The sequence below is a fragment of the Bidens hawaiensis genome, unplaced genomic scaffold, assembly GCF_021521415.1.
Source record: "Bidens hawaiensis isolate Kalapana, Puna unplaced genomic scaffold, B.hawaiensis_p1.1 tig00040676_1, whole genome shotgun sequence".
Classification (NCBI taxonomy): domain Eukaryota; kingdom Viridiplantae; phylum Streptophyta; class Magnoliopsida; order Asterales; family Asteraceae; genus Bidens; species Bidens hawaiensis.
In genome coordinates, this window is record NW_027497195.1 from 1 (window position 1) to 131,805 (window position 131,805).

The window sequence follows — 131,805 nt, forward strand, 5'->3', positions numbered from 1 at the left end:
TAAACATAAAGTCTATCATTTTAATAATATCGAAGGGTTCGGGATACGAATCGGGTTGGTTTACAATACGAAGACAAAAATGAATCAAATCGGAAAATAACGAATGTCACAGTTTAAGTCTGTTCGTTAAATCCCTCAGTGTGCTCTTCACGTGAGGGACAACTTTTTTCCTTCTTTTTTTCCGTTTTCCCCAAATACACCCTAGCCCCTCACGTGAGGGGGCTTACGAATTAGGACTAACGTTTATTTGGGGAGAAAAATGACAAAAAAACTGGTCGTCACGTGAGGGGCACGTAGATAGGTTAAACACCAAACTTAACGATATTAATAAATTCGGGTTTAATTGCAAGTGAAATGAAAGACGAAAATTACAAACTTGAAACTACAAGGAAGAAAATTACAAACTTGAAACTATTGGACTAAAAACGCAGCTTTGGACAAACCACAAGGACGAAAACCACAGTTCACTGAAATAAGTATTATAATAAAGAAATGGTGAAAAGAAGTGTCTACCCCTGACTTCACGATTAAATTTAACGGTGTTAGTGATTTGTATATAAATGGCAAGAATTGGAAAACGTGGAGGGTCCATATGAAAAAAAATAAACTTTTGGACTAAATTCGCATTATTTGCTAAACCACAAGTACAAAAATGACGCTTTACTCAAACTAAACTAACTCCTTTTCACACTACTTTTATTTACTTGTTACTTCCAACATTTTCATTTTATTAGTTCTAACTTCTATTCTCGGGTTATTTCATTCGTTTGTTCTTATGTTGAGCTAAGTATGTTAATTACGAATGATAGATAAATACACAAAAACAATTAGATTTATCACAAATTAGTAACAACTTTTATATGAATAGGAGTAATTAATTGTTTAATTTATTAATAAGTCAATGGGTATTACTCATATTCGTATATGAACGTAAAATGAGTTGATCCGAAACACAACCCGGAAACGACAAGAATTTAAACGGGCCGACACGACACAACACGAATAAAAATATGGGTTGGGTTAGGGTTGAAGAATCTCAACACGCCAGCCCGCCAACCCGAAACTCATCAACTCGTCAACCAGCCAACCCAACACGATTGGCACCCATAATCTAATCTTCAATATGGATAGTCTTATACACACTTCAAGCTTGTCACATCATCTAAAATACCTGCATGCATACTAAAAGTCAGCTACACGCTGAGTGGGTTCTAGTTTATATAATCATTGGTTATTCTTCAACATACAATATAAGTCATAACTCATTACAACTTATAAACATTCTTACATAACTTTAACATTACACATTCATTCTTTACTTGTTCTTATGTCATATATGCCTGCTCATAACCGAGTCATCAGGTGGTGATGGTGGTCGGGCGGTTAGGTGGTTGAGGTGGACAAGTGTTGGTGGCGAAAGCGGTGGCGATGGTGGTCGAGTGGTGGCAACGACGGTGGAGGCAGTGGTGGTGATGTCTTGTTAAGAATAAAGTGAGAGGATCAGAATGGGAAAAAAAGGTGATGAGAGGATTGATTTTAATGGAATGAGATTTCTTGGGTAATCATTGATTCCATTCCATTAACCAACCAAAATCACCTTTTCATTTCCTCACAGTGACTCATTTTATTCTCTATTATATTTGCATACCTAACACCACCTTAATCTGACTCTAATACTTGAACAATTGTGGCCAATGTTGTAAAAGTAGGTCTATAAGGCCGAGTACTCTCTGAGTACTCGCTACAAGGTATGGTGCCGAGGGGAGTTTCTTTAACTCCGCCTAGTTACTAAAAAATGGTCAAAGGCAGTCAACATTAGCCTGAATCACATCTAGTCGGTTAACTTGGGTCTATTTTGACTTAAAAAAATATAACATAATTTTTATTTTTATAATATTAAAGAACAAATATCATTAATTTTAATTAATGATTAACATTTTTTAGAATAATTTAGTGTTTAGAAATGTATTTCTCTTATTTATATTGATATTTATTTATTTTGTTATAAATATTATTAAACTTATCATATTTGAAATATATATATTACCCAAAATCTAATTTTCTTTATATTTATCATGTCCGAGTACTCTCCGACTACTCCCCGAGTACTCTGAGTACTCCCTCCAAGGGAATCGGCCGCCTAGAGACCGCCTAGCGACTTTTGCAACATTGATTGTGGCTATGCAAGTTGCATACACATTATTGCATTGGATACTTTAGATAATTACTTCACATATGTTTTTTTTTATTATTATGAAATAGTTATCTTTATATTTAACTAAAAAGACAAAAATCAAAGATTATGGTGATAATATGTGAAGAGAAGAACTAGGTAGAAGAAAAGTTTGTGGAAAAGTAGAGTAGTTAGAAGCCCGCCCAAAACAATTAATGAGAAAATGGCAACATTAACGCTTTAAGAATTTGTACCACATGCTTCAAAATTTGTCAGGTAGCATAATAACAAACTACGAGTGTCACCGACCATTACAATTAATATATAATTATAGTATCCAAAAAATACACGTTTTATTTTATATTCGATAACGATTCTGGATAATTTCACCGATGTTTAAGTAATTTTTTATGGGGCATTTACATATATCCCCTCCCTAACTTCTCTTATTACATACATCTCCAATCCTAAACATTTAATTACATATTTTCCCTCTCTAAGCCACATATATTACATACTCCCCATTTCAGTAAAATTAATTAACTAAATGACTATTTTACCCTTAGTAAACTAATTTACATAAATCTAATTCTTAATAGTGCAAGTTCACACATATTTACAAAACCTTTAAAATTATAAAGTTTTTCATTTAAACGGGTTTTCCCCTCATTTTTTATATTTATATACAATTATACTTACTCTTTATATTTTTCTTTTATACATCTTTTTTTAAGTTTTTTTTTCTCTTTTCTGTGTTAAGTTTTTACTTTTTTTTACTATCACCAAAATGCAAAAAACAAGTGTCAAAGTTTTAATCCATTACGATACCAAAATATCATTCGAAATACAACCGCTAGCAATCGATGTAAAATAAACAAATTCCAAAGTATTAACCAACAATCGATGTAACAATCTTTAACAACACTTTTATCGTTTGGCGTTGGTAGTTCCTCTTTGAAATCATTTATCTTCAAGAACGACCTGAAAACAATCAAACTAATACACATGTGAATATAGAAAATAAGCAAAGGAAATATTTCTAAAAAGAAATTTACCTTGAAAGAGCTTTCATATAAGCATTTGCAAGTAGAGATGTGCAAATGGTACTTGGTATCTCTACCCACCAAATTTTTGAGGTTTCGGGATAAATACGGTATTGAATATTTTTGGTAATGGTACTGGTTCGCGGTCTGTTATATTACGTTCAAACGGGTCATGGCTCAGTCAAAATAGCATAATCAAGTAACTAAAACATACATGTTTGGCTTTTATAATACAATCTACTTTTAACAGTAAGTTAAAGGCAGAATCTTTAATATTAGGACAGCAAACAATGATCTCTCTACCAAAATTTAATATGTGTGGTGAGGATGAAATCCAAAACCACATATATTACTAAGGAACTCCAAACAAATTGCCTCAAAATCTAACTGCCATCAACATAAAAAAAAAAAAACCACACGGATGCATATAGAATTTTTGTCACTGCAAAGTGCAGACTTAGGAATTGCATCGATGAACAATGGTGAACATTTAACCATAACTAAATCTTAGTAAAAAGATTGAGAATAGAACTAAAATAGTGAAAAAGCATTAAAAAAAATCAACTAATCAATCAAGATCTTTTAACAACTAAACTTTTTATACATAAAGTTTCTGATTGCCGGTTTCAAGCCCAAATTCGCAAACTAAATTGATTACTGGTTTGATAAGTCAACATACCAGAATGTGTATTAAACTAATAATGTGCAGCAACTATAAACACAACATACCTGATGGTTGTCATCGTTTGCATTTGCGCGAATGAAAGGATCAAAATCGGCTGTTCTCTTAACGTTGCTGCGACCGGAACAATCGAACAATGGAGGTCGTCTGGAATGGCGAGAAGAATCGAATGATGAAGGTCGTCTGGGACGGCAAAGGGCTGTGTTGCTGTGACCAGAAGAATCGAATTCTCTGGTGAATAGAGGGGCAGATGTTTAGTTTCTAATTAGGTCGAAGGGTAAATGGGTAATTGGATATGAGTTCGGGAAATATGTAATTTAGTTTTAAACATTGGTGATATATGAAATTTGATGGCTTAAGAAAAGGAAATATGTAAAAATCCCATTTTCTATTAACATCCCACGCACTTATATAAACTACTACTTATTTTACTCTAATACAGTCTAACAAACCTTGAACTTTGACATCTATGAATGAGGCATTTTTAACACACTAAGATAGTAAATGCCTTTTTTTTTCTTTTTCTCTCTTTAAATATCTAAGCAAATTACAAAATAAACTATAGCTAATTAAAGACGGTCCGAAATATGGTTGTTTTCTTTATCACGAAAGATATATATGAGTTTTGTGTACGCATGTTCAATTCGCCCACCTGTAAAAACAAAATTTTTTAACCTGTTATCCTTAGACGATTCACAGCCCTACCCCTATAAAAGGAGAATTATAAAAAAAATATCTGAAAAAAAATTAAATAAATAAAAGATGAACGTGTTTGTTGAAAGCAATTGCAATAAAAGTTCACCTACATAAATTGTAATAGTTATTGTATTTTGTTGGCCTTCATAACCACCATGAGTAAATGACCTAGACAATTCCGGACCTCATCAAGACTTGTGTCCCTTATTCTTCATCAATATTTTAATCAAATTATGGCCTGTGGTTGATGTATGTGGTTGCCAATTTTCCTAACTCAACATATGTACATGTATAATTATTTATATATAGGACAAACATAAGGGTAGGAACTTTTGTACGTCTTTTATAAGCCATTATGAGAGTCTTACCATAATTCCACGTGACTAAATCTGTATGTTGTATTTTACTTTTCATCCTTTTGACATACTCCAGATTAATGGCAACTTGTAATGTACTATTGATTTCTACAATTTGTACATTAGTCAAAACTGTCTGGTGTACAACGAAAACTCTTAAGTATTATACATTTATATGCTCCAATTAGTGAACTTATATCGAGTGGCTAATATGTGCTTAGCTCGTTGCACCTTAATTTACTTTACCCTCGTAGCCCACTTTTAAAGTTCATCCACCACAAGTTACATGAGCATGTATAATAAATATGGTAAAGAAATAATAATATATATACAGATTATATTAAGTTGGAAGAATTTCATATTAAAGAAATAGAGGAAAGGAATCCATTTCACATGGAAAGAATGAAAGAAATGTAACTCTTTCACATGGATATAAATAAGAAAGATAAAGTCCATCTCACATGGAAATTATGAAATATTGGAGGCTCTTTAAAAAGAGAAGGGTTTCCATAGTAATATTCTTTTATGTCATGCATGCACCAGTGGTCCTAGCGGAGGGTGCGAAGCACCCGACGCGCACAGGCTTGGGCGTAATGTGGCACTTTGATGGCGCACTTCGCATACTCGCATCGCCGAGAGCCGTCTTAATGTTTTTGGAAAGTGGAAACGAGACCAAGAAGTGACAAGATATCAAAGTTAAGGGACCAAAATTGAAAAATACGTTTTCTTGACCCGTCGCGATACGCTATGGATCAGAAAGACAACTTATCGCGTACCGTGATAGGTATGTCACAAGATCCCAGGTTGGGTTGTGTCGCGATACGCAATCACCCATAACCAATACGCCATTGTGTACCACGATGACATGGCCTGGCAAGTTGCAATGCGCGTCACGCCACGTGGCAAAGCAAGTAGGTGATGGGGCAGGGCTACTGGGCGGCATCGCGATACAAGGTAAGGAGGACGTAACATATCGAAAAATAGCATATTTATTTTGGGTTAAAAATGTCAACCTTGAAAATATAGGGACCCAAAAATATTATAATAATAATAATAATAAATATGGTAAAGAAATAATAAGATATATATATATATATATATATATATATATATATATATATATATATTATTTATATTAAGTTGGAATAATTTCATATTAAGGAAATGGGAGAAATGAATCCTTCCCACATGAAAAGAATGAAGGAAATGGAACTCCTTCACATGGGTATAAATAAGAAAGATAAAGTCCATCTCACATTGAAAATAGGAAATAGTTGGAAGCTCTTTATAAGGAGAAGAGTTTTCATAGTAATATTCTTTTATGCCATGCATTCACCAATGGTCCTAACGGATGGTACGAAGCACCCGAGGCGCACACGCACGGGCACGGACTCGGGCGATGCACGAAGGGCGGCACAATTTGGCACTTTGCACTTCGCATCGCCGCCTTAATGTTTTTGGAAAGTGGAAACAAGACCAAGAAATGACAGGATATCAAAGTTAAGGGACCAAAATTGGAACATCTGTTTTCTTGACCTATCGCGATACGTGATGGATCAGAAAGACAACTCATCGAGTACCGCGATGGGTATGTCACAAGATCCCAGGTTGGGCGATGTCGCGATCAGCCATAATAAATACGTCATTGCGTACCGCGATAACGTGGCCTGACAAGCTGCGACACGTGTCACGCCACGTGGCAAAGCTAGTAGGTGATGAGGTAGGGCTACTGAGCGCCATCGCGGTATGCGATGGACGTCCAAAAGCTACATCGCGTAACGCGATGGAGTAAAATAATAAAAAATATGTAACCGAACCAACGCGATACGCGATTGATCCATTGCACGGCCCATTGTGTACCGCGATGGGTCAATTGATCAACCCTATAAATAGGGTGAACAACCCTCACTTATCATCATCCCAACCATCACCTATCTCTAAAATACTCTCTCTTACTACCTCGTAAATCGTGCCCCGACCCGACGATCCTTACCTCGTAACCTGTGTCCCAATCGACGATATCTCGAAGTTCGTCCCACCCAAAAGTAAATAGATTCTCGAAGTGTGTGCACGACCAGGCGACCACCGAACGTCGCCTCGTTTTGTGTGCCACGAAGAATTGACCAAGAACACCTCGATAAGCGTGCATATGCAGAAGTGCTGCCGAAAGTCTAGGTGTATATTAAGCCAATCAAGGTAGGGGTTCTACTTGAATAAAATTTTATTAAAATGGGCTTAGACCTTAGTCGAGGGTATACTCGATACTTCGAAAATATAAACAAAGAAAAATATAAATATCTTGAGATAAAATAATTCCTTGTTATTAAATAAAAAAAATATTATTTAAGTTTCTTAAATAAATAAAGAAATAAAGTATAGAGAATAAGAAACGTAGTGTTTAGAAAAGTAAACAAGTCAAACTAAAGGTTCGAACATATTTAATAAAGAAAAATGATTTGAACTAAAGGTTCAAAAAGAAAATATAATTGAGGTAATTATTATGCAAAAAAGACTAAATGTCTTAAGCTAGATCGTTGATCTAGTAATAACAAATGGTTATACTCGTACTATAGGTCAGAGATAACAAGAAAGACGAACTCAATCAGTGAAGTGAAGTTGATTAAGCAAAAAGGTGAATACGCCCCAACTTTTTATAACTAATTTAATCGAGTCAATTAAATTGATTACATGAGATTAATTATCATAAAGCATTATGAACAAAACTAATCGCTGGCCCTCAGGCTGTCATGTACGTTTGTCTTCATCCTTTCATATGTGGTTAGGCGGTGGGCACACCTCGACACACTTGGTTATGCCTCCTTCATGACGGGCTAGGCCTAAGTAATGTCCGAGATAGGGTAATCACGGTGTTTGCTGAGCGATTTCTAGTTGAGCTTAAGTTTATAATTGTGATTCAGTTTTTAACTTATTATTCCTAAGCCACGATGGGCCGAGACCTAAGTTATGTCTCGAGGGGTAATTAAGTAAATAAAATACTCTTGCGTCAGCTTATTCACCAGCATGTGTTGCTAACGTATTTTTGAACTGTTTTACAGGTAATGAAGATTAAATGCTTGGGGACAAAGTAGCCATCAGGCGATCTGATGGCTCATATGAATTTTGTAAATGTTAAAAATAATTTGTGGTTTTAACAAACAATCTATTGTAAACATTAAACGAGTATTTTTATAATCCCGTGTTTTGAATATATGTAAATGTAAATATTTTATCCACGCTAAATTTCCGCTAATAAACTGTAACTCTTATTTATTTACAAAAAATGGTACCAACTGTGGGTCACACGCCTAGGCCTAAGACGAGGGTGTGACAATGATGACTCCTCATCAGGCAGCCATCATGATGAGAATCCAAAACCCAATTTTCATCGAGTTATAGTGTTACTAAAATCTGAGCCGTAGAAGACAAAAACCTAAACTATTTGTCATGGGTAAAACTCTTCAAGTTCTATCTCAAATCCTACAAAGTCTTTCAACACATCGATGGCACACTACCTCCACCAGAAACCGACCCAAGCTACGCCGAATGTTCGGAGGTAGACACACTCATACTGCAGTGGTATACAGTACTGTATTTGATGATATTCTTGATCGAATCTTCGAAAATGACATCTCGGCTTGTGACGCTGATGACCGTCGTTCAAGTCAATAAAAAACCTAATTAAACTACCTAGATAGGATAAGTAAGGTATCGTATCCACCAGGAGTATGTGGTCAATGTAATTCGTGTACAGACTTAATATTATGAAGTAACTGGTTTTTAGTGCTGATCACACAAGCAATTAAAGTGAATTTAGTGAATTAAGTAACAAACAAGTAAACGAGTTTCAAGCAATTAACAAAGCAAATCACACCCGGGAATTCAAGTAAGAAACATACAGTTATCTCATGCAACCTAACAGATTAATTATTGACGATTAACTACAGACTGTTCAATCAGACAAAACCTTAGACATCAACAATCACTTTACACACGGCACTGGTTATCAAACAGTCCTTTCCAGTGTGACTCAGTTAAGGGCAATAGTATATTTTATCGTATTCAATCTAATCAAACAATCATATGACCAATTGTCTAGCAACTGGTAAAAAATCGTTCAAACTAACGTAAACTTAAACCGATTGAACACGTAGAAATACCAAACATCAATAATCATATATCAATAATCAATAATCATACAAGAATGTTCTTCTTCACATGAGAAAAACTGTAAAGATTACAAACTATACATCCCGGGTGCAATTCTAGGAGATTAGCCGAGCCTTGACATCGTTAAATCTTCAATACGGATGATATAGATCATGTGTGAGGTCTTGGTACGAGCTAGGATGGTGAAAATCGCCTCTTGGGGCTGCTAGAATCGCCTCTTGTTCGTCAAAATGGAGTTAGGGTTCTTGAGAATGAAAAATAACATTTTAACCAAATTTTCCCGTCTGCACACCCCATCGCGATACGCGATGGGGGTCTTCATTGGTCCATTGCGTATCGCGATGGACCAAAAAGTCAATATTATTTTTAAATCCCATCGCGATACGCGATGGGTCTTGTCACTAGCAAACTTCATTAAACTTCCTCATTTTGCGTGCTCGACATTCCGGGTCTTCATACCATGTCACAACAGGTCCAAATTGTGTACTTTAACACCTTTGACCTGAAATCTAATAATACACGTATAAAGTATCAAAAGTTCTAGAATAAACTATTAAAACTAAATAATAAACGAACTAACACATACACAAATTAACCGACAATCACATCCCCACACTTATCTTTTGCTTGCCCTCAAGCAAACTCTAAAGCAAGCATCAACCTCCATCATAGGTATGTAAATTATCGCCATTAATACTAGTAAGATTTAAGGTCATACCCAGTTTCCCAGACTGACACTGTTTTTAGATTGACATCTCACAAATAAGGTTAAGTTCTATAATAAAATTAACAGAGCCACCCAGACAAGTGTACTTTGTTTCCGGTTAAGGCACACATGCTCATACCCCTCATAATATAATATCTCTCCTATCGGTTTAATATCTGGACTAGCAAAAGATGTACTAGCATCACTCTGCTCTCAGTATCACTCATAAGCAAATATTCATCCATAAAGCTGCTTTGACACAAATGCAAATCAAGAGGTCTTAAAAGGGTTGTAACGGGGCCAGGTGTAAGAGTATGAAAGGGAAATATCTAAGTAGCTCAAACGATCCGACCAAGCTTATTACAAAACATCTAAATAAACGAAACTACTATACAAACTGACTGACTTATTATAAAACCTCTAATTAAGAAAACTAACATACATAGTGATTTCATTTTTTTTACATAAACGAACTACTGAATACATAACTGAATATAAACAGACATATTTTTGGCTTTTTCCTCAATTTTTTTAAGCATAATAACGTGATGATTAATAAGGGAACAAATACAAATACAAAAACAAAAACAAAAACACTTACAAATAAACCTAGTAAGCCGGATCGTCTCGTAACATAATGTCAGGGTTAAACAAATGAAAAAATAAGTCCAAGAAAGGTTTTCTAAGGGATCCAACCCCCCGCCCCTCTCATTACCCACACTCATATGTATAATGTATGAGGCCCAACCCCCAGTTGCCACACTCTCGCTCATCCAGATGAGGCTTAACCTAATTGTCTCTATCACTTTTGCATTTTGCCAACTACGATCCCGTAATCCATGAACATCGATGAAAGCCATCAATTGAGATGTGTGTACTATATATTATATGTGTATTATATATATGTGGTAAACTCACACACGTACTGGAAGGATAAGGTTACCGATATAAACATGTGTACCTATCCCCATGACTCTTTATCCCCGCCTAAACGACCCATTTTCAACTTCTCTTTATAAAAACATTTGTGAGTAAGACTATTGAGAAGCTGAAAAACCAACCATAACCAGAAACCTATAACTTGGCATTAATGGCAATAATTAACAGTTAACAACTTTGGTTTCTGAACACTCTTCGAGGTACTATCGGGCTAAAATTTTCAAATTTCCCCCATCCCCACACTTGAGGTGTACATTGTCCTTAATGTTAGAATAATAAAACCATTAATGATCATTTGAGGGACGGGGTTGAAATTGACTTTTTGATTGTTAAGCAATTTTAAAACTCGGGGCTCAAAATGTGACGGTTCTACTAGCAATTATACAATTACACTTTTAACATTTAAACTAAGAAAACAAAATAAACTATGAAACTGAAATCACCTGATATCAACGAGACTGGAGAAGGGCCAGTCGGCTCACGAACTCTCATAAACACTCGTATACTCTCGTCTCAACCAATTACCAAACTGACAATTGAACCTGCAAAATCTCAAGACGTGTAGAAGCAAGCTTCTCACAAGTGTAAGACATAGGTCTTTTAAGAGTTATGAAAATGATCGTCTTTTAATTTTATTAAAACTATTACCGAGCCAAATTAAGTCGTTTCATAATAAATATAGTTAAACAATTAAAACGTTAAAAGACCTAACTCACTTTCGTAGGAATCACGATTGCATTTAGCATATGCAACAAGCCCTGTAAACCTCCCAGTAGCCCGGGAGGACGAGTGGGGTCTCGTGAGGGTTTATAGTGAACTACACCCACAAAGTTCGGTTACAACATAATATACAAATGATCAAACACAGCAGCAATCAAAGATATATAAACATAGAAACCCCACCGGCTACCCATACAATATTCCGAAAAATACAATATTAATATAATACAGACCATGAGAATAAAAACAAAATAAAATAAAAAGGTAACCAAAAGCTACTGTGCTGGTGGATCGTCAGTAGTATCCGTCGGGTCCACACGCTGGTCCTCTGTGATAATCAATGATGCTGGGAGCGGTACATGCGAACAACCAATAACAAACGAAAATAATCATCATAGCGGGCCAGGTGGGCCTGCGTCTCCTGCCTATGTGCTCGGGCCTCCTCCCTCTCGGCCTGAGCCTCCTCCAACATCTGCTGCTGCTGCTGATAGATCATCGCAAATGTGACTGGCTGCTGCGGTTGCTGATGCTGAGGAGGTGGTTGTCGAAGCTCGAACTGCGGTTGTGGCCGCGTCATGAGAGGGACTATGATATGCTGTCTGTGTGTCGGAATGCCCCTCTGCATGGCGACAGCTGCCGCTGAACCCTCCGGCGGTGGTACCTGTGGGCCCTCTCGGACCGGGATGAGCCTCGGTGGATCGTCATAGTCACAGACCCCGACCCTCCGAATATCCGCCAACCTAAACGGCTCTGTAGCCGGGCCCGGGGTGAAGTACCCGACTGGATATCTATCAAATACACCCAGGCTCTCTGCAATCCTGGTAATATGCGGCCCCAATGCTAACTGGGCCGTCTGACCCTGTAAACTCTGTCCTCTTGCGAAAGATGTAAGGAGCAGCATCGCAATGTTGGCCTCCCTGCTAGTGATGATAGACAGGAGGCACAACAAATCTAAGTTGCTACACTTATCGTGGCCCGAATGACGGCCAACGATAGTGTAAGCAACAATGCGGTGTAAGTAACGGTGGACGGGGTCCCTGATAGCGGATTCCACCACAGAACTCGAATGGCCCCGTCAGCGATCTGCACCCAAAACTGAGCCAGCTGAGGCTCAGTGAGCCAAAACGGTCGGTAATGCTGCTGATGCGTTGTATAACCGTAAAAGCTCTATAAGAATGCGAGAGTCTGAACAAACTCCCGCGTGTACAACTCGCCGCGACAACAAAATCAGGAACCGACATCTCATACACGTGTTGTCCAAGTGAGAACGACACGACATGCGGCTCATCGAAATCGGGGGCGGTGTATGAGAATGTCGAGTAAAACTCGCGTGTGAGCTCAACATATGATATCGAGTCACACTCGAGTACTGCCCTCCACTGATCTGACAACAATCCCTGGAGTCTAGTCTCCGCCTCCAAAGTACCCAATAAACCCCAATCAAACGTCTTCATACCCAATAGCTGCATACCTCTAATGCGCGTATACTTGGCGAACTCCTCGGACGTAATCGAAAATCGGAGAACCTGAGGTTGCGTGCGGTGTCCATCACCCATGATATCTGCTCACTCAACTCCATGAATAATTGGTACCTCCTCACCATCGTACCGTATGGTGCGGGCCCAGTCCCCTGTCTCTTGCGCCGTGAAGATGCTGGTGCATCAGACATATCTACAAAATCAAACATGCAAGTTAGATATGTCAACGGTTAATGTGACGACGACCGTATAGGATTTCGGTCATGGTCGTCCCACTTAATAAAATAATATTAAAATAACAAAATAAAATAAATAAAGACGAAAAAAATTCGGGGACACCCCGCACGTATTTTTAAAATCCAGATTATCCCACCTGAATGGAGATCGAGTACGGGCGAGTAATCAATTTGAAATTTAAAACTCCGAATTCAAACTAACAAGGTATTCCCGAGACTCGACTATAAACAAACAGACGCAAACAAACAAAACAAAACATACCTACTGTCTCGAAAAACGTGCAACCGACTAATGAACTGTTGGTTAAAACAAACGAACGTGACGGGTCAGGTTTTGTCTATAACATCTTCGTAAATCAAATCCAAAATATTTCTTTTAATCCCGAACCTTCACCGTTATTAAATTAATAATAAAAATAGTGATTTTACAAGTTTGAACTTACCCGACACGTCAACCACTAATCAATGACTCATTATTCATTCACCCAACAAACCCGGCAACCCAAACAATTAGATCAACCCGAAAAGCCACAAGTTTCAAACATCCTAAACTTAAATTAACTATTCGACAAACCCGATAACCCCGTAACAGAATTCTACGACCTGAACAATAACCACCCGCAAATCAATTCAAGCGTCGACATAAAAACTTAATAACAACGTACCTCAATGTCGTAAATACAAAACCATAACAAAAACAATGACGGTAGCGTATGGCGGTGGCTGTGGTGACTGTGATGTTCGCCGGAGAAAGGGGACGGTGGAGATGACGGTGGTTGTGAGTGACAGGGTGTGGTGGTGGGTGATAGGGTGGCCGGCGATGGATGTGAATGGTGGTAGAAGGGGGGCGGTGGAGGTGGTTATTGGTGATGGTGGCGGACGACGGTGGTAGAAGAGGTGACTGTGGTGGTGATGGGGTAGGTGAGGATGGTGATTGTGATTGTGTGGATGGTGGACGGGGTGGACGGTGAGGTCGCCGGAGAAAACAAGACGGGAAGAAGAGGGAGGAAAGAAGAAGAAAAGAAGAAGAAAAAAGAAGAAGAAGAGTTGGTTATATCAAAAGTTTTTCGGGTCAACCACGACCCATCGCGATACGCGATGGGTCAAATAGGTGGCGATCACGTATCACCACCCAATTGAATCACAATTAGGGTTTGACCACATCGCGATACGCGATGGGGTAGTTAGTGATGTCATCGCGTATCGCGATGACGTCACAGATGACGGATGCCTCTCCCCCATCGCGATACGCGATGGAGGTAATAACAAGCCCATCGCGTATCGCGATGGGCTCCGTTAGAGAATCAAAAAGTTTACCAAAACACAGCTTTCGGCATCCCGACATCACCCCTGAACACGTTCCAATATTCAAAACACCTTTACACACCTGGAAAGACGTGTACTCTAACCAATGCTTACCGAACTTCTCTAATTTCCCACTCTTCAACGAACTTCCCCGCACTTTGCGTTTACTACACAAAACTCGAGACGACAATTAGTACAAGACTCAATAAAATAAAAACAAACTAGACAGACACTTATAAACCCCGGGTTGCCTCCCGTAAGCGCTGAGTTTAAAGTCTACGGCTCGACAATGCCTCGAACTCAGTTATCTTCATAAACTGGTGAAGTCACAACGAAATTCACCGATTCCTTATCCAGCTCGTGTATGTCCTTCATCTCCAAATATGGCTTCAGTCTATAGCCATTTACCACTTGTCTCAAATGATCATCAAAGTCTTCAATCTCATACTAACCATGATTCCCGACTCTTACAATCGAATATAGCCCGTCCACTTACTTTTTAACTTACCCGGGAAGAGCTTCATCTTTGTGTTATACAACTACACTCGTTGACCAACTTCAAAATTCTTCAACCGGATGTTGGCATCGTGAACTTTCTTCATCTTTTCCTTGTAAGCGGACGCGCAATCGTATGCCTCGTCTCTCAACTCCTTGATCTCGCACAAAGCCAATTTTCTTGCCTTACCTGCATCATCATAATCGGTATTAACCTGTTTAGTAGCCCAAAACGCTCTTTGTGCAATTTCAACCGGTAAATGGCAATCCTTTCCATACACAAGTCTATAAGGAGTGGTTCCAATTGGTGTTTTATAAGCAGTTCAGTAGGCCCATAGAGCATCAGTGAACTTGGTTGACCAATCCTTTTGGTCTGCCCGAACGGTTTCCTGCAAAATATGTTTTTTTGCCTATTGGAAACCTCAACTTGTCCACTCGTTTGTGGATTATAAGGAGTTGCTATCCTATGATCAAAACCATATCGTTTAAGCAATTTCACGAACTTAAAATTCTTAAAATGTGATCCCCCATCACTTATGATGGTTCGGGGGATTCCAAATCTTGAAAAAATATATTACTTTGAACAAAACTGCAAACGACTATGTGATCATTTGTTCTAGTGGCTATCGCTTCAACCCATTTAGAAACGTAATCGATGACCACTAGGATATACAAATTACCGTGTGAATTCGGAAACGGACCCATGAAATCGATCCCCCAAACATCAAAAATGTCAACAACTAGGATCGGGTTCGAGGGCATCTCGTCCCTCTTAGAAATACTCCCGAGTTGTTGACACTTTAAACAGTGTGTCGCGAACTCGTGAGCATCCTTAAACAAAGATAGCCAAAAGAAACCACTCGTTAGAACTTTTCGAGAGGTTTTCTGGCCACTGAAGTTACCACCACACGCTGACGAATGTGCGTGTTCCAACACTTATCTGACATCCTCCTCGGGTATGCATCGTCTGATCATCTGATCTTCACCAATCTTGAACAAGTCTGGATCATCCCAAATGTATTGTTTAGCTTGGGAAATCAACGGTTTCTTCTTTCTCCTTGGCCAATGCGCCGGTAGGTCACCTGAAACTTTAAAATTAACAATATGAGCAAATCGTGGATTTTGTGACACTGCCAAGATGTGATCATCCGGAAAGGACTCGTTAATGGGCCCGTCTGTGTTCCCATCTTCCACCATAATCTAGGACAAGTGATCTGCAACAACGTTTTCACTTCCTTTCTTGTCCCGAATCTCTAGATCAAATTCATGCAGCAGCAAAAACCATTTGATAAGCCTTGGTTTTGCATCCTTCTTATCCATGAGGTACCTAACTGCAGAGTGGTTCGAATAAATTATTACTTTACTTTCCCAAATATATGACCTGAATTTATCTAGAGCATATACTACTGATAGTAACTCTTTCTCGGTTGTTTTGTAATTTAATTGAGCATCCGAGAGAGTTTTACTTGCATAGTATATGGCAACGGGTTTCTTGTCAACCCGTTGACCCAAAACAGGCCCGACCGCATAATCACTTGCATCACACATTATTTCAAAAGGTAAACTCCAATCGGGTGATTGCAAGATCGGGGCTTCAACTAACTTTGACTTCAAAATGTCAAAGGCTTTAGCACATTCATCATTAAAGTCAAATGGGTACATAAGGGTTTGGTAATATCACTAAAACCCTTAATAAACCGTCTATAAAACCCGGCATGTCCCAAAAATGATCTAATTCCTTTGACATTCATGGGATGAGGTAAGGTGGAAATAACTTGAACCTTAGCTCGGTCCACCTCAATCCCACGACTCTACACAACATGGCCCAATACAATCCCCTCTTGGACCATAAAATGGCTCTTTTCCCAACTAAGAACCAAGTTCGTTTCAACACATCTTTTCAAAACTCTTTCGAGTTGATTTAAACATGACTCAAAAGTCGTGCCGAATATCGAAAAATAATCCATGAAAATTTCTAAAGACTCCCCCACCATATCGGAAAAGATACTCATCATGCACCTTTGAAAGGAGGCGGGGGCGTTATATAGTCCGAATGGCATTCGCCTAAACGCGAATGTGCCATACGGGCATGTAAACGTAGTCTTCTCCTAATCCTCAAGATGAATAGCTATCTGGTTATACATGGAATACCCATCTAAAAAGCAATAAAATTTTTGACCAGATAGCTTTTCAACAATTTCATCAATAAACAGAAGCGGAAAGTGATCTTTCGATGTTGCCGCGTTCAGTTTTTGATAATCAATACAAATGCGCCACCCGGTTACTGGACGGGTGGCGACCTCGTTACCTGAGTCGTCCTTGACGACTTAGATGCCCGCCATTTTTGGTACTGTCTGCGTCGGGCTCACCCACGTGCTATTTGATATGGCAAAGATAATGCCAGCATCCAACCACTTCAGCACTTCTTTCTTCACCAATTCCCTCATGTTCGGATTCAGTCTCCGATGAGCATCATGTGCGGGTTTGACAGCCGGGTTAGTTAAAATCTTGTGCATCACGATCGAAGGACTGATTCCCTTCGAATCCGCTATCGTCCATCCGATTGCTTCCTTGTTTGCAACCAGCACCGCCATCAAAGCATTTTCTTGTTCAAAAGATAAGTTAGAAGCTATAATAACAGGCAAAGTATTATTCTTACCAAGAAAAGCATATTTTAAATGCTTTGGGAGCACTTTCAGCTCGACTTTCGGTGCTTCCAGCATTGACAGTTTCAACCCGGTATCAATCTTCTCAGGAAGTGGTTCCACCTGAACTGACCATGGAGGGAGATCTCCTCGCACAGCTGTGATCTCCATCCGTTTCTCCTCATCTTCCAGCAACTTGTCTGTTTCCACCTGTAACCTGTCAGACAAAAAACACGTCTCCGTTGTGCCATCCGTGCTGACGACAGAGACGTATAGCGGGATACACTCGTCAATGACATCGGCCATGAAGCACTCATCATCGACCGGAGAATTATCTCCACGTGTGAAAACATTAATCCTTAGCTTACGGTTACCGAATGCCATGTCAACAGTACCAACTCTGCAATTAATGTTTGCATTTGCGGTAGCCAAAAATGGTCTACCGAGGATAACCGTAGGCTATTTGGTTCTTTCACCCGAAACATAATCAAGAACCAAAAGTCAACTAGAAAATAAAAGTCCTCCACCTTAACGATAACGTCAGTCAATATTCCTCGGGGAAGATATGGTGTCAGCCAAGGCAACCGTGGTGGCAGCCGCTCGAAGCGGGCCAAAGTCATACTGATCGTATAGACTTCTTGGGAGAATACTGATGCTAGCTCCAAGATCTAGAATCGCCCGAGACATTTTAAAATCACCCACTTGAATGGGTATAATGGGCGTTCCCGGATCTTGTAGCTTCGGTGGAAGCGAACCCGAGAGAATTGCACTCACATTGTCGGTAAAGTCAATCTGTTTAGGATTCTTATGACTCATTTTTTGTGTGCACAATTCCTTCAAGTACTTAGCATAAGCAGGAATTTGTTTTATGGCATCTAAGAGGGGTATATTGATTTTAACCTATTTAAAAGTTTCCCACATTTCCTCTTGATGTGGGCCCCTTTTTGATGCCATCTTCGCCTTCGATGGCGCCAACAAGGCATCGAGATAGGGGATGGTTTTCACTTTCCGTTTGTCCTTAGAATTGTTGGTGTCATCCTACGGAACTGGTTTGTTAATTTTAGTTTCACTTTGATTAGGTTCATTTAATTTAACCAGTTCCGGCTCATCATCACTGACGAGATTTTCATCTATCTCTTTCACCACCCCTTAACCAATGGTGGTGGAACCCCAACTTTATTATCATACTTTTTACCACTACGTAGAATACTTACCTGATTAATGTGCTTTTTCGAACTAGAACTGTAGTGGTTCGGGTTTACTGTGGTGTCGCTCGGGAGCTAGCCTGTATTCTTATGTAACTTTGCCACGTCTGCAGCGAGCTGACCAATCTGCTTCAAAATCTTCTCTGAAGATTTATCTCGCAACTCGAACTGCTGTTTCGTTTCGGCCTTATGATCAGTCATGACTTTCAACAATGCATCCAACTTTGAATGAACCGACTAATCCGAATTTCCCAAGGACCTTTTCTGTTGGTCCTGATTACCCGAAGAGTTTCCACCCCGGTTACTGTCTCCGTTGTACCCCCTATTCTGACTGTACGAACCCTGCTGCTGATAACCGCCCTGGCGGTAATTACCCTGCGACCTGTTCTGGCTCGTTCCCTGAAAGTTTGGGTTCAACTGAGAAGATGCGTTCCCGTTGCGAAAGTTCGGGTGATTCCTCAGGCCCGGGTGATATGTGTTTGAATTGAAACCTTGGTCTTTGGAATCCCAGTAAGCACAGTTAACCTCTTCAGTATCATCCTCCTCGTCATCATAAAACTCGGGGAAATTTTCTGCCTTATGCCCGAGTTCACCACAATCATCACAAACTGGGAATTTAACTCCAACTTTACCGACTTCTTTCTACTTACCCTTTCCATACCCAGCCAGTTCACGTTCTAACTCAACAATTCTTTCAGAATCACTTGTGACTGACTTAACTGACCTGGAGGAATTACCAAATCTTCATCTCTCAGCTGATGCTTCTGATTTCGAGTCTTCACACATGAACTCCAAAAAATCCCAATCATTCTCCTTAGGCTGATTCAGCAATTGACCATTACATGAGGCCTTAAGATGCTTCCGGTCCTCGTATGTCAAACCATCAACAAAACACTTTACCAGTTCCCACGGTTCGATTTGGTGATGTGGGCATTTTCTGATCATATCTTTATACCTGGTAAAGGCTTCATGGAATAATTCGCCAGAAAACTGTGAAAAATTGCGAATTTCCGAACGGGCCTCGCTAGTCTTCGACTGTGAATAAAACTCGTTTAGAAACACCTGCTGCATCTCGGCCCAATTTCGGATACTGTGCATCGGCAGCGAATTAAACCAGAGTTTTGCTTTGTCTTTCAATGAAAACTGGAATAATCGCAGCCGGACCTCATCTTGATCAAACGTACCATCACCAATAGACCCGCAAATAGCCGAAAAGTCGGTCAAGTGCGAATACGTGTCCTTCGAAGCCATCCCGTGGAAATGAGGAACAATTTTATGTATGATGGCCGGGACTTAAAAGTTTGATGTCCCGACACTGGTTCTTGTGGGACAAACAGGGATGCTCCATCCTAAATAGCCGGTCTGAACCGACTGTTAACACCATGAATCGGGGCCAGATAATTCCTCCTTACCCCCTCGGGGGGTTCGCCAAACCACCCCGGTTGACGTGAATACCACGAACTCTTTCGGGCCGTTCCGCCCGATTCACCCTGTCTCGACCCCTTTCGTTTTTTTTAACTGCTTCAGCCCGTCTTCGATTAACTGGCTCTTCTACCTCTTCATCCCCATTATCATCACCCACTTCTTCCGGCTTCACAACCTCGTTATCGGGCTCAACCGCCCGATTTCTCCTAACCCACCGATCTACCTCGTTCTCAATCTCAAAACCCTCGTTCCTATCATTATTTCCCCCCCTCTTCTTCATATTCTGTCGAAATATTCGGTTGAACATCATCGATATTTATCCTAACACTGCGGTTGGGGTTGTTATTTGGAACTGATGGTCCGACTTGGTCAAAGTTGAAGTTTAGATTTCGGTTTAGGTTTCGGGTTCTGGAAGCACGAGCTGAGTGATTTTGGTCATTTTGGTTATTGAAGTTTGGTGGGTCAGGTATGTTATCCGGGTGAAATGCGTTTTTTTGTGGGAGTGGGTCGTGGTTTTGATTCTGGTTCTGGTTCTGGTTTTCGTTTTGATTCTGGTTATGATTCTGAGCTTCCATCTCTGAATTTCTATTCTGAACTCGGTTCTGCCTAGATAACCTCTCAATTTCGGGCTCCAAAACTAGCGGTGACTGTCGGCCCAAGTGGAGGGTGCGCACAAACCTATTATCTGCACAACTAACACAACCCGCGTAAAATAAAGAAGAATAAAATTTAAACTAAAAATTGAAAACAAAAATTAAGACTAAAATTAAAATTAAACACAAAAATCAAGTATCACGAAAAACACTAAGCGCACTAACTCCCCTGCAACGGCGCCATTTTGATGACCGTCGTTCAAGTCAATCAAATTCCTAACTAAACTACCTAGATAGGATAAGTAAGGTATCGTATCCACCAAGAGTATGTGGTCAATGTAATTCGTGTACAGACTTAATATTATGAAGTAACTGGTTTTTAGTGCTGATCACACAAGCAATTAAAGTGAATTTAGTGAACTAAGTAACAAACAAGTAAACGAGTTTCAAGCAACTAACAAAGCAAATCACACCCGGGAATTCAAGTAAGAAACATACAGTTATCTCATGCAACCTAACAGATTAATTATTGACGATTAACTACAGACTGTTCAATCAGACAAAACCTTAGACATCAACAATCACTTTACACACGACACTGGTTATCAAACAGTCCTTGCCAGTGTGACTCAGTTAAGGTCAATCGTATGTTTTGTCGTATTCAATCTAACCAAACAATCATATGATCAATTATCTAGCAACTGGTAACAAATCTTTCAGACTAACGTAAACCTAAACCGATTGAACACGCAGAAATACCAATCATCAATAATCATATATCAATAATCAATAATCATACAAGAATGTTCTTAGCCACATGAGAAAAACTATAATGATTACAAACTATACATCCCGGGTGCGATTCTAGGAGAGTAGCCATGCCTTGACATCGTTAAATCTTCAATACGGATGATATGGATCATGTGTGAGGTCTTGGCACGAGCTAGGATGGTGAAAATAGCCTCTTGGAGCTCTGGAATCGCTTCTTGTTCGTCAAAACAGAGTTTGGGTTCCTGAGAATAAAAAATAACATATTAACCTAATTTTCCCGTCTGCACATCCCATCGCGATACGCGATGGGGTCTTCACTAGTCCATTGCATATCGCGATGGACCAAAAAGTCAATATTAATTTTAAATCCCATCGCGATACGCGATGGGTCCTCAAGCAAGCCCATCGCGTATCGCGTGGGTCTTGTCACCAGCAAACTTCATTAAACTTCCTCGTTTTGCGTGCTGGACATCCCAGGTCTTCATACCATCTCACAACAGGTCCAGATTGTGTACTTTAACACCTGTGACCTGAAATCCAATAATACATGTATGAAGTATCGAAAGTTCTAGAATAAACTATTAAAACTAAATAATAAACGAACTAACACATACATAAATTAACCGACCATCAGACGCCTGATGTGTTCTTAAGCAACATGAAAGCTCGTGTGGAGGCCCAACTACCTAACTTCACAAATACCACTCTTAAAGATTGTGCATCCTTGGATGCATACTATCAAAAGCTTAAGGATATTGCCTAACAAATCGCTGATGTCGACATACTAGTTGACCAATCCACCCTTATTATAAAATGGGTTAATGACCTTCCCAAAGAGTTAGATATACTATCGACACGATAATCAATCAAGAAACTCAAACATGGAACGAAGCACACACCATGGTTGATTTGGAGATGTGTTATTTATCGGCTAGAACAGGTTCATCCATTGGTACCAATAGTTTCCTATACACGTCTCGCAACCAAAACACACCTGACTCTAATCCCACTAATTCGGGAACCGGTTAGAAGTACCTTAGGAGCAACTACCGGGGTACTAATTATGACCCTAATTTTAATTTTCGCATGGTTCGGGGTGGTCGCAACAACTAGGCAAGTAATTCCAGCAGCATTATTCTCGGTTTTTATTCTATTTAATTGTCTCAAAGTTTCAAGTCCATTCGTGTCGGCTCAGTCAGCACGTTAAAGTTTCAAGTTCCGGTTAAAACTCAACTAAATAATAAGGTGAGTAATTACTCCCTTTTTTTACTGTTTTAAAAACGTTTAGGGTCTTTATCCATACTTATTAATATTTTCATATAATATATTATCAATAACTAGTAAATCATGAGTATTGTGTTGTTGATCAATTACATGTTTACATGCTAATTTGCTACTTGTCTAGTTGATTCACTTTACCTCATTCAGATAGGTCCATCATAATCTCATTATAGCATGATACCATCATAGTAGCCAAAGCCTGATTCTCTAGGCAATGGTCAACTGACCCCCATTACTTGCTCATTGTTTAATTGTTGATACTCACAATATATGTTTGCAGTTTTTTTCTCATATATTATATTTAGTGTCAAAATCTGCGGATTACTTACTCAACATTGTGTTGATTAATATATTCTACTTTGTGTGCATATTGCAGGTTATCATGTGTTTTAAAATGAAGGTGAAGATCATTTAGCACGAACTATAGGATATCTAGATAAAAAGATAATTTGTTTGGATAATATGGTTATTTGTTTTTGGATTTATTTGTATTAGTTGAGACGATGTGTACTTGATTGAAATTAATAAGGTAATTTAGATATCGTCATTTAAATTGTATGATAGTGTTTTGTGAGCTATGAACCAACGATTCGCACCGCGACATTTCCGCAGTAGGTTGGGGTGTGACACGTGTCGAACCACGTGTCAACATGTGGCAAAACGTGACACGCCATGTTTCACCACATGGCAGCGCCCGAAATTTGCTGAGTCATCGCGCTACGTGATGACCATCGAAACAGGCATCGAGATACGTGATGGGTCCAAAGCTTTTCCTATAAAAGGGGAGACTGGGCTCAGCACTTTGCATTACAAGACACCCTCTAATACACACACAATACATCGGTGTGCGAGCCATGAACCAATTCCCAAAACCCCGAAGTTCTGATGGTGTAATACCTAGTACGCAAAGTAAAGTAGAAGTGTTGTCCGACCAACCTTAAGTTGTAAACTCCAAGTACCCATGTAAGGTAGGGGTTCTGCTTAAGTTATTTTATTAATATGGCTTAGACCCTAGTCAGTGGTATAACCTAAACCTTGATCAAATTAAGTATACACAACTTTACATATACAATGGGTATAATCGAAGTATTGTTTCTTCGTGATTAAAAAACATAAGATTATATATGTGACATTCGTTATAATTTGTATTTGTATTTGAATCTGTTTACCAGATTCGTTATATATTTCGGATCTCCATTCTTTAATAAAGTGGAGTATTTATTGAGTATTCATGCATATTATGTTGTTGGATTCTTATGTAATTGTTTACGAGTCAAATTTCATCTATTTTGAACCATGTTTTCATTTAAAAACAAAGTGCCATGACTAAATTTGGAAATTCGGATTTCCTAGCCGCGTCGCGTAGCGCGACAGACCAAGATGAAGCTTGTCGCGTAGCACGACAGAACCAGGAATCAACCAAGACACCTTTACGTCCCGTTATGCGACGGAGCCTCCTTGGAGCGTCACGATACACGACCATAGGTGCCGTTACGGGCTTTTGTTCAAAACTTTGTTTTAAAGCTTTTTAACACCAATTCACACGATTTTAAACAATCTTTGACTGATATTAGTGTTGATAAACATGTTACATCTCAAAAATCTCTGTTTTAACTCAACTGATAGAGTCAATTGGTCAATTCAAAGACATAATGAACTCCTTCAGCATTCAACTATAAATAGACCTTCATTCTTCAGCATTCAACTTTATCAAGCGTCAATCCACGAACATTATTGTATTCATCTTGCTAATTTTGCATTATTATCAAGTTTGAATTTCAAAAGTCAAACCGTGAAGTTCAAGACTTTTCTTATGTTCTTCTTGTTCTTCTTTCGGGGATGTTATATTTTGTTTTCCTACGTGTTCGGGTTGTTTAGAATAAAATGTTTATTTGAAAACAATTGGACATAAGTGTTTGTTCATCAAAAAAGAACTCTCAATTATGCACTTATCCAGTTCAGTTTAGTTATTTTTACTATTTAACATCTAAAAAAAATTCTTCACGTCTTCTAGAAAATAATACTTTTATCTAGCTAAAAATGAGCTACTCGCTTGAACTCATTTTGGTTCCGTTTAGGATTCCTCTCAAAACAAGCCTGACTTAATAACGTGACTAATAATTATTATAACCCAGTCTTTTATAGAAAACTTAAACGGACCTATTTACATATCCTACGGTGGAAAGTCTAAAATTGGCAATTATAGAGGAAATATATATTTTTCTTTCAAATGACATAAAACACTAAACCATGAACCGAATTCGTTTAAGTCTTATATTTTCATTTATTTCCTTGAATCCTATTTTGAACCTAAAAATAGTTTTTGGACCACTCATCGAACCGGGCCCATTTTTTTCAGATCGCTTAAATTCTTAGACGTCTTTTACTCGCTTAGATTTAAAAAGTGAGTTTTTATAACTCCTTTTTAGCGCTTTACAATATTTTGGGGTGTAGCATGTTACAATTTTTACCTCTGTAGTTATGCACTTGTTTACAAATCGATTCGCAATATGTCATTCGTGTTGAATATTATTTTTTCATATTTCTTATGATTCGAATGTGAAATATATGAAACGTGCTAATGTTTTTATGGTGGAAAATACACATGTGCATACGCATACACATACTCATGTGGGAGGGTCCGACGGGACGTACATGCACCTCTTATTACTTCAACCTTGGTTGTTATGCATTGTGGTTCTCATTTCCCCTATTACTTCAGCTAAGGCTTAAGGAACGTGAGGACTATTTATTAGATTTTATTTACTTTATGTCGGGGTATATTTTACATGATGATTAGTGAATCGCGCGACTTGCAATATACATATATACATCAAACTTATGAAATCTCACCAACATTATGTTGACAAATGTTATTATTTTAAAAGTGCTACAGGTTGAAACAATGGCGTGCAAGGATCAAGAAAATTAGATTGGCTTTAGGTTTTATTTAAATGAATAGTGATTGTCTTGATTCGATGTAATGTTATTTGTCTTATTGTGTGGGTGATTTTGTACGTAAAACGAATGATTGTATTTCACACAATATCGTGTTTTTATATTTTATAAAAATGACTTCTACTAAGACTAAACCACACGCAGATAGGAAAATGTACATATCGTATATGTAGAATAATATTAGTAAGAACCAAGTATCGATCCACGGACACTAAGTATTTATAATAATAAATCTTTGTTTTTATATTAACCCGTGGTAATAGTCAATTGAGGTTTGTTTTTAAACTAAAACTTTGTTATATTAATGTAAAGTAAAATAGGTGAACAAGTAGATGGGTTGTAGATGAGAAAATCAATATATGAAGGTTACCATTTAAATCAAGAATCCACTCAAATCTTCTTTGATTATTAGTATTATGAATATGTGATTAACTTGCTTTAAGAATATAAGATAGAATAACCCCTCATTCCACCCTATGACATAAAAGAAAGTAAAATGCATAACTAAACAATCGTACTAAACAATCATGTTTTAGAATTACCAAAACTAGAAAAAATTGATCATAGAAAGTATCTCAATTTTCAAAGTCCAACACAAGGAAATATGTTTTGGATAAAATATCAAGATTTTCTTTTTACCATTCCTAGTCTCCAATAACATGAGTGAATCATGAATGATTATAAAGATTTGATTTATAAATATTAATCATCAATCTTGAAATAGTGGTTTATGATGACAAAACATATTTTATCAAAGGAAAATTGTAAAATAATCATGTACTTCACAAAAACTAAATCACATATTCAATATAATCATCAAATAAAGTTAAGTTTCATCATAGATTTTAGATGGTAAATGGAAGTTTAGCTCATGATGAGCATGACAATGAACATCAAATAAGATGAAGATATCAAACACATGATTAAACATGAACAATCTAACCAAGTTTGAGATGAATTTTTCTTCAATGGTGATGGATGATGATGATGATGATGATTATGGATGCCTTCAAGCCTTCAAACTCTTCAATGGATCTTCAATTTGAGTGTAAAGTGAGTACTATTTTTAATTGATAAACTCGTCCAAATCTTCTTCAAGCATACCCTTGCACTAAGATATGCAATTCTATTTATAGGTTGTTAGGTCCGTTGGGCACGACCACGTGGTGATTGGGCACGCCCCGTGGTGAGCTATCCAGGTACATATGATAGTTTTCCATGGGGGGCGTGGTACTTGAGACACGGGGGGTATGTTTTGGATGCCAGATTCTTTGTATTGTTGGATTATTTGGTGAAGGTAACCACAGGCGTGTGGTAGTGAGACACGACCCCATGATTTTGGTCTCTGATTTTGTCTTTTCTTGGAAAGGTGACCATGGGGGCGTGGTTCTTGAAACACGAACCCGTATTAGATCCATCAGATTTTGTCTTATTTTGAGAAGGTGACCACAAAGGTGTGGTTAGGTGACCACAAGGGTGTGTTAAGTTGACTGATACACAACTTATTTAATTATTCTTTGTTTTTTTTTTTGTGTATCCACTCGTTTCTTTATTTGAGGCTGGAATAAACCTAAAAATATAAAAAAAAACATAATAAGTACCTATTGAACTAGATAATACAATAAAAGATATATTTTTAGAGATTATTTCATGGTTAAAATATGTATATATTTTTATACATCATCTTATTTTCAAACTATCTAGTGTACTTACGAATTTATGAAATGAAATAAATATATTGACACCATTAATAGTGTTACGAGTTTAAGAGTGATCTGAACATCGCACCCGGACGTTTTCCACTTAAAGCCGGGGTGTTACAATATATACAAGGGGTATAGTTAAATTGACGTGTCTTCTTGAAAAAGAAACCTAACATAGATGTTTCTTTGTGAAGAAGAAACGTAACACGTAATTTGTAACTAAACAAAGGGACTGAAGGTCTACATGATTTATACAAACAAATGATTTATCAATGTTATAGCTATACAAAACAAACTAAGGTCTGAAGCTAGATAGTTGTTCTAGTTATTTACAAAAAGTTATTCTCATATTATAGGTTCGAGGTAACTCACAAGCATAAATCAGTGGAAGTGTTGATTATAAAAAACGTGAATACGTATGATCCTTTTACAATCATAAAAATAACCAAGTCATTTATACAAAAGTTTGCATGGGATTACAGATCTCTAAAACTTTAGTATCTGTTACCATTCAGGCTAGTTATACGTATGTCTAGATCCTTTCATATGTGGGCAGAGGGTAGACATACCCCACCACACCTAGTACCATGCCCCCATCTCATTAAGTCAGTCTATAGGGTTGTGAGGGCTGACTATGTGATATAATTGGTACATCAGTCTTGAGAGCCGCTGATTGTTTCGAGTACGAACTGAAGGTTTATATAAAAATTATTTTAAGCGTCAGCGTGTTCACCGGCATGTGTTGCTGATGTATTTTATAAACTGATGTACCAATTATATCACATAGTCAGCTCTATAAAATGTTTTATAGGTAATGATGATAGATAATAGAAGATGGTGGTATTAGCCATTAGACTATATGATGGCTTAAATGTTTTAATAATGTAAAAGAAGTAAATTATTGTTTTTCAAGTTGAACACTTTTGTACTAATTATCAGGAATTTAATTCCTGACAGTTTGAATATAATATTATTTCAATTAAGACTTCCACTTTGCAACCAATACTCTGAAATATCTACAAAACAAGTACCAATGTTGGTCACATGCCTAGGCCCATGGAGCCGGGTGTGACATAATGGCATGGTATTGCCATGAGATTTCCTTTTAGAAGAGCTTAGAGCTAGAAGTAGTACTTGTATTTTATTTCTGGAGCATAGAGACAATCCTCGTTCACCTTTCTTCCTCCTCTATAGGTTTAGTGGTAGTGAGGTGATTTACATTTGGTTTTCAGTTTTAGGCGTTCCTCATCCTGTGTATATGTTACAATCAACACACTCATTTGTCCTTTGGAACATCTAATTCTCTTAGTTGATTTATGTACTTGTGGAAAAGTTATTATGTAACGCATAAAAAACCTTTTATTGATTTCCATAAGCCCTTAATTTACATGTTATATCAATGGATACTTGGATGTGTTCACGGATGCCACTTGAACTGTAATTGGAGTGTGTGCATACCTCTTAGGAATTCTTATGATTCTTCCATTTTCATAGATTATCGATTAGTCTTAGGAATTTCAGATTCAAGAATACCTCACCTAATAACAATCATTTAAGGAGTCATTGATATCATAAGAGACATTATGTTTGACTATCATGTCTTGAGGGGAAATCAAGAGTCAATGATAGCAAATTTTATAGAAACAATTTATGAAAGAAATCTCTTCATAAATTTTGAAAATAAGAGTGGATGATTTGAGATAAAAATAGATAATTTTAGAGTGATGTGTAATAAGGTTATCAGAGTAAGGCAGACATATTTAAGGACTGTTATTTTAATGAAGTAGTGATAAAAGTCTATTAAAATCACCAAATAATAGACTATGTAAGCGTCTGATTAAACAACTCCTTTTACTTTGGTTAATCACAATTATTTAAGTATTATGAATAATTTTAAGAAATTATGCAATATGAATAGCACACATCGATCAGCTCTGACCGAAAATGAGGCATTTATATGCACATGGTTAGGTTCACAAACACAAATGTAACACGCTAGCCTTGGCCATAGTGAAACATTTATATGGTTAAGGAGAACAAAATGCTTGAATTAAACTTAACTTTACTACTGTGACACATAGGGTGTTGTTTAAGTTAAGCAATGCTTATTTATACTTTAGGAACTTAACAAAGACCACATAACCTTATGAAGAAGTGAAGCTTTAGGGTGTAATGTAAGTTAAGTAACATTTTATAAACATTATGTATTGGGAACCCATTTGTAAACTATATTCCGTTTCAATTAACCCGACCCGTACTAACATTCGGGTCTTGGTTTATTATGAAAATTTCATTTTATTCATTTGTCTTGTGTTTATATCATTACAACTCTTTGCCTCATCTTAAATATCAAGTTTTAGCAATTAAAATCAACTTTTCAAAATAGAGTGGCCATTCTTGACAAAACTGGAAACTTAAAAGAATTAACTTTGCCACGCCACGGGACGAGGGACTCAGTTCTAGCCGCGTAGCGCGACCGGACCACTGCAGCAGACCGACATCGTTATTAGTTTGGTTCAGCTCTTTTAGATGCGTTTTGACTCGTTTAACCACTCAAACTCTATCCAAATCAAGTATTATTCAAATTAGAATGATTCTAGAACATTCCCCATCATATACTATCGAAAACCTACAAATTTTATCGATTATTATGAGATAATTATCATGTTCTAAGTGTTTATCTTATTTATTTTGAGTTTCAAACGAATTATCATCAAATTTGATAATAATCATGAAGTTAAAAACCCATTCCTATATAAAGAGGTTTAGTAGGTCGTTCATAACTTGCATATAAACTCACAAATCTCCTCCTCTTCATGAATTCAAGTCCTAGCTCAAGTATTCTTCGTTGGTTGACTTTCAAAAGTCAAAGTTCTTCATCTTCTCGATTTCTTCTAGTTCTAAACCGAATTCCAAGAAGTTTGTACATAAAATTTGTTATAATTCATCATAGGATCAAAAGAATTAGATGTTAAATATAGTAGTTATTAATGTAATTAATATAAATATATAGCTTTAACAAGAATATTAACATAATTAATGTTTCTTACATGCGCCCTTAGGACACATGTTAGAAAATCTCTTAATTTAAATAGAGCTTAGAGATAAAGATACACAATTTAAGAAAACAAAATAAAATATTAGTCAATCCAAACATTTAAGGAAACAAAGTTAAAACTTAACCAATCACCAAATTATGTGATTTTTTAATCAAAATTAGGATGAAAATTATTAATAGTTTTATGAGCATGAAGAATTATGTTCATGATTAATATCATATTTTAATTGGAATAGAAACTTAAAATTACTAATTTCAAAAATAATATCTAATTTAAATCGTTTTAACAAGTTTTTATTGATGAAAAAAGGATATTCATCAAAAACTAATGTTTGAGCATTTTTTAGTTTCACCAAAAGAAAAACAGCAAAACTATACAATTTCGTCGTGATGAAAAAATCCGAATTTCATAGACTTTTATCAAAATTTCTTTTCGATTTTAATTCCACTTTAGGGAAAACGAAAAGAACTGATTTATCAACATGGGCTATCATATCACATGTTGATTAGTTCTTTAAGTAACAATAAGTATATAAATCATGATGTACTTGTGATTCCGGTGAATTGACTTATATATGGAAGACATGATTCGGATTCTTGATCGGTTCCTGTTTAAGGTATACGTAAGCGAGGGAGGATTTGGGAGAGGGAGAGAGGGACGAAATTATGTTTTGGTGATTAACCCAACCTCTTTAAATAGGTTTTCTGTTTGTATACGTCCAAGAAGAAACCTAATTAGTATATGTAATGATGATTATGTCCATCAAATAATTACTATATCTATAGAATTTGAATCAATTGTCTATTCATTTAATTAGAAAAATATAAAGGCACTTTTAAAAGATTAATGTTTAATGAAAAGATATCTTGTTTATTCAAAAATAACTAATGTTAGATTAAGTAGTTACATCCATTTATTGATGAATTAGCTTCCTTATGGCTCGAGGACCCCCACCCCCACATTATGATGAATTAGCTTCCTTATTGATGAAACAAAGTTAAAACTTAACCAATCACCAAATTATGTGATTTTTTAATCAAAATTAGGATGAAAATTATTAATAGTTTTATGAGCATGAAGAATTATGTTCATGATTAATATCATATTTTAATTGGAATAGAAACTTAAAATTACTAATTTCAAAAATAATATCTAATTTAAATCGTTTTAACAAGTTTTTATTGATGAAAAAAGGATATTCATCAAAAACTAATGTTTGAGCATTTTTTAGTTTCACCAAAAGAAAAACAGCAAAACTATACAATTTCGTCGTGATGAAAAAATCCGAATTTCATAGACTTTTATCAAAATTTCTTTTCGATTTTAATTCCACTTTAGGGAAAACGAAAAGAACTGATTTATCAACATGGGCTATCATATCACATGTTGATTAGTTCTTTAAGTAACAATAAGTATATAAATCATGATGTACTTGTGATTCCGGTGAATTGACTTATATATGGAAGACATGATTCGGATTCTTGATCGGTTCCTGTTTAAGGTATACGTAAGCGAGGGAGGATTTGGGAGAGGGAGAGAGGGACGAAATTATGTTTTGGTGATTAACCCAACCTCTTTAAATAGGTTTTCTGTTTGTATACGTCCAAGAAGAAACCTAATTAGTATATGTAATGATGATTATGTCCATCAAATAATTACTATATCTATAGAATTTGAATCAATTGTCTATTCATTTAATTAGAAAAATATAAAGGCACTTTTAAAAGATTAATGTTTAATGAAAAGATATCTTGTTTATTCAAAAATAACTAATGTTAGATTAAGTAGTTACATCCATTTATTGATGAATTAGCTTCCTTATGGCTCGAGGACCCCCACCCCCACAGCTTCATTCTATCTTATATGCGAGACACAGGGTACTAATATAGATCAAGTGGTTGGGTCTAGAAATGGATTTCACTGATCCACTTTATGCACTATCAAATCTTTAAAATTGTAGGCCAACTTCTAATAAATGAACATGTTATTAAGAGCATGGCATAACAACCCATCCAAACTAAACTAAACATAGATCTAAAGCACATAATCAAACCCTACAAATAAATATACAAGCTCAAATCAAATAATTCATGCAGATCTAGAACATGTATATCAAACAAAATACAGAAACTAGAATATTAGTTAAAAAAAACTCAAAATGTGAATTCAAAACTGAAACTGATTCTAGATTAAGGGTGCAGAAATATAAAGACGGTCCACAATGCATGGAAGCGCACAGTGCCGGACGCATCAGAAAGAGGAGGGGAACCGGAGTTGGCTGGGGCTGTTTGTTCGTAGCGTAGAGGCGGACCGGACCTACTTTGTGGTACTGCAGTCGGTCGTCCCCTTTAATTTTTTTGTAAAATCTCGACTAATCTTTGTGAATATATACCGATGGTTAACTAATAAAATCTCCGACCCAAGTTAAAGAAAATTTTCTGGATCACCACTTGTTGATCCAGAAAATTTTTTGTGATGATGAAAGCGGGCAGCGGCTGTAGAAGTATACAGAGTGAAGTAAATTGACTTATGTTATTGTTTTGTTTATTAATTATTAGTTATTTTTTTCATCATTTTTATATTTCTAACAACGAAGCACAAAAATCGCGACGCTTCATGATTTATGTCCATGGAAAAATGATTATTTATGAATCAGTTCCTTACTGTACTATTAATTAGACCAACCACAGCCCTAAACAACATGAATACTCATAAAGATGTCACCTCAACTCCCATATCAAATTTCACTAATTCTTCAGAAAAAGAAATAAAAAAAACAATTGTTTCTCTAACGCTATCTATACAGATTATCATCTCACCAGACATTCTTACATTTTTACCCAATCATCACATTTTTATATTTATTTCTCTCACTAAGTTAAAGACTTGTTTATATAAAATTTATATATATATATATACACACAAACACAATAATCAATCATAATACATAAGGTCCGCCGAGCTTTTGAACGTCGATTTCAATTTTACGCGGTAACATAATCATTAATTGATTCATCGGCCGTCCATCCAGATCAATATAAATCAACCGTCGATCCATATCAACTAATCTGCAGATTTACATCAAATTAAATTGAGTTATCTAACCCTAAAATGTCTGTTACCTGCAAATAAACTTCGAATACAATTGATCAATTTTTTTACAATTAAACAAATGATTGCAATTTGTTCTTCAATATATCGCCTAATCATATAAATTTTAGCCTTTAATTTACAGTTACTTATTTTGGATGTTGAACTTGAACAACTTTCTAATGTGTTCGCTGTACTTGCTGCATCAATTAAACGTTCAAAACAAATCGGGGTGTTGAACTTGAACATTCAAATCAAAATCAATTAAACGTTCACAAATCAATTACGTTCAAAACAAATTTTGGGTGCTGAAGTTGAATGTTCAAAACAAAATCAATAAAAAATATTAAACGTTCAAACAAAATCAATAAAAATGTTAAACATTCAAAACAAAATCAATTATCTTCAAAAACAAAATGAGTTAAACGTTCAAACAAAATCAATTAAACGTTCAAACCAAAATAAATTAAACGCTCATAACACAATTATTGTTCTTCCTCGGCATCGTCGTCGTTTATTAGTCAGTCTCTAAATTGATTCACGATTTCACAAACCCCCACGCTCAACTTTTATTTTTGATTTGATTTTGTTTCTAGACTTGTTCAGCGGTTTAGACTCGATGTCTAATTTTGGTTAACGATTCTAAAAACGAATTAATTTATGATTTGCCACAAACATGAATGAAGCGGTTAATCAACTCGAAAACTGAATTGAAAAAAAAATCAATTTTGCCACCACGTGGTTTTTGAGATCAACGGTGTATTAACTCGTGTACCAATTGTACGATAACCAGCTATTGTATCAGATCCTTTATATCTACATCTACATATTCTAATAAAGTAAAATAATTGTGAACACGTGTCAGTTTGTGGTTAATTTTTACAATTTTTTTCCCTCCAAAACTAATATATGTCATAAATCAATAATTATTCACTTTACTTTTACTAAACTCCATTTATATTATATCTAATTAAATTATTTACTATTTTTTAAACTCTATTTATATTATATCTATACACGCTTATACTAATATACATTGTTATAATGTATTTCACAACATACTTGGTGAAATCCAAAAATCATCAACAAACGATGTTTATTAAATATTGAAAACAATATAATTTTAAATGTTATCATTAACATGTTATACTACGTATATTGTTGAAGATTGTAAATTAAAAAAAAACAAAAACACTAATATTCTTTCAATTTACAAAGTAATTTTTCTAATAATTAAATTATACATATATGCTTAAAAGTTGATCCATTTTTTAAAACTAACTCCATTTATTTATTGTTTTTTTGTACATTGTCATATAAATTTATAAATTATAAAGGATTTAAATCTATCTATTTATTTTTTTCGTTTAATTTAGTAAAGTAGACATATATGTGTTAAATTGTAAGAATAGTATATACAAATCACTTTCAAATATAATAAAGTTTATCATATTTAGTTTCTTGGACTTTTTTTTACCAAGTATTGCTTTAGGTATTTTGTGAAACTTAAATTTGATTGTTACGGGTTAAAAATTGCTGAATAGATCGTTTTGTACAAATTAACTACATTAGGCTCAAATTTGTTACGGGTAAAATAGGGGTAATCTGGATATTTTTAATTTTTTGAGGTGCAAATAGATTTATCGTCAAACTTGTTACGGGTTCAAAGTTTTGACTTGAAATGTAAACCAAATTAAAGTTAGAATTTTAAATGTGACTGAGTTTCAAATTTATTTTTAATGACATATTTGAAAATAGTCAAAAGATTTGGGATTTGCACATTGAGTATTTTTCAAACAACTATTAAAATTTAAGAAAAAAATGACAAACACTTCTGACATGTTATCTCAAGGCCTATCAATACTTTTAACTTTTATCAAATTAGAAACATTTGTGTCATAATTGACTTTTTCTTGAATAGTGATCAGAATGTTGTATGTGAAACATTTAGTATAAAATTATGCTCAAGTGAAACAAAACATTCATAAAATTGAACGAGTTGACCTGTTATTTTTTTTGTCAATTGGCAAAGTCGAGAAGCCTCTCAAATTTATCAAAAAAAATTTCATGGTGTAGCTTAAAACTATTATTATATGAGAAGTATTCTCCTAAATTGATTCATAACCAAATTTCATTCAGTTATACATACATGATACTGAGAATAAATTTTTAATAGACGGAGTATTCTTGGGTATGCTTTTGCACGTGTATTATTTCTTTTTTGGAAAAAAATATATTGTGATATAAATAAAATCAATTTATTTAAACATCTCGTGATATAAGGATAAAAACATAGATGTAATACATTTTTATATACATTATGTATTGCTTTATTTGTAACTTAATTATTTAGACATCCCATGTGTTACACGGGCTTTAAAACTAATGTATATATATATGTATATATATAGGGGAGGGTTATACTATAAAGAAGTAGTTTTCTAGGAATACTATGAATAAATCATAGCCATTGGATCATGTTAATCAATGGTTGAGATTTAAAATTACCAAAAACCGACATAGTTTCCTATAATTACTCTTTCACCACTATAACCGACATAGTTTCTTAGAATTGTTCTTTCATCATAGGTTGTAATGCCACTTGTCAAAAATCTATTGGTTCTTACCATTCTCAGGAAACCCTTTCTTTTTATTTGCAAAAAAAAAGGAAAAAATGAAATAAATAAAAAACCAAAATTCTTATTTATCCACCCGGTTTCACAAAAAAATGTCTCGGTTTTGCTAAACTATACACATATGTATAATATGTACAAACATGTTTTTTTATACACATATGTACAATTTAAGGTAAATGATAATATGTATATGTGTACATTACGTAACTAGAGTTTAAATGAAATAATACATGTGCATAATACAAAGTTTTTTTTTATGAAAACTGAATGAAACATAAGAATTTTGTTTTTTTTTACTTTTTAAAATTTTTTGGAGGTTTTTTTTGCTTAAAATGGTTCTCAAAGTTCTCAATTTTCAAAGAGTTCTCTTAGGATATATATATATATATATATATATATATATATATATATATATAAATGATAGAATACGAAAATCCTTTTTCGTACATTACGTACGCGAGGCTATGGAACGTTCGATCGATCTAGGGTTCTTCGATCAGAATAGCGAGTAACAGCAATGGCGAGCCAGTCTTCGTCCACCACTGCTTCGATCGATTCTGTCCACCTTCACCATGTCCGTTCAACAATCCGTCACTATCCAACGAGTCTGTTCATCGTCCACCATCCAACGATTCCGTCCACCGTACACCATCTTTCTCCTTCACGACTTGTTCACAGGTTAGTTGATCAAATTGATCAATTGAAATTGAAATTGCTGAACTAATTAATCAATTAAACTTTGAAATTGATCCAATTAATCATCAATTTGAAGTTTCAATTGATCAATTTTGAGTTTTGAGTGATGGGTTTTAACTGAACGTTTAAATTTTTAAGCCTGAACGTTTAAAGTTCTTGTTAGAACTTCTAAAGTTTTAAGCCTGAACGTATTAGAACGTTTAAAGTTTTTTGTTAGAACTTCTAAAGTTTTTGTATTGAACAAACTTGAACGTATTAGAACGTTTAAAGATCTGTTTTTTTGTTTGAAATATTATAATTTCGAACATGCTTTGAAGTATTTAACATTTTTTTGGTAGAGTTCATAATTTTATTTGAAATTTAACTTTCCGAGCAAGCTTGATATTTGTTTATGTTTGAATATGATGTTTCCTAGAAAGCTTTTATATAGTTAGGACTTTCGAGCATACTTTGATGATTTGTTTGAAAGTACATATGTTTCTTGCAAACTAGTTGATATGATTGATTACACTGTTCACTAGCAAGCTTTGTTAATTTCTAAACTTTCTAACAAACTTAACTATTTTATAGGTTGTTTAAGTCAGTCTAGCAAGCTTTGTGATTAGATGTGATCTTCTAGCAAGCTTTAGTGATTGTTTGTGTCTGTTACATTTAAGATCCATAAGCAACATTTCTGTTTGTATCTGATTCCGCTGTTTACAAACAGTTTTCTTTCCCAAAATACCAACTGTCATTAACCCTCTTGTCGGCACATTTATTGTGTGGGTTGTGACATTAATTTTGAGTGTGAGTGATTATTCGGGACCGACAAGTATACGTATAAATAAAAAAAATTAAACTGTAGAAATGTAGAACGTATAAGAACGCATACGTATAAAAAAGTACAAAGGAGCAGAACGCATAAAGAAGATGGTATTTTTTTACCTTGAATTACCCCTTGCCCCTTGGTTACTTCAATTTGATTCTCAACATCATTTAATGCCTCATCTTTGTCATTTAAAATACCTTATAAATAAAAAAATTAAACTGTAGAAATGTAGAACGTATAAGAACGTATAAAGCAGGTTTAAAACATATTAGAACGTTTAAAGGTCTTCATTTTTGTTTTAGAACGTTTAAACGTAATATTTTGAACCCTATTCAGAGCTCAATTGAGTGCATTATTTCTGCAATTCCATAATCGATTGATGAGTCTAAATGCTTCTACATATCAATTCGATTGATTAACTCATCATTTTTTGATCAATTTTGAAGATTTTTTGATGTTTAACGTCGTTCGATTTTGATTTGGTTTTTGACTTTAGGGATTTCATACTTTAAGCTGTGATTAGAGTTTATAAATTGGATTAGATTGAGTGACGAGTTACGAATTTGGATCAGACTCGATTTATAATCGACGAATTTTGATAGTGAACTAATGTTGGGTTATTTACGAAACTGCCACCGCGTGCTTTTTAATCTAACGCTCTGGAAAGTCGCGTACGTAATGTACGATAAGCCGTTATTGTACGTTAACCCACCCCTATATATATATATATATATATATATATAGAAAATGGTTAAAATAAAAATACATAGTTTTGTAGAAAGAGTAGGAATGACATAAAATTTATAGTTAGGAAACTATGTAGTCTAAATCCTATATCCTAGGAAACTATTTAGTATTTTGAAAAAACTACCAATCTCAACCACTAGATCCTAGATCCAATGACCTAGATTTATTCTTACTCTTCCTAGACGACTATTTATATTTATTATAACTCACCCCTATACATATACAAATACATACATATATATATATATATATATATATATATATATATAGAGAGAGAGAGAGAGAGAGAGAAAATGGTTTAAATAAAAATATATAGTTTTCTAAGAATAGTGAGAACTAATACATTTTTGACATGTGTCATGCCATATATTTAAATGAAAAGAGTATTATGGTCTTTTGATTTATATTTTATCTTTAAACAACTAAAATACAGTTAGGGCGTGCTCGTTTCACGGGATGGAGTGGAATTGGAATTTGAATTTGTATAGGATTTGGAATTTGAAGGAATTGGATTTGGAATCTAAACATTACAATAGGAATTGGAATTGAGGGGAACTGAAATCCAAATACATTAACAAATGAAAACAATCAAGAAGTTTTTTTTAAAATGATAACAGCGAAAACATTTTAGTTTTTTTTAAATTTTTTGTTTTTTATTTATATTTTGCGTTATGAGATTTTTTTTATTTTATTTTTTGAATTTTTTTTGGGTTTTCTATTAAGATCAAACACCCTTCAAAATAATATTAAAAATAATAATAATAAATTCATAACTCAAAATATAAATTAAAAACAAAAAAGTAAAAAACAAAAATGTTTTATTCGTTGTCCTCGTAAAAAAAAAAACTCGAGATAAGATTTCAATGAATAACCTTGAATTCCTCCATATTTTGGAAGGATTTGAAATCCTTCTATTTAAAGGAATTAAATTAAAATTTTCAATTTCAATTCTTTGAACCGAACACACCAAAATGGAATTAAGATTCTAATTCCAACGAAACGAACACGCCATGTAATGGGATTTTAATTCTAATTCCTTTGAATTCGAACGAATTCTGTGAAACAAACACGCCATTAATATTATTCCTAGATTCAAGAATCCAAAATTAACACCATCGATTTCCAGTATTATTAACTTCAAAATAACCCGTGATAATAATTTTGTGATTGTATGTGACTATGTGAGGACTTTCATTCACATATAGCCAATCACATAAAATTAATTCGACGTATCCCTGTGTACGTTTCATGAATTTACTATTAGTCTGGATTTTAAAATAATTTATATCACCCTTTTTGTTTCATCACGTGTTCTCATCATAAGCACATTAGTTTCGTACGAATCGATTATGGCGTAACTAGTTGTGGATGCAACGGAAGCAACACTTGGTATAACAAAGCAATCAACTATATCAATATTGTGTTTTAGTTTTAATGTTTTTCATTGTGTGTTTTAATTTTCTTTTTGTGTTTGATGTTTTATAAAAGACTCAAGAGTGAAGATAAACATATTGTGTTTTAGTTAATATCATAAGTTTAAGATTGTCATAGTGTGTTTATCATAGTTTCTTAGCTCATACTGTCACACCCCGATCAAAGGCGGCGGAACATGCCGGAGTGCAACATGATTGGAAAAATGCACAAAATACTATTTAAAGTGACAATATTTAATCAATTCATTTTATTTCAATAAATCAATAAACAACATATCTCGTCCACACAAACAAGTCGAATACAAGTAGCAATTATATTGTTCGTTTTACTAATATCCTAATGGTCTTGGTAACGTTTTCATCAAGTCCTCGAGTCAACAAAAGTCAAACCTGTAACATTTCATAAAATAAAGTTTGTCAACACAAAGGTTGGTGAGCAATTCATATGTTTGAGCATATAAATATGTAGTAATAAAAAGCCACAAAACTTGTATACAAAACAATAAATAAAAGCAACAACTTGGATAAATTGGCAGTCGCTAATAGAATTATGTTAGCGCCACCTAGCTATAAGGGGATGCCAAATAGTCTAGGATTTTATTGACAGCTGCTAAACACATTAGCACCACCTAGCTACAAGGGGTTGCCAAGTAGTCTAGGATTTTTATAGATTCAACCAACCGAAAGCGATAAACACATAGACATATAGCATAGAACACCAAATCAAGCAAATATTTAAGTAATGTATACAATCACGTTTGTGGGTTTATGATTCAAGTAAACAAAACATTTAGTTTAATAAATATGAAATGTCACCCCAAAACGAAATATGGAAAAAGGGGTATGAAAGTACTCACCTCGATTGATGAATTGAGAACTAATTTATGATGGACATATAGAAAGCTTGTGAACAAAACGAACGAATCCAACTTGAAACGATAAACACCTTAGCTAAAATAAATAATGTGATATATATTAATGAACTTGAAACCATGATGAAACTATATTGGAAACAGTGAACGATAAGGTTTGGTTGTAAATCGTATTACCGATTAATTTGTTAGCGATTAGGGACTCGTACTTAATTGATAATTAGAATAGAAGTAATATTATTTTATTGAGACTTTTAAATAACTAAACCAATATTAAAATAGAAACAAGACGGCTTTTAAATCAAGAGTTCGGTTTTCATAACAATGAATTGATAATAGAGTTTATAATAATATTATTAATAATAAGGATAGAAATGATAATAATGATTTTAGAATAAGTTATATATATATATATATATAAGATAATGATGATAATAATAATAAAATAATTATTATTAATAATACTAATGTAGTATAATACTAATAATAATAGTTAAAGAATAACGATCTTAATATTAATTAAAATGTTGTTGATAAAAAAATGATAATATTAGTAAATAATATTGATAGTAATAAAGACATCATACTCGATGTTAGTTCGATTTCTAAACGAATTCACAACTAAATATTAAATGATAGAAATATGATCTTTAATAATAATATTAACAACTTTAATATTTATAATAACAATAACATTAACAATAATACTAATACTAATAACAATAATAATAGTAATAATAATAATAATAAAATAGTATTATAACTTTAAAAATAAGTCTTTTACATTATATATATATATAATGATAATAATAATAATAGTAATATATAATGGTAATAATATGAGTTAAACCTAAAATAATTATATAGCATTTATATATATTTATTTTTATACATAAATTCAAGACCGATTTTAGATGGTTAGTAACCCGGGTGTATTCCGTCTTAACTTACCAAACCCGATTTGTTTAAGTTTTCCGACAAAATCATTTTTCCCAAATCAAAACAACACAAAATCCATCCAACCCGTTTCAAAGTATATAACCAACAATATAACTGATACAAAAACCGATTAACAATTAGATCCGAAAATTGATATAAGAAAAATTTATAACAAAAACCCAATTTAAATATACCTATTAGGTGATATAAGGTCATGTAGGTTCCCTGGATGGATCGCACGAGATATCTCGATCTACTCAGGTGCGGAATCCCTGCGTAGATCGTTACGAGTATAAAACACGAATCACACGAACACACGAAACGAACACACGTTATATAATAACTCAAACACGTGATACGATATCACTATTACAGACACACGTTACAGCTCTCGTAACAACTCGAACAAACTAACACGAACAACTGATCTATCCAAACAGCCGTAACCTAGGACTATTTATACACGACAACTTCGCCTGGCATTTTCAGGCGAAGTTGTCCATAACTTCGCTTGACTAACAAGTTCGCCTAAGCGAACTTGTTAACAACTTCGCTTAAGACATATATAAAACATAATTAACATTACAGACTCGATTACAGACACTAGACTATGAACTACTGACATTATGCACCAACAGACACCCCCTTGGCAGTAGCTTCATGTCTTGATCTTCAAGCACGTGTCTTGTAACCTTCAATCTCTTTGTCTTCATGCATGTACTCCTTCTCTCACACATACCGTGACTACTCGCTGATATTTCCTCGCTTCGTCTTTCCAAGCAGGAATATAAAATATATTCTTTTCATTTAACACCTGCAGATCAGCTTTCGATAAATTAACAAGATGCATCGGATCATACACTCTTAGCACTTCTTGTTCGTCTTCGTCTTCCATCACGGATTCAGCAGTCTGGCAATCAACATACCACCATTTAAGGTTCTTCAACACATCCTTGGGCATTGTCTTCATCGGCACATCTTTAAGACACCGAATCGGTTTGTACTTCATTACCATCCAAGGCTTGCCATCTGCTCTCATTCCCCTTTCTTTATCTTCCACTAGCTTTCCCTTCTGTGGCTTTAATAACTCAAACTTCTTTTCTTTAATACTTTCTTTCCACACGATCTTCCCAATAACTCTGGCCATGTTGTCGTCACTTCTATTAATCAACCCCAATCTAGCCAAATCCTTTACCTCACATTCAGGCAATGTATTGAGAGATCTCAACGTCCTCTTAAAGTATTGGATCCCATCATATCTTTTCACCACGAACACTTTTAACTGTTCATCATATAGCCAACAGATAATTCCTTTCTTTGATTCAGCATAGCCTTTGATATAATAACTTTTCTTGAACATGGTTGGAATAGCAGGCTTCTTAGTTTTGATAAACCAATGAGCATAGCCTTCCTTCCATCTAGGCTGCTCCTCCCATTCTGTATCATCACCTGCTGTGTCTTGACATACATCTGACTTTTCAACTTCAGGGATCTCGTGTTCAACATTCTCCTCAACTATTTCACCCTCTTCAACATCATCTTCAATCACTATTTCAGCACCAATCTTTTCAATCTCCTCAATTGGTAGAACATCATCTTCACACATAAACTCATCATCCAACATATCATCATCTAATTCCTTCAAGGCATCGATCACATCATCTCCCATCTCCTCGTCATCAACCATCACCACCTCATCACCACCAGAACCGCCAGCTGCGCTTGCAGACTCCCCCTGAGCTGTGGAAGTCCCAAGAGCTTGAGTAGTTCTTGGCAACTCACCACCTGCACCTTTCGATGCATTGGGATCATCGTCTCTGTCATTCCTCTTCTTTGTCCTGAGCTCGTCGCCTTTACAGCTCATCTCCCCCTGAGATGCCAAGAACTCCTTCATAGCATCTATAATTTTCCCATGTTCAACCAGGAGGGACGACTGTAGTTGATTTTCTGCTACTAGGCGCTGAATAGCCTGGGTCTGGATAAGATTCACCCTTGACTGCTCTGCCACGACCCGTTCCAGTGCGGCTATTCTTTCCGAGTCTGATAGGGTTGCATCGAAATCGAACCTCATATGCGATAAATCGTGAGTGTACTGAGGAGGGATTTCCGATGAAACCGGGACATCAGAAGCAGCTGTGGACGTAACCGCAGGTGGTATAATGACCGACAACCCTGCAGTTGCAACGACTGTCGACTCAACAAATTGTGCAACAACCTCCGACGGAGTAAGCGTTGGAGGCGGCAACGATACGATATCTGGAGTCGTCAACTGGAGTGTGATAGACGGGAGGCCAACAGATGATGTTGTAGCCACCACGGGTACATCGGTGGCGCTTAAACTTGTGACCTGTAGTGATGTAGGAACAATCGACATACCTGACAGTGCGGGCGGAGCGAAACGTACAACTCTTGAAGTCTCTCCAGCTCCCATACCTGCACCTGTCCTTTCCGGTCTTGAACGTCTAATCAACTTGTGAATATCCTCTTCTTCTTCTGACTCACTATCATCATCTGTCCTCTTTCTCTTCCCAAACGTCCTCTCTTGAGTCACCAACATCCTTCTCGCCTCATCCATAACATCATCAAGATCTGAGTCAGCCACCGTCGTAGCTGCTCTAGTAACACGCACAGTCGAGACACGGTCAACTGGGATCTGAACGTTCTCCTCTGGATCCACCCGATCCATATCGAAGAATCCTTGACCTCCGAATTCTGCATCAAGGTCCACTTCCTCCTCCGGTGACACAACAGGAGCAGCACGTATAGCTTGAGATGCTCCTGCCTGTTGTGGTGCCGGGTCTCTGAACTCATCCCCACGAGCTGGCACATACCCCGGGTTTATTAAGTACCCAAAGAGTGGAGTATGCCTTGGACGCAGTTCTGGCTTGCTCCTCGCGCTGGATGTTCGGCATTGAGCGAAGATACGTTTGCTCACACTCTCCACGTATCTTATTGGACATCGTTGAGGCAACGTGGGAGCAACATGATTCAAGATCATCTGAATGAATCTTGGATACATGATGAACCTTTCACGAGCCATCGCTCTCCTCTGTTTATCGATCTCATAAAAGACCATCTGACTAAAGCTATAACGTTTGTTATAAGTCAGAGCAGTCATTGCTGACTACATGGTCGCACCCATACCATCAGTGCCCGCCTTCCTCCCAGACATGCAGACAATCATTACGTGCATGAGGAAGCGCCACTGATCAAGTAGGAAACCCTTCCTCCGTTGTGTATCGCCCAATGGACCAGAATAGCCCATTCGTAGAAATGCTCCATCGCGGAACGGAGCAACAAACTCTGTAGGGTCATCCCTAGTCTCCTCTCCAAAACGTAAAGCCACCCGAATTTTTTCAGACGAGAACTGAACTTCTTGATTGTTGACGGTTGCTCGCATAACCGGGGGCTCAACACGGCAATCGTATTCCACCGTCTGCCAAAAATCCTCAATATTGGGTAAGGATATCGGCAGAGTAGTTGTGATCGCGTGGAATATCCGCGAGCGAAGGAGGAATGTAATAATCTCGCGGTAGTCCTCCACACCACTCGCATCTGGATCTAAGGTAATGTACATGTTGTGCCCAGGGAAGAATTGTCTCTGGTTATCTCCCCCTTCATCGCCACCAGCACCTCCAGCACCAGCAACAGCAGCCATATCTGCAACAAACGAACCAAGTTAGATAAACGTTAAGGCATAACACAAGTTCGCTTGTTACCATGAGCGAAGTTGTGATAAAATCTGTATAGGCGAAGTTAAAGGTGGGGCGAAGTTGGGAACAACTTCGCTTCATCTTTAAGTTCGTCTAATAACTAATAAGTAAAAAGGTCCAGGCGAAGTTAATGATAACTTCGCCTCACCACAACATCGCCTCAGGCGAAGTTAAGCCTCAGGCGAGGTTACGGATAACTTCGCCCAAACCCTAAGTTCGCCTGAATCTGAATCGGCGACAGTAAGGTCGTTTCAAACTTTCGAAAACTTGATGTTTCTGGTTAATATGAAGATTTAGGACTCTTAAATACAAGATTTTAAGGATAACTAGACGACCAGGTTGTACATGACCACGTGAAGACAAGTTTTGAAATCGGGTTTAAGGATCGATCGTCCGAGGTCATTAACCGGTTGTCGAAACAACCTAGGATTAACAACATGAACATCGATTATCAGATATAAGAACCCAAACACACCTTGAATACTGATTGAAATCGAAGAAAGATAACAAAGATGAATCGACAGGTAAGATCGCTAAGTTCGCTGGTAAATCGGAGAGTATAAGTTCTCTGATATGTGAGAATAATGAACGAACGACCTTTGAAAATCCTTATATAGGGGCGCTGTTATACAGGCGAAGTTACGGTTAACTTCGCCTCGGTTAACTTCGCCTAGGCGAAGTTATTCACAAGTTCGCCTGTTTAACAACTTCGCCTATATTGTTAAAACTTCCCTTTGAGAATTAAATGACACGATCAAGTCCAAGTAACCAGATATAAAAGCATACAACTACATAAAAAGAAAACTTTTAACAATTAAAGTATAAGGGATCAAATTTCAGTCTTTACAAGGGACTACTACGTTTTAGAAAAGATCCGAACAGGAATCATACTAATTACGTGACTGTCACATAGATCCGTGTTTAGCTGTATTATGACATAAAGAAATAGGTTGTAGGCAGGTAAATAACTTAAAATGGTTTTCATCATTTCTGTGATACGAGTTAGGTTCAATTATGCCTCAAAATTTAAGTGGGCAACAACTCAGAGATTATGATGCCTCCTATCTATTCTCAAAGTGTATTTGGCTTTTCCCAAGTCACCCCGAATTGACTTCGACCCATATTGTCTGATTAAGTTTGTAAGTAATCTTCATCTGCTTCCCGTTCTCTTTCTTACTCCATGATTGAGAAGTCTTGACATTGTCAGCTCTAGAATGTTTCAATAACTCATAAGTTTTTTTTTTTTTTTTTTTTTTTTACGATAAACATATACATAGACTTCAGAGTAGTAAACAACTGCAAGTCCCGAATCTGGATCACTGCAGTTTCTTCACACACTATCTTTACGGGAATCAGAACATTTATGGGCTCGTGTATGACTGGGTAATCGCTTTTCTGCCTATCATTCGGAAAGATATATATGAAGACATGCAAAACTCTTAAGGAGTTTCCACGTAAAATCGAGTAGATTAGTTTGTATCACATCTACTTTTACGCACCATAAAAAGCTACCATGACATACAATGACTGTTCTAAAGCCTTTTAAGCCTAATAACTTCACTAGTTAAGCACACAAAAGCAGTATATCTATCATTTTCCAAGGTTGGATCAATTTTCTGTTAAACATAGTAAAGTAACTTCTTACGAAGTAGCAGACTTGAAAAATAATTTCATTTCCCAAAAAGAAAAATTTTAACATCAATCGCCCCAACCAAAACAAAGTCTTCAGGTAAACGGCTATCCCGAAGATCCAATGGATCAGCTGGACCGACCACATACTAGTATGTGTCCTTCTAACTAAGTATGATCGACTAATTTTAAGCGAAAGAATGAAAACACATCATAAACCGCCCCGGTCACTTTCAGTCATCTGGTTAATGGCTATCCGCATATTCTACAAGTAGAAATGAGGACCAAACATATCCTAAGACATGTCCTTCAAACTGAGGCAACCGACATAATTCTAAGCGATAGTGACGTTTTTTTTTTTTTTTTTTTTTTTTAAACGAACATAAAAAGCATGGTTACTCGGGATTGATCATCCCATTCAGCTCAATAAGGTTTTGAAATCTTGTTTTGTCAAACGCTTTAGTATATAAATCAGTGAAATTATCAAGCGTATCCACCTTTTCAAGCACAATCAGTTTCTTCTCAGCACAATCCCGTATAAAATGATGACGTATGTCAATATGTTTAGTTTTACTGTGCTTCACGGGATTGTTAGTTACTGAGATAGCAGCTGTGTTATCAATGCAAATAGGAGTAAGTAAGAAATTCAGACCATAGTCGCGCAACTGTTGTTGAATCCAAAGAACCTGGGAGCAGCAGTTGGATGCTGCCATGTATTCTGCTTCACAGGTTGAAATTGCGACTGAAGTCTGCTTCTTGCATTGCCACGACACCAATCTGCCACCAAGAAACTGACATCCACCAGTTGTTGACTTCCGACTCTGATTGCACCCTCCATAATCAGAATCTGTGTAAGCGACCAACTCCAAGTCTCCTCCTTTTGCGTACCACAACCCCAGCTTCGGTTTGCCTTTGAGATACCGCAATATCCTCTTCACACCCTTCATGTGAGATTCCTTTGGGTTTGCCTGAAAACGAGCACAAAGACAAACTGCAAACATAATATCAGGCCTAGAAGCAGTTAAGTACATTAAAGAACCTATAATAGCCCGATACTGAGTTGGGTCCACATCTGCGTCATTGTCAGAATCAGCACCCAATTTATGGTTGACGCAGATTGGAGTATCGAATGGAGTGCTGTCCTCCATCTTGAAGCGTTTGAGCACATCATGGACATACTTGGTCTGATGAATGAACATCCCTTCCTTCTTCTGATCAACCTGCAATCCTAAAAAGAAAGTTAGTTCACCCATAGCACTCATTTCAAACCTTTTCTTCATGACGGCCTCAAAATCTTGACACATGGAGACTTTTGATGCAGCAAAAATAATGTCATCCACGTAGACTTGCACTAGCAGGAAGTCGCTTCCTTGTCTCTTCACAAACACTGTGCTATCAATCTGACCTCTTTCAAACCCATTTTCAAGCAAGTAATCTGATAAAGTTGAGTACCAGGCACGAGGTGCCTGATGTAGTCCATACAACGCCTTGCTTAATTTGTACACATGGTCTGGAAAGTCTGGGTCAGGAAAACCCGGAGGTTGCTCAACATACACAACCTCATCAACTTTCCCATTTAGGAATGCACTCTTTACGTCCAACTGAAAAACCTTCATCTTTTTATAAGCAGCAAATGCCAAAAACAATCTAATGGCTTCCAATCTTGCCACAGGAGCGAACACTTCATTATAATCAATCCCCTCTTGTTGATTAAAACCTTTAACGACTAGCCTCGCCTTGTTTCTTATAATAATCCCTTTCTCATCTCTCTTGCACTTAAACACCCATTTTGTGCCTATCGCATGCACATTCTTTGGTTTTTCAACCAAAGTCCAAACTTCCATTTTCTTGAACTGAGCCAACTCTTCTTGCATGGCTTCGACCCACGAGCTGTCCTTGAGAGCCATTTGATAATTCTTCGGTTCAATCTGGCTGATAAAGCAGGTGTACAAGCAATCGTTGATTATGCCTGTCTCCTTAATGCTTGTGTAAACACAGGTGTGCTCATTCAAGCTACGTCTTGTTTGTACACCGGAGGACACATCACCAATCACATTCTCCAAAGGGTGATCTTTATGAATTCTCGTGGTCGGAACAGAACCGACATGCATATTGTCTTCCAAGTTAGAAGAGAGCTCGTCAATGATTGTTTCTTGCTGAGAGTGAAACGGATTGAAATATTCTTCTTCAGTCGAGGCAGCAGGGGTATCGATAGCATTTGATGAGGAAGGTTGACATTTATCGATCAGCTGTCTTTGCAATAGATTTTCTTCCTCATCAAGGATCATCTTCGTAGCAACTCTCTCTTCTTCTTCAGCAATATCCAAATACGGTATGTTAAAAGACTTAAAAAGTTTAACATAGTCGAAAAACTCAGCAGGTCCGTTGCTTGGTTTTGGCGGTTGGTAACTTGTGATATCGGTGTTACACACCACCTCAACCTTGCTGGTCGATGTATTAAAGACACGTCTGTTGGGTGTCTCAACAACATAACCGACTAAGATTCCTTCATCGGCTACTTCACCAAATTTAGAATTTGTCTTTAAAATCGAACAAGGGGACCCGAATGGCTCAAGACCACTCAAGTTGGGCTTCCTCCCATGCATAAGCTCATAACACGTTTTATTAAGTCGTTTAACCGTCAAGACTCTATTGAGGATATAGCAGGCTGTAGCAACAGCTTCAGCCCAGAACACCACAGGAAGCTTTGAATCAGCCAGCATAGTTCTGGCTCCTTCAATTAATGTTCTATTCTTCCTTTCAGCCACTCCATTCTGTTGCGGTGTATACGGAGCGCTGTATTGGTGTTCGATCCCTTTCTGAAGGCAGAAGATCTCCATCTCAAAATTCTTGAACTCCGTTCCATTGTCACTCCTGATGAACTTAACCCTTTTATCCATAACGTTCTCAACTTTGGTAATCAAATTCTTCACCATCTGAGCCGTTTCATCTTTTGATTTCAGGAAATATACCCACGAATATCGTGAGTAATCATCAGTGATCACCAAGCAATAAGAAGTACCTCCCAGACTTTTTGCATTCACGGGACCGAAGAGATCCATGTGAAGCAATTCTAGGGTACTGACAATTGAATTGACTTTCTTGGTGAGATGGGATTTCTTGTGCTGCTTTCCCTTCTTGCACGGTAGACATTTGTCTTCAAAATTGAAACTTTTCAAGGGAACGCCCAGCACAACTCCATTCTTGACAATGTGGTTCATCTTCCGAAGATGAATGTGCCCCATTCTCCTATGCCATAATTCGGACTCCGATTCGCTCGCTTTTGTTATAAGGCATGATTCTTCCGTGGCCATTTTAGTCGATCTCGTATCCATAATGTACATATTCCTCTCACGTGGAGCCTTCATCACAATCCACTCCTATGGTATCTGAAAACCAGGATGTAACACAATTGCTTCATTCTTTGTGAAGTGTACGGTGTACTCCTTATCACAAATCTGCGACACACTCAGCAGATTGTGCTTCAATTCTTCGACAAAGTTTACTTTTTCTAATGTCATCTTCCCGTTAGACACCGTTCCCATTCCTGTAATCTTTCCTCCACTTTCACCTGCAAAGCTCACTCTCCCTCCTTGAACATGTTTCAAATCGTGTTACAAGTTTTTGTTACCTGTCATGTGCCGGGAACAGCCGCTATCCACAACCCAAAGATTATTGGCAGCCCTGTTCAACTGTTCCTGCACGATAAAGCAAAAGATTAGAATCTAGGGACCCAAGACCAATTGGTCTTGGATCTATACATCCCAAACTTTGGCTTTCCAAAGTTAGTATCTGGATAATTCCTGTAAGTCCTATTAGGATACCTCCTTGTAGATTGATTGTGAGGCATTCCAAACCTTTGTGAATTGAAAGAATTATAGCTTGTGGTTTGGTTATTAGCAGTGTTAAACTGAGATTTGTTTCTATGAAAACCTGAATTAGTCACATTTTTGAATTTTGAATGGTTTTCATTTTTAGCAGTATGATAATTACTATTAGGCTTATTCTCAGTTTTAGTAGGCCTCACACCTCTGAATCGCTGCTTCAGAGGGCAATCTGCAACAATATGTCCTAATTGATTACACCTAAAACAACACCTATGCTCAACTTTTTTATCAACCGATGTTTTATATGTCGAGGCTTTATTACCGCCCGTTCGTCTCACATATGGTGGGACGTACGGGTTTAGTAGGGTACTCTTTTTATTCGTCTTATTATTCTCTCCACCATTGGGTAATACCACCTCCTCTTTTGCCTTACCAAACTCGGATGACTAATCCGAATCCGATGAGACTGGACTTGGATCAGAAATTTGAACACTTGAAATAGGCGAACTTGTTTCGCCTCCACTAACATTTGGTTCTTTACAAGTTACTTTAACTGGTACTGTCTGAGCAACCTCAAAGTCAACAGATTTCTGAACACTAGGGTTAAAAGTGTAATTGTGATTATAAGGTGGTGGAACCTCATGATAACCGATTCCTCCTCTCTTAGCAGAGGAACCTTGATCACTAACAAGGTGATCAAGAATAGCAGAGGAATTTCTGAACTGCTCAAGTTTTCTATTCAATTCCACCACTTTCACCTGGTGATCAGCAATCTGTTTTTCTCTATCAGCGATTAGTTTGGTTTTTTCTTCCAAAACTTCATAACTTAGATCAATCGCTTCAATTTTTTCAGCAAGTTTTGCTTTTAGACTTTTAATATCTTTTTCACAAGCTTTTATCTTTACTTTATAACTATTTTCTCTTGTTTTAGTATAGTGATGATCTTCTTTTAAAGTTTTAAACTCAGCATCCAAACTAACATACTGATCAGTTATAGTAGCTAATTGCTCAGACAAGTTTTCGCATTTAGAACAAGTAGGTTTAGAACATACCTCGGAGAGCTGGTCTTTAACATCTGCCATAAAAGCTTTTTCTTCTCCGGTAACCTTCTCATTTCCTTCAGTTTCAACCTTCGCCAAATTGGCCTGTTCAAAAGTTTCTTCAGAATGCAAGTTCCAGTTGTATTCACCATCTCCTCTGGAAATCATTGCACTATAATCTTTAGAACCCCCACTTTGCTGTGTAGACCTGCCCTGACTTCGTTCCACACGCTCATTCCTGCATTCCTTTGCAAAGTGACCGTTTTGCTGACAATTGTAGCATCTTACCTTCGTCTTGTCAAACCCTGGCCTTCCACCGACAAACTTCCTTCCGGTCTTTCTCATAAACCGCTTCACTCTTCTCACGATCATGGCCATCTGCCATTGTAGTTCCATTTCTTCCAAATCATCAGCATCAATCTGGTCATAATCTTCATCCAACATAGCTGGATCAACAATCTTCCCCTGAATGTAGTTCTCATAGGAAGCAATAAAAGAAGCATAGAGACCAAACTGCTCTTCAGCAGACTTGACACTCATAGGCATCTTGGAGTAGTTGTTACTGGGAATACTTGGAGAGCAACTACTCTTGCTTACCTGGGGTTGAGAACCACTCGATCCACCTGCTACATAGCAAACATCACCATTTGTGTTGACTGACACATGCCCCTCATGTGATGAATTTGCGCCCGACTCTCCCTTCGAGTAGTAGGCAGCAGATTCAGTCTTCGATCCTGAGCTAGTGTTGACTTTAGCTCCATACATACCTGGATCTTGAACCTGATCCATAGGTGTCTCTTTTCTGACCATGTTAAGCTCAAAGGTTCTGAGCTTGTTGACTGCCGTTTCTAGATCATATGTGGAAAAGTCTTTGTCTTCCCTCATCAGCACAGTGTACATCTCCCATTTTGGTGGGAGAGCATCTAGAAGCTTCTCAACTATTTCTTCTTCTCGGTAGGAAATTGAATAGTTGCTCAATTCAGTCATCAGATGGTAATATCGAGTGATAATATCATCTAAAGATTCATTCTTCAAATACTTGAAGACTGAGAACTGGGTTTTGAGCAATTTTATCTTTGAAGCACGGATTCCTACATTCCCTTCAAATCTGTTCTCAAGAGCTTCCCAAAGCTCTCTTGCTGACGTATACTTTCTAAACGTATGAAGGATCTCTTGTGGAAGAGCCATAGTAATAGCAGCATGAGCCTTGCTCTCGGCCTCATACATCTTTTTCTCTTCTTCTTCCATTTTGCTATACTTTTTGATTTGATCACGACCTTCATACTCCATAACTGGTGGAATATAACCATCCTGGATGCATACCCACATCTTCGCATCCTGGTATTTGACTTATTGTATGAACCGATCCTTCCATGCAACGAAATCGGTTCCCTTCAGCAACCTTGGGGCCTTAGTAGCTGACCCTGCTTCTACTTCCATCTTTACTAACTCAGAGATGTTAATTGACGACATCTTTCTCGAAAACAAAGAAACCCGAAAAAAATCAAAAAATCAAAAAATTTTCTGAAAAGTACTGTAGGCGAAGTTACGGATAACTTCGCTTAAGCCTTAACTTCGCCGCAGATTAACTTCGCTGAAGAACTTCGCAGATGATTAACTTCGCTTAAGGTAAGCGAACTTAGGAGGTAGGCGGAGTTGTAGAGAACTTCGCTGAGTTAGGCGAACTTGAGAAGGTAGGCGAAGTTGTGGATAACTTCGCTTAACCTTATATCTTCGCCGAAACCCTACGTATCCTGACGTCAACTTCGCCTAATGAACACGGACGTTTTTGCAGATCTGAAATCTGGATTTTACGAGGTTTTTGACGGTGCAAAGGCTTGAATACGATGGTAGGAGGTAAGATTGACTCAAAAACACAGAAAACACGTCCCGAGAATAGTCGAAACGGGACGATTTCTACACCCGCGTGAATATCCCGAACCACACAATCGAGCAAAAGCTCTGATACCAATTGTAGGTTCCCTGGATGGATCGCACGAGATATCTCGATCTACTCAGGTGCGGAATCCCTGCGTAGATCGTTACGAGTATAGAACACGAATCACACGAACACACGAAACGAACAAACGTTATATAATAACTCAAACACGTGATACGATATCACTATTACAGACACACGTTACAGCTCTCGTAACAACTCGAACAAACTAACACGAACAACTGATCTATCCAAACAGCCGTAACCTAGGACTATTTATACACGACAACTTCGCCTGGCATGTTCAGGCGAAGTTGTCCATAACTTCGCTTGACTAACAAGTTCGCCTAAGCGAACTTGTTAACAACTTCGCTTAAGACATATATAAAACATAATTAACATTACAGACTCGATTACAGACACTATACTATGAACTACTGACATTATGCACCAACAGGTCATCGGAGAAAGTTTGTCGGAGAACAAAGGTCGTCGGAGTTGATTCCGGCTGCCGGAAAATGTAACATGGAGACGGGAAGAGAGAGAAAGACAGAGAGAGTGAAAGATACGAGAAAGAGAGAGAGAGATACGAGAAAGAGAGAGACGGTGAGATAGAGAGAGAGACAGACGACAAGAGATAAAAAGAGAGAGAGATGCGAGAAAGAGAGCCGAGAGGAGGGTGTAGTCACGGCGGCCAAATGTCACCGGAAAAACGGCGAAGAGAGGTGTGGTGGCTGAGTTGGTGGTGATGTAGTGGAAGGTGGTCCGCCAGAGGTGATGGGGTTGACGAAATCGCTCGAGCTCGCCGGAAAACTAGGGAGCTTAGAGGGTGGGGGTTCGGTGTGGTGTGGTATTGTTTGTCGGAGGTGGAGGTGGCGGTGGCGGCCGGCAGGGGGTGGCTACGGCGGCGGCGGCCAGAAAACAAGAGAGGAAGAAGATGATGGAGGCTTGATGTTTAATAAGTTAGGTTTAGGGTTTTTTTGTATAAATGGGTGTGTATAAATTTTACCCTTTTGGCCCCTCAAGTTCTAATAATGGTTTAAAACGAGTTTAAATGTTTCCAAGCTTCTAATAACTTTACAAAACTCAGTTTGAACCCCTAAGTTTTTCTTAACAACACTATATTATGACCAACATCGATTTATTTAAGGTCGAGGTCTAAAATAATATTATATAATAAATAAATAAGGTTTTTGGATGTTAAGTCGGGCTTACATAATAAAAGTTTACAAAACGAGTACCACTCAAGACTCAAATTTGACGAATGTCACAGTATCCCCAACTTTTTAGAAAATTCGTCCCGAAATAAAATAAACTTAAGGAAAAGTAATTATTAACGAATATTGTCTTTAGTAAAATAATTGCATGAACAAATTTTAAGCAAACGAATAACGTCAAATCCTTGCATGATTTGAAAAAAAAAACGTTACAAATGAGAAACATAATAAAGGCACTTATATATAGGATGTACCAGCGGCGTATCCACCATGCCCTTATCATGATTTCGCATTTTATCGTTTTTCTGCCATCATCCTCGGGTCTGAGTTATCGCATACAACCGTACTTACCATGGCTTCCATACGGGGATTTAGTTAATTAAGTGTGCACCCATAATTATTTCGATAGTCGTATGGTCCACATGGTTCGTTCCATTGCGTGGTTTAAGAGGCATATTTATTTTGAAATCTTTAACTATTAAATGTGTAAATAAATTTGTTGAATTTTACTAATATTGGGAAAACAATACTAGCGGTTGAAAAATCTTCGGGATTGACTTTTTAATAAGTAGGAAAATGGGATACATAAATGAAACAATTAAAATCTTAAAGTATAACCAAGGTGAAAATAACTATTTTGGTTTAAATAAGTAAAAACAATCAAATAAATAAATAAAATCCATGGTTGTACATAGGGTCACTAAAATTTAGTATAAAATTCGATGAGTGAAAATAAGAAAAATCCAATAAGTGAAACGAGGATCCAAAGAGTGAAAATGAGAAACCCAAAAGGTAAGTACATGAGGTAGGGGTAAACAACGTTACAATTAACAATAATGCCGTACAATGAGTTTCATACGTGTACGAACTTGGGGTTATAAGTAATTTAGAATACGATTGCGTGAAATCACGAGTATGAGGTGAGTTTCTTTGGGGTGACGCATACATGCATCAATATATATAAAATAGTATTTAGTTAACAACCAAAACAATCGATGAAATGTGATAAAACGTGAATACGGCCACTATTGTGAAACCATTTATATAATCGTCATTATAATAACGGTTTCTAATAGTGCCAAAACTTGTAGACAGCCACACATAGGCCGTTAATAGATTATATGAAATGATATAGAATAATGTATAGAATCGTGTTTACATAAATGCTCAAATATAAATAACATAGTCATAATAATATCGTTTAAAAGATAAACGAGATTTTTGGCGAAGTTAAGGTTTTGAAAGTATTACACAAATTGTCATTGAATAGTTTACATTCGGTCACGAAAATTCAAAACACAAAAATGAAATCTCATGTGCATAAAGTTACCATCGAAACATCTCATCAATGGAAAAGAAAATCGCAATAACAGTGAGACTCGAATAAATGACGAAATATATAAATCGCGTAGCGTATAATAGAATAAAATTGAAAATGAGGTCTTGAGTAAGGTCTTTTTATTGTTTCTAAGAAATGTACATAATAACAAGGCATCGCGGTAACGCATTACTAGCGAAAATATTTAAATCTATATTGAATGTAAATCTTGTAACCCAAATTGTTAAAGGAGTTTGTATACATAAAGTTATTGTGATGAAAATAAAGTATATAAAGTGATGATGCTTGCGATAATAAGAGGTAATTCAGTTTGCGTAAATTGTTACTGAGCAAAAATTTGTGTTACAATATAAAATATTTATAAGCGAGTCCCAAAAGATTTGCAAAGCCATGGTCATTGAGTTTATGCAATATGGTGAAAGTTGTAATTTATTACTGAATAAATCCCGCATTCATCATTCAAAAAGAGATCTCGAATTATAAAGTTATTAAGAGGTTTATCACCTTAGGTGACAATATTTAAAATCTTGAAATCATACATATAATTGTTTATTAACCTTTGAAAACAACTCCTCATAACAGAATTTTGTTGTCATGACAATACCATATATATATATATATATGTGTGTGTGTCTGTGTGTGTGTGTATATATGTATGTATCTAGGGTTTAAAATTTAAAATTGATTATTTGAACACCTGAGGTTGTTATAAATACACTAGTTGTATATATATATATATATAAATAAAACAAGATTTTAGGGAAAAACGAAGCTTGCATGCGTAGGGAGGGGTTTTAGGCTTCGAGTGGTAAATGGTTTGGAAATTTGGTGAAGAGTGAGTATGTTTCGGTTGGCTTGCGTAGTTGGGTTTTTTTTCTTGAGTTGGGTTTATGAGTTTTGTTGAGTTTAGGTCGTTTGAGTGGTTTAGGCTTGGATGCTTGTGTGAGTAGTGGTTGGGCTAATAGGTGAGGTGTTGCTTATTTGAGCTCGGTTTAAGTTAATGGGTTGGATAATTTTTGATCTAGGCTAGCTTGGGTTGAGATTTGGTTTATAAATTTATTTTGTAATGAGTGTTTGGGTTACTATTTTGACATCAACTCTATGGTTGGATGAAAACGGTGTGGCGATATAGTTCGGTGAATTGACATAGCATGGGTCGAATAATTTGAGTCATAGTTGGGTAAGCTTTGGTTTGTATATGTTCAAGGCATTCGTAAGTGTGTTTGTCGGTGTTCTTGAAGTATTAGGATGGTGAGTTTGATAGGTTTTCGTGGCGTGGAAGTGTCGGTATTTAAGGCTTTTTGTTGGGTGGATTTTATACATCTTGGATTTACGTGGGGTTGGAGTTGGTGAGTGTATAACTTTGGTATGTTAGGTTTTGTTCATATTGAGGGAAGATTTGAGTGTTCGGGAAAACCTTTGAAGTGGAAAGGGTGGTTTGATTTAAGGCGGTAGTTTGAGATGGGTTACGGGTGTTTGGGAAACTTGGTTGTGTCTGGAGATTTTTGTTTAAAGATTACAATAATTTTTTTTTGCTTATGAGGAAATTTAAAATACATAAATTGAATGTCGAAATTTGTTATGAGGTCTCAGTATTACATGATGAATGTCGTTTTTGGTAATCCAAAGTTGCGAAATGAAATTTTTTATTTTTTTTACTAAGTTCATTTTTTAATATCGTGTAACGAAAATACCATTGTAAGTTAAATGACCGACATTGTTAATCGAGAATTCACAAGTAAACGATTTTTGGTCTTTGAAGTAAGATTCCTATGAAGTTTTGCATGAGAGTTTCAAGAAGATTACAAGTTATAAGTTTGTGACTTTATTGAAAGATCCTGGCAAAACTATAATAAGAATTTTTAAAACGTGGAAAATCGTATGATGTAAATTCTTTTATTTGCGAAAATTTATAATGAACCAAAGATTGCATGATGAAAGTTGTCATGGAAATAAATTTGGGAAGTGAAAATTTTTACCACGTGTATTATATAATATAGTATAATTAAAATGTCATGCGATGTTTAAATAATTAAAATTTTGAAGTGATCGTCCAAAATAAACGGAACAGTTATAAAAATAAAATTTTATAAAATTTTGTACGAGGACTTTAAAGACAATTTAGAGTTTATACAATAGGAAATTTTACTTGAAAAGTTGAGGTGGAATTTATCATAAAACCTTCTTAATATGATAAAATTTATATAATAAGATCTTATTATGTAAATAGACTTAATAAAAATAAATGGCATATTAAAATCATTACGAACAGATCGAACTAGCTATATATACACATACATATATTTTTAACTTATATCAAAGAGATCATAATGAACGAAACTTGTAATAAAATCATTTTGAAATCAAAATGGGAAAATTGGTGTAAAACTTTATCATATAAAATGTAGATATACAATAATTATTAACAAACAAAAATAAAATAAATATAACATTTATAAATGAAGACTTGTGATAAGAATTTATAACAAAATAAAGAGAAAGTGGTTTAAATTCTTGAAACGTAATAATAATGTTTTAAGATTTAAAGGCGGAGAAATCGTGCATGAACCACCATGACTTGATATTCCGACACTAAAAACCTTTAATACAAAAATACCGTGTTGGAGTCTAAACATGTGCATGTATCACCGCGTCTTTTTCATGTCTTCGACTCAAATAACGATTGTAACAAAAACAATAAATCAGAATACAACGTCATGTCAAAACGCTAGTCCACGAAATCACCGTAGTTCTATTGTTTTAACACCGAAAATTTGGATGGCGGGCGAAACGCTCGCATTCGACTACTTAAAGTGGTCATCTCATATGAGACAATCTGTAAGGAGATTTGAAACAACGGGATCCAAGTTAAGCTCGTGATCCATAAAACACAATAAAAACTAATGTTTTTGCGTTTTAAGGTAAGGATACCTTGAAGTACTATGAAAGTGTGTGTATGTGTATGTGTATATTTATGATTTGATAAAATAAATAAGTATATAAACAAGTGCATTGAACAATCATGTAGGGTAAACACGTATAGGGAATAATTATAAGGACCCTAAAGTAAAGACTATATTATGTCGTTACGTCTAACCACCTATCCTATAGTCTTGTGGCTCTGATACCAATCTGTCACACCCAAACCAAAGGCGGCGGAACATGCCGGGGTGCAACGTGATTGGACAAATACACAAGATACTATTTAAAGTGACAATATTTATTCAATTCATTTTATTTCAATAAATCAATAAACAACACATCTCGTCCACACAAACAAGTCGATTACAAGTAGCAATTATATTGTTCGTTTTACTAATATCCTAATGGTCTTGGTAACGTTTTCATCAAGTCCTCGAGTCAACAAAAGTCAAACCTGTAACATTTCATAAAATAAAGTTTGTCAACACAAAGGTTGGTGAGCAATTCATATGTTTGAGCATATAAATATGTAGTAATAAAAAGCCACAAAACTTGTATACAAAAAAATAATTAAAAGCAACAACTTGGATAAATTGGCAGTCGCTAATAGAATTACGTTAGCGCCACCTAGCTATAAGGGGATGCCAAATAGTCTAGGATTTTATTGACAGCTGCTAAACACATTAGCACCACCTAGCTACAAGGGGTTGCCAAGTAGTCTAGGATTTTTATAGATTCAACCAACCGAAAGCGATAAACACATAGACATATAGCATAGAACACCAAATCAAGCAAATATTTAAGTAATGTATACAATCACGTTTGTGGGTTTATGATTCAAGTAAACAAAACATTTAGTTTAATAAATATGAAATGTCACCCCAAAACGAAAGATGGAAAAAGGGGTATGAAAGTACTCACCTCGATTGATGAATTGAGAACTAATTTATGATGGACATATAGAAAGCTTGTGAACAATACGAACGAATCCAACTTGAAACGATAAACACCTTAGGTAAAATAAATAATGTAATATATATTAATGAACTTGAAACCATGATGAAACTATATTGGAAACAATGAACAATAAGGTTTGGTTGTAAATCGTATTACCGATTAATTTGTTAGCGATTAGGGACTCGTACTTAATTGATAATTAGAATAGAAGTAATATTATTTTATTGGGACTTTTAAATAACTAAACCAATATTAAAATAGAAACAAGACGGGTTTTAAATCAAGAGTTCGGTTTTCATAACAATGAATTGATAATAGAGTTTATAATAATATTATTAATAATAAGGATAGAAATGATAATAATGATTTTAGAATAAGTTATATATATATATATATATATATATATATATATATAAGATAATGATGATAATAATAATAATAAAATAATTATTATTAATAATACTAATGTAGTATAATACTAATAATAATAGTTAAAGAATAACTATCTTAATATTAATTAAAATGTTGTTGATAAAAAAATGATAATATTAGTAAATAATATTGATAGTAATAAAGACATCATACTCGATGTTGGTTCGATTTCTAAACGAATTCACAACTAAATATAATAATATTATTGTTAATAAATAAATGATAGAAATATGATCTTTAATAATAATATTAACAACTTTAATATTTATAATAACAATAACATTAACAATAATACTAATACTAATAACAATAATAATAGTAATAATAATAATAAAATAATATTAATAACTTTAAAAATAAGTCTTTTATATTATATATATATATATAATGATAATAATAATAGTAATATATAATGGTAATAATATGAGTTAAACCTAAAATAATAATATAACATTTATATATATTTATTTTTATACATAAATCCAAGACCGATTTTAGATGGTTAGTAACTCGGGTGTATTCCGTCTTAACTAACCAAACCCGATTTGTCTAAGTTTGCCGACAAAACCATTTTTCCCAAATTAAAACAACACCACATCCATCCAACCCGTTTCAAAGTATATAACCAACAATATAACCGATACTAAAACCGATTATTAACAATTAGATCCGAAAATTGATATATGAAAAATTGATAACAAAAACCCAATTTAAATATACCTATTAGGTGATATGAGGTCGTCGGAGAAAGTTTGCCGGAGAACAAAGGTCGTCGGAGTTGATTCCGGCCACCGGAAAATGTAACAGAGAGACGGGAAGAGAGAAAAATACGGAGAGAGTGAGAGATACGAGAAAGAGAGAGGGATACGAGAAAGAAAGAGACGGTGAGATAGAGAGAAAGACATACGACGAGAGATAAAGAGAGAAAGAGGGAGAGACGCAAGAAAGAGAGCCGAGAGGAGGGTTCGGCCGCCGGAAAAACGGCGGAGAGAGGTATGGTGGCTGAGTTGGTGGTGATGTAGTGGAAGGTGGTCCGCCGGAGGTGATGGGGTCGCCGGAATCGCTCGTGCTCGCAGGAAAACGAGGGAGCTGAGAGGGTGGGGGTTCGGTGTGGTGTGGTGATGTTTGTCAGAGGTGGAGGTGGCGGCCGGCAGAGGGTGGCTGCGGCGGCGGCGGCCGGAAAACAAGAGAGAAAGAAGATGACGGAGGCTTGATGTTTAATAAGTTAGGTTTAGGGTTTTTTTTGTATAAATGGGTGGGTATAAATGTTACCCTTTTGGCCCCTCAAGTTCTAATAATGGTTTAAAATGAGTTTAAATATTTCCAAGCTTCTAATAACTTTACAAAACTCAGTTTGAACCCCTAAGTTTTTCTTAACAACACTATATTATGACCAACATCGATTTATTTATAGTTGAGGTCTAAAATAATATTATATAATAAATAAATAAGGTTTTTGGATGTTAAGTCGGACTTATATAATAAAAGTTTACAAAACGAGTACCACTCAAGACTCAAATTTTACGAATGTCACACATACTATTATAAGTTTTAGTTCTATTAAATTCAATATGAATTTGTAAACACAATAAGCAAAACTCACTACACAATATTACGCCAACAATCTATATAGCTCTGTTTATAAATTGTTTAATTCACATTGAGATAATTTAATTATTTACTGATACTACATATTAATTAAGGTAGTTATAAATTTATTTTTTGAAAAATATCAAAAAAGCCTACAAAATAGGCATAAAAATCGTTCTTTCCCATCGTGTGTTTGATGGAAGAAATTATTTTGATCAATTAAGGTAGTTATAAATTATTTTTTTGTGACAACTTTGCCCCTCAAACACTATTACGGAAGGCCATATATAAGACACTTGTGATTTTTTAGTAACTTTTAATCTCATCCCTTGGATGTCTTGATCTAACGGTCTATAATTATTCCATGGCTTCTTAGGAAACATTGTGTTTTTACTTTTTATAATAACCCACCCCTATATATATATATATATATATAGGGTGGGATCAAGAGAGAACTCCTCTTAAAGAGAGAACTAGATAACTCCTTTTAAAACCCTTAATTTTAATATATCAAAGGCTGAAAATAAAAAAAAGAGAAAAAAGAAGAAAAAAAGGGAGATTTTAATAAACAGGGGTATAGTTGTCCCTACTTCCCCTGTTTCATCTCAACTCTTGTTCCCTTCATTCCCGTCAGTTGTCTCTTTTAATCAATCTAGGGTTTCACTTGCAGATCGTCGTTTTGGCTGCACAATCAATTGAATCGACTACGATATCAAGCACATATACTAAGAACTCCATCAGGTAAATGAGTGTGATAGCTAATTTCACACATGCTATGATTCAATTAGGCGTATTAGATGAAAATCATGCCGATAGTTCATGTTTTTGGTTTCCTATAATCAAAGAACAATATAATATAATGCATACATACGAAAGTCAATAGCAATGCGTGTGTGACATCAACTCCTCTATTTTGATATTTAGTCAAATACTACACATATGTACTAAACAAATGATACATTTTATAGCTTTTTATTAGTTATATTGTATATGTGTAGTGTTTAATGTGGTAATGTTAATTACTGTTTTAGTTATATTGCATATATGATTGTTCAATTTTGGTGTGTATCTAATTATTAAAGGCTTAATTTATTGTTTGTTTTTGTATGCCCTCAAACTGTTTGATGAAATGTCTAAATGAGTACGTTTTTGGTAATCACATGTTTGATAGATTATTTTGTACAGAATTATGGTTTGAGACTTCAATCTACTTATTCTTTGGGGTAGAACATATTGAATAAATCTGATTATGGTTAGAGTTGTACATTTTAGTTGCTAGTAACTGAATCATATCGTTGTAAAACTCATTCGTCGATAATTTGATAAGAATATGCAACAACGTAGCAGAGGAGATGCTAGCAACACATCGCCAGAATCCCATCTCAATTAAATCATCATAAACTATAGGTTTTCTTCTAATTCAATTCTTTGTATTTGTTAATTTTAGATGCTCGGTATATATGTTGTTCCCTCAGTTTGATCGACTTTATTAGTTTGATTCTATGAAATATGGTCTAAATTGTGATACGTGCATTAAAATCATGTTAATTTTGAGACGATCCTATAGTAATAATGTATTATATATTACTACCGTGTCATGCAAATTGTAAATGTTTGCTTTAATTTGTAATTAGGCTATGAAAAGCATAAAGCAAATATAAAAAGAATCTATGAGGCTAGAAAACATATATGCATTAATATTCTATAACCTATGTGTAGTGCTAGAGTAGACATATTAAACTAAAATCACATTAAATAATTTGTTTTTTGTTTTGGTATTTTTTAATGTTTAATAGAATAACACATATAGGCGTTACTGGTAAAGTGGGCGTGGAGATTCAAAAACGAGCATGAGAGTATGTGGCGAAAAGTTATTATCAGTCTTCATGGAGAGGTCGCAATAAATGGGCTTTTGTTCCTGTGACAAAGTCTCTAGGTGGAGTTTGGAAATCAATTGTGTATGTACTAAACAAAGTTCGGTTTGATGGCAGAAGGGTTGAGGACCTCTTTTCTTGTAAGCTTGAAGATGGGTCTCGTATTGATTTTTGGAAGGACGTGTGGTTCGGTTCAACTCCTCTGTACAGACGATGGCCGCTCATTTTCTCAGCTGACAGGAACAAAAATGTCACGGTTGCTGCTCGTTTGAAGACAGAAGGCGATCAGACATCGATTAAGGATCTTTGGCAGCTGGGTATGACTTCCGTTGAAGGGATTTCCGAGGTTCAAGATGTGGCTTACATGCTTTCGGACGTTCGAATTACTCAGGTTGTTGACTGCTGTTTGTGGGATCAAAACGCCCACAACGGCTTCTCTGTGGCAGCAGTTAAAACGACTATGCGTCAAAATGCTTATGGGCATCCTGGTCAAGGAATGCGATGGGAAAACTGGGTGCCAATCAAAGTTAATGCGCTAGTTTGGAGGCTGGAAAAAGAGAGAATCCCTGCACGGGTTGAACTGGTAAAAAGGAAATTGAATTTTCCTAGTGTAAATAGTCCGATGTGCAATGTTGGTGAGGAGACAGCCAACCATATTTTTGTTGTGTGTGGTTTTGCTTTCGGTGTTTGGAGCAAGGTGTGGAGTTGGTGCCGCATAGTTCCGGCCTCTAGTAACACTATCGAAGACTTGGCAATATTTCTCCTCGGTGGCAAGTAAAGGTAAAAGGATTGTTCGATGTGTTATTATGGTGACATGTTGGGCTATTTGGAAAGAGCGAAACAAGAAAGTCTTTCACAATTCGGACCTGAAGGTAATTGAGGTTGTGGTGGTAGTAAAAGCCATGTCGTTTTATGGTTAAAGGCTAGATCGAATATAGATAAGATAGATTGGATTGATTGGGTCAAGTACCCCTTGTACATGTAAATGATTTGTTGAGGGGGCCTTAGTTTTGAGGTCTCTCTCGTTTTTTTGAATGAAGTTTAATGTTCAAAAAAAAATATAGATGTTATAATACATATACGCAATACATGTTATATGTTTGTTTAAACATATGCATTAATTAGCTATTACTTGCATATGAGTTATGATGTTTGCATATATGCATTGTTGTTGTATGTTGTATTGCATGCACATATTTATAAGATATTACATGCAAACGAACTGTCTTATTTTACATATATGCAGTGCTAAATATCACTTGCATATGATATATATTGTATTACATTTATGCATTGCTATTATGGGCTTATTTATGGTCACTCGTAATTCTGTTGCGTGCTGGATTTGGAATGAGTTTACTTGGTGGTGGTGTAATAAATAATAGGCATAAAGACAAGTTACTATGGGCTAGAAGTAGTATATTGTTTTTGGGTTACAGCTCGCCACTGTAATTAGTTATTGCATAATTGATATTACAATTAGCTGGATCGCTTCTCTGGTCCTACGGAGGCATGATTGTGGCTTTAGTATGAGGTGGACGACTGCTATTAAGATTTACAGTTGGATTTCTTGTTGGGTTGGGTGTAAAAGTCTGACTAATATGCACAAATTTTTGGCATTGGTGCACATAATTCTAACATGAGTACACAAATTTTTGACTTGAGTAATGATTGTTAAAAGCTTGTTGTTGCTCTGTGTTTAGATCTATTTATTGGGAGTGATGTTGCATTCGTTTAAGTCCTTATGGTAATAAATTCTTCAATTGTTGACAGGAAAATAATAGATGTTGGTTCTGCTTGAAGCCTTGACAATTGATTTGCTTTAATAGCTTTGGTATCCTTACAAGATTTTTATCGAAAATGTTGGATATGAAGCTTGGTAATTGGATGCTGCAGATGGATTGTGTTGGTATTTGCTTGATTTGCAGCCGAATAACGTATTAAAGAATAGGTTTTGCTGCTGCAACATGAAGATTTCAAGTGTTGGTGGCTAAATTTATTATCATTTTGTTTGTGTATTGGTTTGTTATAACTGGTGTGTGTTGATGTCCTTCTTTTGTTTTGGTTATGGTCTTGGTTGGTTGTTTAGCCTTGATGTTTGTTTGGATTTGGGGCATGTTGTCAAATTTTCTTAAGTTAGGGGTGTTTAGGTTGGTAAAGTTTGGTTTTTTTATGATTTTTTTTTGGGTTGGTGAGTGTCATTGAGGAAATGTCCTGAGACTCCCAAGGCCATTATTTTCAATTTTTTATATCTAGTGTAGTTTTTTGCAAGGACCCGTCTCATTTAACAAAAAAAAATGCAAGAAAAACAAAAATGGAAGATCCAACAATGGCACTAGTTAAAAGGATTTGCTTTTTTTGTTGGTTTATCTTCTTATTGTATATGATGGGATTTGTGTATCAGTTATTAGAGCATGTGATGGAATTTGAATATAAATGTTATGGTATATTTACGCGGTGGTGTTAATTGATGTATGAAATCTGTAGCTGATTGTTATGGTTAAAACAAAAATGAGTAAATATTATGCAATGTTAATGTAGTATGTGTATATGTAATGTTGATACATTACATATATGCAACAATGATGTATTATGTATACGCAACACATATCTATGTACTGTTGATGTGTTGAAAATAGTAATGTTAGTGTAATTGTACATGTTTACTTATACAATGTATGTGTAATATGTTTGAACCAAACAATGTAAGAGCAACCAATTCTATTTATCGGTAATCATATATGTACTATATACAAAAATTCCGATGATAATGATAATGCAAGATTTGTTTAGGTATACTACATATATGAAACATTACTTTGTTTCCATTATGTCTATTATTTTATAATACTGTTATATGTTTGTATTAACTGTATTGCATACACATAATGCTACTGTATTACATATATGTAGTACCGTTATAATACATATATGCAGTACCAATGTATTACAAATATGTAATACTATTGTATCACATATGTGCATTACATATAAACACTAAGTGTTTCATTTACAACTGGGTGATAAAGATCTTACATGAAAGTAACCAAGAAAAGAAAACATGTTGTAAAAAGATAATAGAACTCATTACCAATGTATAATTCTGGTACAAATATTTATACAAAAACGAAGTCCTCATTAACAATCGAGTACTTCTATTTCGTGGTCTTTTCATCATGTTAATATGCTTGCTTTAACACCCGATTTATATGCATGTTTGCTACTTGATGGTGTAGAATTTGAGATGTCTTGTAGTGATTTGGCTAAAGGAATGATGGTAATGGTTAATTTTTTTGTACCTGGGAACAACATTTTACCCGTATAAAAGCTTAAATAACAATCGACATACCAAATATCAATAATATGACCATAAGTTAACTCCAAAACTGTACAACAAAATGTTTGAATAGCCAACAAACTTCATATATTGCACATCCTGTTTAAATAATTAAATAGTACACATGAGTAATATCCGATATTATGTATCACACAGCCTGCCCATTTTTCTAATTCATATATGCAGTCCACGTATTAATACACTTATGTAATACATGTACTGCACGTATGTAATATATGTATTAAACCTTGTAAAACCTAATCCAACAATTGGGTCAAAGTGAGCACTCTGTTTTCCTAATTTATGGTAAAACTCATAATTAACAATCATATTATCTACTAATAATGTCGTATCTCATGATTAATCAATTAAACTATCAAATCGATACAAGAAACGAGCAGATTGTGAGTTAGTTTATTGATTGAAATAAACAAAAAAAAAAAAGAAATTCGAATTGAAATACCTGCAATTGACATGCTAGATGACTGAATTAATCAATGATTAGGGTTCAGAACAATCGAGTTATCATGATTTGCGATTTGCAGGTGTTAGTTTCTATAGAAAGGAGGTTTGTATTCAGATTGTTGAACTGGGAAGCTGAAGAGGACGTTGAGCAGGGAAGAACGCAATTTTTTTTCTATTACAACAATTTACAATTATAACCCTATAGTTAGGAGTTCCTTAGTTCTCTCCCTAACTAAGAGTTCTCTCTTGATCCTTTCTCTCTCTCTCTCTCTCTCTATATATATATATATATATATATATATATATATAGAAAAGGGTTCAAATAAAAAGAAATAATTTCCTAAAAATAGTAAGAACCAATAGATTTTTGACATGTGGCATTACAACATATGGTGAAAGAACAAATCTAGGAAACTATGTCGGTTATAATGATAAAAGAGTAATACTAGGAAACTATGACGGTTTTTGATAATTTTAAATCTCAACCATTGATTAACATGATCCAATGGCTATGATTTATTCCTAGTCTTCCTAGGAAACTACTTGTTTTTATGATAACCCTCCCATATATAGAGTACACCACCTAAATAGGACACTATACCATGTAAATAGAAAACTCTACAACTTTTAGAAACTACCAATCTCAACCACTGGATCCTAGATCCAATAGTCTACATCTATTCTTATGCTTCTCAGAAAACTATTGTTTTTTACGTTAACCCTACCCTATATATATATATATATAGAGAGAGAGAGAGAGAGTTAGGTTATCGTACAATAATCCTTAACGTACGCGAATTCTGCTAAAGATAAAAACAAAACGCTCATGGCCAAAACATAAAAATGCTCAAAAGCCAAAATACAAAAAATGCTCAAGAATCCGTAATACGCTCAAAACGGGTCGGTTTCGTGAAGAAAAGTAAAAATCAACCGGTTAACAATTCAAATCTATTTTTTTCGACGAATCAATGATTAATTGGGTATGTATTTAAATTTCGAGATCTTGTTATATGATTTTATGGATCAGTTTCGTGAATATATGTATTTTTGTACGTTAAGAAGAATTTTTGTATTTTATCATATATATTTATATATATATAATATATATATAATATATATAACTTGATTGATTGTTTAATAGTATTAGTATATATACTAGACGGGTGTTCGCGCGATGCAGCGGGGTGCATGCACAAACACAATCGTAAGCAGCCAGTTGTGTTACGCTCATTACGTGACACCATACACTCCTTGATCAGTCGTTGTGCGTGTAAACAATGTTATTCGCGCAACTAATGCCTAAATGCATGTAACCAGTGCCGAAAATCAAGAAGCAAAATTGAAATATACAACACTTTCAATTAAATCTTTTCTTAAACCAACCTATTTTAAGCTGAATCCCTTAATGACATGACATCATTCAAACCCGAACCGGTTATGACTTGACCACTTTCAACCTGAAATCTGTACCGACTTGATTTGAACCAATTTTATTTTTTTCTGTATCAACTTGTTCTAACCCTAATCCGGTCTGGCACATGACCCGAGCTCACCTGGCTCAATTTATTGTTGTTCATTATTGGTAATCACGTAATATGTTAACATTTTAAAATTAAAAAAAAATCCAACAATACCATACTCAAATTAAAGAAAATAAAATGCTCTTTTTTATGGTATATTTTTCTATAAAAAAATATTAACGTGTGAGAAAGTTACGGGTGTTAAAAAATTGTGGGGTAGTTGGTTTAGACGAAGGGGTAAATATGTAACTATATAATAATTTTACAAAAATTGATTAAAGTTGAAGGACTATTAGTGTAAGTATCTTTTGAAATTAAATTGTTTAACCGTAATTTAATGTTGCAAAGACTATATTACCCCTATTTAAACTTGTAATATAAGCTTTATGAGTTGTAAAACTCTTGAAATTGTGCTCTTAATTTTGCCCATCACTTATGCTTTATATATAGTATTGATATTGATATTGATATTGATTATTATAATTTAAATGTTTTATATATATATATAGTATTAAACGACGTATAATAATACAAGTATACACTACTATATAGTAATTGTTTAATAATACGAAAATATTTATTTATTATAGTTTCAAGTGCCAATAATATAAAAGTGTGAACTGTATTATATGTAATAATACGATCATATATAAAAAATATAAATATTTATAATACAATAAACCTAGTTGTTTAAAGTTCATATATTGATTAAAATAACTAGTTGTTTAATATAACTAGTCGTGAGAGCTGCGCATTACGACGGACAGCATTCAAAACATAAGTAAAATAAATTTAAAAATTAGGTTTGCAGCTCAAGAGTTAATTTGTTGTCTAAATATTATCCATGGCCATTTCAAGTTTTTGAACTCTTTTATATATTGTCCAAGATTTGAAAAGTTAGGGGGGTGTTTGGGATTTTTTATTTTAGTCTCCTTACAATTTATAACATATATTGAAAGGTTAAAAAAGTGCTTGGAATTGCTTAATGTGTGAGTAAAAAGGTTCCATAAGTAATAAGATTCTGTCTGATGACTTACGAATAACTCATAACCATTCTCATCTCTCCCTCTATCTTTAAATTCAAAATTACATTAAATAATACTTTTCTTTATCTTTATCATTACATTTTTCTCTTTCTTTCACTCACAATCACTTTCAATGAATATTAACAAATTATAAGGGTGAAAAGTAGTTTTTCAAATATACAGAAAAATCACTGTATATTCTCTCTCCTCTACTCACAACACCTAACTCATTCCTTATATTATAAAAATCTCTCTCACAAAAGATAAGGGATAAGATGTGAATGCTAATGCTTGAAGAGCATTCTCACCCAACCTCTTATTTAATGTGAGGGGTGTTTTAATAATTTAAAGAGTGATTAAGTTTCAGTGAATGAAAAGTTTTTATATTTTAGAAAACGCAATAATTTTTCTGCATATTTGAAAAGCTATTGTTCACCCCTTATAATTTTTAATATTTTTTAAAAGTGGATGTGAATTGTAACATTCGTCATTTTCCGATTCGATTCGTATTCGCCCTTGTATTTGTTTTTATTATGAAAACCGGCCCGTTTTGTATCCCGAACCTTTTAATAATATACAAATGATGAATTTTATATTATATATTTGTTTTATGGTTGTCGGATCTCAAAAACATCTTTTACAACCCTTAAAAAGCCCCTAAAACGCTCAAAACGAACTTATGGACTAAAATTGCCAAAGTTAAAAATCAGAGTTTTCCCACCATGACCTTAGCGTCGCGCTAAGGAGCCCTACAACAGCCAGATTTGTTTGTTTATTATTATTATTATTATTATTTGATATTATTACTTGTTGAACCTTTAAACCAATTAGAAAGCTTGGAAATCTCTAAAGCAACTCAATGGATAACTCTAACACCTTATCCTTCATAAACAAAGCCAAACCACTCATTCTAACCTACTCATACACTCCAAATACTCTCAACAAACTTCTAAGCTTCAACCTTCAAGTTCTTTCTTGTTTGACTTTTAAGAGTCAAATAAGAACCATTCTTTGTTTCTAACTAACTCCATATAATTAAAGATTGTTATTACAACATATATATAATATTTACTCCTTGTTTGCTTCGGCTTTCACTCCTCGGGTCATGGTCGGTTGAGGTGAAACGCTTATAAGGCAAAGCTACATGAAGGATTATTCTAATCCTTGTTAAAACACTTTAATTTATGCTTTAATTTTGTTTAAGCTTGTTAATATTGTTTAGTTATTAATTATTTTAGTTTCTAAATCATTTTAATAGTTCAATGGTATTTGGGTATGTGGTTACCATCTTCGGTTTCATCCCGAGTCAAGAACCGAACCAAAACCGAACTTTTGTTTAAATACTTTATTTTTAACATGTTGTATGTAAGACTTGAGTATTATCATTTCTAAGTTTATTTTAATAAGTTCCATGGTATTGGGTATATGGTAACCATCCACGGTCTTATTCCGAGTCAAGGACCGAACCAAGACCGAACTCTCGTTTAAATGCTTTATATATTTAAAATGATTTAACAATGTGTTAAATGTAATATTTGTGTAATATAATTTCTAAACGTACTTGATGTGTTCCATGGTATTGGGTATGTGGCAACCATCCTCGGTTTCATTCCGAGTCAAGGACAGGACCAAAACCGAACTCTCGTTTAACTCGTTATTTAATTGTTTCAAAACAAGTTGTATGAAAGATTTAAGTGTTTAAGTTCTTTTATTTACACTTTTGTAGTTGTTACTTTAATATGGATTTGTGGGACCCAAACTTGGTCACAAATCAAGTCTTGGACCAACTAAACCAAACAAACCGAACTAAACCGGGTTCACTTGCTTGAAACACACTAGTTGTATTTTGGGCCACCAAATCTCACATTTTATTTTAGATCCTTTACAAACTAATTATAAATGTTTTCTTAAAGTAGTTGGCATGTAGGATCCAACTTGATCCTATAACAATTTTGGATCGATAAAACCGAACACTCGCTTAACAGACATTAAGGTTCTTCTCAATAGAACTACAAACTTGGTTAAGTTTACTTTGATTTTATTGAGTAATCTCATAACATTTATCACTTTGGAATGTCGGATTCGGACTTGACTTATTATTCAAGACCCGAACCGACTAATCCGAACGCTCGTTAAATTCCGTTTTGGTATCTATATAACAAAGGGTCTTGCAATATGGCATTTATACCCACATAGTTACTTAACATAGGTTAAGTGAAACTAATGAATAGAATATCGAGACTCGATTTCGAGCAAGCTTACTTTTCAAAAACCGTTACTTCAAGTTCTTAAATATTTACGTTTTTAAACCTCAAACTTTGATTAATTATTTAACTTGTCATTGTATTTTACTTTAAAGTCTTTCTAGACCATTTTTAAACCGAAAACCCTTTAACCTAGACCTCACTCGTTGAACTTATTATCCCGGTTTATCATAAACAACCCTTCAAGTTATTTATTTCATGTGAGTACTTTTCATCCCCCGTTTTCATCTTTACGTTTTGGGGGTGGCATTGCATAAGTATTTAAACAAAATGTGATTTATACATTATGTCTCAAACCACAAAAATCTATAGTATATGTTCATTTAAATAAATGCTCGATTTGGTGTTATATGCTCTATATAATTACTTGCTAACGTGTTTATCGCTTTCGGTTGGTTTGCCTCAATAAGTATGATCATACGCTCTCCTAACTATTTTGGCTTAAGTTCTAATAGAATAGGGCCTCATTTTCCAAGTATATTTGGTTGTTACTATATAGAAAGGTGCCTCATTTCTCCGAGTACGATTGGTTGTTACCGATTCGAAAAGAGCCACATCAATTTATTTTCAAGTTGTTTATCCAAGTTGTGTGCTTATATTTGTTGTTGCATATACGAGTTTGTGGATTTAATTCTATATTTATTATACTCAAAACTATGAAATTGCTCACAAACATTCGTGTTGACAAAGTTTATTTTATGCAATGTTACAGGTTTGATAATTGCTTGAACGAAGATTTGAGGAACGTAGCTTGTTTTGAGACCACTAAGCAAATAGTCGAATAAACAATATATATTTGTTTACTTGTATTCAGTTTGTTTTGTACGAACAAGATGTGTTGTTTATTGATTTATAAAACTAATGAGTTGATTAAATATTGTCACTTAATAGTGTCATAGTGTTCTTGAGCAATCCATTGCACCCGGCATGTTCTGCCGCCCTTGGTCGGGGTGTGACATGAATGAAGGAAAGAGAAAAGATAATAATAAATATATAAAAATTATTATTTGTAACATCCCGAAATTTCCAAAATAATATTAATTATATTATTTAATAATAGAGGGAAAGTTTACTCGGGTTATCGGGAAATAAATAAATAGAGTAGGAGTTGGTAAGGGTCGGGCTAGTGTTGGGTAATGGATATGGGTTATGGACTTGGTTATGAAGGAAAGAGGGAAGGACCATGGGCCTAAGCCCATGATCCATAATTATATAAACCTTAAATCACCAATTATCATTCATTTCTCATACTCCATACACCACCAAAACACACACTTAGCTCTCTCTCTCTCTCATCTTACTCTCTCTCTCTCTAAGCCGAAACCAAGAAGAAGAACAACGAGAACCGAGTTCCGACCCGAGGTATGTTAGTATGATATTGTAGAGGTCCAAAACCGTTAGATCTAGTTGCGAAATGAGGAGCCGACACCGTTAAACCGTTAAAGTCACGAGATCCGGTGGAATCGGGTATAAACCGAACCTAAGATGAGCTTAGGGGTCACCCTAGCTCAGATCTGGATCGAACGGGACGAAAAACAGTGAAAACGGTGCTGGAATACGTTTTTCCGGCGAATCCGCGGTTTTCCGGCGGCTTTCCGGCGGCGGCGCCGGAAAAGATAATACGAGGAAAGGTATGTAAGGGAATGTTATGACATTCCCTGACCTAACCCTAGTTCTCTAACGGAAGACTAACGAACCAGAGGTGATTCGCTAACTAGTTCGCCTGAGGGAGCGTAACGAATTAGCTCTAGTTCGTGTATGTTTCGTTAGGGGAAAAGGTAACGAATTAACCTTGATTCGTTATAGCCAGTTCGTTAGAGAAGATAACGAGTTAGATGGGCGATTCGTTAGAGGGACTGTTTCGTTATGGACTGATTCGTTAAGGCCCAATTCGTTATGGAAGATGATGAACTAGATTAACGAATTAGCTAAGAATGGATAACGAATCAGAATGTGATCTGGATAGCGAATTAGAGTGTGATCTGATAACGAATTATAGCCAGGGGCTGCCCCTTGGACCTTGCTAGAGGCTGCCTCCCCTAGACCCCGCTTCCAGGGGCGTTGCCCCCGGACCCCCATCCGTTGAGGGTTATAGTTAAACTAGAAGTTTAGCATAATGACAGAATGGTCCCTGTACTTAGAAAGGAATGAGATAATTACATAGTAGCCCTTGGACTTTGATAATTTATGAAAAATGCCCTTAAAGGATTAACGAGTAACGATTAACTAACCGGGTAATGATTCAATGAAGTAAAATTGGCTTAGACACGTAAGACTAATTAAGTAGTAATGAGAATGGCTAGAGTAGTATTTGATATTCAATTATTAAACAGTTAGACGCGCACAGCTCGAGAACGAATAACCAGTAGCAGAAGAAGTAACCAAATTCTTGTGAGTTTCTAGCCCCATTTCCTTGTTATGTTTTCGGGGCTGTGTGCATACTCGATGTGAAGTGTGAATACACTTACCTTAAGTGTTAAGTGTATGCTATAGATGTTATACGATGTAGCTATTATATAATGTTTGTCGGTACGTGAACGATCTTCGGATATTGCACGTATCGCCAAGGATAGTGATTGCCAAGTGGTTATTAGTGTGTATGAATGCTATGATGTGACTTGCTTATTATGTAAATGATATGAAGCGTGTTGTAGACAAGTAGAGGTAGAGCGTGTTAGAAGTGGCAAGAGTCTAGTAAGAGTGTTAGTGGCTTGACGATAGTACGTGGAAGGGTAAGCCTATACGTGACTACGTCATTAAAGTGGCAAAGTGGCATAACGTTATACGTTATTAAAGTGGCAAAGTGGTAGGTGTAAAGAAGAGGCTAAGTGGTAAGGTGAGCAGGTTAGATAGTGGACTACGTGTCTTCGGATACGTATATGATGCTTGTAGTGGTTGTATGATAAGTTGCTTGATTAACTAGAACTCACTCAGCGTAGCTGACTTTTAGTATGCACGCAGGTGAGCTGACTATAGCGTTAGCATGAGGACGGCTCATGGCTTGGATTGAACGGCTGGCATGCGAAGATAGAAGTAAAGATGTTTAAATATAATGTTTTGGGTTTTGGTATCAAAGAAAAGATTTAATGTTTTGTAACAAATGATTGATGTTTTATATTCCGCGAAAAGTTTTAATAAACTCTGATTGGTAGAACTGTGTTTATGAGTAAATCCGACGCTAAAGTAGGGCTACCGGGTTCGGGGCCTTACATTATTTAATTGAAATTAAGAGAGGAAAATATAGTAACTTTTAGTGTAATTTTTGGTTTAGAGATAGGGGTTGGATTATTAATGTATATTTTTTACCAAATCATTACGCATTTCGTCCCTAATATGGATTATTGTATGGGTCTATCAATTTTTAATTATTATTTAGTAAGAAGTATATAATAAATTATAAGACAAACTCGCAAGGGTGCAACCCACTTAATAAAATTTAAAAAGAACCTCATTGGTGAAACCAATACCCAATCAAATACTGATTATGCGGGAAATATCTATATTACATTGTAATAGAGATTGACACCCTTTCAACTTCCTCTTTCTCTCTCCATAAGACGTCGTAATATTTATGATACCTCCTCCGCTGACTACGTTATCTATATTGTGTACCATGCCGGCTAACCCCCAATCCTCACCGGAGACTACTCTCTCCCTTACATCATTAATCGTAAAACGCTTGACCATTGAATATCCTCCCTTCAGTTCGGCTACACTTAAGAATCATCCATCTACACCTCGCCTCTTCAATCCATTCCAATCACAACTGGATAATGTAGGGCTTTACCAATTTCATCGCCTCAGACTGAGAAATTCCCAGAGACTAAACTTCATCTTCATTTTAAGAATCCGGCCTCATTTTGTTTGGTGGTAGTGGCAGTGGCAGAGGAATATTGAGGTATTTCTGTACCTTCATATTTTGTTTTTATTTGATCTTGTTTTATTTCGTCAGATTTTGATTTCGATTTGACTTTCTGCTTTCTATCCATTTTATTCGTGACTCAAGCTTTAAACGTTTATAGGGGTTCAATTTCTGATTCTTATTCATGATTTTAAGATGAGGTACTAATTGTATATTTGGTTCAGCTTATTTTAAGTTCGATTGTCTTTGTTTTATTTTTGATTACTTACTGCTTGAGCTAAATTACAAAGGGTCAAAGCCATGTTAACTCAACTGTGTTTAAATGTGCAGATTTTTCAACCGATTTCATTCAATTTTTTATATGTGGGTTGATGTTTCTTTGAGTGGATAAATACCATTGGAAGACGAATTGCTAATTTGCACAACAAAAATGACTTTATCTTGATCAATGCATGTGAAATTGCAAAGGTAAGTGATTTGGGATCATGATGATGCTACAAAGGAAGGTTTTAGAAGAGTTATAGTTTCTTCTTTATCTAAAGGTTTTGTGTTGAGAAATAATAGTAAAAATAATTAATCAATGCATTTTAACTTGTAATTTTTTATTTTGATGTAAATATGAACCAACCACTCTGTTTTCTAATATGTGTTGTCTGGTGTTTTGGTTATTAGACTACAAAAGTACCAGTTAAAGAGTATGAGTTTGAACAGAAGATGGTTAATGTAGAATCGCAACAGTTGCAGTTTGATGAACTGAAGATAGCTGATGTAAAGTTGCACCTCGTATGTGGAGAATGGAATAATAGAGATTATAGAAAAGAATTTTGACAGATAATTGAAATGATTGGTATAAGCTTCCAACTTTCAACATACATATTATGCTTGCGCAGGTAATAACAAGAATCAACTATAATAAGAGTGTTAGGATCACTAAGCTTTTCTGTTGTAACATTTGTTAAAGACCACTTGCATCTAGTGAGTTTTATTATTATTATTATTATTATTATTATTATTATTATTATTGTCCACATTTCTGCATGTTGGTTTGGTTCAATTATTCAGTTTTGCTCTGTTTGGTTCAAAGTAGGGGGGTGTTCACCTAAAAGCATAACTATAATCGACTTTCGGTTAACCGAACAACCATGACTGTTTGGATTCGTTTAAGTCAGTCTCTGTTATTCAGCTTTGCATATTGGTTCGGTTCAATAGTTTGGTTTGCTCGATTTGGTTAGGGTCAAAACATATTGTTTTTAAAAGGTTTTGGTTTGATTTTTGGTTTAGTTAATGTCAAAACGGGCCATTTTGAAACGATGTTGGCTTGGTTCGGGTCAAAACAGGCCATTCAGTTTGAAAGGGTATTGGCTTGGCATGGGTCAAAACGGGCCGTTTTGAAAGGTATGCCATAAGTTACTGGAAAAGATTTTTTTGTTATTCATATGCTAAAGGAGTATCTTGGTCATGACATTTGTTGGGTTATCTTTACAGGCTTGAGCTTTTTACGAGTCAAGCTCGAGCTTAACATTTTAGTTTTTTATGATAAACAAGCTAAACTTGAGCTTCAAATTATAATTTATTTAAGTAGTACTTGATCCCATTTGAATTTTCAATCACATTTATTTTCTGTATAGTTTAATAATTCATAAGTTTTAAAAGTAGGCAACTAAACAACAATTTTGGCTGCAATTATATACGGTAGTAATGCTATTTTTTTTACCCAACAATTAAAGCCATAAAAGTTCACTTTTGACACTAGTAATATGAAACAAAACTACGTTAAATAATGCATTCTATTCTCTTTAACCGAGTCAAAAGTGTGAAGATTTATTCCTGACAGATTTATACAAATGAGTTGGGCTAACTGTTTGGGTCAGGTTCGGAATAGATTACAGGCGTTTATTTTGAAAATATTATTTGTGAAAAATTGATTGTGGGTTAGTTATTGTCACGGTTCAAAATAATTGATGGGTACTCTTTAAACTTAAGAATTTCATATTTTATTGGATTAACAGGAAACAAAAAACATCACCGAGTTGGTTCGGTAATCGTTTTTTTTCCTTTTTATTCTATGATGGTGACGTTCGTAACCATAACCAAATACTGAAAATGTAACAACTCGGATTTTCCGGTTATTATTTTTATCCGTTTATCCATTTTAGCAATAAAATATCGCGTATAACGAGTTAATATTATTTTATTAATATTTGTTATAATGATTATTTAATATATCAACTTTCAAATATATACGATTTTAACCCCAATCTATACTTTAACTATAACATTCCAAATTTTCGAATAATAAATAATATTGTATATTGACTCGTTATGATGGAAAAGTTACTTGAGTTAATAAGTAAATAGTAAAATGGTAAAAGGGAAAAGATAAGTATGCTAATTAAATGAAGTAATCATGGACCAAAAATGAAAGATCCCTTAGGTCCATGGCTTAAGTGAGTATAAATACCCCCCCTTAAACCCTAAATCTTTCCATTTCCATCCATCTAATCCATTTTACACAATAAAAACACACACAAACCCTTCCTTTGTCTGCCGCAAGGAGAGAAAGAAGAACCAAGCCGAAATCGAGCCCCTTGTTGATAGATCCTAGACATTCAAGCTAGATACACGATTGAGGTCCATAGTCAAACTATCCGCGACCTACTAAACGTATAAGGTATGTTCTTTACGTTTAAAGGTTACGTTTTTATGAACGGATAGCCATGAAACTTGAACATAAACTAGATTGGGTCTAGATAAATCATAAAGTTTCAAACTTGATGATTAATATGGACGTAAAGGACTCATGGTTGATACGGTTCATGAATGAAACCCTAGATCTAGCTTAAAGAACGTTTTAGGATTAAAGGTTCAATCTTTATGACAATAACGAGCTAGACCTCGAGCCGTGAGGGTTAATGGGTGAAGAACGGCTAGGGAGAATGGGCTATAGATGGTTAAAAGTATAGTCATGGACCGGTTAATCGTTATTGAGTCTAGATTGGTTAATAGATAAGAAAAATATGAGCTGGAAGCATCGGACCTGAGATCTCGGCCTCCTTGAGTTCTCGGCCAGGAGGAGATCTCGGCCATGCCAGAGTTCTCGGCCAAAGTAGGTTCTCGGTGACCAAGGGTTGTCGGTCAACTTGAGTTCTCGGCCAACGAGTTCTCAGCCACCGGGTTCTCGGTCGAATGCGAGTTTTCGGTCGGGCATGAGCTTGGGTCAACATGGGTTCTCGGTCAAGTAGGGGTTCTCTGCCAAGAGTTCTCGGCTAGCCCAATTACTGTTTGGGCCTGAACCCAGTTGAGCCCAGGTACTTAATGGGCAGCTGGATCTGATTTAAATAAGCCCAACTTAGAAAAAAATTTAAAATGTTAATGGAAAATGTGTAAAGACAGTTAATGATTTAAATAACCCCAGCCAGGGGCTCTGCCCCTTGGACCCCGCTAGGGGCTGCCGCCCTTAGAACCCCGCTGCCAGGGGCGCTGCCCCCGGACCCCTGTTCGTTGTGGGTTATATAAAGATAGAAATATGATATGAGTAGTAATAGTTAATTGATACATGTAAATATTATATAGTTAGCCGTGCACAACTCAAGAAAGGGATTACAATTAACGGTGAACGTAACCGCATTCAGGTGAGTTTCTAGCCCCATTTCCTTGTTATGTTTTCGGGGTTGTGTGCATACTCGATGTGATAGTTAATACACTTACCTTAAATGGTAAGTGTATGCCATGTATGATTTATGTGATGGATATTATGCTATGTATGTGAACGAAAGCTTGTCGGTACGTGAACGATCTTCGGATATTGCACGTATTGACGAGGGAGGTATGAATATGAAAAATGAATGTGTATGATATATATATATATATATATATATATATATATGTACAACATATTAGTACGTAATAATTAGAGAAAGTATATGTATGTTACGGGTATGAAAAGACCGTATGTACGAAGGAGAAGAAGTAAGGGATCGACCCTAATAATATCTGAGATAGAGAAGAAAGGGATCAGACCCTAATAATATCTGAGATAGAGAAGTAAAAAGGGATCAGACCCTAATAATATCTGAGATAGACAAGAAAGGGATCAGACCCTAATAATATCTGAAACAGACAAAGGAAAGAGGGATCAGACCCTAATAATATTTGAGATAGAAAAGGAAGGGATCATACTCTAATAATATCTGAGATATAATGGATAGTAAATATAAAGTATGAAAGTAATAAAGTATGTACGTATGCATGGAAGTATGAAATAAAAGTAAAATTAGTAAAGTAATTAGTATGTATCTTCGGAGGCATGATTGAAGGTAAGTGAATGTATTGTATGGTGTATGATTAACTAGAACTCACTCAGCGTAGCTGACCTTTAGTATGCACGCAGGTGAGTAGAATGCGACAGCTGGTGTGAGCGGGACATATGGCAGAGGAATAAAAGTCTGGCATCTGAAGATCTGCTATGTTTTATAAGTTATGTTTTGAATTTGGAAAGACGAAGTGATGTTTTTAAGACATGTTACGAATTTATCATGCAATGTTTATGAAGTTTTTATATTCCGCGTATGTTTTTATTAACGCTAATAAATAGAACTATGTTGATGAGTAAATCCAACGTCCAAATGTGAGGCACCGGTAACGGGGCCTTACATTAACCCCTTATTGTTTCCACATCTATACATCAGGGACTAAACAACAAATAACTTAAAAGTTATATTATAATCCACTCAAACCCAATAACCCATTACCAAACCCGATCCATTTGCTTAAACCCGTGACCCGTTTATGTTTCTTGGACCTTAATTCTTGCGTTCAACATGGAAATTGATCGATGCCTATTGTATACCATCTATAATCGGCCTAATCGACAAGTTAACTAGGAAAACACAATCAAACGTGATACGAATTAACTAATAACCTAAACCGTCCTAACCCGTAAATCAATATATAGTGTAACAGTCTTTATAATGAAATTGAATCTGCACACACTATCCTCATACCAGCGTCGATCTAACCCCTATGATTAATTTGATTATATCGATCTGAAAGTACCTTGTTCGTCATCATTCTTCGTCGGCTCTATTCATTCCAATTTAACTACTGTTTAATCCTCGTTAAGGTAATTAAGTTATATGGTTATGTTCGTCGTGTCTTCCTCATCATTAAACCTAAGGTAATCGACAAAATAATCTAAGTTTTGGCCGATTTGATTATTAGGGTTTATAGATGATTTGGGGTTGTGTCTGTTTATTTTTAATGATCAGTTTTCGTGTTATAACAAGCTAACACCCTAGCCTAGTTGGCTAGGGTGGTTGCGTTCAGTTGTTAGAGCCGCTGGGGGGCGCGGGTCAAAACCCACCCCCAGCCCCCTTTATTTTTGGAATTTGTTTATTAAACCATATAATCTCTATGTTAATTAGTTTAACCATTTAAACTATAATATAAATATTTTATATATACTAATAAATCAATATTTTTACAAAATCGACATATAAACCGATCATTTTTCCGAACTTTGGTTGCACACCATATATATATATATATTTATATATAAGTATGTATATGTAATAGGTTATTAAAAATTTATAAAGATTTTATTATTTAAAAGAGTTTTAATCTAAAGTATGTATCTAATATAATCTTATTGATTAGCGTATTAAAAATATAGTTTAAGTATTTTATAAGAGATTATATTTTATATAAATGCTATTATTTATTATCAATTATTTATTATTAATGATATATATATATATATATTAAACGTATTTTTATTTTAAAATAAACATTTAAAGCAAATCTTTTTATGTAAACTATAAGAATCTTTATAAATATTTAGTTAGTATTTTTATGTAGTTTAAATAATTAAAATCATATTATTTACGACAAACCTTTGATAAATAAAAGTGATTATAAATAAATAACTTCCGCAAGAACACACCCGATCATCATCAAAATTCATGAGTCTCTATCTAGTTTTAGATTCGTATTTAATTCATATTTAATTTTCGTAATTATTGTAATTATGATTTCTCGTCAGTATTTCCCGAATAGCTTGATCTACCTTTATATCTTAACAAATCATATGTCTTGCTTAATTTCTAAGGTGAGTATTTCACTCCCCTATTTTACTCATTTTATCTTTTGGGGACATATGCATAACTTAGATATTTTTATATTATTATTACCCACATTAGCAATTGTATCCTTGTGTGTATATCAGTTTATGTCTAACTTACTTGCTTTATTTGAACGCATCCGGAGAGGTCCATCATTAATAGTATGATCATACTACCGTCGTAGTGGCCGGCGTCCAATCACATGACAATGGTTTCACCGAGTTAATTTTGGTAACCAATGCCCGATTCGCATGGCAACGATTTAGCCCTATCTTTATTATTTGGTTGAATTTGTGCTATGGCTCAACTGTTTAACTCACAGGAACAGTTTGCATTTTTCTTTATTTATTATATTATACTTCACTTAATGGTGTTTTACTCACTCAACCTCGTGTTGACAAAATTATTTATATTTTTAACGCATATGCATGTCATCGTATGATTTGATTGATCAGGATCTATTGAAGAACCTTAGGGTTTATTATGCTAGAGAGAGTATATCAAGATATAATTTGAATTGAACTATCTATTGTCTTATTTGTTTATTTATGAATTTATGTAATTGCTTATTTGGATTTTGTTGGGATATTTGAATTTAATTAATAGATATTGTTATTTTAATCATTGCATGATATTACCTTGAGAGCTGTGAGCAATCAGCTCACGCCCCAGCATTTCTGCCTTAGGTTGGGGTGTGACAGTAAACGATCTGAAACAACCTGACCCTAACTTGGTTACCGAACTCCACCATAACCCATCCGAAGTGAAAGTATGTATGTGAGTTTTTGTTTTAAGGGTTTAAATTTCTTACACAACATGAAAAACAGAACACAAACCTAACACGAATTTCTTGGGTTTAGTATTATCGTGTTCGAGTTAGATTAATCATGATACCCTTTTAGTTTTTGAAATAATTAATAATAATTTTTGTTTGTTAGAATGTGTTTGTTAGAATTTGTTTGATCCGAAATAGGTTGTCCTCAAGATAATTAACATTTTTATATGAATAAGTGGTCTTATGTTTGATTACAACACTTGCATTTTCTCATGTAGATTTGGATGCAGCTTTAACGCTAAAATCACAAAGTAAAATATCTATGGTGCGGGTGTTCGTGTAGACTCAATGGCTAAAGTCACTCAAATTGGTGGCTTTTCTACTTGTAGTTGGGGAACTCTTGAGGTTGGTAATATGCAACAATAAAAGCCTTTGTGGATTATATTTTATATATAAACTTCCTTTGTTGTGTCAAAACTCAAAACTACTCATATTTTCAAAAAAAAAAAAGTTCATTATTAGTAAACACATACTTTACTAATAAACTACAAGAAGCTTTATGGTTTATGATCCAGATTGACTCGAGTCCGCTTAATGTGTGTTTTCATTGTTGATCAGTAATAATTTATAGCATTTGAGATTAAATTTACTAAAGCCAAGTTGATATCTTATGGTCTCTTCTTTTTTACTACTGTAGGGCCAAAACAAGTCATGTGGCTGACCCAAAGCAGTTTGTCTATAGGCTGCTAAGGTAATAAATGTTTGTTAAAGAGTTTCTAATCAATATATTTATGTTTTTGTGCAACCTACTCGAGACAGAACAATTCAAAAAATGTGAATTATAAAGTACAATAATACTCATATAAGAAATTGTTTTTGATAATAGAAAAGTAAAAATTTATTGATGAAGGAGGTTGTCGAACGATATATATGAGATAGTTGAGATATGTGGGGCTTATTACAAATGCTCATTATGTAACGATGAAATTATTTGATATACGGATTTTTAATTTTAAGTTAGTATGCTTATGACTTATATTTCTATTATTCGTGTGTTTGGATTGTTATTTTCAAGTACTATGTGTCTATGTGTTATGACTAATATATGTAAAATTTGTTGGTTTGGTATATAATTATTCAATTGAGATATGAGATATGTAAGACAATACGACATAGATAAACCACATCGATGCATTAAAAAAGATCTACCAAGGGTATCATGATGTAAACTATATAATATATTATATATCATGAGAGGAGTGATAAAATAACATAAAATAAGAATCGTGTTGTAAATTGTTGCCACCGTCACATCGCACCATTTAAATCTTTAAAAATTCCATGTTTATGTTACCACTAAAAATGTAGAGGTTGGTGATTTTTAATTATTGTTGGACAAATTTTCCGTTGAGCTTGCTATCGCACAATATTGATGTGTTAATGGTACTATAGATACACATGTTAAGATCATGGACTTTTTTTATGCCTTATAAACAACAACAACAACAACAAAAAAGTTACATCATTGTTCTAATTTCATATTATTGCATTGTGTGAATATTTTCATGTGGTTAACTAAATGAATTCAACGGTATACAAAACTTGTTTACTATTTAATAACTTTTTAAATTTATATTATTGAAACTAATATGTAACCTTTTTTAATAGGGGTAATCATTGCTTAATGATAAAAGGATAACCATTGCTTAATGATGAAAGGAAATTAGGAATTATATGGCGGACCACTTTCTAAAATGTGAATATCTTGTACGAGGACTATATGCGCTAGCGATAGTTGCGATGTGTGTTTAAGAATGACAAAACATGAGACCTGCAATTGTTGATGTGGTCACCGCTCTTAATTACTTGGCATCACAATAGTATTATCCATCAACTAATTTTGTTCAAGCTTCTAGAAGGTCTTCTCGTGATCAACGGTCTATTGATGATAATGAAAAGAAAACGGTGTGTAAACTTTGACAAGTAGTTTTGTGTGTTGCTAATACAAAAGAGGCGTTTGGTGTTGTTTTTGGCATCATGACGAAGTCGATAACTAAAAGATTTGACATTGTTTTTTTTTTTTGTTCAAGATAGAAAAGTTTAGGAGACTGACATCATATTGACATATTTTTTATTACCTTTTTGTTATAAATAAAGTTTCATAATATTTGATCAAGATCTATTCACTTTATTATCTTATATGATAGTTGCGACTTCAGATTAAATTGTTACATAAAGTATAATCCACATTTGAGATTAACAATTATCCTCTACCGATTGCAATATGTTCTCACAGTCTGTATGAGGACAAATTTAATTAACGGATGTTAATAAATTTGGTTTTTGCTTTCAAGGAAATAAGGGACAAAATATGAAGTAATACCTCTATTATATTATATAATATATAAATTTAGTTTTTACAATTATGTTGAATTACATGTAAGTCTATTACTATAAGACCGTAACGAACTAAACAATTATAAACTGAATCCTCGTTGCTTCACGGTCGCACTGCAAACCGAAATCATACCAATCGAATCTTATTGTGTTTCCGCTGCAACGCGCGGGCTTACATAATAGTTTATGTTAATTAATATAGTGAAAATATGAATGTTATAACATTATAAAGCATTAAATATATAATAATATCATATTTGGCCCGTTGTTTTCTTCATTTTTGCTCGTTCGGAATCATGTGAAAGCATCATCAAATGAAGTTGGATATAATTCCCCAATGCGGTCGGACGATCATACTTGCATCTGAACCCATACATTTGTGTGCGTCGGAGATGGTATTAGATCATCATATTAGCCCCCCTACATTTAAACCAAGATAAGTAAACGAAAAAATATTTGATTTGCAGTGAAGACAATTTGTCATTCTACTAACCTCCTTTTAAACAAAACTAATTCCGAACATGTTGCAATTCCTTAAGTTCACTTTTATGCCTGAGCATAGATATACCCTTTCAATAACCTTGATAGGTTTACAACATTCTTTTCCAACCATTAGTACTATTTAACTGCATCATCAACAAATAGTATGTGAGAGCGAGATAATAAAGTACCACATTCAACAAATAGTATGTGAGAGAGAGATAATTATTTGGTTTAGACCAGTTTTTAATAATATAAAACTAGGATTTCAGCCCCCATACATTTCGAAGCAGTTGAAGAGGTTCCAGAGCAGTTTCAAAGAGTCTAGAGACGATTTCCAACCTCCCTAATCATCCAGAGATTAATACTAATGACGTTTATCATCAGAATTGAAGATCTATTGACGAAGATGAGCGGCTAGTCGTCTCGATTCATACCCAGGATGAAGAGTTTTGTACTTTTACAATTTTTCTCATGTTTTAAAAATGAACAAATTGTAATTGTTAATTAACAATCTATGAACATTGATGTTTGGTATTATTATGCATTCAGTCGGTATATGTTTATTTCAATCAGGACGATTAGCTTCCAGTTGTTGTGATACATGTTTCATAGGGTTGTATTGATTAGTTTGAATATGATGAAACATATAATTGCCCCTTAGTTGAGTCACTCTGGCAGGGAACATTTAATAACCAGTGTCGCATGTTAGCGATTGTTGATGCCTAAGGTTTGACTAGTTGGTTAACATGTTCAATTAGTCATAATTAATTTGTTAAATGACATGAGATTGCTATTTGTTACATTCTTAAACCTCGAGTATGATTTGCTCGTGTTAATTGTTTGAAACTTGATTAATTGTTTGCTTAATATAAAACTCAATTCATTGCAAGCGTGATCAGTACTCCAAATTGCTTACTTCATAATGTTAGAATTTAATTACACGCTACACTAATCACATACTCCTTGTGGTTTGTAACATCGTGAAAGTTTCGGGTTCAAAACATCAAGTTTCCAAAGTCCAGGGGTCAAAACTGTCAAAATCCAAACCTTAGGTTTTAAAATGAAAAAATTGTTTTCCTGACCCATCGCGATACGCGATGGATCAGAAGAGAGACCCATCGTGTATCGCGATGGGTTATCTGACAAACGAGGCACGTGGCGTTCCACGTGTCAACACGTGGCACAACGTTCGCTTCGTGGCATCACGTCCGCCACGTGTCATCACGCGACACAACGCTTGCCAGTTTCCTCGTAGTTCGTGCCACTTTCCTCCAACGTCCCACTCAAGAAGGAGATTTCCATTCCCGACATCATGACTACTAGCCTCGTAAAGCGTGCCGACGAGTGGTGAAGTATTGTTGAACAACGTTTTGCGTGCTAAAGAAATAGTGACGAGAAGAACAGTTTGAGCAAGAAGATAAAGAAAGCGAAGCGGCGTTGAAGTGCTGCTTGAGTGTTTCGGGTATTCTTAAGCCATCAAATGTAGGCATAATGCCCGAATAGGAATAATAATAAAATATTATAAAAGGCTTAAAGCCCTAAGTCGAGGTTATACTCGATACCTCGATAAATAAAAGAAAATATAACAAAGAAAAAGTAAAGAAAGAAATTATGAATAAATATGTATGTGTAATTATATATATGTGATTCTTTGTTATAAATATTATTTAAGTAATAAATAACTTTCTTAAATAATAAAGAAAAGAAAAGAATACGTTTCTTAGATAAAAAGAAACGTAAGGTTTATAATATAAATTAAAAGAAAGACTTTTAATTTTAGAATACTTTTTAACTAAAGGTTTTAAAGTAAAGAAAAGAGATTTGAACTAAAGGTTCACATAATCGAGGTAAAGATTATAAAAGACTAAAGGTCTTAAGCTGGATTGTATATCCGACTAACAAATGGTTATACTCGTACTATAGGTGGGAGATAGCAATGGGAAAGACCCTCGGACGGTGTTTGAAGCCGATCCAAATCGAAAAGGTGAATACGCCCCAACTTTATCAAACTTGTTATAAAACGAGTCCAACGTGTTAAATGAAAATATTTACATGAGACTAAGTGTCTCTAAAACATTTATAAAAAAAGGGTATAAAAACTGGCCTCAGGCTATTGTGTACGCTTTTCTGGATCCTTACATATGTGATGGGCACATCACACCTGGTTAGAGGTGGTCAAAAAAACCGGTCCGGGAACCGGTTTGCCGGTTTAAACCGGAAACCGGTTTTTAAGAAAACCGGTTTTTTAATAACCGGTTTGACCGGTTTACAAACCGCCGGTTCGTATATCGGTTACACTTTTTAGAGCCAAAACCGGTTAATGAACCGGTTATAAAAAAACCGGTTTTTTTTAATAACCGGTTATGGAAAAACCGGTTAACCGGTTTTTTTATAAACCGGTTTATGACCGTTATAAAAAAACCGGTTAACCGGTTTTTCCATAACCGGTTAACCGGTTAAAAACCGGTTTTTTTTCCGTTGTATAACGGCTATATAGCCGTTTTTTTTTTACCGTTTTTTTTTTTTACCATTTTACCCCCACAAACATCTATATATAGTTTAGGTTGGGTATTGGTTAGATCACACTCGATTATACAACTCCAAACGCTCTAAACGTTTATTTCATACGCGATTATTTTGTTATCTCACGCTCAATTATACCACATTACCACTCCATACGCTCTTATTTCGTAGTCGATTATCATGGCCTCCCAAAGTGCTGCTTCATCCGTCAACATGGGTGCCTCGAACACGGGAGAAACGGTCGTTCGGGTCATCCCCACGAAACGAAACCAAGATGTTTGGCAACATTTCGACCTATGCGAAATGTCTAACGGTAGCCAAAAAGCTCGATGCAAACATTGTTTGAAGTTTTATGGCAAAGATGCAAACTCCACTTTAAAAGCGCATGTACAAAGGCCCTTTTGCAAGGCCTTGAAGGACGAATCGGGAAGTAGTTCGCAGCCGGAGATGACGAATCAAGGAACGGTGTTTACGTACGACCTTGAAGCGGTACGTCAACAGTTTTCAAACTTTGTGATTCAACAAACACTTCCTTTCAACCACTTCGACAACCCTCAATTCACGGAGATGATGCAAAAGTATGTTCAACCACGCTACCAACACGTAAGTCGTTCGACCCTTAGAAGAGATTGTCTTAAAGCATGGAAAAACGCTAAATCCGAACTAATTTCATACTTTTCAAACTTACAAACTGGTGTAAACTTAACAACGGATGTGTGGTCGGTACCTAATGGTTCGCCCGACTCATACATTTGTGTGACGGCTCATTGGGTTGACCCCGAGTCGTGGCAAATGATGAAACGAACCGTTGCGTTTCAATTGTTTGATTACCCGCACACGGGTAGAAATATTTTTAAACTCTTGGATAAAGTCATTCGACAATACAAGATTGAACATAAAATCTTTTTACAATTTCGTTTGATAACGCGTCCAACAATACGGCCTCGGTTGGCCATTTAAAATTAAAGTATAAACCTATTTGTGATGGAGCGTTTTTTCATAGCCGATGCATTGCACATATTATCAACTTGGCCGTGCAAGATGGGTTAAACGTGATCGAAACGCAAAGAAAAAATTTGTGATAAGCTAGAGTTAAACGACGATCAAAACCCCTATTATAACCAAACTTTAAAGAATGCTTTCAACACCACCTTGTCAAACATGTATGATGTTTACCTTACAAAATACGGGTCGTCTTCCCAAATTCATGACTCGTTAAGAGCTGTTGCCCAATCCCAATCCCAAACCGACCTTGAAATGGGGATGTACTACATGATTTGGGAAGACGCCGGTAAACGTCAAAAGGTAAACACCCCAAGCAGTGAACTTGGAAGGTATGGTGGTACCAACTTTGTGAAACACATGACTCCGGATGAATTTAGAAGTCTTGATTTGCTGGCTTGGTGGAGAGGTAAGGAGGATGAGTTTCCGATCCTCGCCGCCATGGCCAAAGATTTACTAACGGTCCAAGCTTCCACGGTAGTTTCGGAGTCTGCTTTTTCTGTTTCTGGCAGGGTTATATCGATTAGGAGGACTCGACTCACTCCACCAGCTGTAGAGATGTCGATTTGCTACAAGGATTACTTGGACTCTTTAGATAGGGCACAACATCAACGCTCACTCGAGGGGGAAATGGACTATGAGGCGGGCTTGTATTTTGACGAGGTCAATCAAGGACACACTCAACCAATGACCGATGAAGAAGCCGCGTACGACGATTACCTAAGGAATAGCTCGGGATCGGGTAGCGAAGAAAATTAGTTAAAGAAACAGCAAACATGGAGGCAAATAATGAGTAAGAAACAGCAAGTTGTTAATGTAATCGTGTCTAAGCATTCTTTAATGTTTGTATTTTTGAGTTACGAATATGCGATAACGATTTAATGTTTGTATTTTTAATGTAAAAGCTATAAATGAAAGTTATGTGTTTTTAATCTTCCAAGCAAAGAACCCTAACAACGAAAGCAAAGAATGGAGTCAGTCCGTTTTGCCTTGTAGTTACCGGTTTGCCTTGTAGTTACCGGTTTGTTTATAATGTGAAAAAATAATGGTTATTTAAAAAAAAAAAAAAAAAAAAAAAAACCGGTTAACCTAAAAACCGGTTAATAAAAAAACCGGTTTATTAACCGGTTCTAACCGGTTTCTAAACCGGTCCTAACCGGTTAGACCGGTTAGGGTTTTCAGATACAAAAACCGGTTATTAACCGGTCTGGTTATTAACCGAACCGGTTTTTTTCCGGGCAAAAAAAAACCGGTCCGGTTAATAACCAAACCGGTTTTTTTAAAAAAACCGATTTGTGCACCTCTACACCTGGTCACAATTACGCTGCCTACGGGGAGTATGACCTTGTGTATACGTATAGGTACTCAACTAGTCGGACGCTGCGGTGTCCGCTTGGGTTTCGAGTGTAGAGACTTGAGTTTATGAGTTGTGTTGTTTTAACTTGATTATTCCTAAGTCACGATGGGCCGAGACCTACGTAGTCTCGAGGAGTGATTAAGTAAAGGAAAATATTTTTAGCATCAGTATATTCACCAACATTCGTTGCTGACGTATTTTCTTAACATTTTGCAGGTGATCAAGATTAGGGCTTGGGATGACGAAGTGCTCAAGATATCCGATGGCTCGGATCTTTTTGTTAAACTTAATATAATGTTAATGGTGATTTTGTAAACTAAAACAAGTAATCTTTAAACATTAAACAGGAACTTTTAAACCCCGTCTTTTGTGATGTAAATATTATATTTAAAAATTCACAAGTTTCTAAGACTTCCTGCTAATGTCACGTAACTCTGATTTATTTACAAATGTGGTACCAACATATGTGTCATACACCTAGGCCGTGGTTTGGGGTGTGACAAGTGTTGATATTAGAGTCATCGATCTTAACGAATTAGGTATTACAAGATAATACCTAAGCTTCGATCCAAGTATAGGAAAAATATTTTCATTACTTGTTCTATTTGAGTAGGGATAAGATAGGCTGGTAAACCTTTTTTCCCTCCTCAGTCTAAACCACCCAACGTATTAGATGTCTTTCAAGAAGATGATGGATAACTATGTACGAAAAGCAAAGGAGGCTGGAATTGCTGCCTCTGCCAAAAGATAACATGAGTGAAGACTACTATGAGGCTTTCTTCAACCAAGACCAATACATTGACCGTACTAAGCCAATATATTTCCCAGGAACCGAACATTGTCCAATAAACTTACCCGATAGTCCACCCATGCCAAGAAGTGAACCCCCAAGGCGTTCAAGCTACCACCCGTCAAGTATACCCATGTACCACCCATCCGAAGTCCCAACATATAATCCTTCTGAGATTCCAACATATCAACCATCTAAGATCCCGCCATATTACCCATCTGGTGCTTCAACATACCTACCTCCAAATCCCCACCGTTCATACACTTTCCTCTCTAACCGACCAATCAAAGAGGAACCTTTGTCTGACTCATCTGATTGGATGCAATGCCATTATTACCAACGTAGATGGCACACTGGAAGCTCTGCTTTTGACTCTATTGACTCTCTCCCCAACAACAATGAAGGACCATCCCGCAAGCCTAAGATGAGAGTAATGATGCCATATTAAAGTTTTCGTATGCCCTCAATAGTGAATGAGACTGCTAAACTACTGGAGGAAGAGGAACCTGAAGAAGAAGAAGAAGAAGAGGACCCGGAAGAGGAATACCCTGAGAACCCTAATGAAGTGTTAACACCAATGGAGGAATCATGCTCTCCCCAAATCCCGAATTATGGCTCTGTTGATCCTTATGTGAAATATCTTAAGGAACTCCGAAACAAATCATCATCAAGTTTTCCACCCTACCAAGGCACGATCCCAGCGGAGGAAGAACAAGCGGTCGAAATCCGCCAACAAAACGAAGCTGCCGAAGCATTCTTCAACTACTCATTTGATGTGATCGTGTAACATTCGTTATTTTTCAAATCCGAAAATCCGACGCATTTTAATATTCGGTTTTCGTTCATATATCAATTAATTTTCGTTTCATTTATCTTATGTGACATTCGTCGTTTTTTTATATACATTTGTATTCGTTAAATCGACATGTTTATGGCTTCAACGTATTATTGTCATTTGTTTACCATATATACAACACTTCAGATGGTTTAAGTCTTTTTGTTCAAATAACGAATCTCTGATATTTAACGTCAATATTTAAACGAGTCACAAACTAACCGGGTATAATATAAAAATTATCCGAAACATTTTATTACATATATATGATATATAAAAGTATAAGATTCAAATGGTAATTAAAGTCTTATTTTGTTTTAAATATTAAATGAAAGTCTAGGGATTGATTATGTAAATTATCCAAAATATTATATAATATAATAATAATAATAATGAAAAAAAGATGCAGCAGCCCTCGTTCTCCATCACGTATTTCCGGCGCCATTTCCGGCGACCGGAAAACGGTTCCGGCGACACTTAAACTCCCATAAATCATGCGATTCGACCCAATTAAAGTTTGTAATATCGTTAGACCGTAACGGCAAAACATAATCGTCGAACAATAATGTGTTTTTAATTACTAAACCGCGCGATTATGATCCGAACCGCCGGAAATATTTATAAATCCATTAACTCGCATTTAACATTATACGCTCCAATTAGACTTATAAATAGGCAGATATGCATCAACTAAACTCGTCCACAACAACAAATAAATCTATTATGCCCTCTGAAATCTCGTCTTGTTCATCAAAGTTTGTTTTCCGGCGAGTATGGTTCTCCGTCATCCCATAACAATTTCAGGTAATAGTTATATGTTTTTGAATCATTCTAAGTCGATAATCAGAACCCCTAACAATGTTTAAGCAAACATTGAACCAAATGAACGAATTGAAGCCTAGGGGTTGTATGAGGAAGATGATGGACATGTGTTATCATATTTAAATTATTATTCTGATTATATTCTCAAACTACAAGGTGTTCCTGTGGTTAAACTGTTGTGTTACGTCCATAAGGACCCTAGTTCGAGCCCGGGTCAATGCCTTTTTATTGGTTATATTTTTAAAATCTTTATATTAATTATTATAAACTATATAATGTTTAATAAATCATTTTTTAAATCAAATAAAATTATTTTTTTAAGTTAAGTAAAATTTATTATAAACTACATTTATCATTTTCACATAAAAACCAGCCTTTCAAACTCGACAAATTCGTTTTACACTCGTTTAAAATATATATATTGTGTTTTGTTCGTTAAACTTTATAATCCGTTAACGTATTCGTTTTCAAAATAAAATATACCGTTAACATCAGAATTTCCATAAACGTTATAATATTCAAATTTGATAAATCTCATAATTTAAACTAATATTAAAATAATAATTCGTTAAAATTCGTTACTATATTAAAATAATATTATAATATCCAACACCATAATAAAATGTACATTCAACACCTTTAAATCCCGACAACCCGATTTATCTACTTTTATAAGACGTTAGTTAATATTAATTTTGTACTTCTAATTCTAGTCCGTGACGTTCAATTGCTTCGGTTTTATTTACGCACTTTTGGTTTTATTTCAACTTTGTCTTCAACTTCAAGGTGAGTTTGTCACAACCCCTTTTTACCCTTTTTAACTATTTTGGGGGTAGCATATATATCCTATCAACAATTCAATTTCGTTTATTCATTATTTACAAACTACAATTCGCTACATGGACTTTGTGTTTACTTGTTACTTGCTACAAATTACTTGCTCATGGATTACTTCAAGATAGTATGATCATACGCCCCCCTTTGCGCTCAATACATTTGTTGTTATGAGTGGAAAAGGGCCTCATTATCCGAGTACGTTGGTGCACAATCCCAACTGGAAAGGACCTTACTTGCGCTTATCTGAGTACGCTGGTGCACAATCCCAGTTGGAAAGGACATTACTTGCTCATTTACACTTGTTCATGGAATTGTATGATTTTTATGTACTTATATCAAAACTTGTGTGAACTCACCAACTATTCATATAGTTGACCTGTATTTTATATATATGCTACAGGTACAATTATTAGAGGATGAAACGGAGAAGACACTAGAACTTAGGTTATATTAATAAATGGACAATATGTTAATTGTTCTTGTATTTTCCTTGTATTTCTTGTTACAAACTTGTGTACTTTATTTTTAAATTAAATAATGATAATATTGTCACTTAATAGTGTCACATGTGTTTTGGGCAATCTGTACGTCACACTCGGGCGTATTCCGCTTTAGCCGGGGTGTTACAGATTGGTATCAAAGCCGTGACTATAAGATAGGACATTAGACGTAGTGTTCTAGTTGGTTATAGTTTATTTGCTTAATTGTTTAGGTTGCATGATTAGAAATTATGTGAGTCTAATTTGATTGTTCAATGCACATTATTTGGTTATTATTGATTTTTTATGCCTCATGTACACAAATACTATTATACTGATGATTCAATTATTTCAATTACTTCAATTACACAAGCACACACAAGTCCAAGGCTTATGCCTAAAAAGCAAAGACTTTTCCAACATTTTCAATTATTGATTTTCATTGTGGTGTTCCGATATTTATTCTAAAGATGGTTCTTTATGGCGGGTATGTAGTAACTGTAAGGGGGACGTGCCTGTTTTCCAAAACTCTTGACACCAAGGTTATTGAAACCTAAGGATAAGCAATGCGTATAAATCCCAAACAGACGCGGGACCCGGTTGCTTACCTGGAGAGTTAGGAAAGAGCATGAACTCTATTAAGCCAAAGCATACCACTTTCAACGCCATATTAATCACAACTAAGTTTTCAAACGCGACCATGTTCTCTTTGTGAAAAGAATATGGTTGCACTCCTCTATGTTTTACAATGTGTTTTAACTGGAAGTCTGTACACGAATACCCGGCTTTCGGTTCGATTTAATTACGCATTTTTATACGAGAATAGTTAAGTTTTAAAAGAAATTTGTGACACGTTTTCTTTATTTATATGCTTATTTACGGCTTAAACTTTTAAAAGTTTGCAAAGTAATAACCGGATTTCAAATGATTCCTTTGTTATTTTACTATTATGTGTTAGAAGTGAAAATTTAAAAAGTCATGGTGGTTTATGAACATTTTATTTTCAATTCGATTTCACTATTTATTGTTAAGTTTAATACTTTTTCCATATGATTATTCAATAATTTTTGAGGTTTTCGTTTATTGAAAGGTGAAAACTCAAGACGTTTCATGGGAATTCCAATTTCGATTTCAAATTTGTTTCATGCGATTTCTTTCCTTTACTTGTTTTTATTGATGTATCTATTAGTCCTTTTCATACTTACGTCCCAAGTCACGCAAATTCTTCATTTTTCGTATTACGCCTTCTCGTTTTCCTAGTTGTTGCACTCAACTGGCGAAATGAAAATCCAAGTTATCAAGTAAATAGCCCCCGCGATCCCGATCACTCCACGTTTGACTGCACCTACCTTCATCTCTATAGTTAATTCAAATTCAAACCCAGCACCATTCTTGGAAACACAAACTAAGCTCAACCGAAAGGCCTCGCGCTGAAACACACCATTTGTATAGTATGTGTGAATTCAACCATTTTACTCCCCTTAAGCGTTGATATACTTCTATTTGTGGTAGATTCCATTACCACTTAATGCCAAAACCTACCCAAACTCAACGCCACTCACCCATCTGCAAGACCTGTACATAACCATTTGTCTCAATCATATGTTTGACCACATTCTTTAAGCCTACTATCATCATGGTGACCCTAGCACACCTGCCATACTTTGAAAGGCCTAACTTGTTTCCGCCATGCAACATCCTAACCCCCCATCCTTTTGCATACTTTCCTATATTTTATCTCTTTTACTAACACCTCGCGTTTAAACCCAAATCCTTGGCTGTTTTTAACTTTCAATCAAATGGATTTTCTTTAAAAAGGATTTATTACCTCTATTATTATTATTACTATTATTATTATTATTATTGTTATTAAAGTTACTAATATTATCATCACTACTAATATTACTACTACTACTATTGTTATTAGTACCATCACCGTCACCATCATCATTATTATTACGCTTATTATCAATATTATTATTATTATTAATGATAATGTTTTTATTATTGTTATTAGTAATATTATTATTTCTAGTATCATCGTCACTAATATTAATATAACAATATTAAAGTAAAATATTTGCTTCAAACAAGTTTTGAGTCCTTTTGAAACTATTTTTTATTCAACAAGTCAATAACTTGATAATTATTTTTTTCTTATGTCATTGGCCAAAAGAAATATTGGTTTTTTACGTTTAAAGTTTCATAAAACTTGCAAGTCTTAGCGATAACTAAAAATCTTTTATCTAAATATAATATAATAAATCTTATTTCACCATGAGATACAAAAACACCATGATTTACAACCGATTTTTGTAAATTAAAATATATGTTTTGTCCCTTCCTTTCTTTCCCTTTTGTTAACACCAATGAGTTTCGGTTAAGAAATCATGGCACCACCTCCCACGTCAACCTCTCCTACCCCAGATAAACCGACATTCGAGAAGACAAGCGTCACAAGCAACATTTTCGTTTCTTTAACGTCTCCTTCATGTATTTTTTTCTTCCGGACTTACCCAAAGTGATTTTACATCCACGTCTTTAGAATATTGTTTACAAAGTTTATTTTGATTGTTCATTGATCTTTGATCCATATTCGTTTGTAATTTACAAAACGCAAATTCGTACATCATTCTTAGTCGCATGTTGCTAATCGTTTTACGTTTGTTATCTCGGGGTCTATGACCAATTTCCCATCAACGTAACCGTTAAGTGGAAATTGGAACTATGAACATATATGTGTACATAGTTACCTAACAGAGACCATATTTTCATTTTATTTTTACATTAGACTATCGGCGGCCGGTTATCTCCAAACGAAATCGTTTACTTAGAACCGGGATTGTGTCCATGTACATGCTAAGTATATGTTATGTTGTTTTTACATAAATTATTTTGTTAATTCGTGTACTTCTCTTCCACTCAATGTTTTATTTGAACCATATTATTGTTATTGATTTCATCAATCTAAGACAAATACATTATTTTGATTTCGAAATTCTAATTATATACTTGATGAGCACAAAGTTATTATTGGAAAATTTCTTCTCAGAAATTTAATCGATTTCAATATTTTAATATTAAAATTTCGTTTATCAATTTCATTTCAAGTTTTTATCAATTTACATGTTCATAGTTCATGGGTTAAATGCTACGTTTACTACACATTATTCTCGACCCCATTATTTCAATTACATGTTACGATGTTCATAATTCTAAATGTTTCATTCTTTAACTTCATTACCTCGTCTATTTCGTTTTTAAAATCGTTTACTTGGTTTAGACACAATGATTTGATTTACTTGACTTAGTGTTTTCGCGTTGTCCTTGGCCTGAATGGTCTATCAATGTGTTTTGTAATGTTTTTACCCTTTTAATTCATTGTTTTTCAAACGTTATATATGAGAATTTTATTTATTTATCTAAGGTCTATGTCTTAAAACCACACAATATAGCAAGTTATATGGACCATCCGACGATAGAGGTAATTATGGGTCGACACGTAATTATCAAAAAGTCCTCGCATGTTATAGATATAATAAGTCCGGTTGTGTGAAATAACTCGGAACTTGGAATGATTTATGGGAAACGGGACAAATACGATATGTTAAGGGCATGGTGGATACGCCGCTGGTACATCCTATATATAAGTGTCCTGATCATATTTTCTATTTGTGGCGTTATTTCGGGTCATTCGAAGATCGACGTTATTATATTTTAATTAGGTATGTATAAAATTGCTAAAAATTTCCAACAGCTCCGTATATTAGTTATTCTCTTCTAAAATATTTATTTTTATTTTATTTTAATTTCGGGACGAAATTTCTAAAAGATGTAAGTCCTGTAACATTCGTTACTTTTTAAACCCGAAAATCCGACCCATTTTAAATTTTCAGTTTTCGTTCATATATCAATTAATTTTCGTTTCATTTATCTTATGTGACATTCGTCGTTTTTTATATACATTTGTATTCGTTAAATCGACATGTTTATGGATTCAACGTATTATTGTCATTTGTTTACCATATATACAACATTTCCGATGGTTTAAGTCTTTTTGTTCAAATAACGAATCTCCTATATTTAACGTCAATATTTAAACGAGTCACAAAATAACCGGGTATAATATAAAAATTATCCAAAACATTTTAATACATTTATATGATATATAAAAGTATAAGGTTCAAATGGTAATTAAAGTCTTATTAGGTTTTAAATATTAAATGAAAGTCCAGGGATTGATTATGTAAATTATCCAAAATATTATATAATATAATAATAATAAAGAAAAAAAAATGCAGCAGCAGCCCTCGTTCTCCATCACATATTTCTGGCCGTTTTTCCGGCGCCATTTCCGGCGACCGGAAAACGGTTCCGGCGACACTTAAACTCCCATAAATCATGCGATTCGACCCAATTAAAGTTTGTAATATCGTTAGACCGTAACGGCAAAACATAATCGTCGAACAATAATGTATTTTTAATTACTAAATCGCGCGATTATGATCCGAACCGCCGGAAATATTTATAAATCCATTAACTCGCATTTAACATTATACGCTCCAATTAGACTTATAAATAGGCAGATATGCATCAACTAAACTCGTCCACAACAACAAATAAATCTATTATGCCCTCTGAAATCTCGTCTTGTTCATCAAAGTTTGTTTTCCGGCGAGTATGGTTCTCCGTCATCCCATAACAATTTCAGGTAATAGTTATATGTTTTTGAATCATTCTAAGTCGATAATCAGAACCCCTAACAATGTTTAAGCAAACATTGAACCAAATGAACGAATTGAAGCCTAGGGGTTGTATGAGGAAGATGATGGACATGTGTTATCATATTTAAATTATTATTCTGATTATATTCTCAAACTACAAGGTGTTCCTGTGGTTAAACTGTTGTGTTACGTCCATAAGGACCCTAGTTCGAGCCCGGGTCAATGCCTTTTTATTGGTTATGTTTTTAAAATCTTTATATTAATTATTATAAACTATATAATGTTTAATAAATCATTTTTTAAATCAAATAAAATTATTTTTTTAAGTTAAGTAAAATTTATTATAAACTACATTTATCATTTTCACATAAAAACCAGCCTTTCAAACTCGACAAATTCGTTTTACACTCGTTTAAAATATATATATTGTGTTTTGTTCGTTAAACTTTATAATCCGTTAACGTATTCGTTTTCAAAATAAAATATACCGTTAACATCAGAATTTCCATAAACGTTATAATATTCAAATTTGATAAATCTCATAATTTAAACTAATATTAAAATAATAATTCGTTAAAATTCGTTACTATATTAAAATAATATTATAATATCCAACTCCATAATAAAATGTACATTCAACACCTTTAAATCCCGACAACCCGATTTATCTACTTTTATAAGACGTTAGTTAATATTAATTTTGTACTTCTAATTCTAGTCCGTGACGTTCAATTGCTTCGGTTTTATTTACGCACTTTTGGTTTTATTTCAACTTTGTCTTCAACTTCAAGGTGAGTTTGTCACAACCCCTTTTTACCCTTTTTAACTATTTTGGGGGTAGCATATATATCCTATCAACAATTCAATTTCGTTTATTCATTATTTACAAACTACAATTCGCTACATGGACTTTGTGTTTACTTGTTACTTGCTACAAATTACTTGCTCATGGATTACTTCAAGATAGTATGATCATACGCCCCCCTTTGCGCTCAATACATTTGTTGTTATGAGTGGAAAAGGGCCTCATTATCCGAGTACGTTGGTGCACAATCCCAACTGGAAAGGACCTTACTTGCGCTTATCTGAGTACGCTGGTGCACAATCCCAGTTGGAAAGGACATTACTTGCTCATTTACACTTGTTCATGGAATTGTATGATTTTTATGTACTTATATCAAAACTTGTGTGAACTCACCAACTATTCATATAGTTGACCTGTATTTTATATATATGCTACAGGTACAATTATTAGAGGATGAAACGGAGAAGACACTAGAACTTAGGTTATATTAATAAATGGACAATATGTTAATTGTTCTTGTATTTTCCTTGTATTTCTTGTTACAAACTTGTGTACTTTATTTTTAAATTAACTAATGATAATATTGTCACTTAATAGTGTCACATGTGTTTTGGGCAATCTGTACGTCACACTCGGGCGTATTCCGCTTTAGCCGGGGTGTTACAGATTGGTATCAAAGCCGTGACTATAAGATAGGACATTAGACGTAGTGTTCTAGTTGGTTATAGTTTATTTGCTTAATTGTTTAGGTTGCATGATTAGAAATTATGTGAGTCTAATTTGATTGTTCAATGCACATTATTTGGTTATTATTGATTTTTTATGCCTCATGTACGCAAATACTATTATACTGATGATTCAATTATTTCAATTACTTCAATTACACAAGCACACACAAGTCCAAGACTTATGCCTAAAAAGCAAAGACTTTTCCAACATTTTCAATTATTGATTTTCATTGTGGTGTTCCGATATTTATTCTAAATATGGTTCTTTATGGCGGGTATGTAGTAACTGTAAGGGGGACGTGCCTTTTTTCCGAAACTCTTGACACTAAGGTTATTGAAACCTAAGGATAAGCAATGCGTATAAATCCCAAACAGACGCGGGACCCGGTTGCATACCTGGAGAGTTAGGAAAGAACATGAACTCTATTAAGCCAAAGCATACCACTTTCAACGCCATATTAATCACAACTAAGTTTTCAAACGCGACCATGTTCTCTTTGTGAAAAGAATATGGTTGCACTCCTCTATGTTTTACAATGTGTTTTAACTGGAAGTCTGTACACGAATACCCGGCTTTCGGTTCGATTTAATTACGCATTTTTATACGAGAATAGTTAAGTTTTAAAAGAAATTTGTGACACGTTTTCTTTATTTATACGCTCATTTACGGCTTAAACTTTTAAAAGTTTGCAAAGTAATAACCGGATTTCAAATGATTCCTTTGTTATTTTACTATTATGTGTTAGAAGTGAAAATTTAAAAAGTCATGGTGGTTTATGAACATTTTATTTTCAATTCGATTTCACTATTTATTGTTAAGTTTAATATTTTTTACATATGATCATTCAATAATTTTTGAGGTTTTCGTTTATTGAAAGGTGAAAACTCAAGACGTTTCATGGGAATTCCAATTTCGATTTCAAATTTGTTTCATGCGATTTCTTTCATTTACTTGTTTTTATTGATGTATCTATTAGTCCTTTTCATACTTACGTCCCAAGTCACGCAAATTCTTCATGTTTCGTATTACGCCTTCTCGTTTTCCTAGTTGTTGCACTCAACTGGCGAAATGAAAATCCAAGTTATCAAGTAAATAGCCCCCGCGATCCCGATCACTCCACGTTTGACCGCACCTACCTTCATCTCTATAGTTAATTCAAATTCAAACCCAGCACCATTCTTGGAAACACAAACTAAGCTCAACCAAAAGGCCTCGCGCTGAAACACACCATTTGTATAGTATGTGTGAATTCCACCACTTTACTTCCCTGAAGCGTTGATATACTTCTATTTGTGGTAGATTCCATTACCACTTAATGCCACAACCTACCCCAACTCAACGCCACTCACCCGTCTGCAAGACCTATACATAACCATTTGTCTCAATCATATGTTTGACCACATGCTTTAAGCCTACTATCATCATGGTGACCCTAGCACACATGCCATACTTTGAAAGGCCTAACTTGTTTCCGCCATGCAACATCCTAACCCCTCATCCTTTTGCATACTTTCCTATATTTTATCTCTTTTACTAACACCTCGCGTTTAAAACCCAAATCCTTGGCTGTTTTTAACTTTCAATCAAACGGATTTTCTTTAAAAAGGATTTATTACCTCTATTATTATTACTATTACTATTATTATTATTATAGTTATTAAAGTTACTAATATTATCATCACTACTAATATTACTACTACTATTGTTATTAGTACCATCACCGTCACCATCATTATTATTATTACGCTAATTATCAATATTATTATTATTATTAATGATAATTTTTTTATTATTGTTATTAGTAATATTATTATTTCTAGTATCATCGTCACTAATATTAATATAACAATATTTAAAGTAAAATATTTGCTTCAAACAAGTTTTGAGTCCTTTTGAAACTATTTTTTATTCAACAAGTCAAGTTTTGAGTCCTCCTGGGAAGTCTCCATCGGGGCAACCAAAAACCAATCCGTGAGCTCTTCGTGGGCAGAGCGGACAATATTGGTGGTGCGAGGGGCCGGATGTTACAGGTGGTATCAAAGCCACTCTTGTGTCGTTCGGGATGATGGGACACACCTCATCGAGGACGATGAGTCCAAATGGGGGTTGTTTGTAAACTCTTGGCAAACACAACATCGTCCCACTTTTAGGCAAATCCCACATCGGTCGTGGACAAGAGAGATCCTTTGTTCATAAGTAAATGTCTAGCCTCTTCAATCACCAACGCGTTTTGGGCTTAGTTGGTTGTGGTGCACATGAAAACTCTACGGTTAAGCGTGCCTAGGTGGAAGTAGTACTAGGATGGGTGACTTCTTGGGAAGTCTCCATCTGGGCAAACAAAAACAAATCCGTGAGCTCTTCGTGGGCAGAGCGGACAATATTGGTGGTGCGAGGGGCAGGATGTTACAGGATCAAATACGAGTATGGGTTAAAGGTTATAATATAGTATTATAATATGTTTGGTCAGATTTTCATTTAAGTCCCTGCGGTTCTAAGATGGAAACAAAAACGGTTAAAACTAAGGTTTATGGGTAAAAATGTATATATCTCAAATTTAATTATGTATATTAAATAAATATAATAAACAATTAAAAATATAATAATTACTCGATGAACGCGATATTTAAATTGATAAAATTCTCCGAACATAAAAGCGGGTCGGATATAATATAAGAAAAACCGAGTTGTTATAGCCAAGATATGGATATCCGAACGAGATCCCTCAGTCACAAGAAGAGAATTTGGACCGAGCCTTGTATGAAACCGATGACTTGAGAAAGAATATAGCTGTCTGTGGAAAGAAGAAGAAGAAGATTGGAGAAAAACTTCTAAGGAAATGCAACAAAATGACAAAGATGGTCAAGAAGTTTATCAAAGACTGATGAGAAGAAAGAAGAACGAGTGTAGAAAAACTGTTGTAATCTTGTTATGTTATGTGTAATATAAATGTATAGTAAGGAACCTTGAGACGTTCTTGAATAAGGATAGGTCCATCAATATATATATGTGTGTGTGTGTGTGTGTGTGTGTTGTAAAATAAATATATATATATATATATATTTGCGAAATAAATGTGTATTTTAAGAAAAACAATTTGTTAAATTTTAGATAAAGAAAAGTTGAAAAGATAAAGAAAAATGTCACAACAAAGCAATAATATTGAAAAGGCTCGAAAAGAAACGGATAATCGAAAAGAAAAGGGAAAGACCCCGAGAAAGAACAAGACGAACAAATTACCGATAAATACATGAATCAAATTCAACGAATGATAAAAGAAGTCGTTAGGGCCGAATCAGAAGCTAGATCTCAATCCAAACAATCTAAAAAATTTCTCAATCCGTTGTACACTAATGTAAGTCTGTTAAATCCCGTCCAAAACCATCCCATGTTGAGGAGAGTGTTCACTAGTCAAATGCTGATGGTGGAATTCGTCAAGAGTTTAAGAAATTGAATATTGGAGGCTGCTCGTTCAAAGACTTTAAATATTGGACCTAAAGAATTTCATGGAGATAAGGGAGCTATCACGACTGTTAGATGGCTCGAGGAGATGGAATCAATTGTTATCATAAGCAAGTGTTCTAATCAAGAGAAGATACAATACTCCGCTCAGATGTTCAAAGGTGAGGCGTTAGAATGGTGGAACACGCTAATATTAAGCAAAGGACGTCAAGTATTGTACAATATTTCATGGGAAGAATTCATAGAAATGTTGATGGCGAAATTTTGTCCTATGCATGAAACCGACCAAATCCAAACCAAATTTCTAAACCATAAGGTCGTAGGGACAAATCTCCATGAGTATAATACAAAGTTCCATGAGTATTGTTTCCTTGTTCCCATCTGGTTAACCCTGAGTCCAACAAAGTCACACGATATATATGGGGATTTCTGCGGGAAATCCGCGACATGGTGAGGTCTCATCTTCCTTAAACTGGCGATTCCGCGATGGAGTTGGCTAAATATTTGATGGGCGGCCTTGTCCGCAACAAAGAGAAAGACAAGAAGGTTGTGACGACTAACAACCAAGGGAAATCTGGAGGAAGCACCTACTTCAAGGGTAAAAGCGCAAACCGATCTGGATTTAATTCAAACGCTCCATTTTGCAAAATCTGTAGAAAACGCCACTGAGGACAATGCCGACATGTATCATCTTCTACCACAACCGTCTGTAAATCATGTCATAGACCTAGCCACGCAACGACCGATTGTTGGAAGAAAAAAATGACTTGCTACAACTGCAAGGAAATGAGAATCTAAGCTTTGAGTGCTCCAAGAACAAACCCGCGACTAGTGGTGCGGGTGGAAGTGGTCAAAATAAGAAAGGCAATGCAAGAGTGTTCGTCCTCGACACCAAAAAGGCTGCTGATATACCGGAAACCATTACTGGTACGTTTTTAGTCAACAACACCTATGCTAGAGTTTTGTTTGATTCGGTTGCCAATTTAAGTTTTATAGATTATAGCTTTTGTAGTCTATTAAACGAACCTTTAACAAAACTAAATAAAACTCTAAGCGTCGAGACTGCTAGCGGCGAAATAGTCAAAATCTCCGAAGCCTTTGAAAATAGAAAATTCTTTTAGCTGGTTATATTCTTCCTATTCAATTGTTGCCAATGACTCTTGCTGGTTTGACATTGTACTTGGTATGAATTGGTTATCGGACAACCATGCTCGTACAAAACCGTTGAACTTCAAGCCCCTGATAAACGAACCATTCGAATTGAAGGGGACAAAGACGTTGGCCAAGTTAGCATAATTTCCATGATTAAGGCTAACAAATGTTTGAATCAAGGATGCTTAGCATTCATGGCCTACGTCACTGCGGAATCTAAACCGAAGGAAATAAAAGTCGTACCAATTGTTTCTGAATATTCTGATGTCTTTCCCGATGAACTTCCTGGAATTCCTCCCGATCGTGAAGTAGAGTTTAGGATCGATCTCATTCCCGGTACTGCTCCGATCTCCAAAGCTCCATATCTTCTTACTCCGACTGAAATGAAGGAACTAAAGAAACAACTCGATGAGCTTCTTGAGAAAGGCTTCATTCGACCAAGTTCATCACCATGGGGAGCACCGATACTATTCGTCAAGAAGAAGGATGGATCCATGCGTATGTTTATAGACTACCGAGCATTGAACAAAGTCACCATCAAGAACCATTATCCACTTCCTCGAATCGATGATCTCTTTGACCAACTCCAAGGCGCAAGTTTCTTTTCCAAAATCAATCTTCGTTCTGGTTACCATCAACTCAAAGTCCAATCTGAGGATATTCCGAAAACCGCATTCCGAACAAGGTATGACCATTATTAGTTCGCCATTATGCCATTTGGACTTACTAATGCGCCAGCCGCGTTTATGGATATGATGAACCGAATCTGCAAGCCTTACTTAGATAAATTTGTGATCGTATTCATTGAAGACATACTTATTTATTCTAAGTCTAACGATGATCATGAAAACCATCTCCGAACCTTGCTTGAAATACTTAGAACTGAGAAGTTGTACGCAAAGTTCTCAAAATGTGAGTTCTGGTTACACGAAGTGAAATTTCTTGGTCACATAATCAATGTTAATGGTATTCAAGTGGACCCCGCTAATATTGAAGCTATCTCTAAGTGGGAGATCCCAAAGTCGCCAACCGAGATTCGAAGTTTCCTAGGTTTGGCCGGCTATTATCGAAGGTTCATTGAAAACTTTTCTCGTATAGTCGTTCCCCTAACTTCTTTAACTCGCAAAAACATCAAGTATGAGTGGGGAACAAAACAACAAGAGGCGTTCAAATTACTCAAACAAAAACTCACCCAAAACTTACCAGCGGTAGAAACCGGCATGTCCTAAAAAGCTACGAATGGATCTCACAGAAGTTGGTGGGGGGAGATTAGAAATGGTCTCGACCTTTGCTCGGTTAACCTCTATCCCTGCACTTGAGATCCGATGACCCAGAACAATGCCCTCGCGCACCATGAAATGACATTTCTCCAAGTTAAGAACTAGGTTGGTGTCGACACAGCGAGACATCATCCTCTCAAGATTTGATAAACAATGATCGAAGGAACTCCCAAATACGGAAAAATCGTCCATGAACACCTCCATGTAGTCCTAGATCATATCATGGAAAATGGCCACCATACACCTATGGAATGTGCCCGGAACGTTAAAAAGTCCGAACGGCATACGTTTATAGGCAAACGTTCCGTAAGGGCAGGTAAAAGTGGTTTTCTCCTGGTCGTCGGGAGCTATCGGAACCTGGAAGTACCCGGAGAAACCAGCTAAGAAGCAGTAGTACTGCTGACCTGCTAAACGCTCCAACATCTTATCAATGAAGGGTAGAGGAAATTGATCTTTCCTGGTGGCATCATTCAGTCTGCGATAGTCGATGCAGACTCGCCATCCCATCACAGTCCTGGTGGGAATAAGCTCGTTCCTCTCATTGGTACGACAGTCATGCCACCCTTTTTAGGAACCACCTGGACTGGACTCACCCAAGCATTATCAGAAATGGGGAAAATGATCCCCGCATCAAGGAGTTTAATGATCTCCTTCTTAACGAGCTCTTGTAGTTTCGGATTAAGCCGCTGTTGCGGCTAAACGACAGTTTTGAAATTTTCCTCCATGAGGATTTTATGAGTGCAAAACGAAGGGTTGATACCCTTGATGTCGATAATCTTCCATGCAATAGCCTCCTTGTGCTCTCGTAGCACCCTCAACAACTTTTCCTTCTCAACCTCGGTCAAAGCAGATGCAATGATAACCGGCAGCTTCCTCTCTTCATCTAAAAACGCATACTCAAGGTGGGAAGGCAAATCCTTAAGCTCTAAGGAAGAAGGAGGACTCTCGACCGTAGGTCGGTCCATAGGATCGTCTCGTACGATCTCAGCAGACACGCCAGATTCAGGGATATGCGACTCAGTGTCGTCATCTAATGATTGATTGGTTACGGCAACCATTTCAATCTCCGGAATCTCCCTATCGAGAATCTGGGTGTCGAAGGCAGATCTTCCATAAATTTCGCTGAGAAACTCCCCGACATGCTCCATGATGGTATCAATGAAGTATATGGAGTTATCAGCAGACTTGGGGTGCTTCAGTGACTGTTGAACGTCAAAGGTGACGTTCTCATCCCCAACTCTTAAGATCAACTTACCATCGCAGACATAGATCAATGCCTGTGCAGTGGCAAGGAATGGTCGGCCCAAGATAAGTGGGACACTATCGTCATTGTTCATGTCCAGGATGACAAAGTCCACCGGGAAGATGAACTTGTCGACACGAACAAGCATGTTCTCGACCACCCCTCGGGGGTATTTCACAGAACGATCAGCAAGCTGGATACCCATACGGGTAGGCCTCGGCTCGCCTAGACCCAACTTGCGATACACGGAATACGGCATGAGATTAATACAGGCACCAAGATCTGCCAGCGCATGAACAACCGTATTATCACTCAAGATGCAGGGAATCGTGAAACTCCTAGGATCAGACATCTTTTCTGGTAACTTTCTCTGCAAGACTGTAAAGCAACCAGCACTCAGAGGAATGGAAGAGACTTCGACTAACTTCTCTTTGTTCGAAAGAATATCCTTCAGGAACTTTGCATATTTGGGCATTTGCGTAAGTGCCTCAAGGAATGGAATGTTAAGATGAAGCTGCTTCAGAATATCAAGAAATTTGGAGTTCTGCTCCTCGTCTCTGTCCCTACGGACTCTCCCGGGATATGGGAGTCTAGCTTTGTAGACTCTCGGTGGTGTGCTGGGTAATGGCTGGTTCTCGGCATGTGCTGTACTTCCGGGGTTGTGCCTCTGATGCCCCTTGGCCGGTGGAGACTCCAACTAAATCTCCTCGTCTACCTGCTCCTCTACATCTACCGCAGGTTCGTTAACGACTCCTCTCGTCGCCTCCTGAATTACGGGCTCGCTACGTGCCCCTGCACCGCTCCTCGTCGTCACAGCCTTCGCGAACGCTTTCGGATTATGTTCAGTGTTACTTGGAAGTGTTCCTGGCAACCTCTCATTTAGAAGACTTGCTATCTCTCCCATCTGCCGCTCCAGATTTTGAATTGATGCTCTTTGATTTCTCATGAATGACTCGTGCTCCCGAAATTTTTCTTGAGTCTCTTTGTGACGGGAGTCTTCTCGAGTCGTGAGCTGCAATAGCATCTGTGTCTGCTGTGCCATCATCTCCTCTAAGGTGGGCTTCTTCTCCCCACTACTCGTTCCCTCACCGGAATCCTGGAATAGGCTTTGACGTTGCTGGAAGCCGGACTGATTTCCGTTCCTCTAGTTGGAATTTTGGTTACCTCTCCACCCCGAATTATAAGAATTGAAAGAGTTTTGATTTTGGTTTGGATTATTAATGAAGTCGACTACCTCCTCCTGAAACCTATGGGGCACTAAACGGTATCATGCCCCCCTCTACAGATCTCACACAACTTACTCTTCACATGCAAGTCCTTCACGATCTTTGCCAACGCCTCAACCTGTGCTGTAAGTGCGGTGCTTGTGTCGACCGAATGCATGTCGCATGATAAGGAGTCGACGGTTTTGGTACTCTTAGCTGGTGGTCGCTGGTATCCACTCATGGCTAAACCGTTAAACAAGGCAATGCACTCATCCGTATCCTTCGTCGTCAATAGGTTACCTCCCGCAGCCGTGTCAAGCATACTCTGAGTCGCGTACATCACTCCATTGTAGAACTTCTCAACAACCGCCCAGTCTTGTAGGCCGTGGTTCGGACATAAAGCAAGTAGATTTTTGAACCTTTCCCACGCCTCGTAGAAGATCTCGGTGTCCTCCGTATGGAATGAATGAATCTGGTTACGCAAACGAGCGGCCTTAGCTGGAGGATCGTATTTTTCAAGAAATTGGGTCTGCATGGCAGCCCAAGTAGCAATGGATCCTTGTGGGAGAGACTCAAGCCACAGACTCGCATGATCAACGAGTGAGAAAGGGAAGATTCGGAGTTTGATGGCGCCTTCGGATACGCCAGAAAGATGAAACGTGTCGTAAATTCGTGTAATGCGAGTGGGATGAGCATGTGGGTTCTCATGGAGCAACCCGTGAAATTGAGCAGAATGAGCAATCGTATTCAGAATATTAGATGGAATCTGCCAAGTCGTGAGAACTCCGATAGCTGGTGGAGCAATGTTGGATCTCGCGCAAACGTCGACCGGACGGGCCCGGTCTGCAACTGTCCTCCTCGGTGGTGGATTCGCGTCGCCCATAATCCTATCCCTAATGACGGGTTCAGAAAAAGTAGGAGAAGATAATGTATTACCGACGGACGTAGATGAACTGGAAGACGGTTTTGTACGACGTCTCTCACGAAGCTCTCTCTCTGGTTCGGAAAATCCTTCGGTTTCTGGTGGTCCTAGAGATCGAGTACGTCGCATACAACTATTAAAATAAACAAAATAAACTAAATTAGCTAAACTATTTTAAACTAACAAACAAAACAAGTAAGAAAAACAAGTAGTAAACAAGGCAAGTCCTAACTCGAGTCGTTTTCAATACGCCTCTAACCATTTCCCCGGCAACGGCGCCAAAAACTTGATGCGTGTATAACGATGCTCTCACAACTAAGCTTTAAATTTATTAAACGAAATTCCTAAAGAAGCCACACAAAGTCGGCAAGTGTACCGATCACTAATAGTATAGCACTAAGGAAGTCCGAGTGTCGAATACAAGGACACGTGAAAACGTATCTAATACTTAACCCTAAATAAGACTCACCTAAGAATAATATATTTTTAAATTGATTTTTATATTATTAACTACTTAACCTAACTTAAATTAACTTAAAAGACTTAAATTAAGAAGATTAGACGAAACTGTGAAAATACGATTTATCAATGGGAAAAACGTCTACCTAGGTAAGAATCCTATTGAAGGTATAATAAGCTATTGGATTGTAGAATCTCACAACACCGGTTCCTAAGGAATGACACAACTAAGGTTCACTCAGGAAGCTAGATCACCTCTCGGTTTCACTAACAAACCCTAACCTACCCTTAATTGATTTTAAGAACAAACCGGGTGACGAATTGTTAACGTGCTCTAATGCCGACTCTCCTCTCGGTCTCACCGAAACACTACCCTAATGGAGACGAATACTACGCAACCAAGGATAGAGGAACAATTTATTTCAACTTAAACTAGGTCAACTAATCGCTCACAAACCCAAACCCGACAAGAACCGAACCCGCTCTCACGCGATCCTAATCCTAACAAGTAAAAGCTATGAGACGACCCTACTTCCTATCACCTCTCGGACTCTAAGAAGGTGTCTACCCGCTGATTATATTCAATTAATACACTCACTTAAACCTTACGATTGATCACCCCGCAAACAAACCCTAAACACTAAGTAAAGAGCCCTACAAGCAACAATCAATCAAAACTCATTCAATTAATCAAAGCAAGAGGTATACGAGTGTAATTAACAAATTCACAGCCACCAAACACAACCTAATTCAATGTTAAAACAAACTTTACATTAACAATTCAATCCATGATCATCAACAATCCAAACTACTTACTAAAACCTAACAATATTCATCTAACCGAGGTAGAACTAACAAGTTTAGCTACACATTGATTTGGACAGCAGATATTATTCAAATTAAACATCATAAACATCAATATAAACATAAGAAAACTCATTCAATGATCAAGAACTATCAAACACAAGTCAAACTTCAAATTACTTGCAAAACAATCCAACAAAAAAGCTTAAACTTAACTAGTTAGGGATCTTGAACAAGAGACAAAGTTTATGAATGAATTACTTATGACTATATGGCTGATATTATGATGATTATAACCTTTAGCTGCTGTAACAAACTGCCCTCGGTCCTTTTCTTCCTTTCCCAGCCGTCACCTATGCAAAACCTAGCCGCCACTTCTTTTTTTCTTTCTTCTCCCCTTGCTGGCCGATCGGAACTATGGGGCTGGTGTTAGTGTTTTGTTATTTTTTTTTAATTAATATAATATGGCATGTAAGGCTTGAACTTGTGGGATTGGGTCGGGCCTTGACTTGTAGATTTAAAACTTGACCAATTAAGCCCCTAAAGTCTTCAAATATCACTCTTTTTCCACCAACTTTCATAACCTACAAGTAAACATTCAAACGATAAGGAAGGTAAGTGTGTTTTACAACACGTCATAAAACTTAATAATTAAACTAATTAAGTACTTAAATCATGATAAAACGATAAGGAAAGTAAGTGTGTTTTACAACACGTCAAGCATCCCCACACTTAAGTCTTTTTCGTTCCTGAAAAAGTAATCTACACAGGATCATAACCAAGTGAAAAACAACAAACTATCAGATTATTATCATTTTCAAAGCACAAGAAACAGCCAACATTGTGGCCGATGCCTTGAGTCGTAAGGAACATGAAAAGCCAAAAAGAGTCCGAGCGTTAATGCTAGAACTTCAAGTAGATCTTCTCGAACAAATCAAATCCGCCCAACTCCAAGCGATCAATGAAAATAGGATCTCCGACGAAAAACGCAACGGCACCATTGACTCATTAGTTAAGGGTGACGATGGTATCCTTAGAATGGGAAACCGAATTTGGGTACCAATTGTTGGGGACTTGTGTGAAAGAATAATGAACGAAGCTCACAAGTCCAAGTATATGATGCACCCCGGTAGTGACAAAATGTATCAAAATCTTAAACCAAATTACTGGTGGAATGGGATGAAAAAGGACATCGCTTTGCATGTGGCGAAATGTTTAACATGTCTGAAAGTCAAGGCTGAACACCAAAAGCCATCGGGATTGCTTCAGCAACCCGAACTTCCCGTTTGGAAGTGGGAGTTAATAACTATGGATTTCATCACAAAACTCCCGAAAACGACTCGACAACATAATGCTATTTGGGTTATTGGGGATCGATTAACAAAATCTGCACACTTCATACCCATCAATGAATCATACTCAATGGATAGATTAGCGCGTATCTATGTGAACAACATTGTTTCTTTGCATGGAGTACTGGTGTCTATAATTTCTGATCGAGACAGTTGTTTTACGTCTCACTTCTGGAAAAGCTTCCAACAAGCATTAGGCACAAAGCTAAACCTTAGCACCGCCTATCATCCACAATCTGATGGGCTAAGAGAAAGGACAATCCAAACGTTGGAAGATATGCTCCGCACTTGTGTGATTGACTTAGGTGGAAGTTGGGATGACCACTTACCCCTAATGGAATTCTCGTATAACAATAGCTATCACACGAGTATTCAAGCCGCACCATTTGAGGCGTTGTATGGTCGTAAATGTAGAACACCCATGTACTGGTCTGAAACTAGAGATAATCAGTTGTCTGGACCCGAGATAGTCCAAGAAACCACCGACAAAGTTCTATAAATCCGAGAACGACTTAAGACGGCACATGATCGCCAAAAGAGTTACGCCAATGTCCGTCGTAAGCCGTTGGAATTCAATGTTGGTGACAAAGTGTTATTAAAAGTCTCTCCATGGAAAGGCGTCGTTCGCTTCGGAAAGAAAGGAAAGCTAAGTCCTCGATTCGTTGGACCCTTTGAGGTACTCGAACGAATTGGTACTGTTGCATACCGTTTGCGACTGCCTGAGGAAATGAAAGGGATACACGATGTGTTCCATGTCCTAAATCTGGGAAAGTGTTTAGCCGACGAATCTCTATCTATGCCATTAAAAGATGTTGAAATAAATGAGAACTTAAAATTTGTTGAAAGACCAATTCAAATAGAAAATTCAAAACAAAGAAATTAAAAAGAAGAATGTTGAAAATCGTAAAAGTAAAGTGGGACTCCCGAAGGGGCCCCGAATACACTTGGGAACTCGAATCCGAAATGAGAAAGAAATACCTCCACTTATTCTAAAGAAGCAATCTCGAGGACGAGATTTATTTCAAGGTGGGGAGGATGTAACATCGTGAATATTTCAGATTCAAAACATCAAGTTTCCAAGTCAAGGGGTCAAAACTGTCAAAATCCAAACCTTAGGGTTTAAAACAAAAAATTTGTTTTCATGACCCATTGCGATACGCGATGGATCAGAAGAGAGACCCATCGCGTATCACGATGGGTTGTCTAACAAACGAGGCATGTGGCGTGCCACATGTCAACACGTGGCACAACATTTGCCACGTGTCACCACGTGGCAGCACGCCTGCCACGTATCGCCACGCAGCACAAAGCTTGCCACGTGTCGTCACGTGGCAGGTCTACGTGGTGACTGGCCAAGCCTACATCGCGATACGTGATGGGCTTAGCCAAAGGGCCATCGCATATCGCGATGGGCCTCCTAACTTTACCTATAAATAGCAAGTCCGGGTTCTTGCATTTCACACTTCAAAACCAGCATTCCTCTCTCTCTCTCTAACATCTCTCTAAGCACCAAGAATCATACCCTCAAATACCTCGAAGTTCGTGCCTCGATTCCTCGATTTTCGTGCCCGTTTCCTCGTATTTCGTGCCACTTTCCTCCAACGTCCCACTCAAGAAGGAGATTACCATTCCCGACATCATGACGACTAGCCTCGTAAAGCGTGCCGACCAGTGGTGAAGTATTGGTGAACAATGTTTTGCGTGCTAAGGAAATAGTGTCGAGAAGAAGAGTTTGAGCAAGAAGATAAAGAAAGCGAAGCGGCGTTGAAGTGTTGCTCGAGTGTTCAGGGTATTCTTAGGACATCGAAGGTAGGCATAATTCCCGAATAAGAATAAGAATAAAATATTATAAAAGGCTTAAAACCCTAAGTCGAGGTTATACTCGATTCCTCGATAAATAAAAGAAAATATAACAAAGAAAAAGTAAAGAAAGAAATTATGAATATTTATATATATGTGTAATTATATATATATATATGATTCTTTGTTATACATATTATTTAAGTAATAAATAACTATTCTTAAATAATAAAGAAAAGAAAAGAATATGTTTCTTAGATAAGAAGAAACATAGGGTTTTATGAAAATAAACTAAGGTTTATTATATAAATTAAAAGAAAGACTTTTAATTTAAGAATACTTTGTAACTAAAGGTTTTAAAGTAAAGAAAAGAGATTTGAACTAAAGGTTCACATAATCGAGGTAAAGATTATCAAAGACTAAAGGTCTTAAGCCGGATTGTATATCCGACTAACAAAAGGTTATACTCGTAATATAAGTGCGAGATAGCAACGGGAAAGACCCTCGGACGGTATTTGAAGCCGATCAAAATCTAAAAGGTGAATACGCCTCAACTTTATCAAACTTGTTATAAACGAGTCAAACGTGTTATATGAAAAGATTTACATGAGACTAAGTGTCTCTAAAACATTTATAAACAAAGGGTATAAACACTGGCCTCAGGCTATCATGTACGTTTGTCTGGATCCTTACATGTGCGATGGGCACATCACACCTGGTCACAATTACGCTGCATGCGGGGAGTATGACCTTGTGTATACGTATATGTACTCAACTAGTCGGATGTTGCGGTCTCTGCTGGGGTTTCGAGTGTAGAGTCTTGAGTTTATGAATTATGTTGTTTTAACTTGATTATTCCTAAGCCATGATGGGCCGAGACCTACATAGTCTCGAGGGGTGATTAAGTAAAGGAAAATATTTTTAGCGTCAACATATTCACCAGCATTCGTTGCTGACGTATTTTCTTAACATTTTGCAGGTGATCAAGGTTAGGGCTTGGGATGACGAAGTGCTCCAGATATCTGATGGCTCGGATCTTTTGTTAAACTTAATATAATGTTAATGGTGGTTTTGTAAACTAAAACAAGTAATCTTAAAACATTAAACAGGAACTTTTAAATCCCGTCTTTGGTGATGCAAATAGTATATTTAAAAATCCACAAGTTTCTAAGACTTTTGCTAATCTCACGTAACTCTGATTTATTTACAAATGTGGTATCAACATATGTGTCATACACCTAGGCCGTGGTTTGGGGTGTGACATGGTTCGACCCCCTACTTGCCCTAGCTAGTTTCAGGTGATTAAGATACTTGATTATTATTGTTTTTGACTAGATCAGGACAATCTAGCATCAGAACGCCGCACCACCCCTTTGTTGGTTATGCACGGCTTGAGGATTATGACAGTGGTCACTCTGGTCATGCACTCTCCCTCTCTCTTTTTTTGTATTAAATAAGAAAAATGAAAATGGAGAATGAGGAAATGGTGCATACCTCTATGTTGAAGGGTGATGTTTATTGATGTAGAGAAAACATATGTGACACAGACATGATGAGTAAGGAAACAGTGTTGAGAGTTCTATACCCTTTAGCCTAATATGGATTATTGAATTGGTCTATCCTTTTTTAAATTAATAAGTACATCATAAGTTATAAGAAAAACTCATGCAACCAACTTAATAAATTTTCAAAAAACCTCATTGGTGAAAATCAATACCAAATTGAATTGCTGATGTGACGGAAAATATTTATGCTAATTAATATAGTGAAAATATGAATGATAACATAATAAAGCATTAAATATATGATAATATCAAACTTGGCCCATCGTTTTCTTAATTTTTGTTTATTCGAATTCATGTGAAAGCATCGTCGAACGAAGTTGTATATAATTCCCTCAATACGGTCGGATGATCATACTTGCATCTGACCTCATACGTTTGTGCGCGTCGGAGATGGTATTAGATCATCATATTAGTCCCCCTACATTTAAACCAAAATAAGTAAATGAAAAAAATACCCGATTTGCAGTGAAGGCAATTTGTCATTCTACTAACTTCCTTTTAATCAACATTAATCCCAAACATGTTGCAAATTCCTCAAGTTCACTTTTATGCCCGATCACAAATAAACCCTTTCAACAACCTCGATAGGCTGACAACGTTCTTCTCCAACCATTAGCATTATTTAAATGTGTCGTCCACAAATAGTATGTGAGAGTGGGATAATAAAGTACCACCATTCAGTGTGTCAATGCCATCAGTTAAACCCATGAAAACCGCTTACTTGAAAACACACGAAAATAATTCCATTACGATAAGAAAAAAAGGAACACGGATATGGTATCCCTATAACAAACACCTCTACGACACCAGAATTCCGACCATAACTAAAGCACACGCCAAATGTAAAACTCCTCTAACCACAATCTCCATTTAGTCAGAAAACTCATCAGTAGAAGCATAGAGTCAATGAACTCCCAACTAACCGAACAATCAAATCAAACGTCTTACTAAAATCAATCTTAAAGTTTAGAGGCCCATCCAATCCGTCTCGAGTCACCAAAACCACCGACCGAGTTCCCTCGATAACGAATCCTATATCGACGCGCCCATGAGCCGGTTTAACACTTATCCCATACTCGAAGGACAGTATATGTAACATATGTAAGTAAACCAAAACCAGCAGCCGTCTGCTCAGATAACCAAAACCATAACCATCGCAACAGCTAGAGCTAGGTAATAATATCTTTCCTAATTCAATTCGATTCGAAATTGATTACTCGAATCTCAACAATCAGTAAACAATTAGTGTTCTGATTATTAATATTATTATTATTATTTACAGTGAATTTGCAGGTGATATTGTAATCTGTTCACCGATCGATTGATGCTCTGTATATGCGAAGTTTGAGATCAATCAGCTATTTAGTTCAAGTTATCGTATTCATGGGGTAAATTTTTATTAATCGTTGTTTACATATCTGTTTTTAGGGTTTTTGTTGCTTGTGAAAGTGTTAATTAGGTTTATGATTTAGTTGAGAGCTGCAACTGCAAGTGTTAATTAATATTAGGGCTATAGTATGTACTTGATTGCAATTTTAGGGTTTTTAGATTGTATTGTGGTGTTTGATTACATTTTGAGGATATGGATAGATAGATAGACTTAGACAGTGTGTAGTGGGGCGGCCATTTAGGCGACAAGGGGCGATTTTGGCAAAAAAACATCGACCTCCCCCCCCCCCCTCCCGGGGCGATAACGGGGGTGACAAGGGGGAGGTTGCCGGGTTTGAGTTTGGAAATAATAATTTTTTAATATGTTATTTGTTTATGTTCGAATATATATATATATATATATATATATAAAATATATATGTGTCGGTATCTATATTGGGCTACAAAACCACCACACCCCTAAAATGAAAATCGCCTTTTTGCTGATGTGGCGTCACATGTCGAAAATTGCCCCCATTTTGTAGCCCTTCACTACACATAGCCTTAGGGATGACTGATGAGCACTTTTTACCTGAAAACCGGTACCGTGCCGAACTGGTACAAACCGAACACAATCAGTATCGGTACGGGGAACTTAATTTTCATGTTTGGTATTGGTGCCATTTAGTTATGGTATTTTTAGGTATTTTTAATGGTACCGATACTGGTCGGCATCGAACTGAAAAAATCGGCGAAGTATTCGGTATATGGTTTCACTTGTTTTAGTATCGGTATTTATTGGTATTGTTATGGTACTATCTTGTCCAAGATTTAGGACTTCTATATGATAGTCACATAATTAGCGCTACAAGCCGCGTATCCCTTATTGGAAAGTTTTGTTCCCAAACAAATTCGCAATCGATCAAAATCGCCATGAAATCGCGAATTTAATTGACTGGTTTGTTGTTACAAATTGATGGTGAAAACAATTTTAAATGACTGGTTCATCGATGACTATTTAAGTTAAAGCCTACCTGATCGATATGGTCGATCAGTTTAAGCAATCCAATGATTCCAATCAATTTGGGCGGCAAATTAGGCAACTCATCGTTTCCCGGTTTTTAGGTATTCTTTACATGGTTTCCAAAATCCAAAGAAGGCCAATTAATTAGGGGAATTTATATTATAAATATAATCAGTTAGAGCAATTTATATTATAGATTAGAATAAGGATCTTGGATTTTGGAATTTGGATATTAGTAATATAGAATTTTTATGTTTCTGTTTTCTCTTTTGTTCTTGATAAGAAATTTGGATTTTGAAAATTGGTAATTTTTATTTTTGAATTAAATTCTATTTTCAGTTCGGACATCGAACCGGACTCTATGGTACACTATACCGGTTCATATCGAAATGAACCTACTCCCCTACATACCGAAAAAGCCCCACTGCAAATCACGTTCCTGTACCGGAGTGAACTATGATCTATGTAAGTCACTATGTTTTATATATGAATTTCACACTGCAATGCGGAGCTTTGGGTCGTTTAAGGTACTGCACGCAAGATCGAGCCGAGTTTTAACTCTTTTGGACTTCTATGTTATAGTTTCATATTGAGTCAAGATATATAAGAGTAATAAAGGAGCCGAGCTTGAAAAAATGACTCACAAGCTCGAGCTTTAGTCTTTTGAAAAAGATCTCGAAATGAGCAGTGCATTAGCCTAGTTGAACTTGGGCTCAGCTTGGCTTGTTTATACCCCTAGTGTTGTGTTTGATAGCATTTAGGAATTAGGGGTCAGACAGATAGACTGGAAAATTGGGGATTATTAGTGTTTGGTTCTCTTTAATGTAATTATCATTTTGTTCAAAGCTAGCTTGAAAGAGGAGGTTGGTATTGGTCCCTATATTCTTTACCTTGTTGGTTAATGTGTCTACCAAACAGCTTTAATTAGGTAGTTGGCTTTAAGTTTAGCTTTTGATTATTATTTGAAATCTGATGATTTACTTCTTGTGTAAGCAAAAGTAATAATTAAACAAATAAAATTGTGGTTTTGAGGCAATTAGTTTCTTCCATTCTTTGCTTGTTATGGTGTAGCATTCGTGTTTGTAATTGTTTTGTTTAGAATCAGGAATTATGCAAGAAAGCATGCATATGAAATGTCCTTCATTTTTTCATTTGCATACATTGTTAGGAATGAGTTGTTATTGTCTAGTTTTTGAATATATTTGTGCTTTTATACATTTAATGATGCAAAACTTGAAGGATAAATTATGGGCGCTTTTCCATGTAAGGTTTTCATGTTTGCTTGAACGGTCAATTCTATGATTCTATCATTAACATTTATCTGTTTTGTTTCAATATTACTTTGGTTTATTCTAATCATTTTTATGGTTGTAAACCTTATTTGCTACAGAACAGAGGCTGTCTTGGATGTCCTAAGGTTCCATTTATGACGACACATGATAATAAACCGACCGGAATAGTTAATAAAGACTCGACTACAAATAAAGGCGGTGTGGCACAAGATTTTTGGAGTAGCAGTACACATGAGATGGATAACAGTGCCGGTCAATCACAGTTTAGTGCCTCATCACTTAGCATGTCAAACCCCAACCTTGATCCCAGTTCTAGTTCTGGAAGCAATCCTCCTGATTTTGTAAATCGCGGTACGTCTATTTTATTCACTCACATTTGTTTTAAATAAACTATAATAATATAATATGTCGTTTGCAGGTCTTCTTCTCTGGAATCAAACAAGGCAACAATGGCTTGGAGATAAGGGATCTGGTCACAAAAAGAAAGTTCGAGAACCTGCTATAAGGTGAGAACTTAATAATATATTTCTCTATCTATTGTAGAACTGAGTAGGCTTGTAAACGAACCAAACAAACATGAACAGAGCATGTCCGTGTCTCGAATTAGTAAACGAACGGAGTTTTCTAGTTCGTTAAGAAAATGAACGCGTTCGCTTATGTTCATTTATAAACATTATAAACGAACAGTTCACAAGCGTAAACGAACTAGCGTAACTGAGCATAGATGAACGAGCATAACTGTGCTAAAAGCAATTAGAAATTCAAGTGAACAACAATGTGTCGTTCCAGAAGTTATTAAAACTAGTGTAAATTCTAATTAGTCTAAAAATTTATGAGTGTAAGCGAAGGAACCTAAACTAATGTTAACTAAAGAACATAAATGAATGCAAACGAACGAATTTATAAGAAGGGAATCAAGGGATATAAACGAACGTTCACGAACGAGAGTTGTTTAACTAAATTAAGAAAAACTTTTGTATATGTTCATTCGTTTATTAAATAAACGAACATAAACAAACTTCTTGCCAAATGTGTTCACACTGAACATCCGGTTCATTTACAGGCCTAGAACTGAGGAGAAATTATTTCATGATTGTATAATATATAACATCTAGGTTCATGTAAAACGTGTTCACCTAGAAATAAATCTAGGTCTGTGTAAAGTTTTCCAAAATCTAACTATTAAACGTATATGCACAAGTAATATTGGTGACAATATTATTATGGTGTTATTTATGTTCTGGGATTATTCAGTTGAAAACACAATCTGATCATTTATTTATATATTTTGTGCAGCTGGAACGCGACGTATGATAATTTGCTTGGGAGTAACAAGCCGTTTCCAAAGCCGATCCCTCTACCAGTAAGTCTTCTTTCTTTAGAAACCCGTAGTGTTGTGGCGATTGTATTTTGATGGCATGTGTTAATTCTTGCAGGAAATGGTGAATTTTCTCGTGGATGTGTGGGAAGAAGAGGGTTTGTATGATTGAAATGCCGGTAAACACAAGAGACAAAAGAAACATAATTGATGGATGTTATTGTGCAACGTGATTATTGAGTTGATAGCAATGTCTTTTAGGTGTTGTGAACCTATGGTTCAGTCAACCTCTTCCCCTTTGGGCTATACATTATTTGGTTTATAACGCTTCGAAATTTCTTAAATTGCTTTGCCCTTTTCAAACATAACGAGTCCATGATTGTGATTTTGTTTAAAATTACACACATTGTGTGTACGTTAACCCTCTGCTTGCCTCTTTGCGGTTTGTTGGCTAACTTTCTTTGCTGTGAATAATATCTACAAGAACACATACACGAAAACACTAGCATGAATTCATGAGATCTCACTCTAAACCTTTATGAATGATTAAAAGGTAAAAAACATTGTGATAAATGGACATATTTGATTTCTTTTTTTATAATATTTCTTGATATGTTTATATATGTTGGGAATATATGGTTTGATATGTTCATATATGTTGATGGGAATATAATGATTTCTTTTACCAGCCGCCCTCTTATTAAGACTACAAGTTTGGTCTTCTCCCCAATTTGCAGTCGTTTTCCACATGTAGAATAAACTTTATTAAAAGTGACATTTATTATTTAATGTTGATTGTTTAATATAAAAGTAAAGGTGTATAACAATGGGTTTTCATAATATCTTATTATAAAATAGTATCTCATACCCTTACGGGTGTATTCGTATACGGTCTTAGTTTTACGTGGTTAAAAATTATTAATGGAAACGGGTGTATCTTGTACGGTCTTAGTCTTACGTGGTTAAAAATTATTAATGGAAACGTTTGTTAACCAAACACTATCTTATGCTCAACCCAAAACCAAGTAACTACACTTTTAAGTTTTAACGTTGATACATTTTTACATCAACTTTAGAGTCTCCTCTCATATCCCTTGATTTTTTATTTAATTGTCCCTTTATAATATATGAAGCACTAAGGTACATCTTTTCCTCTTAAGTGAATAATGAAAGACATAGATAGCAATATTACATTAACTAAAAAATAAAACAAGATTACATTAAATAAAACAACTAAATTAAAAAACTGACAAAAAAAAACCTACGGCCCTTCCTAACCCCACTTGTCGCATATCTCGCGTTTGCGTTGAAGTAGGAGCGATTTAAAGGGTTCCTCAAGATGTTCATGCGGTTGTAGGAGGAAAGTTAGATCGGCGTTTTTTTGTTTTTCATTCAAATGGTTGATATACGTCTCCTCACGTTTCATTTTTAAAGTATGAGCCTCTTTCCTTCGCTCCTTCGTCTCGGCCATTTCCTCCATCTTAGCCGACTTGTATTCGGCGAAGTTTTCGGCCACCGCTTCCTTTTCAAGTCTTGACGGTTCCCCACTTTTCTTGCGATTCGGCCGTGTGGGTGTGGGTATGTCTTCGGGTTCCTCGTTCAAGTTCATGTTCGGCATGTTGCATGACAAGCCGTCGGTAGACGTTGTGTAGTCCCCGGACTCGGAAGTTTTTGATCTTTTTGAAGAATATCCTTTCTTCCTTGGAGCCGTTGGTCCATTCAAATCGACCAAGGGAATCGGTTCCCACTTCGTGTGACGTCTCGCAATCTCCCACGCATCCAAGGAGGGAAAAGGCTTACATTTGAAAACTCGGACATATTCGCGCAAAGCGTTCTTTATGATATTCGCCTCGTTCGTTCCGCTTTGGGGAGCTCGAGACTACAAAACATTTAGAATATATATATATATATATATCAAATTGTAAAAATAAAGTACTAGATTATAAAATAATAAACTAAAATAGTTACCTATTGGATGTAACAAGCATTAAATTTTAACATTTTTCGATTCAAATCTCCCCACTTGCTAATCATTTAATCCTTGTTTCGTTCGGTTGCGCTGGGAAGTTGCGAGAAATGTTCTTTAATACGTTTCCATAACGCGTCTTTTTTTGTTGGTTTGAGCGTTTTTTGATTCGGAGCAATGTAAATAAGCCTTGGTCAAGGCGACCTCCTCATCGGCCAACCAACGCCGAGCACCTCTTTGTTGCGGCTCCTCATCCTCGGATTCATCTTCATCCAAAGTTTGCACATCGTGACGAAAAGCACTTGCAAATTGATGTATAACATCGTTATTGTCTAGGGGATCGACGGACATTTGAGACGGTCGAGATCCAAACATTTGAGACGGTTGAGATCCAAAAGTTTGAAAAGCATTATTTGGGTAATTTTGGGTAGAAAAATGGGGAATAAAAGGTTGGTTTTGATATGATTGATTTTGGGACGGTTGATAATAACGTTGTTGTTGGGAAGGTTGTTGTTGGTTTTGAGACGGTTGAAAAGGTTGGGGATAATAAGGTTGTTGTTGGGAAGGTTGGTTTGTGTTGGGTTCGTCTTGTAAGCGAAATCTCGTCGGTTCGCCTAGATTTTGTCGAACCTTTGGTCGGGTTTGGGTTTTCTTTGAACCCAACCCACGTTTCTTAGAACCCTCCATTTGATATATTAAAATGGTGTGTGTAATAGAAGATTTTGAGTTGGATTTGTGTATGTTTTGAAGATATATTTATATAGGTAAATAATGTTTTTTTTATTATTTTCCAAGTCCAACGGCTACATTCCTCCCCCCCTAACGGCTCTTTTCTTGGAAATGCAACCCTCACCAAGCTTGATGGCCATCACGCTTTCTTCCTATTTTCCGCGTGACAAGGGGGCGGCGGCGGTGTGGAAATGGTCATCACGCATGATGGTTTTCCCATCACGCACCACCCCGTCCCCCTTATGGCAACTCTTCTTTCTAATGAGACTCACAACAAGGCATTTTTTACACTAGTCTATGAGATGTGGAGGATTTACTCCATCTTGAATAACTATAAAACACTTAGATTTCTTTTGGCCACTTTCATATTTGAAATTATTGGCCTTAATCACACATACACATATACGAACATGACAAGTGTATACTTTAATAATGAAAACCTCATCTAATTACATCAAGTAGCAAACAAAGTTATTATTAGTTATTTATCATTTGAACAACTTGGTTGGATGACGAACGGCTTGGTATCTTTTCAGCCTTTTTATCATACATGACAGTTGATCCATGCATCGACCTTGAGACTCATGTGCATTTTTTATAAGCTATCTTTTGAGTCTTTTGGTTGATTCAATGGATTTGAACCAACACTTATAATCATATAACTATCTTTAGACAAACTTTCACTTATATGATTGAATTTTTATCATCGTTACAACATACAAATAACATTGAGAATGTGTACACGAGCAATTCTCATCACCGAATACCAGCGCCATGCACATTACCATTAAAGCCTATAAGCATTTCAGACTCAACCTCACAACCTCACAAAATTAAAATCCTAAAAATCGAAACACGTAAAATCTAACTATTATACTCTATGTGAAGTAATACACATAGAAACTAATAAATATCACCGAGGGTTACGATTTTAAACAAAAACCATAAACCTCTACAACTGATATTGAGATTTCAAATCAAGCAAACAACCAACAAGAAAAGAATGATCAATATTTGGAAGCAATCACATGCATCTATTGTGTTGATTACTAATATGTTTGTGTGGCACATACATTTCATGATGACATAGAGACTTTTTGGTGACGATGAAAGTGAAAATAAAGACATGACGTGATTAAATCCATTTGTTTGTAATTGTTGAAAGGGCACGTTTCACACTATTTATGGAAAATACGTATACTTCAAACGATAGGCTAAATTTGCATTTCAAAAGATATGATTTGTCCTTTAAACAAACAACTAATATTAAGAAAAGTAATAATAAGTTTTGTAATTTTCACTGTTTCAGTTTGTTAAATAGTTAACACACAAATCATATTAATTTCACATAAACAACATGATTTAATATACAATTTCTCTTAAGAATAACATACATTTTCTTTCACATTTTGCCCTAGGACTTAGAAGTTATTCATCTTGGTCACACATAAATGTTGAACATGACAATTGCATACTCCTTAATACCATATGTTTTAGGGAGAAGTTTTCACTAACAAAAAGTACTACCAAATAGGTTGATGGAAATTTACTAACTAAACCATCATACATGTATCATGGTTTAACTGAAAACAGATTTTCTTTATATGTAAATGTGAAAGAGATTATTTGATTGGTTGGAACTAGGTCTGGACCCACCCTCTTCGCTCTTGGCGTCACTAATGGCCTAGCTCCCAAAGAGGCTCTACACGTTTTGGTGCCCACCTCTTCAACTCGTGTAGTGGTTTAACATTCAAAAGTAGGGCGATGTATCAAGTTGTGACGCCCCCATCTTTCCACAACACATGTCTATCAATGGAAGCCGCATTAAATTTACAATCATATAACTATCTTTAGGTAGCCTTTTACTTGTATGATCTCACTTTAATCATTTTAAAAAATATACAATTAACATTGAGAATGTGTACCCGAACAATTTGTGTCATCATATATCACTATTGGGGGTGTTCAACGAATCGAATTTCGAATATTCGAATTTTGAAATTTTGAAGCTGGATTCGAATTCGATTCGAATTCGAAATAAATTCGACAAATTCGATTTGATTCGATTCGAATTCAGAAAAGCTAATTCGAAATTCGATTCGATTCGAGGATGAAGTTCGAATTCGAAACGATTCGATTCAAATTTAGTTAAAAAATCTATTTCGGTTTCAAAACCACTACAAATTTGAGTTTTTAACAACAAAAAGTACAAACACATAAAATAAATAAATCATTTAAAGTTATGACATCCTAAATATTCAAAATGGTATTGTCCAATTACATTAATTATTGACCAAAGTGGTTAACTTTCAATTTTTTATCTATATAACTCAAAATATTTATGTGATTTATCTTTTTCATAAGTATGTATATATATAGCAAAAGTAAAATGTATAGTTTGAATTCGAATTTCGAATCGAATCGAATTTAACAGCATCAATTTGTATTCGATTCGAAATTCGATTTCTAAAATCGAATTCGAACCGAATCGAATTCGAATGATTGGAAATCGAATTCGAACCTTCAAATTCGAATACGAGTCGAATCGAATTTCGAGTTATTCGAGTCCGATTCGAATACTGAACACCCCTAATCACCACCGTATAAACTATCATCAAAGCCTATAAATCTATTCTTGCTCATAACTCCGACAACCACCAAAACCAAAATCCCAAATTTTTAAACACACATAAAATCTAACTCATTAACTCTATGTGAAGCGAATCACATAAACCTTACCCAAACACATAGAAACTAATAAGTATCACTAAAGGTTTCAACTGAAACTTCAAACAAAAACCATAAACTTCTACAACACATGAATATCAAAACTATAACAAAAAACAAACATGAAAAGACAAATCAATATTTGGAAACAAACACACGCATCCATTGTGGTAATTTCATTTGTGTAGGATTTGATGTGTGGCTCATGATGACATAAAGACGTTTTTGATGACCATGAAAAGGAAATTAAAGATACGACGTGATTAGATTCGTGCGTTTGTAATTATTGGGCGTGCACATTTCACTATTTATAGAGAATATGTAAAGCTTAAAACAAAAGGCTAAACTGCTATTTGATAAGATGTAAACCAACCATCTATCTATTGTAACGATAAATTATCAAAAATGTTAAAACAAACGTTATAATTTCATAATTGGACATAAATAATAGCATGATTGATGAATTAACATTTAACAACATACATTTTCACTTTTTGACCTGGTACTTAAAACTTATTAATCTTTCTTCCTCAATAGTGAAAACCACATTAATATAATTTAACTAAATCAAGTTGCAATTAGAAAAGATTATTATTATTATTTCTTTTTGAACAACTTGTTGGGTGTGGTGGGGTACATGATAATGAAATGAATGGAGTAGGAAGAAACATTGAACACAAAGAAAGCATGGATTCATTGAACCTCTCTCTCTCTTTCATCGTTTGTATAAATCTATATTTATATTCTATTCTATTCACACAATCAAACAACCTACCATTCATCCCCCCTTTGATCTTTTTGCCCAAATTTTATATATGGGTTTTCTTTCTCTTTCTTATATGATTTCTTCAAGATTTTGATGCTTAATCATCTATTATTATTATTATTATTATTATTATTATTATTATCACTCATCTTCTTGCTGCTGCTGGATCTCATCTTTTTTGCTCTCAACAGAGGGTTTTTTGGGCTTTCAACTCTTGATTTCTTTTGGCTTTCTTTCAACTCTACTCATGCAGAAACTCATCGGTAAAGTTTTCATTTTTATTGCTTAATTTGTTTGTTTCTTGATAAAGTTTTGATTTTTATTGCTTAATTTTGTTGGTTTCTTGATAAAGTTTTGATTTTTATTGCTTAAAATGTTGGTTTCTTGATAAAGTTTTGATTTTTTGTTTGCTTAAAATGTTGGTTTCTTGATAAAATTATGAATTTTATTGGGTTTTTTTGATTATATGAAATGGGTATTTGAGATTAGTATGCTGTAGTTGAAATTCTGTGTTGGTGGTTGTTTTTATAAGCTCTTGCATATTGGTTATAGGATCATAGATAGGTTGACTTGTATATGCTTGATATGATTTTATATTTTTGGTAATTGAGTTGCATAGGAAAACTAGGATTACAAGAACATGATTGATTAATGAGGTTTTATCTTTATGTTGGCTATATTTCATTTATGGTAAGATTTAGGGAAAAAATGAGTTCTTTGGAAACTTTAGAGTAAGGTTATTGCACTTTAAAGTTTGTAGCTTAATTTCATTTTGATCTGCTGTTTAGGTTTTCTTTTCTTGAAAGATTAGAAATGATAGTTTGGTGTTAGTTATGCCTGATTTATTGTAACTTTTAAGAAAATAATTAGTTCTTTTGAAACATAGTTTAAGGTTTATTGCTTCTTAAAATTTGTGGCTTTTTGTGATGTTTTACTCTGCAGTATTGTTTATTTAAAAAATAAATATATATGAATAGAAGTTTGGTGTTTGTTATGCCTGATTTATAATAATTTCAAGAAAAAAGGTGTTTTTTTGAAAATTAGGTTAAGGTTTATTGTTTCCTAAAGTTTTTAGTTCAATCAAGTCATGGTTTTACAGTAAAGGTTTCTTCTTTCTTAATAAACCGAAAACTAAGTATGGATCTGATGTTCTTTTGTGTTTGGATTTTCAGGGGAAGATGTCCTTTACCATGGTATGCCAAAATACCAAACTTTTGAAGAGTCAGATCTCTTCTTGTCCCTTGGTCAACAAGTATACTTCCCATCTCGCAAGAGGTCAAGAATCACCGCACCATTCGTCTTTTCCGAACAACTTTTTAAAAAACAAAAAACCACCATTGACATCCTTCCAGATGAATGTTTATTCGAGATCTTAAGACGCGTTTCTGGTCAAGAAAAAAGTTCATGTGCATCGGTTTCAAAGCTTTGGTTAATGCTTCTAAGCACCATTCACAGAAACGAGCAAAAGAAAGCTCAAGACTTCGATAAAAGTGGCGGGGCTATCACACGGTGTCTAAAAGGGAAAAAAGCAACCGACATTAGACTTGCAGCCATTGGTGTTGGTTCAGGAAACCGTGGCGGTTTAGGCGAACTTGCTATTTTAGGAAATAGTTTAAGTAAAGTAACTGATTTTGGGCTCATGACTGTTGCTCGTGGTTGTCCTTCTCTCACATCTCTTACTTTATGGAATCTGTCTTCGGTTAAAGATGAAGGTGTTACTGAAATCGCTAACGAGTGTCACTTGTTGGAAAAAATTGAACTTTCTCACTGCCTGGGAATTACCAACAAATCTTTGATGGCGATCGCCAAAAATTGCCCTAATCTAACCTCTATCTCAATAGAATCTTGCTCAAACATCGGGAATGAAGGTCTTCAAGCTATTGGTAAAGGCTGCTCTAATTTGAAATCCATTTCAATAAAGAACTGCCCGTTAGTCGGAGATCAAGGGGTGGTTAGTTTGGTCACTTCAGCATCTTCATCTTTGTTGAAACTAAAACTCCAAGGTTTAACCGTTAGTGATATGTCTCTGGCTGTTATCGGGCACTACGGTTTGGCATTGACCGATTTAATCTTAAGTGATCTCAAGACTGTAACCGGAAAGGGTTTTTGGGTTATGGGCAGTGGTCAAGGGTTACAGAAGTTGAAGTCGGTTGTAATTGCCAACTGTAACGGTCTCGATGATCCAGGGCTTGAAGCATTGGGCAGAGGCTGCCCGAACTTGAAAGAAGTTTACGTTAAAAATTCGGTCTTTCTATCGGATAAAGGTGTTGTTGCGTTTGGTAAAGTTGCAAAGTCGGTTGAAACTGTGATTTTTGAAGAATGCCAAACGGTTACACAGCTTGGAATCTTTGGGTTACTTGTAAACTGTGGTACTTTAAAGACTCTTTCTTTGACAAAATGTGTAGGGATTCAAGATTTGCCTATGAATATCCCTTCGGGTTTATCACCTTGTGAATCTTTGAAATCTTTATCCATTCGTAACTGCCCGGGTTTTGGAAACTTTAGTTTGGCTTTAATCGGTCAGATCTGCCACAATCTTGAAGAAATTGTGTTGACCGGACTTCACAGGATTACAGATTCAGGGTTGGCCTCACTTATCAAGAACTGTGAGTCTGGTCTAACCAAGGTCGATCTTAGCGGTTGTATGAATCTAACCGACAAGAGTGTTTCAGAAATCTCTATGGCTCATGGTGGGACCCTCGAGGTCTTGAATCTTGACGGTTGCAGATCAATCACTGATGCAAGTGTGATCACCGTCGCTCAAAATTGCATTTCACTCAGGGAGCTTGATGTTTCTAAATCTGCAATAACTGATTTCTCAGTTGCAGCACTGGCGTGCGCAGGACAGGTAAACTTACAAGTGTTGTCAATCTCGGGATGCCAGGTGTCAAACAAGAGCCTACCGTTCTTGAAGAAGTTGGGTGAAACACTAATCGGTTTGAACATGATGCAATGTTGTGGTGTCAGCAGCTCTGCAGTTGGGCTTTTGGGAGAGCAAATCTGGAAGTGTGATATCCTTGTTTAAAGGATATTAATAAGTTAGATCTTGAAACAGTGTCGGTTTTTACAGGTTCGGTGCGATGGGTTTCTTCATAAAATCCGGTTCCAAGCGCATCTTTTTCCAAGGGATTTGGCTGACACATCTTTTTTTTTACAGTTTACTATTAAACTGTTGCTAGAATTTTGGCCTTTCAAATAAGGTCTTTTATTCTTGTCAGCCATATTTTCATGAGAATTTTGATGCCAGTTCTGGTTTTTGAAGACAAACCTTTCGCAGCGGGTCCTAGTCGTGGTTGTTAGCTGTCTGTTACTGTTGGTTGTTTTGAGTCTGTTATGATGTTTGTTGGTCTAGTTTTGGTTTTCATAAGGCTACAAATAGTGATGGGTTCAAGTAGTGGTGAGCTTGGTGGTTTGTGGGATTTGGGCATGGTTAGACGGTTATTATACCTGTCTGCTCATGACAACCTTTGTAAGGTTGTTTTTTTTAGTTTTTACCAAATCCTGGTTTTTCTAGGCTTACCACTTATTTGTTAACTATTGATGTTTGTAACCATTTGTGATGGGAACTTGTAATGATATCTACTTATGTTTTGTGTTTAATGTTTGTTTGTTTTCTACATTAATCTGAATTTTGTTGGTAAAAGTTGCACAGACATCTTTCAAAAGATGGATTTGCATGTAAATCACAGATAAGAGTATGCAATAATTTATGTTTGCAGCTTGATTATAATGTATAATATAAAGATTACGGTAGTAGCGCTTGTGCATAAAGATTACAGTAGCGCTTGTGCAGATTATGAGAATGGGACTAAGTAACGTGCTTAGTTGCCAAGAATATCATCACCGTCGTACTCAGTATATCCCATCAATAGCAAAGTTATGGTAAGG

General features: G+C 35.7%; 3 protein-coding genes across 6 annotated transcripts; all 3 read left to right on the plus strand.

Annotated features, from left to right (window-relative positions):
- The first annotated feature begins 14,123 nt into the window (after positions 1-14,123).
- On the plus strand, positions 14,124-65,114 carry LOC143592304 (uncharacterized). Its single transcript, XM_077072250.1, has 3 exons — positions 14,124-14,318; positions 64,273-64,382; positions 64,454-65,114. Exons 1-3 carry the CDS (start codon positions 14,124-14,126, stop codon positions 65,112-65,114), a joined length of 966 nt encoding a protein of 321 aa, XP_076928365.1.
- Positions 65,115-117,934: 52,820 nt separating this feature from the next.
- Positions 117,935-122,066, plus strand: LOC143592305 (uncharacterized). Of its 4 annotated transcripts, none has more exons than XM_077072255.1 (5): positions 117,935-118,115; positions 120,510-120,762; positions 120,830-120,917; positions 121,708-121,774; positions 121,848-122,066. In XM_077072255.1, the coding sequence occupies exons 2-5, from the start codon at positions 120,546-120,548 to the stop codon at positions 121,899-121,901; spliced, it is 426 nt and encodes a 141-aa protein (XP_076928370.1). In that variant the 5' UTR covers positions 117,935-118,115; positions 120,510-120,545; the 3' UTR covers positions 121,902-122,066. The 4 variants fall into 4 exon arrangements, with proteins under 4 accessions (XP_076928370.1, XP_076928369.1, XP_076928368.1 ...); XM_077072254.1 differs by having other exon boundaries at positions 117,941-118,115; positions 120,515-120,762; XM_077072252.1 differs by lacking the exon at positions 117,935-118,115 and adding an exon at positions 120,196-120,382.
- Positions 122,067-128,047: 5,981 nt separating this feature from the next.
- LOC143592303 (EIN3-binding F-box protein 1-like) lies at positions 128,048-131,517 on the plus strand. The gene is made up of 2 exons (XM_077072249.1): positions 128,048-128,180; positions 129,090-131,517. The coding sequence occupies exons 1-2, from the start codon at positions 128,165-128,167 to the stop codon at positions 130,940-130,942; spliced, it is 1,869 nt and encodes a 622-aa protein (XP_076928364.1). The 5' UTR covers positions 128,048-128,164; the 3' UTR covers positions 130,943-131,517.
- The last annotated feature ends 288 nt before the right edge of the window (positions 131,518-131,805 follow it).

Coding starts and splice junctions, on each gene's coding strand:
- LOC143592304 (XM_077072250.1), top strand. CDS start 14,124: ATGGTGATTGTGATTGTGTGGATGGTGGACGGGGTGGACGGTGAGGTC. Junction 14,319..64,272: donor GTCAAATAGGTGGCGATCAC/GTATCACCACCC, acceptor TAACACATATAG/GCGTTACTGGTAAAGTGGGC. Junction 64,383..64,453: donor ATAAATGGGCTTTTGTTCCT/GTGACAAAGTCT, acceptor GTTTGATGGCAG/AAGGGTTGAGGACCTCTTTT.
- LOC143592305 (XM_077072252.1), top strand. CDS start 120,230: ATGCAAGAAAGCATGCATATGAAATGTCCTTCATTTTTTCATTTGCAT. Junction 120,383..120,509: donor AATTATGGGCGCTTTTCCAT/GTAAGGTTTTCA, acceptor TATTTGCTACAG/AACAGAGGCTGTCTTGGATG. Junction 120,918..121,707: donor GTTCGAGAACCTGCTATAAG/GTGAGAACTTAA, acceptor TATTTTGTGCAG/CTGGAACGCGACGTATGATA.